The following is a 114,750-nucleotide window of genomic DNA, read 5'->3' as shown; positions in this document are numbered from 1 at the left end:
TCTGAGTCCTCTGGGAAGTCCACGCACCTCCCCCGCCTGCCTGTGTGTCTCCCTGCTGGTCAGCTGACTGAGTATGACCCCTCCAGTGGGTAACATCACACAGAGAAGGCTGAACAGTATAAAACATAAAAATATTCAATAAGAGATGGGCAGCCAGGCTTTAAGGTTAGAAATAATGCTGGGACTCCGACTACGTGTGAAAATGCCTGAACATGATGATCCAGACATCCCAGTCCTTATTCTGTGTTCATATTAACCAGGACATTAGCCCAGACGTACTCATGCCTGCATTTCCATTGGAAGAGACGTGTTTAAAATTATAAGTGTCAGCCAAGAGGTGAAAGGGTTAAAAAAAAAAAAAAAAAGCAACTCAACGCTTCTATATGAATAAATGGCAAACCACAGTGAAACTGAATGAACCAGGGCTACAGGTGTCAGCAGGAAGAACTTCAGGGACGATTATTTGATCAAAAGGTAAGGTACAGGATGAAACAGCATATTGATAAATGTTCATGAGTTTACTTGCAGGAAATACATATTGTTAGAAGTATACGCATTACCATTTGAAAATGGTAAACAACAAATTACCACATGTTTTCCAGGAGGTGATTGGATCCAATGTGATTGGATCATGTTGATTACACCAGATTACTGTTAAGGATCACCTGCCCTTAAGAAGAAGCTGGTGAGGAAATGTCCCCACAGACAGTCCTCAGGCATCCTGGCAGCTGTGTCACTTCCTGCAGAGTTTGTCAGCGCCCGCCTCTCTGAGAATCTACTGACACACAGGAGGAGGACAGAAGGACTTCAGGGTGGTGTCCAGTACAATTTTGGTCCTTGGTTTCCACATCAAAAAAATAGCCTAACTGGAGAAATAGGCATCTATGTGGCTTTTGATGTTGGAGTGGGGATTCTGTAAGTTGTAATTATATGTCTTAGGAGAGAAACTGATAAAATACATGAGTCAAATGCAAATTATTACGTGATGTTCAAATCCCCCTGAGTTGTGTAGAATGTAAGCAGTTATGGAATCTAGTGTTTTGCTGAGGGAAATCAAAGGCTAAATAATTTATTTTTCATTCTTCATTCAAACATATACATTTCACCCTTATCAGAAACGATTTTAAAAGTGGAGCACTGAGGATAAAGCAGTGAATGGAACAGTCCACACCTTCAGCAGTGAGGCCCCCAGGCTGAAAGGGAGACAGCCTTTTTCTATGTTAAGTTGTAGCTGGAAATTACTTCCTCTCAGGTCAAATGTGATCATCTGAATTTTGAAGAGGAAAGCATAGCTTACTCCAGATTTTTAAATATCATGGCCAGAAGTTAGTGGTAGCATTCTTGAATCATTCTTTATTTTGAATGTCTTAAAAACTGTTGTGTTTCTCTTATCTACTGTAGTCTATTGTGCTAACCTTCATGAAGTCTCAAAAACAAGCCATTCTTGAGTACACATTGATCTTCGACATTTGTAAGTCCTTGTCTTTTCTAGGCAGGGTCCTATTCTTGGAAAGGGTCATCATGGCAGAGGTAGGTAAGTGTCTCCTCATGTGACACCACTTTGTGAAAAACAGAAAGCAGTTGTTGGTTTGGTTGGTGGTCATTGAGGCTCTATCTTCTCCACTTGTAGAGAAGTTGTGTGAGTGACAGCTCTCTCTGTGTTGACTTGACGTATCTTCCCTTTTCATGTGAAATGGGACATCTAAGAATTAATACCTGAGCAAGGCTGACCGAAAGCTCCAAGGAGATAAGTCAGATGGCAAGTCAATACAAACAGCATCAGCATCACTGACCCTCACAGGGGAGAATGTGATGAAGGACAGAGGGGACCTGTGGGACAGAGGGCTCTGCACAGGAGGAGGAAGATACTAGAGTAAGTGGAGGCTTGAATCTCTCGGGATGAGCGGGATCCACAGACTCCAGAAAGTGGTATGTGCCTGGGATGTTCTGCACGGGTAACTCAGTTTTACCAGCGCATACAATTAGCACGGCTTTGGATCCCATCAGCAGGCAGATTGCTCATTTAGAGTCTCCGAGGAGTGGCCTCACTTCCTATTATGTCTACTCTGGTGTTTATCAGATCTTGAAATATATCTCATTACTCTCTAATCCTTCCTCCTAGTGTCCCTCTCTAACATTTTCTGTGTCAGGGCCATGCTGTCTTAAATATCCTAGCACCTAGTGGGCAACATGCCTATGTCCTCTCCTCAAAACCAATATTCAAATCGCAAAATATGTCCTTAAATTGTCTTTGAAAGCCGGCTGTGATTTCTGCTGATTTACTGATCCTGTTGTCTTCCACCCACAGGTGCAATGCAAGGACTGCAGAGCCTTTGGGCACACCACAGGAAGCCTGAGCTGCCCCATGAAGTGGTAAGATGGGGCTCTGTGTCCTTAGCCCTTGGGCCAAATAAAGAGAGGAACTTGGAACCAAAGAGCCCTGGAAGCTCTGGAACTCAGGATCCTCTAACAAGACTGAAAGAGAGAAGAAACAAAGATGAAAGAAAGTGTGGAAGGTTGTAACCAATCCTAGGTCATTGTACCCTAAAGATACTTTATTTAGGCACCTCCCCACCATGTGTACAGCCATCTCCAGTAAAGGACCTCCACCCAGGAGGGAAAGAGACAAGAACCCCATATCCTTCAGGGGTCCGAACCAGGGAGAAGCTCATTCCACTCTTTAAGAAACACTAAGAGGGAGAGAGAAGGGCACAAGTGGGACCTTTGCACATCACAGACACAAAAACAATAGCCTAAATTAATGGGGAAAACTGGCCAACTATCTGCAGTTGATCGATGGGTCTGAGATGAGGGACAGGGCAGTCCTAGCAGAGTTCACAAGACTTCAGTACTTGCCTCACCCTAAAACACTGAAGAAGACTGGACCCCAAGAATTTTTATTCCTGTTGTGGACAGGACAAAAAGAATAGGCGAGAATTGCAGCTGAGCTAGGCTTGTAACTTAGGAATATCCAAGGAGACTCCAAGGGATAAAGCAATAAAATTGGATGGAATTGATAGAACATGGTGGCCATCTGAGAGTGAGGCTCCATTTCCCTTCTAAATACCCTGGAATTCCTGGTACACCTGCTCTTTTTCTCTTCTGGGTAACCTTGAATTGCTTCACTCCCAGGCTTCTTCTGGGTGATAAACTCCTTAAAATTCCATTGTCTCCAATGAGACTCCAGTTTACTGGTGTATCCTCAGTTGTCACCTTTCCTTCAATCTTTCTTTGTCTATGGTTACTTGTATGGTTGTGAACACCATGCTAGAGGGGGCATATGCAAATGATAAATTAGATGCCTCCAAAAACTAGAATCCTATATGCAAGAATATCTTTTAAGTTGCAATAAATAGTCCCAAATAGTCCATCACACACATTAAAAACAGCATTAGCTCTGACATTCCCAGACAGAAACAGCTTGTTTTGACTTCATTAACAAGACATAATATTTAAAATGCTTACTTTTAGTATGACAAAATTATAACAGGTTCATATTATGATTTATTTTCTCCTCAACATAACCGGGTTGAATTTCTTTTCATACTAAAATGACCACTTGTAATAATTTTGCTGCTAAATTTATTTTTACCTGCTCTGCAGCTTTTAGTTTAGTTGACTTCCATGTTCCATTTATTGAGAGGCAATCCTAATATATACTTTAGGAGCGGTGTCTTCTCTTACAGCATCCTAGCAGACCAATGCCCCTCCAAATTCCAAGAGGAAATCTGTCTTAGATCCTGTTCTCACAGGTCAGCCAACTCTCAAGAAAAGTGCCATGAGATACCCTTCTGTGTCTCCTATCAAAAAACTTCAACTAAACTTCTTTTTGCCTACTGGATAAGATAGTCAAGGAGTGGATACCACGGATTCCCTCCAGCCTACATTCTGGTACTTTGGTCAGGACTTTACCCTCCTTGTTAAGCTCACAGACAAAGTGCCTAATGTTGGCTCCCGTGATGCTCCCCAGGCTGCCACCAAAGTACTTGGCCATGGCCCTGCCCTAAATCCCCAGGTTCAAGCCAAGTATCCTATTGTGAAATCAAAGCCAAACTTACAACCTGCCACACCTATATTTGGCCAGGAATCCAAACTCTGCATCTTGGTAACAGACAAGAGAACTGCCTGGATCTCCTTGCAAGATTGCCCCTGTCAGACCTCCAGGAAAGAACTCACAAACACACAGCATACCATAACAAACCTGTAACCACTCAGTAGTTGCTGAATAAAGTTTGTTTAATGTAAAAACATATCCTGTTTTCTGAAACTTGCCCTGCTCAGACTCTGTTTCTTCCTCTATTCTTCTCTCATTTACCTGAAGTTAAGCAAATAATGGAACCTTTGGGGGAGACCATGGGTGATCTTCATTGAAACTCACTGTGTTTCTGTTGAGAGATGATGGTTGGATGTCAGGGCTTATGTCCTGTGCCTTCTTTCCCGGGCTTAGTGCTACTGGAAGTATGTCTGGAGGGATGACCATCACCATGGACCTAGTTAAAAATGAAAATTTATGGGTCCATCTTAAACTTTCAAAATTTTAATTTTCTAGAATTGAGCCCTGTAGAGCCAAGATTTTTCTTCGTTCATTAGAGCGTGAGAAGGAATGTTAGCTAAAGGGTTCCCAACTCTGAGTTCCCATAGAAATCACCTAGAATGATTTAGGGAATACAGTTATCTCTGAAATGACGTCAGGCTCTTCTGGGGTGGCCACAGCAACAATGCTGTTTTAATAAAAGCTTCATATCTTCTTACATCCTGATCCCTGTACTTGCAGATCAAAGCCCACATAACCCTGCTGGAATCATTCAAAACCCAGATTACCATCTATGATCGACCCTTCTATTCCCTGACTCCTGTAATGCTCAAAGGATTCCAAAAGGTAGAAATCTTTCAGTGTCTCTCCAGAGTCTTTACATTGCCAGAAATAAGGAGCAAAATGATTTTGGTTTTGTCAGACTCTAGAAGACAGTAATGAGGCAGGATGACGGCCATGAGACAAGGGGCTACGGGTCGAAAGGAAGCACCTCTGACCTGGGTCCCAAGAAGACTGGACCATTTCAGAAGTTATGTCAGGCTAGTGCTTCACCCAAGTGTGGCCTCATGATTTTTCCCTTGTTTGCCAAGACCTTGTGCACTCAACCAACGACTTCCCTGCTCCTGAGGCACAGACCTCTGCAGAATGAAGCACCTGCCAATGGGTGTTCTATAGAGAGGTAGGAGCGGTCATTTACTCTCCCGAAGGAAATCCTCTACAGAGCTATGTGAGTTTTCTTGATGCTAGTGAGATCTTTTCCCAAATTAGAAACTGTAAATAGCATGTGACTCAGCTGATATCTGTGCTCACCACCTCCAGTGGTTCTCAAACTTTGCCACCCGCTGGAATCATCTGGAGAGATTTTAACATCCCAGTGCCTGGGTTCCAAAAAACACACCCCAGTTGGTATCTCTGGGAGTAGGACTAAAAAATGTATATTTATTAAATCTCCCCAACTGAGTCCGATGTGGGTCAAGGTGAGGTCATGCTTACCTCACTTTGATCTGCCTAAGATTCACTTCAGCACACTGTCAATACGCATGCATTGATGCAGTGGGGCTGAGTGTGCCCGAGCATCTGTATTTATAGGAAACCACGGATGCTATCAAGCTCCCCTTTACCCAGTGAAAGAGACTTAGGTGAATAAAAGTAATTTTTAAAATGATCTGCATGCTTAGAAATAAAAATCATGTACAATATGTCATATTTGGGAGAATTTTAATATTGAAAGAACATTTTACAATACAACTTTCTAACGACATTGGATAACCCAAATGAACAAAGCCATGACAATATTGCACATCAGAATTTGCACTGAAATCGTTCCACAGAGTCAAGACATCTCATTCCAAGACAGGGAACGGTTTAAAATCTGCAAAGCACATCTTTGAGCCCTTTACCCACTGTCCCCAAATTCAGAAACTGGTAGACAAATATGGATTAAATTCCTAGTCTCCTATTATCTTCCAGTTTAAAAGTCATCCCCATAGGGGCTGGCCCAGTGGCATAGTGATTAAGTTCAATTGCTCTGCTTCGGGGACCCAAGGTCCACCAGTTCCAAACCCGCGTGCAGACCTATGCACAGCTTATCACGCTATGCTGTTGTAGGCATCCCACATACAAAACAGAGGAAGATGGGCACAGAAGTTAGCTCAGGGCTGATCTTCCTCAGCAAAAAGAGAAGGATTCATGGTGGATATTACCTCAGGACCACTCTTCCTCAAAAAATCAAAAAAAAAAGTCATCTCCGCAATTTGACTCAATCTTATAAAACGGATTTCAATATAAAAGAACTTTACACACCACTTTGATAAGTACCCTTTGAAATGTAACTTCTACTCACACAATGAAAGAGGGCAGTGCTGCCTGTGTGTCTGTACCGAGGTATCATCTTGGTTTCCACAATTTGTACACCCAGCAGCTCTGGGCAGTGGCTGATTCAACAGAAGTAGCCAGCTCCTTGTGACTCTTTCTCTTCATTCAACAGTCACCTCCAAGTTTCCTGGAGCTAGAGGACATGTTTGCACTACCATGACGTGTCTCACTACAAGTCATTCTCTTCAGAGGAAGAGGAATCTTGAAAGTTCTCATAGAGGACAGTAGATTCTAGAACGTTGGGTGGAAGACCAAGTGCCCTGGACACAATGCAGGTTCCAAGGTGACTGAGGAAGCGTCAGTGGGGGAGTTTCCTTTGGGGGAAGGCTTTTATAGCGTTTCAAGGTCACATGACTGTGTGAAGGGGATATCTATCAATCAATCAAGCTAATCTTCCCAGCCTTGATCTCAGCTGATCTTGAAGCCTTGAACTATCCTGTCTCGTTTAGCATTTTCACCCATTTTGAAACTCCTATCTACATCCATGCATACTTGTAAGAATATCTATTCTCTATAAGATAAATAAATGTTTGTGTATATGCCTGTTTCTTCCTCCAGTTCGCATCGTTGTTATTGTGGTAACATATGTGTGACATAATACTTACTAATTTAACGCAGTGCAGCTTAGAGTTCTATGGCATAGAGGAAATTCAGTTGTACAACCAAAACTGTCATCCATTTTCCAAGCTTTTAATTTTCCCCAACCGAAACTCCATGTCTATTCAACACTAAGTCTTCATTTTTTCCCTCCCTGCCGACCTTTCTACCACCATTTTCTTTTATATCTGTTTGAATTGGACAGCTCTGGAAATTCAAAGACAGGGCATCAGAGAATATCTGTCCTTCTGTGAATGGCTCCCTTTGTACTTTGTCTCGTGACTCAAATCATTGTTCTCGAGAAGTTTCTGTGTGGAGAATCGTAACTCTAGTTCACTCAGTGTAACAGTCCTTTACTATGTAGTTATGTCGGTGAATGGGAGCTTTCTCTTTTAGCCTCCTCTCTGATTGGTTGATATTTGTATTATTTTCACCATTTCTCTTCCACTAGCCCTCAGTCCCACGGAAAGTGTTAGGCTCGTGTCTGGGTTTTGATTAAGAGACAGGAATGGAAATGTTGAGTAACCTCATTGGGGAAATTCCTCATTTAGTCCAAGGGAACTTCTTGTCCTACAAAGCAGGTCAACAAATACCACTGCCACTATTGCTGGTGGAGTGTCTCCATTTTTCCATACAGTTGACAGGCTGGAGAGTTTCTACAGTTTGTGACTTGCATGCTTTTGCGATTGTATCAACTATTAAATTTGTATTTCTTTAATCATCTATGAATCTGATCACATGACCTGAGTCCACAGCCCTGTAGCCAGGGCTAGGTCCCATCCTGGTCACTTCCACCCTGGGTAGCAGGGGACCACACTGGGATCTCCCATAGCAGCTTGGGGGGCTCATCCTGCATCCCCGAATTCCAAGGACTGTGTGCCCCCCTGAATCACTCACCACTGGCCTTGTGCCCCGTGGTCCCTCCCACCATTAAACCAAGGTGGCACCCACCACTCTCAGGAACTGCTTCCCAAGAATAATTTCTTTCCTTTCTAAAAGAAAAGAAAATCCCTTTAACACCTCTAATTATAGAAATTTTCATATACTATTTCTGGCTCCATTCTTTTACTTCTTAATTTTTCAATTGTCTCCTCATTTCTTAAGATAAATGCCTTGGGATTTTGAATAGAATTGATGGAATTATCCATTAATTGGAAGAGAAAGTGTCTTTGGTGATTTTTTTCCCCAACTACAATATGTATTAACTACCCCTTATTTACTTGTCACTTTATTTCAATTAGGGGTATTTGATAGAGTTTTTTCATAAAACTACAAAAGTTTTCCTGGATCTAATATATGGATCTATTATATATAATAGACATATATTGACAAGAAGGGGTATTGTCAGTAATCTTTCTTCTTAATTAAACTCTGATGGAAATTACACACAAATGCTCCATATTTTGGTCATTTGATTTGGAGTTTCATTATTTTGTTGAAAGTAGCTGTTCATTCAAAGAGGTTTTCTTTGATTTTGCTAGCATGTGCTATGTACAATTGTATCATTGGCCAATGCCAAATAAGTTGGGTCTTTATTTCCAAGAGGCGAGATGCCGTCATTCCTCTTGTTTCGGGGCCCTGGCAGTACGTGCAGCACAGGGTGGAAAAGCAGCAGACCCTGTGGGCTCTTTGTCTGTTCATCTGTCTTTCAAAGCATGAAGTTGACCTGAAAGCATTATGCTTGGCAGAAGAAAGTACTGTGTTTGAGTCATCTGTTTTTTATTCCTTTTTCAGTCGTTACGGTTAACTTCATTGATAGGTAAAAGCCTGCACCTCTTGATTTCATCCTATTTCCCCTAGAAATTGTAACATTGTCAACTACAGGACTAGACTTTCTATTCTTATACCTGAAATTCTCTGACAGTAGATCCTTAGCTCTCTCACCACACCATGTGTCAAAGCGGATGTGAGACCACGTGAGGTGAGGGACGTGTTCCTTCAGTTGACCGTGGTGAGCATTTCCCAATATCCATGTGTTCAAATCATCCCATTCCACAATTTCAAGGTATACACTTTTATTTGTCGATGATCGTCTCCATAAAGCTGGAAAAATATGGTGTCTAATTTTGGAAATTTGACAAGTAAGGGAATAAGGAAATAAATGAAGTATTCCTGATCGCTTATCAATCATGTTGATGCTGGTATTTTGCATCCACTGCTGTTTTCACTTGGAAAGAAGAGTTAATGATTTGGTCCATTCCTTCCTAAGTCAGACTGGATTACACATTTTCCTACAGCTCCACCTATCTCTTCCAGATCCATTTCAGAATTTCATCCCTCTTTTCCGAAAGGTTCAATTAAGTGACTAAAGTGTACACCCTGAGAAATGGTTCTGAATTCTGAGAAGACTGTCATCTACACTTTTTTTTTTTTTAAAGATTGGCACCTGAGCTAACAACTGTTGCCAATCTTTTTCTTTCTTTTTTCTGCTTTATCTCCCCCAATCCTCCTCGGTACATAGCTGTATATCCCAGTTGCAGGTCCTTCTAGTTGTGGCATGTGGGACACGTCCTAAACGTGGCCTGATGATCGGTGCCATGTCCGTACGCAGGATCTGAACCGGTGAAACCCTGGGCCACCGCAGCGGAGCGCGCAAACTTAACCACTTGGCCACAGGGCTGAGTCTACACTTAATTTTTAAAGTCAAACTTCCCGGTGACTTTTTGAAGGATGAGATTTTCCATAGACAGTTCTCTTAAAATGACTTTTTTTCTATCAGTTGCATTAGTCTCTCTTATCCCTTTTTCTGAAGCCTTTGTAGAGCTCTCACTCCAAAGTCACGATGGAGGAAGTGGCATGCACATGGGCAGGGTCTTCAGTCCCAGTGGTTAGGGACCACTTCTTGGAAGGCTGGGCCTGAGGGGCCTGGGAGTGTCACTGAGACTACTGAAGTGTCAGAAGGAAGGGACATGTTTGTGAGGCTGAAGCACTAAAGGCTGCTAGTGCAACTTGGGGAGAGGGAGGTCCTTGACTGAGACGAAGGGAAGATACAGGTACGTAGGGGCAGGGCCAAGGTGTAGAATAGCTGACTCATCGGAGGTGAACTGAGGCAGGAGAGGAGGGCCTTGTCACTCGAGCCAGTTGACATTCACCTGGGCAATCAACAGGAAGCGAGTCACGGCATGGCTGGAAATATGTCAGGAGTTGAGGAGGAGTAGCACAGGGCTTAAGGTGGGATTGGTGGCCAGAGCTGAGATGATGGGTAGGGAGGGTAAAGAGGAAGGCAGAAGGGATCTGAGTCTGAGTGAAGAGGAGGGTAATTGGTGTAACTTTTAGGAAAGTGAGCAGCCCTGTTCCCAAGAGGAGACCTAACTCTTGCATTTGGTTGGTGAGGAGATGTGGAGGGGAGTGGGGGAATCCAGTGTAGAGGAACTGAGGCCAGGGACATGGAGGTGAAGAGGCCAAGAAAGAAAAGGAGATGAGAACCTGGGCCAGAGCAGACAGGCCTACTGAATAACTGAGGCCAAGCAGGGACCCTGGAGGTAGGCTCCTTCTTTTAAATGGCAGCAGACAGTCCAATGTCAGTGATGCTATGTCTGCCTACAGGGACCTCCCCCCATAATTACCCTCAGAAAATCTGATCCTTCTTTCACTGACAAATCTTTTCAATGTTTAGAACAACCACCGCAAAAATGATTCCTAGGTAAAGTTACAATAAAAATAAAGATGAGTAACAATTACAACGACCAAAATGACATACATAATTTAAATAATGATATTAATACTAGAGAAGTAGATGAAATTTAGATTAGAGAGACACCTAAGTGAATGACAATGGACCAATCAGCTGCCTGTGATATAATTTGGAGTCACAGACCTAGGGTCACATAATGGAATGTGTTCCCTGAGGGCAGAGAAGCAGCAGGAGGGGATATCAAGGGCATGGAGAACGTGTGCGAACCTGGTCACTCCCATGCAGAGTCCTCGAGCAGAGTCTAGAGGGCAGAGGTGCAGGGACTCTGATCCCCTCCTACCTTCCAGAGATCACTCTACAGTTTTCAGCTGTTCAGCAGTTGGCTGGTTGGGCGAGTCCCTACAGGAGGGCAGGACCTCAGATCCACACTGGGGCCTCCCCTTAGCATTGAGAAGCCTGGACTGCAGGGAATAGGACTCCTCCAGGACTCCTTCAGCCTGCAAAGCCCAGGTGTCCTACCTTCTGCTCTCCTGGACTGCACGTGCCACCCGGGCCAGCAGGGTCCCATGGCTCTGCTCTCCTTGGAGGACATGGACCTTCCTGAGGTTACTTTGGGCAGGCTGTACTCTCATTTCTCCCAGGACAGCTCCAGCCTTTACTGGACATCAGGTGAATCTTTGAAATTTCCAGAGTTCTGGGCATACTCTTTGTGGGTCCTTCCAGGGTAACTCATTGGACCAGAAAATACCTAGGAGGCCCTGGTGGGAGGTAAATCCCTCTCCTGCCATTAAAGGAAAGATAGAGCAGATCCGTAGTCCCCAAGGTGATTTTGAAAAATTCTGGACTCTCAGGAAGACCACAGCTAGCTGAAGGGTAACTACTGAATATAGTATACCCCATAAGAGCAATTTGCAGAAAATAAATTTGTCAAAATTCAATTTCCACAATGCAGTAAACGTCTGCTGTCACCAATGTCACTGACTTACCAAACACTTATTTTTGACAATAACAAATGCATTTTAAGTCAATTCGTAATTGTATGTGATAGATATTTAACTCCATTAAGCAGAGTCTGGACTGTTGACTAGTTTCCATTTTGTTCAAAGAAATCATTAAACAGATTATATAACTTGTTGACTGTTGAAATGGTTTATTGTTGTAAGGAAAATATATTTATCAAAAATTACACACTGAGGCAGAAAACAAGACAAAAATCCTAAAAGGAACCACCTCAACAGACTCAAGCAATTGTCAGTCTGCCAGTAGAAGGAATAAGATCAGGAAAACTACTCAGATAACACCTGCCACAATGGATAGGAAAGAGTCTCCATACAGCAAAGTATCTATGAAAATATCTAGGCATTAATAAAACTCAGACTGACTGATCAAAGGTACCGATGGAGTCTTCAAATAATTAAAACTGAGGCAACATGGGATTCCAATAAATACAAATATCATGAAGATATAAAATCTTTAGTCTTAAAGGGATGCTAAAGTAAACAGTATTATATATATCTATAGGAACATATATATCACTATGTTAAAATATTCATTAACATATATTTTATTTTTAGTAGAAAAAAATCATCCCTTATTATTACAGTACACAAATGCATGTTTGTAAACTTGTATGCAGGAAGGTCACTTAAGCAAAATGTCAGGCTTGTGGCAAGGAAAGAGGTGTATTATCTAAAGGCAGGCAGATGAGGAGAGGGGAGTTAGAACTCAAGTCCACCTCATGCCCGGGAAAAGGTAGGGGTTCTTACTCGGTGTTTCAGGCAGGTGAGGAGGGCATGGGGGCATGCGGGTTGGTGCCGTCACACCAGACTGCTGTTGGTCCTGAAGACTGAATTTTTTTCTCTGGACTGTCTGGACTTTTCTGGTTAGTTTTCACTTCAGCCTGCATTCAACCCTGTGAGGCAGAATCTTGATGTCTGGACCTTGACCCTGGAAAAACAGCTCACTCATATACTAAGAAGGAAGAGAAAGAACTGGTTAGTTTTAAGCAACAGTTGATTATGCTGAGTATGCACAGCTGCAGTTAGCAAAGGTTATCTCAAACATTTTTTTCTCTTCTTGTAGCCCAGGGAAGTTTTGTTGTTTTTTTTTTAGGAAGATTAGCCCTGAGCTAACTGCTGCCAATCCTCCTCTTTTCGCTGAGGAAGATTGGCCCTGAGCCAACATCCGTGCCCATCTTCTTCTGCTTCATATCTGTGATACCTGCCACAGTATGGTTTGCCAAGCAGTGCCGTGTTTGCACCCGGGATCTGAACCAGCGAACCCCAGGCCGCCGCCAAAACGGAACGTGCGAACCCCTCCACTGCGCCACTGGGTCAGCCCCCCAGGGAAGATTTTTAATTCCTTCAGTCTCACTTTCATCATATTCTTTTCATCTGTAAGAGCAAGTCAGGAGATGTGCACGTGTTGCTCCTGAAGTTGATCTCCTTTCTAATGACCACGAACCTGACCTCCCTCTCACCTGCACCTCTGAGAAAAGCTGTCTTGTCCTTCAAGAATCACAGAGGCCATCCCTTAAGAACGTGTGAAGTAATCCACATAGATGTTTAGAAATAAGTTCATGCATCAATTTCTGTATGAAAATTCATAAAATATGTAAAATGCCCTGTGGTGATGAAAATCTCCTCAATTTGATACCATGCATGGAGAAATAACAATATCTCTTAAAATTTGTGAATGCAAATATATACTTTTGTGATTAACTTGGGGACATATATTTCCTCCATGTAAACTACACACTGAGGGAGAAGATGGAGCAAGAATGAGAAAACAAGAAAAAAACATGAACACAAATGAGCCAACTGTTAGAACAAACAGAGGAAGAAAGCTACCCAGAAATGGACTTGGGCAAACATAGGAATAAACATCCCCTAGCTTAGAACAATCTGTCTGAAGGGAGCTTGAAGTGAACAGTAGTGAGGAACATGGTATGAGCAGGAAAGATTTCTTTTTAACGATTGGCACCTGAGCTAACATCTGTTGCCAATCTTCTTTTTCTTTTTCTTCTTCTCCCCAAGGCCCCCCAGTATGTAGTTGTATATTCTAGTGGTAAGTCCTACTGGTTGTGCAGGAAAGATTTTTTTAAAGGCAAATTAGAAACGTTGCTCTTAAATTTATTCAAGAGAGAAATGTCCCAAATATTTATGCATTTATACATGACGCTTTTTATATTAAGCTATTGTTTGTCAACATCTTAACTTGATTTACTTTTATCCTTCTGGTTTATTTGTGGAAATCCTTCTCTGGGATTGGTAAAGTTGTGCTTTCATCGACGGCAGTGTTTATAAGGTAACCTCTAGAGGAGAAAAATAAAATACTGCATGACTAGATTAATAAGAGATGAATGTTTAGAAAAAGAGTTAAGTATAATTTATGCATAACTATCTTTTCTAAAATTTCCTACCATGACTGGGACAAAATGAAATAATAATTTTCAATAAAAATATCATACTTAGTAGGAGTAATTTCAAGAATGAAACCATTCTGATCAACTTGTGAATCTGAGAGTGAGCTTAGAAAAATAAAAAACAATGCAACAACATATTTCTGGATTTCAGGGGCCTCCCAGTAACGATCAGCGTTGGGGAAGTGGACACCCTGCTGTCTCTCCTGAGCGAGCCTCCTTCTCCCCTGACCTGCCTTCCTGCTGCACCTGCTCTCCCGTAAACTGCCCTCTTTCCTCCACGACCAGGATCTGTGCTTCACTGAAGATGATGTGTTGAAAGTTATCCATGTGAATAAACAAACACTCCTATAAATAAATTCCTTGTTATATACATTATAAACATATTATATACATTATACACATAAAAAATTCCAAATCTCCATCAGTCATCAGTCTTCTCTTCATTTTGCCTCCATGAATTCGAAGATCTAGAAATCATTAAAACTTCATGGTATAAATGTAAATATATAATATTGACTCTTTTAGCTATGTTAAATTTTGATTCCTCCATCTGAATTACCAAACGGGAATGAAAATGTGGCCCAATAATCAAGAATATATAAAAAAATTATCAGATAATTGACTTTTGAAAGGGAGGATCACAGAAGATACTCAGAAACCGGTCATCACAGAGAAACAGAGTTCCTTTCTCGACAACACTTTATGTAAATTGCCGCCTCGTCATAAGTACCAGAATAGGCTGAGACCAGAGCGCTGAGGAATGATTCAAACTGCAAAGCATGGGAACATAGAGCTTGCTCTCACTAGGACCCTTCTCACGTTCTGCCGCCAGTGATTACATCAGTCTTGGGGGCAGCTGTTGAGAAACAGGAAAGCTGGTCAGATCATCAAATCCTGGTTTCTCATGCCCAGAACCATTTTTCAGAACTCCACTGTCACTATTCTCATTGCATGTTATGTAAATATCACCTCCAGCTGCACCAGGAGTGGGTAACGAAGAGGCCCAAATGGTCTCCCCTCGCAGTTAGCTAAATGCACAAACTTGACCTGCCCAAGATGCTCCTTTAGGAAACTTCTGACTGTCCTCCCATGCAGACCTGGATCAATGTCAGTTGGGTACAGTTTGCTGTGATTTGTCTATAAAAAGGGTCTTCGGTACCAGCCAGATTGTCAACATCACCACTTCTGATCATACTTCTTGAAATCCCTGGTTTTTAGGTAAAATCTTAAAAGACAGAGAGGGGAAAAATGTCTGGGTCACGATTTAAGGAAAACAAAACAGAACAGAACAGGACAGGTTATGGTACAAGGGAAGATAGTAAAGTTCCACTCAGTGTCTGATGAGGGTAATTTTTGTCAGGGCTACACACCCATCCAGCTCCAAACACAAGAGCATCTTTGCTGCTTGCCTGTGAGCCTGGCTTCCTTTCAAATGTTGATACCGTCCCAGGACGCCCAGGCCTTTTCTCAACTGGGGACACTGGATGTTATTCGGATGGTACCTGTGTTGGTTTCATAAGCCTGGGATTGCTACACTTACTTGCTGGTGCAATGGAAGGGATGTCTTCCCAGTCTGGGCTCTACTGGTCCTGTCACCTGGGTAACACTGGCACATTGCCTCTCTATGATTCTCATCACAGAATGGTCAGATTTCTGTCATCATGTCTTAGGGTTCCCCAAAACTGTTCCAGTGGATGGGAAGAGGCAGACATTGGTTTATTAAGTCCTGGTGCGGAAACAATGTGTCTTCCTCCCTCTTCTATTGGTACACAAATCACCAAACACACCACTTTCACCTGGATGGGATACAACCCCACCCCTCCTCAGGAGGACTGGACAATGAAACAAGCCTCAACTCATTCTGGGTCAAATTGACTCACATAAGGTCCCTATTTGCTCAGTCAGGGCACCAGTTTGCCAAAAGCTGGGCCTCAACACAGTTTCAGCCTACCAGGACTTGGATTAATGTCTGTGGTCAGGAAATTATATCCTCAGACACAAGATCAGGCAGAGTTGCCCAAACACCTGCTGTAGTTCCTAATACCCATGATGGGTGCTTTGACCCCAACCTACAGGTCCATGTGTGTGCCTGTGAGTGTTCAGAAGGAACCTCATTGCCCCCCACCCCCTGCCCAGGCTAGTCTTGTTTAATCGGCAACCAGGAGCATGACGGTGGGTTTGTGTTCTGAACGGTAAGTGCCTAGAAAGATCATTTAGGGCTTTCCTCACAATCCTGATTGATCTGATCTCTACTTCCTCCTCCAGGTGGCTGGGGCCAGGATTTCCTTGTGTCCATCCCTCCCTGACCACAATGTATAGCCCATCAGGGGACTTCTGGGCTGTGAATATTCAGAGGCCTGTCACCTCTTCATTTTCCAGATTGATCACCTCCTTCCCCAGAAACTCTCTACATAAAACTCCTGCCAAGGCATTCAGAGATTTAACATGGTCAGACATTAGTGCCGTAATTAAGCTTCAAGTATCATCAGAGAGTGTAACAGTTAATTCTAGGTATAAGCGCGAATGGGCCACCTTGCACCCAGATATTTGGTCAAGCATTATTCTGGGTGTTTGTGATGACACTAACATTTAAATGAATGGTCTCTAACAAAGCAGTTTGCTCTCTCTAATGTGGCGGGGGATTGGGGATGGTCCAGTCATTTCAAGGCCTTGATAGAACACCAAGGCTGACCCAACTCCAAGCAACAGAGAACTCCTCCTGCTTGACTGCTTTTCAACTGAGACATCTGCTCTTCCTGGGTCTCCAGCCTGCCGGCTCCGAGACAGGAACTACACCATTGGTCCTCCTGCTTCTCAGGGCTTCAGACCTGAACTGGGTCTATACATCAGCTCTTTTGGGTTTCCAGTTTGTGGACTGCAGATCTGGGAACTTCTCAGCCTTCACAGTCATGTGAACCACTCCCCTACACACACAGACCCACACATCCCTATTGGCTCTGTTTCTCTGAAGAACCCTGACTGAACAATGAATCAGAAATCTGAAGGGCTGGCCCCGTGGCACAGTAGTTAAGTTCACGTGTTCTGCTTCAGTGGCTCAAGGCCAATCTTCCTCACCAAAAAAGAAAAAAAAAATTGATCTGTTTCTTCTCTTTGGTGGGCTCATATCCAAATACCAGGCTAAAGGTGAACTGGGAAAACCATTCCACTTTAACCACCTCATATTGTCCTGGGAGTAAATGCTAATGTTGGTTTAGTGATCCAGAGGAGATGGGGTAACAAAGTCCTACAAATCTTGCTCCTTCTAGGTCACGGCCAGAGGTAGGACCACAGCAGTTCCCAGATCCCTAATGTCAGAGATGTTCCTGGATCTTCCAGGTCTTAAGTGTGTCCATGGGCAAGTGTCTCCTCTGGTCCCTAGGCTCCCAGTAAGTGATAGGAAGTATCTCCAAATGCTATGAGAAGCCCACAAAATGTTATGCACAGGTATGTTCATAGCAGTTTTATTCATAATCACCTAAAATTAATACAGCCCAGGTATACATCCATACAATAAACAATCTGTAGTAATACACTCAATTCTGTACTATTTAGTAATAAAAAAGAATGAATGGCTGATGGACAGGAACTCTTTATGCTCATTGAATGAAAACTTACCCAACAGAGAGCATATTGTATGATTTAACTATTATGAAGTTCTAGGACAGACAAAATTTATCCACAGTGAAGAAAAAATCAGCATAATGGTTGTCTTTCTTGGTACAGGAGTGGAGACAGACTGGAAAGGGGCAGAAGGGAACTTTGTGGAGGGGAGGATAATGTTCCATATCTTGATAGGAGTTTGGGTTACATAGGTACATGTGTCTGTTAAACTCCTCACTTAAAGTATGTGTAAATTTAATGTAAAATGAATATGCCATAATAATACTGAACTCGATGTTATACTGAATTATTTAGGGAAAAGTTTATGAATCTACAGCTTTCTTCGAAATGGAGGAAAATTAATAGATTGATCAAAGTAATATGGAGATGAATAAATACATATAAAGTACATCCAAATGTTAATAGCACAATCAATGTTGTTGGGATTTAAGTGTTAAATATAAGATTCATTTCTATTTGTGTTGTGTTTGAAAGTTTTTGTAATTAAATATTGGAAAAAAATTCTTTGAAGTTCTTCCCACTTTGATGGTTTTGGAGGTCCCCGCTCAAAGGATATAAAGGTTCAGGGCAGCTGGATTTTTCAGAAGTGAAGATGCTTGTTAAGAGAATGAACCATACAATAATCATTCCCAATTCCCAACTCCTTTAGGAAATCCCAGAAAAACTCCTGTTCTCAGTGTTCCTGTCCTACCAGCTAACTGGACAAGGAAGTTATTCCTTGCACAGATCAGAGAGCAGACACGGAGTGCAGGAGCTTGTACATGACCCTATGAAGGACAGGCTACTCCAGAGTGTGCCAAGTCAGAGTAAGTATTAACACCACAGGAGGAGATGGGTTTTGTGCTGGTTGTAATCCATGAATCAAGGGTTAGTGTTGAACTCATGCTTCTTCATGCTTTAGTGAGGAAAATGTACCTCATATGGTTGTCAGTGGTGAACATGGCTTTCTCTCATCCTCTTGCAGATCCAGAACCTCTGATGATGTTGCTCATTAGGACTCTGAGTTTGTTCCAAAGATTGATCTGTGCTTTCAGACCTGTGCCACCTGCACTAAGGACTTGTTCTGTGACAGCTTTCTCACTTGTTCATCCATCCTGTGCCCAAACAAACTCTGTTCCATTTGGGATTGGAAAAGCTCTGCACCTTTTTCAACACTAAAAATTCCTAGAAAGATGTGGTACTTGCCCAATCCGTGGTTTGCTCTTTCTACTCTGCTGTTCTGCCCACAGATTCTAAGCACAGCGCTCTTTCACATCCACATTTCCATTCCCCTTGTCAGCCTGAGTTCCCAAGGCTTTCTGGGATTCCCATAACAGTTTTTAGGGTCACTGGGATCACAACATTGCTCATTTTTGTGACGTGCTTCCTGCTTCCACTTCCCCGAGACTCCATCCAGTGTCAGGCCCAGGAGCCTGGGTGTCTATTCTGCCCAGTGCTGCTAACTGGACAATCCCAGATGGGGCTCTGGATGCATCACAGTGAGGCATCTGTGACCTCATGTGTGTCCCCACCCACATGATTCTCTTGAGAATTTCTCCTCTGGTGGCCCCTGCCTGCAGGCAGCTGAGGAGAACAGGCCTACACAGAGTCCCACCTCCTCCTCCCTACTATCTGGCCTGTCCAGTCTGGAGATGTCCCCAGTTCGTTGGTGAATTTATTTAGGCTCAAATGGCCTTTCCATGGTCACAAAGCCAGCTGAACGAGGAGGAAAGAACCCAGGTTCACCGCAGGGTTCAGAAGGCAGCAAGGGCTGCAGCAGCCCAGCAGGGGACTGCTGAACATGGCAGTGCTCAGGCCCCTGTCACCCACGTGTGCCTTAGACCCGCCCCTGTGAAGCCCCGCCCCCTGCGTACAGACTGTGGTTTCCAGGGCCACATAAACAAGCCAGTTCTTTTTCCCTTAGTTCATTCATTAATTCCTTTAATGTCTGTAATTGTAGCACACGTTTTGTCCTTTGTCAGCCTTCATTACAGTGAGGTTTACATTTGGTAGTTTTTTTATTCTTTGTTTTGACCTTTATTTTGGTAGCAGACAGTTTTTTTTCAGTCAAAATTAGAGTGACCTTTATTAACAGAAAAAAATAGGTCATAATCCCATCACAGATTATTGCATTTCCCACGGAATTTTCTGTTGAGTCCATTATATCAAAAAAACCCAATGATTGTTGAGGGAAACACTTCCTTGAATACTCCCATCGAAAGCCTGTTGCCCATGATTTGATGAATTGACGTTCATCAGAGAGAAAGACGTTCTGAGAACGAAGGAGGCAAGGCAAGGTGTGACATATCAGTGTTAGACTCAAGTCTTAGCTGCTACAGGTGAACATTGTCTCCACAGATTGATTAAAACTGATGCTATAGGCTAATTAATGTCTAAAACTCAATGTTTTTGATGTTCTTATCCATAAGATAGCTGTATTTCTATGTTTCTTGTTATCAACTATAGTCATAGTTGTCTTACTATTGACCCTGGGAGTGAGGGAGAGTCCTCTGCATATTTCTCATAGAAGGCACTGCATGTTTGTTTGTTAGGCCAGGGGCCATACCCAGGTGAAGGTTTGGGGCTTCATGACAGGTTGGTCTGGATGTGACAAGTGAGTCATGACAGTCCAGTCCAGTGCACAGGACTGGAGTCTCATGGCTTCTTTCTCCTTCCTCAGCTTTGCCTGCTTAATGCTTGGACTGTCTGTGAGTAAAAACCCAGAGAAAGACAGCTGCCAACTGAGTTATTGACAATTCAGCCACTGGTGAGTAAGAAATGCTTCTTTCTACTGAAGTGACATCCTAGTGCCATTAGATAGGCAAGTGTTTCCTATTAGTGTGGATGTTATAAGTGCAATCAGGTGTATTCAGGCATCTGAGCTCTAGTGAAATTTCCCCAGGATGCTAGGATGTTTGTAATGGATCAGGAACTCCTCAATAACTAATATCCTTCCTAATGTGGCACTCATTTAGCCTCCATTAAGGTTGTATATTTGCAGAAGTGATGAGAGAAGTTTTCTTTCACTAATTCGGTCCACAGCCTCATTGGGAAATAAGTTACTCGTAAATCACATTATTGGCACTGATGGTGTAAGGATTGTGATGAATGCAGATGAGAGAGATGAGTGATGAGCAGAAATTACTGTCCAGCAGGGAGGCAGTGATTTCATCAGGTGAGTTCAATTAATCCAGTGTTACAGGTCCTGGGTGAGGGCTGTGATGAGCTGAGGGGAGCATGAGAGAAGTTTAGGCCACAGAAGTCATAAGGAGCCATTAATTTTTTTTCCTATTCTAAATTTAATATCTTGATAGAATATACTTGCACTTTTAGAAACTTCTTAGAAAGATAACTAAAAGTCTCATTATTATTCTTGTCCTCAATCATGCATTTTAATATTTGTATTTTGTATTTACTACTTTGTATTTATTGTAAATAAATTTTGCATTTTATATTTTTTTACTTTTTTCTATTATCCAGGAAAAATGAGCCCTGCTGGACACATCCCAGAGAAAGCTGTACAGAGATGTGATGCTGGGAAATATCAGTCATCTGGTCTCCATGGGTGAGTCTGTCAACATTTATATACATAGGTGGATAGGTAGGTATTTATTCACTCAGTAAACAAGTCCTAGAACAGGTTCTCCATATGCACTCCATTCTCTGCCCTAGTTCTTTCATAGACCTTATAGCTACATGGAAGAAAGCGAGTTTCTTTACATTTTACTTTCATCTAGCTTGTCACCCTACTAGACTGTTATCTTGACCACAATTTAATGTCTTTCTTGCTTCTCAATCTCTAACACTCAGAGCAAAACTAGGATCTCAGTGAATATTTTTGAATGCCTGAATAAATTGATTAAATATTTTCTAAATAGTTGTCCTGCTCTAGTCATTATGCTAAGGCTTAAGACTAGAGGAGTGAAGATAATGGAGCTTTGATTATTCTTGTGCAGCTTATGTTTATTGGCATCTGTTTGAAAATAATACTCAACCCACTGTGGAGACATTTAATTTCTCCTTTTTTTTTTTTAAGACTGAAGATTCTGCATTCTGTCCTTGAACTTGGGCATGGACATCAGCATCCAGAGGTCCTCAAAATTTTGGACAAACAATCCAGATTTCTTCCTTGTCTGGTGAAGGACCTTCAGTGTTTTCCCTGTTCAGGGTGTTGTTGCCTGAGCTGAACTTCAGTGTTCTCCTCATTCTTCCTCAGTAGCCTGTCCTGGACTTGATGATAATGCAGGTTATTATCATGGAACTCAAAATCCACCTGCCTTTGTTGCATGAACAGGGTATCAGCATTGCAAATCAGATGTGATTTTCCAGTTGGAGCAAGAAGAGCTGTGGAGTGAAGGAACAGGATTTTTCCAAGGCCAGAGTCCAGGTAGGGAGCAGGGACCTGTGCTTCAGTACGTGGAGGTGCCTGTCAGTGACTGAGGGCGTCCTTAGAAATATTGATTCAAGATTTTGTTAAGTGAGTGACATTTTCTAAAATGTAGGTGGAAGACATTGGAGCAGCATGCTTTAGGTGTTGTCATTATTCCTCGCATATGTCAATCACAATTCACATGTCCTCCTGCCATTGTCTTTGGCTTTAGAGAAAAGAATATTCATGTACTTATTGAAGCTAAGCTTTCGCATAATAGCCGTTGTACCAATCCTCCCCTGTGAATGTTTTCCCTCTCTTGACCTATCAAGAATCTTACCTCCATTTTACTTTTTTCATATTTAAGTCCTTAAAATCTTTACTAATTGTCAATGTCCTATAATATGTTTCTATTTGCTAGATTATTCCTAATCGAAGTGCCAATTTTTGAAACATATTCATGTGGGTTTTGGTACTTTTCAACATTTCCATCCCCGTAATGCCATTCTAAATATTTATTTTTTTCAATTGTTTTAGGCAGGGAGAGTGGCCGTAAAGAACAAGAAATGATAGACACACAGCTTATCAGCAAGGACACATCTGCAAACACACCAATGGTAAGTTTCACGGATGTTAGCCTGGTCATCCAATGAAAGGCCTGGCCGTGGGATGTTAGTAATTGAGCACAATAGCCTGATTTATGTTAAGTTGGGACTAAGCTCTTTCTGAGCAAAAACTTTTGGATAGTTTGAACTTAGTGACGAAATTACTCTGATCTCAAAGCAATAACCTGAGATCTGAAATGAAAGGACAGCTGCATAAACACTGCTCATATGTCTAGTCTTTGAAACATATTGAAGTCTTCAAAATTAATCTATAAGCTCTGCAGTTGTTATGCCACAAAAGAGAAAATCTTTGTGTATGCAGGAGAGTAACATGTTTATGCAAGTGGCATTGGAAAGATTTTAATTGGCTACTATCACTGAATAATTAGTTTAGAATTCATATGTAAAGGAATGAATGAATGAATGAATGTATGTGAGCAAGCCATTAACAGCCGTTTATCTCCTTCCCTAGAGCAGAAATCTCACACTCTAGGGAATCCATTTGAATGTAATCATTTGGGAGAAGATTTCACTCATAACTCAACACTGACTCAACATTTGTTAACTTACACGAATACTCACACATTAACTCACCCTGTATCAGCAAACAGTGTCAAAAATCCCTTAGTGACCACTCATACTTGAATCAACATAAGCAGAGTCTCTCTAGAGGTGAATCCTGTGAGTGCCATCTGTGTGGGAAAGCCTTTAGTAACTGCTCTAGCCTTAGATGACATGAGATGACTGATACTGGAGAGAAACTGTACGAATGCCATATATGCGGGAATGCCTTTATTCAAAGCTCTGACCTTAGAAAACATAATCTAACTCGCACTGGAGAGAAACCATATGAATGTCACCTCGGTGGGAAAGCCTTCAGTTAGTCCTCTAACTTCGGACAGCATGAGAGAATGCAGACTGGCGAGCAGCCATATGAGTGTCATCTATGTAGGAAAGTTTTCAGTAAATGTTCTGCCCTTAGATGACATAAGAGAACTCACACTGGAGAGAAAACATATGAACGTCAGCTGTGTGGGAAATCCTTCAGTCAGTGTTCTGCCCTTAGACGACATGAGGAAACCCACAATGGAGAGAGAATCATGAATGTCCTCAGTGAATATTCTGACCTGAGATGACATGGTATTATAATTGTCATGAATGTGGAAGAAACATCAGTCATAGCTTTAACATTTAAACACACCAGAGGACTCACACATTGAAGAAACACTGTCTGTAATCAGTGTGGAAGATCCTTCAGTCATCCTTTGACATACGCAAATTTACATGGAAGAGAATCCATATGTGTTGGAAAATCTTCAGTCAGTGGTCTGACCATCAATGACTTGAGAGAACTCGCACTGTAAATACAAGGAATGTAGATATTTTAAGCAACAGCTCTAAACTTTAAACACACTAGAGGACTCACACGGGGAGGACCCCTGGGTCTGTGGTCAGTGTGGGAATACTCTCGTTTATAATTCATGGTTAAACAACATGAGCAACTCCACTTGGGAGAACTCCTAGGTCTGTAATCATTGTGAACAAATATGCAGCCAAGTACCAGGCATAGTGAGCACAGGAAAACTCAGTGAAAGAATAAACACTAAAACAGAATGTGGGAGGATGAAGCCTCTTGAAGAATACCAAATAATTCATACTGGACAAGCAATTGAATGAGAAATCATGAGAAACTCTTTATTCATAGAGCAACACTTGTGGCCCATGTGAGGATTCAGACAGTACTAAACATTCTCTGTCAAGAAAAAAGGAAAGTCTTCAGAGATCACTCACTTCATACATAGGTAACAGTGATGTTCTACGCTGAGTGACAGCAATCCTAAAAGCAAAGTGGAGAAAGCTTCAGTTGGATTTCATATCAGAAAACAAAGTCTAGGAGGAAAAAAATAGTCTAGGAGAGCCTTTTAACATACAAATAATTCATAATTTTGAGAAAATAACTATTCAGAGGAAAAAATGTACCATATAAATTTGTTAGTAAAGTGATCTGGGAAGTCTGAATGCAAAATTTTGTAAGAAATTAAATTTTTCAATAGATTATTACTTGTAAATACTTAAACAATAAACAGCATTGTTGAAAAATCAACTCCACAATGGTGGGCAATAAGTTTAAAGGGAATGATTCAAGAAATTATTCTCATCAATTTCTCTCATTCTTTGATACAAAAGATCCAGCTGAAGCTTCTCCAGAAAATACAAGAATCTGTAATGGGATCATGACCCATTTTTTCTGTTAATAAACATGGCGCCAAATTTGACTAAATAAAATATCTGCTGCCAAAATAAAGGTCAAAAGTCCATACTGTAATGTACGCTGACGAAGGACAAACTGAGAAATGTTTGCTACACTTATGGAAAATAAAGGGATTGATGAACTAATGAAGGGACTAGGGAATTCAGAACCAGCTTCTTTCCCGTCGCCATGGACACCACAGGGGGCGGGTCTTCGGAGGGGCGGGGTGAGGCTCCACGGGAGAGGGGAGGGCAGGACCAGCCCAGAGTCAAGCAGTCCCTGCTGGGATTGCGACCCTGCTGTCTCAGCGCCCTTGCCTGGGATCCCTGTGTTCAGGGCCTGTCCCATTCCAGCTAGCGACGTGACAGATCCAATGAATTCACCAGTGAACTGGGGACACCTCCTGACTGCACAGGGCGGATAGTGGGATGGAGGAGGGAGGCAGGCGGGGCTGAGGAGGAATTCCCAAGGATGTCAAGACGGTGGGGAGCCGCATGACGTCACAGATGCATCGTTGAGACGCACCCTGAGCATCAGCCTGGATTGGCTGGGTGGCAGGGCGGGCAGGATAGACGCCAGGTCGTCAGGACCCGCCGCTGGATGGAGTCTGTGGGGAGGGAAGCTCTCCGCTCTCGCTCTTCTCCTACCTCTTCTTTCCCGACCCCCTCAGAGTCCACCTGCTGAAGAGGCCGCCCGCCCCGCCCCTCCTCTGGGTCTCAGCACAGACTCAAGTCCTCACCTTCCCGCCAGCATCCTCCTTCCTCACCCTGGGGGCAGGTCAAGAAGGAGAGATCAACAAGATGAGCCCTTGGGGTTTGGGAAGGAAATGCCAAAATCCACGTGGTCAGGGTGAAGTGAAAACAGGAAACACTTCACAAGGACGAGCAATATCGTGAGCTCAGGGACCCTAAAAACTGTTATGGAAATCCCAGAAAGCCTAGGGAACTCTGGCTGACAAGGGGAATGGAAGCGTAGATGCGAAGGAGAGCACTGTGCCGAGAATCCTGGCAGAACAGCAGAGCAGAAAGAGAAAACCCCGGAATGGGCAGTTATCACATCTTTCTAGGAATTTTTACAGTGTTGAGAAAGAGCAGAGCTTTCCCTTCCCAGATGGAACAGCGCTCACATGGGCAGAGGCTGGATGGACAACTGAGAGAGCTGCATCAGAGCAAGGGCGCACTGCACGCAGCACAAGTCAGAGAGGAAAATGTAGATCAATCTTTGGAGCAAAGCTCAGCGCCCTAGGGCGCCTCGTCATCAGAAGTTCTGGATCTGCGAGAGGATGAGAGAAAGGCGTCCTCACCCCTGACAGCCATGTTTGGTGCGTTTTCTTCTCCACAACAGCAGAAGAATAAGCATGTGAGTCCACAGAAACAGATTATTCATGAGGTGTCACCAGCACAACGGCTGTCCCCCTGTGGTGGAATAATCTGCCTGACCAGGCACACCCAGACAGCAGTGTGTCCTTCGTAGGGTCGTGTCCGCATTCCTGGGCCCCTGGCTGACCTCTGAGCTGAGTAAGGCCTCCCCGATCCAGGCAGCTGTGGGGAGGGAACTCTGAAGGCAAGAGGTTTCTGGCATTCCTAGAGGAATCAGGGATCCTGGACAACCGTTCCTCACTGTGTGGCTCCTGCTCCTCACAGGCTTCTCCTCCGAGCAGATCCAGTTACCCTGAACATTCATGTCCCTTTGCTTGGCGTCTTCCAAAAAAGGCAAATGTGGAAAGGCCTCGTGAAGTTTTTCTCTCCAACATTTAATTATGGAAATTTCAAAACACAATGGAAATATGAAATAATTTTTTATTTAACCCCATATTCCCACAGTGTTGATTCTACCATTAACATTTGAATGTACTTGCTTTATGTGTATCTGTCCATGTGTTCATAGTCCTTCCGTCAACCTGTCTTAATTTTAATCCATTTCAAGGAATGTTACAGACATCAGTAACATGTGCCCTAAATATTTCAAAATGTGTAGTGCTAGAGTTCAATATTATTATAGTTTATTTTACCTAAAAATTGTACCCTATCAAATGCACATCTCTTAAGTGATGAGTTTTCACAAGTGCATGTACCTGTGGAACCCAAGCCCCTTCGAGTTGTAGACCATGAGCCTTATGTCCACAAAACCCCCTCTCGCCCCTTCCCAGTCAGTCCCCACATCGAATCAGGAAAGACAACCACTGTTCTGATTTTTCTGCCTCATGGGTACATTTTGCCTGTTCTAGAACTTCACATTGAATCATACAGTGTGTACTCTGACTCAGCATAAGGATGTCGTGTGTATCCGTCATTCTCCTCTGTCATCAGTTTGAATTCTTGAAGCCCCGAGTCACCCCTCCCTGCCGGCTGCAGACAGGATTCCGCACATCCTTCCTACCAGTGCCCAGCTCCAAAGAGCCCACGGGGGGCAGGACGCCTGGGCAGGGGGCTCACTCACATGGTGGCCTCCCAGGGACACGGCTCTGAGTCCTGCTGCGTTTCACCAGCTCCCCAGCTCCCTGACAGCAGTGGGCTCATGCAACACACTCCATGCTGCGCCACTGCCCTGGGCTTGACTCGTGCTTCAGAGAGAGAAAGAGCAGTGTGTATGTGTGTGTGTACAATTCAGTGTGTGTGTGAGTGTGTGTTGTCAGATAATAGCTCTCATTTATTGAATACCTACAATGTCCTAGACTTTGTGATTGTCCTTTCCACACAGTACGTGGTTAGTAATGACAGTGTCATTTTGCCTGTCTGATTAGATCCAGCAGGCAGGGGAGTCCCTTTCATCCTGGCTGCCTCTGCCCTGTTCCTCACCTGCATGGAGAAGCCACAGAGAAGCTCCCAGGACAAGGGACACACAAAGCAGCCACAGCCGGGCCACGTTGCTGGAACATTAAGAAAACTCTTTCTTGTGTTAACTGTCCCCACAGGATGGGGTAGAGAGCTGGGAGAGAGCCAGTCCACCGACAACCTCTTGGCGGGGCTTCATCTAGAAGCCCCCTCATCTCTGCTCCCCTTCCCAGGACTTTGCTTCCACTTTTAAGACAGTTCAAGAAAATCAGTAGAACACCTGCAAAGACCAGTCCTGGGTTGTTTGCAGCTTCCTTGAAAACAGTCCCCTAACTGGAGACCAAGTCTGGGCTGCTGAAGATGGAAGGAGGAGTGCACTGCTCTCCTTGGACTGTGAGAGAGGCTCTGGGTGGGTGGAATTGTGGGGAGAAGACAGTAGCAGCGGCTGAAAGGCAGGAGACATTGAGTGTATGTGAATGACAGTGCATGGCCTGGGTCAGGAGGATCCCGGAGGTTACATGTCAGGTCGTGGTGATGCCCAGGAAGAACATGCTCCTGCAGGCAATAGGGAGCCAGTGCAGATACGGGAGGAGGGAGCTGCACGAAGAGGAGTGATGTTAGAGATTCCTGGGGATCTGTAGATTTCTTCCCCCATCACGGGTAGGTGAGCAGCTGTCCCTGCCTGAACGCCCCTCCCTGCTGATGGAGCTGCCTCCCCTGTCCTCAGATGCACCTCCCCCGCTTCAGACTGGGATCCCGCTTCACCCTTCACGCGGCAGAACGTCCACGGCTGCCGTGGCCTTCACATCATTTGCTAGGTAGTCGGAACAGGCGACACAGAACACAGATCTGGTTACTCAGCAGCACTTTCTCCAGGGTGGTCCTCTGAGTAGCTGCAGAAGCATCTGACCGCCACTGGCTGACATTACAGCTGACCCATTTTAGACCCTTTCTCACAGGAAGAGGAAGGAAAGAGCAGAAAAAAGAAAACAACGTGAGTCCAGTCCACTCTCCCAGAGCCTTGCTGCAGAGTCCGGGGAGCTGGGAGTGCCTCCCTGCGCTGACTAGCAAGGCCTGTCCTGGGGCTGCTGCTCTGGTCCATCCTGCCCTGGGGTCTGCACAGGGGGTCCTCACAGCAGGTTCCAGGAGTGGCCTGGCCCTGCAGGGGGGCTAGTCCTCCAGAGCGGGGGGGAACACCAGTCCTTGGTGGGAGCTTTGGGGAGGTGGGAGGTGGGAGCCCCAGTCACTGTGGGACCCCAGCGGGGGGTGAGGGTCCTGGCAGGGAATGCACCAATGAGTGTCTCCATGAGGCCCGTTAGGCTGGGGCCTGGAACCTGCATCTTAATCCTCAGGGAGGGGGTGGGGTTGGGGCTGTGCACTGGGGGGTCCCCGTGGGTTTCTCACTTCCTCCCCCGACTCTGGGTAAGAATAGGGGTGTTTAGAGCCCCTCACCAGTACAAGCCCCTCACTCCAGCGTCTCTGGAAGACCCTCGGGCTAAGGGGTCCTGTCAGCAAGCCCCACCCCCTCCTCAGGGCGCCCTCATGGAACTGGAGGGAGGGGGAGGTTGGGGCAGGAGTTGGTGGGAGGCACGCCAGAGGGCAGGTGGGACCCTTGGAACGCACCCCGGAGGGGACCAGGGCCTCTGACAGCCTTTCTAAACTGAAAGGGAGCCACGGGGCTGCACCTCTGGGGTCACTGTCACTGCTTTACCTGGTGAGAACCGGGCAGCCGGGGCCCTCTTGTCACCGTGTCCCCTTCCGCGGCGCTGGGAGCCCCATCTGCCTGGGGGCGGGCAGCTCGCGGTTCCTATTTGATAATGATGACAATGTCCCTTATTCCTTTAAGGGTTAACGATTGGCGAGCATCTAGTTCAGATGCAGTTTAAGCAAGGGATAATCAGTTTTTAAATTATTTAATGACAAATATTTAAATCAAGTGTTAATAATTCAACTCATTATGAATTTAATAGTTACAATAGTAATACCTAAAAAACGGGAAATTCTCTCATTTTACCACGTTTTCTCTCTCGAGCCATTTCCGTGGAAAGGACAGGAAGGCGAGCCAGCGCGCAGAGCGTTCCCGCCTCCACGTCTGAGCGGATCCAGGAGCAGCAACAATGATGAGGTCGGATGCTCCCGCGATGCCCTGGTCACCGCCCTCCTTTCCGAGGGCCTTTGTGAAGTGCGGGCCTCGACCCGGAGGAAGCCTCCTCCCAGGGCTCCGGCCGCACCTGCGGGCTCCGCGGGGACGACCCCGTTGCCCACACACAACCCCTCCACGGTCCTTTGAGTTCTCCTTAGATGTTTCTGTTTGGAGACATTTCTGTAACAAGTAACGCCATTTATGAAGGGATTCATTTGTTTACTAAAACAGCAAACTAGCTTTTTTAAGAGAAGTAACCTGCCTGGGCCTCCCAAGCGACCCTGGCTCCTTAATCAGGGCAAAGTCCTAAAGGCGCCTCTGATGACACCGACGCCTCCTCCCCAGCCCGCGCCTCCCTCCGGGCGACGAGCAAAGCCCCTTGCAGGCGGGGGCCACTGAGGGTCAGTTAACTCCAGCATGTACTTACTTATTCCAACACTCACACCAGTATAGACTCATCCATATAGCTCGTATGTGAATATTATCATATTCATATATTATTTTTATATAGTATTATATTCAAGGTACATAACGCTTTTTTAAATTTTATTTTCATCATTCTCTACCCTTTGTCAGCTGCTGAGATGCACTGGTACAGGCTGTTGTTGTTACAGTCTTTGCCATTTACCATAAATCCTCTCCCCACTCCTCCCTCTGATTCTTATTCCCCTACCCATTCCTCCAGGAGCCCCCGGGAAATCTACTGCTCCTTCTGTGCCTGTCCTCACTCACTCTCCCCTCACTCTCCTCCTTCGCGGGGCGCCTGCGAGGGGCCACAGCTCCCGCGTCCTCTGTCGCCTCCTGGTTCCTCTCAGACCCTCAGGTGCTGGTCTCTGCTACCAACGCGCAGCGCTCCCTGGAGCCCAAACCACAGGGTCTGCGCGCCCCCTGGTGGCCACGGGGGCCGCGTCAGGTATGTACACGTCGCTGACTCTATTAGGAATGATAATGATGGCAGAAATGAAGACAAACCACTTTAAAACACTTCTAGCCCTTGGGAGGTACCTTATTTATAGGGATATCTGTAAAATAGAAAGCCATTCATGGAATCTGATATATTTCTAATGAAATAAATAATATTTCATTAAGGAAATAATAAGCCAATAGAGCAATTTCTGTGACGGGGCAGGCAAGTGTCTTTGTTTTTATTTAGCAATATCCCTTGGTTATTTCTAAATTTCATAATGATAAGAATAATAAAAGAACAATAAAATTCCTTCCTTTGCTAACATCCTATATCCAGTCGGCTAATTTACTGAGAAGGATTTCAGCGAGATGTCCACAGTTAAATAGTTTCAAAAGACTTTTAAACAAGTCAGCCCCTGTGATTCAGATATTCATATACTGTTGGAAGAACCATGCCCCAAGACTTTACAGTGGATTCGTTTCTCGGCATGGATTTCACTTCTCAGGATCACTGTGCTGGATGAATAGTTCAGGAACATCTGGAATCTTTTCGTGAAATGAGTTTCTGGGGTTATCTGACTAAAGAAGATGTAAACAATAATAACTACAATATTTTCCAAGTTCTGCCTGTGAGCGGATATTTTATTTTGAGAGACTTCTGTGAAAGAGTCAGGTGACATTGAGATTTTATTTTAATAACTAACCCCTGGTCCTGTCTTAATTTAATAATAAAATAACATAAAATTATTTTTAAAACTCCCCTTAGTTTAGAGCACAATTCCTGATTTGGACACGGAAGGGAGGTAGAATAAAACTTGGAAGGGTTTCCATGAAATCTTCCCTTGATTATGCTAGTTTTCACTTTTTCCATCATGCTTGATACTTGAGTATTTAAATATGAAATTAGTTGTTTTTTTTTTTTTTTTTTCCGAGGAAGATTAGCCCTGAGCTAACTACTGCCAGTCCTCCTCTTTTTGCTGAGGAAGCCTAGCCCTGAGCTAACATACATGCCAATCTTCCTCTACTTTATATGTGGGATGCCCACCACAGCATGGCATGCCAAGCGGTGCCGTGTCTGCACCCGGGGTCCAAACCGGTGAACCCCAGGCCGCTGAGAAGTGGAACGTGCGCACTTAACAGCTGCGCCACCAGCCGGCCCCTGAAATTAGTTTTTGACCTTGTTAAACCCTTGCATGCCTTGGCAGGAGCTTTGTGTGGAGAGTTTCTGTGAAGGAGGGGGTCACTCTGCAGGATGAAGAGTAGAAGCAATCTTTGAACACTCAAGCCCCCTGAGGAGACGTGGGGTGGGGATGGACATGAAGAAACTCGTCTCATCACCTGGGAGAGGAAGTAGAGATGAAGTCAGTCAGAATTGTGAGGACGGCCCTGGAGTCCAATCTCTGGGCCCTCACTATCCAGGGGGCACTCAACCCGCCCCCGACTCTGGTTTGTGAGTGAACAGGCTGGCTAGGGCGGGGAGGGGCAGCGAGGTTCCTTCTGAACCCTCACACCCACGCAGATGAGGACCTGTGGGTCGGGGCCAGAGCTTTGCCTAGACATTGGCAAATTGAGTGGCTGCAGGAACAAAGCAGGTGTTGGGGCTTCTCTGCACCTGTCCTGTGTCTGAGGATGTGATTTGCTGACCACAGACATTAATCCAAGTCCAAGTAGGCCTAAACTCAGTTGAGGCCCAGCTTGGGGCAAATTGGTGTCCTGGCCGAGCAAATAGGGACTTTGTCTGAGTCAGTTTGACCCAGGATGAATTGGGGCTTGTCTCAGTGTCCAGTCCTCCTGGGGAGAGGTGGGGTCATGTCCCAAAGCTGGGTGAGGTCAGTGACTGCTGAGACCAATAGAAGAGGGAGGGAGACACACGGCCTCCTTTCTGCCCCAGGACTTAAGACAATTGTGTCTTCCACTTCCCTCTCTTGGGACACTGTTTTTGGTATCCCTAAGCCACCGTGTAAGAAGTCTGCCCACCCTGAGACCAGCACAGGGAGAGGCCGTATGCAGGTGTCACCCAGGGGCACAGGACCAGTAGAGCCCAGCCCCCCAGTCATGACCTCCAAAGCACCAGACCAGTGAATGAGGCCATCCTGGGCTTATGAGACCAGCACAGACACCACCTGAATCCCACCCAGGGTCCCCAGTGGAGACCACGGGGAGCAGATCACCCAGGAGAGCCTTTCTGTTCCTAAGGTATTCTTGGTGACATGGGTTATTGAACGCAGTCAATGTTACAAATAATCCAAACTGACAGATAGACATGCAAATCATGTCTGATTGTGTCAATTAAAATTTGTTCCATTGAAACTTTAATATTAGATATAATTCTCATTAAAAGATATGGAAGATGACTGAAGACCAAGCTTCTATGTAGATCAATGTATGTTTACATGAATATACATGCGTGTATGTGTGTATAATTTAATTAGGATATTTTTGTAAGTTTTCATGAGGAAGTGTTTGCCAATGATCCTATCTTAGAAATAGGAATGAGAGGTCAATGGCATGAGGGAATTTTAAGTTTGACATCACACTTTTTTTATTGCATGCCCCTGACAAGAGAGCACCCTTGTCCTAAATACCACCTAAAGCAGGATTTAGGGACAATCCATGGAGGAAAGGAGGCCCTGGTGAGTCCATCTCCCCCCGGAATGCAGTCCCCTGACTGTCCCCCGCCCTCTATCAGGGAGGCAAATGGACCGCCAAGGGCCCCTGGTTGAAGCAAGACCCCAGAGCCCCAGTTCTCTTGGTGAAATGGCTCCATTCTCAGCTTGACATGCCCATCTCACCATTAACTCAGGGACTAAATGCAAGAAATAAGCAACAGTTCTCACCAATATCTTCCCTACATCCTGTGACAAAACCTCAGGACTGGTCCCTTCACACCTGTGTCTCTGTTTATATCATTCACAGCCAGAAATCTGAGCCTTCACAGTCATTCATGGACATATACTCATCTCCATAAAGTCCCTAAACTACATCCCTAAACTGACCCACCCCCACCCCACTGCCTCCCCAACCCTCCACTGTGCCTTCTTGTCTCCTCTACAGACAATGGCTGAAAGCTCCTGTGTTAGAGACGTGACGATTACCGGCATTTTCTTTTATAGTGCTAGCAAAACTATCTAATCTCAAGGACATCCATTACAGTAACTCTGAGGCCGCTCAAGGAAACTGGTCCATCATCAAGAACATTGCTCTTAAACAGAGAGGAGCATTTCTGTCTGCACATGGAGGCCTTTCAACACGTCACCTTCAATGAAGCACAGCTGTGCCTGGTCATGGAGGAGAAAGGGCATCTTCCAGGAGAGCAGGGGGAGCAAGGAGGGCGGCTCAGGGTGGAAGGAGGGTAGCTCAGGAGAGAGAGCGTGTCCACTTCCCCAAGGCTGATTGTGACAGGGAGGCCCCTGAAATCCAAAGGCACGTTGTTGCCATTTTTTGTCCTTCTCTAAGCTCGTACTCAGATTCACAAGTTGATTAGAATGGTTTGGTCCCTTAAACTATTATTAATAATTATAATAATTTTTTGCCAATTGTTTTTATTTGTCTCCTTTCATGGTAACAAACTTAAGAAAAGATGGTTCTGTCTAGGTTACTTTTCTCTTTGTCTATATATTCCTCCTCTGTCATGATTCTATTTATATATTGTGCTATTTTTCTCCTCTTTTGGTTGCTTTACAAATATCCTCATCAGCGGAAGCATCGATTATCTGAGGCCTGAGGGAGGAAGGGATTTCCACAGGCCAAGCGGGAAGACGAGGGCAGATGAAGTGAAACTGTTGACAAAGAAGAGTTCAGTCAACAACAATCAGCGCATATAAATGCAGAAAGGTTTGAGGGCTTCATCTGGAGAGTACCTTTAGGAGCAAGCTTTCCCCAAATGCATCCTGAACCCTCCCTCGCTTTTCCTGCTCAGACCGGGTTTCCCACCATCCTGAACTTCAGGCACCTTCCTGCAGGTGTCCCCAGGAGGAGGAATCTTCGTTCCTGTTTCTGCCCACGTCAGTTTCTGGGGGCTTACTTTCTCTGTCCATTTCTTCTCTTGGTTTTGTTTTTCTTAGCGTTTTCTCACTTTTGCCTCATCTTCTCCTTCAGTGTATAATTTATGAGGAGGAACATATATTTCACTATTTAAAATAATCACAAACGTATACTTTTATTCTTCACCTACAAATTTTAAAAGATTTCATTATTTTTTCACGTATGTTGAAATTCAGAAGATTTTCGGGGCATTTTATACATTTTGTAAATTCTCAGGGAGGAATTAATTCGTGCACTTATTTCTAAACTTCTGTGTGGATTAGTGCATCACGTGTTCTTGACTTAAAGGATAGACAGAGAACATATTCCTTGATAAATATATTTTCATTAGAACAAGAAATCACTCCTATAGTCAGCGAATTATAATTTATTAATCGGATCCATTAAATAAAACAAAAACTCATCAAGTAAATTTTCCAAGCTATCCTTAATGGTGTTAGAAAAATATATCACATCCGCTTATGAATTGACTTAAAATTCATTTACAATGGACAAGAAATACGTGTTTGCTAAGTCAGTGATGTTGACGAATGTGTCAATTTTCCATATTTGGGACAAATTTTGACAAGTTGTTTTCAGCAAATTGCTTGTAGACAATGTGTTGTGTTCAGTAGTTATGATGGAAGTGGCGTTCTGGAGCCTGTGTGGATGCAATGCACCTCCGTGTAGAATCAAGGCATCATGAGGGCTACGTTGTTAAAAGATAAATAAGGCATATTAAAAATTTTGAGAGCTTGTTTGAGCAGAAATTGATTTGAATCGGACAGTGCCAACCTGGAAATTGTTAGGAGAGCTCCACCAACAAGAGCTGGGGAGAGACTTCTATAGAAAAAAGGCAGAAGCAAAGTGAGAAAAGTATTGATTGGCTATAGCTTAAAGCCTGCACGGCTGTTTGTGATTGGTTGTCCCTAGGTTTCAATTTCATAACTTTGAGGCATTAAAAGGCTTAAATTTTGGTTTGCTTACATAGGCCGCCAGGGAGTTAGAGCCACCTCAGTCTAATGGCCTCATCATTTAATTAACAACTTCGTTAAATCTTGCTATCAAAATCACAACCTGTGAAAGTCAATGTACGTGACTTCATTTTTCTATTGTCACTCGCCTAAAGGACTCAGCTAGTTTCCTAACGCCTTTTGAATCAAGGGAGCTTGCTCATGGTTGTATTAAGTTCCCTCAAGCATAGTTTAAAGTGATTTTTTTTCATGTGCCAATTTTCCCCCGGGAAACTAGTTTCCACCAAATTATATGTATTTGCAAGAAGACCCAGCTCTAGCCTCTGTCTGCATCATCTTCAGTGCTCGTGTCTGGGAATAATTCCTGAACCTCTCTGCTTTCTTTTCTTCTCCTAACAAGGAAGGGACAAGGATGAGCTCACCGGCCTTAATGTTATTTTAAAAGGGACACTATGTTCTTTAATAAAGTTCACTTTCTCCTTAGATATGTTCATTCGAGTCGCTGTTGGTTCCAGTTTGCCGTCGGTAATTGTCCAGATAACTGAGACACCTTCATGCTGAGCCGAAGCAGTGAGCTCTTGCCTTTGTGGTAGTGAAATAATAGGACTGGTTTCAAGGTGCAGAGTGACATATGGTGTCTCTAAAGGTTACACTTCATTTAGAGGATTATTTTTAATAAAAACAATCCATTTTAAATTATGCTTTTATTATTAAAATTCCCTTTTACTCAAATAGTAACAGAATTATTTGAAGATTTTCATGAGTTGGAGGAGAAAGACAGACTCTAAGGAAGGTTAAAAATTAGAAGAATAGATAAATTATAGATTTTTGTTTTTAATCATTTCTTCCCATAGAATTTAAAAAATGTACTGTAAAGATAAATGTAATCAAAATATTTGTTATTAACAGTGATCCTCAGTTTGAGTTGTTTGTTTTTTGTTTTAGTGAGAGGGATGAGCATTGGGTCCCCCTAGCCCTCTATCTGTTGATGTCACTCCTTAGTCTTTTCTAGAACTATTTTTTGTCACACCTCATACATAAGCATGGTCATATAAAAAGTTAAATCCAGTCATTTCATCTCCAGAACAAAAACACGGAAGAATTTTAAAGGAGAACATCTTCCCAGTGTTGCCATATAGCATCTTAAAACATTTTTTAAAGGCAGCTGCTCACATAAGAGCAATAAAACAAAACCGCTCTCCCAGCGCCCATCCCGTGAACTTGAGTGGGGAGCCTTGTTTCAAGGTTCCAGGGCATGTTCCCGGGGAGGCCTCGGATTGTTGTCTTCCACAAAGGAGATGAAAACCACTCTCCGTGTCGTTGCTGCTTTAATATCCCTGTAAAATGTGGTTAGTTTACCAGCAAAGGGTCCAAGCAGAGTGGGCAGCCTCAGAGCTGTGGCACCGCAGGGGTCCTCACTGAGGGTGTCTTGTCTCCTCCTCTCAGCGGCCAGGTCCATCTTCCCTCAGCCCTGCAGCAGAGGCCGTGGAGGATGGGGGCGGGGCACCCTGAAGACTAGCTGATTTGTCAACTTACCAATGACACGTTAAGACTACTGGTCTAACAGATAATCTGCATTCTTGTTGTAGCACTTTCATTAATGTGCACGTGACCATCCCTGGCCCCTAGCTCTGCGTCCTCAGATCACAGATGGCAACCGACTTTTCCTACCCATGGTGGGTTCCATTACCTCGCAGTGCAGTGACACAGACAAATCCTCCCAGGTAAGAAAGCAGGTCCTCATATCCTTTGAGAATTTCCTCTGCAAGACATGTGTCAGATCTGGAGATTCTTAAATAGAGAAGATGTTGAGTGACAAGTAGAACTGTCTCTAAACTGGGTCTAGCGTCGCCCACTCAGAAAGGACGCCCCTCACGACGGTAGTCTCCCGTTATCCACTGCTCAGTGGCTCTCCTCCTTACAGGGCCCGGAACCCAGTCACGTCCCAGGAGTCAATGAGCCTGAACTGCAGTGGGGAGAACAGTCAACCAGTTCCCAGTCTCTTCCACATGGAAAAGCAGCCTCTGGGTGATAACTGCGCTCTACGCAGAAGATGAACGTCACCGTTAACATCTAAATTCAAAGGCACCCTTACTCAGTCCAGTAGCTCCTGAGGACAAATGGCACAGCTCTTCTCTGGGGAAAACAGCAGCCCAGAGAGACGTCACCACTGGCGACTCATGGTCACAGGCAGACGCAAGGGTTCCGAAAAGCACCCCTGGGCTGACGGAGGACTCTGCTTCATCTGCACCCTTTTCCACCATGTTTAATGAAGAGAATATTCTCAGGGATTTTCACATTTTAAAAATAGTTTTAATGAAAATATTGGAAGTCAAATATGACTGAGGTGAAAACAAGGTACATTTCTTCCTGCAGCACCCAGGCGGTGAGAGCCTCAGACTCCAGAACAGCAGTTTCCGTGGCAGGTCGGCTGCAGTCCTGTCTGGAATTCGAAAGAAAACCAATGAGAAGATCCTGGTAGAAGCAAACTGTGCTAAAACGTCTAATATTAAAACAGAGGGATGACTTTAAATAATGTAATTACAATATTGATGACAGGGTAATTAATGAAAACATTAACTTTAAATTATAATAGTCAACATAAATTTCAGTATCACTAACATTATTTATAATCTGTGCTTATAGTATTAATACTGAGTTATGCAATAATTGTTAAAAGTAATCCTATTTTATTAATACAATTTATGAAGTACTATTAATATATTCTACTTTACATTACTAGGATTGTGTTGGAACTTGATAAAATACATAATGTCAACAAAATTGTAATGGAATGCTTGCTAAGTTTCTCAGTAATACTTACACAGAAGTTATGTGAGGTATTGTTTGGCCAAGAAAGAAAGTGGTGTTTCTTAAAGTGCTGGTGTTTTCTAGTTAACTTTTTTTTAAGACAATATTTTTAGAGCAGTTTTAGGTTTACAACAAAATTGACAGGAAGGTAACAGAGATTTCCCATACCTCCTGCCCCCACACATGCACAGCCTCCCCATTATCAACATTCCTCACCAGAAGGTACATCTTTACTAAGGGTGAACCCACACGGACACATCATGATCACCCAGGTTGCACGGTTTACCTGAGGGCTCACTCTTGCTGCTACATCCTGTGGATCTGGACAAATGGGTAATGACAGGTATCCATCATTCTAGTATCATACAGAGGTTTCACTGCCCCAAAATCCTCTGTGCTGACTGGCTTTTTAAAAAGTGTATATTTGCAAAAGAATGAGTTACCTGAAGTTATATTTTAACTTTCTTTCATTTTCCACATACTAAAATCATTATTATTCATTTTCTATTTATGAAGAGTTCCTAATACTGGTTAATGTTCACATTTGAAGTGTTAAGTGATTCACACTATGGCATACTTAAATACATCATTTCTTGGTAAAGAGTACTTTATTTGAATATTCCAGTTACTGTCAACTAGACTAACAATCTACAGCATTCATCCTGGGCCACAAAAATATTTGTTCTGTTAATACTATTGACTTTAAATTTCATAATAATTGGTTACATTTCAATGTATACTTTTCATTTTACATAATTTTTCAATTTCAATTGTTTGCAAAAGTTTCCCTGAACATTCATAGTTCTGTAGTGTGTGAATGAAGCCAGCGTGAAATGTTGCTAGATGACAGACCCTGAGATAGAGTTTAAGATAGACAACTTTACAACTCGAAGGACCTGCAACTAAGATATACAACTGTGTACAGGGGGGGTTTGGGGAGACAAAGCAGAAAAAAAAAAAAAGACAACTTTTATTCTTTATATGCCTGGAATATAAGAATCCATGTATCATCAGATGAATCAGCAATAGCCATCATGAATAATTTAAGAGACACATTTATATTTTTCCATGACACTGGTTCTCTAAAAGACAACCTATAATAGATTTCTAAAATCAACTTTTAATATACACTTGAAATATGATAATTGAGATTTAATAATGGCAATAACAAAAGAGTATCATGTTCCAGCATTCTGCTACAGGGGTCATTCAATAGCATTTAGTAATTACTCATATCTTTCCTTGTTATTTTTATCCTTAATCAAATTAAAAAGCTAAAGAAGTAAGTTTGGGAAATAGAATTAGGTTTGGCCTGCTGAAGGAGAAAATTACCACTGATCCCCAAGAAGCAGGAATAAAAGTAGCTTCACGAGGATAAACTGTAAACCCCTGAGACCATTTTCTCTAGGGGATTCAGCCCACTGAGCTCAGGTGAGTGACTCACGTGTCAACGTAGCACCTGGAGTGTGTGAAGTGGACGCACCCACAAGCACACCTGCACACGTGCCCTCTCCTGTTGGGTCCAGTGTGCACAGAATCATTTCATTCTGTTACATCCGATACAGTTTACATATTCATTTTCAGACTAAAAGGCAAAGTTTTTTTTTTTTAAAGATTGGCACCTGAGCAAACAACTGTGGCCAATCTTTTTTTTTTTTTTTTTTTTTCTGCTTTATCTCCCTAAATCCCTCCCTGGTACATAGTTGAATACCCTAGTTGCAGGTCCCTCCAGTTGTGGCATATGGGACACCACCTCAATGTGGCCTGACCAGCGGCGCCACGTCCGTGCCCAGGATCGGAACCCTGGGCCGCCGCAGCAGAGCGCACAAACTTAACCACTCGGCCACGGGGCCGGCCCCAAAGATTTTTTTTTTTTTTTATTTCAACTACTTTTTCACTGCCATGAATGTTCCACATAAAATGATTTTCATGGTAGAAATTTCTATTTTGTATCAATTCACTTATTTTTTATTAAGATACAGTTGACATATAACATTTTATTAGTTCCAGGTGTACCATATGATTTGATATTTGTATATACTGTGAAAATATCACCACAATAAGTCTAGTTAATATCCACCACCATACATAGTTACAAAACTTTTTTTCTTGTGATGAGAAATGTTAAGATCTCCTCTTTTAGCAACTTTCAAATATACAATACAGCATTTTTAACTATAGTCACCACGCTGCATATTACAGCCCAGGACACATTTATTTTGTAACTGGAAGTTTCTCCAATTATTTGGAATGTTCCCAAATGTGACAAAGCGTAGTCACTCTAGCACATCAATGTGGGGTCACAGCTCACCCTCTCCAAGCTGGCATCTGGCAGTGAGGGGGGTGCAGCACCCACCAGCCCTAAATCCTGCAGGGCTGTCATTTAAGCAGTTTCAGGGGCTGAGGTGGCAGAGTATGGGAGTGGGCTGGGAGCAGAGCTGGGAGGTTCAGAGGAAACCGACATCTGGTCCTGATGTAAGGACAGGTGAGGAACCAACATCAGGAGAGCCTGGGGAGGGACCAGCCCTCCGGGAAATGGACCAGGGCTCACTGGCTGCCTGGACACTGGCTTGTCCCTTAGCTGAAGGTTCTTGTTACCACCAGCCCAGCTCCCTGCTCCTGCAGTCAGGCTCACTGTGGCTCCGTTATTTTCTATCAGGTTTTTATTTCCTTCTGTTTTTCCCCCAGACCTAGAATCCAGTACAGACACCTTGAATGCTCCAGCTCATCTTCTGCCCCTACTTCTCTCTGAATTGTATGAGAGGAGAAAAGACCACAAGCTGGTGAGGGACCCGCAGCTGGGTCACGGTTCTCCCGGTGAACAGATCCCATTCCAGAGAACATCGACATCACTCAAGGCCCTTATATGACCATGAGGGATAAAGACAAAAGCACTTCCACCCCATTATCACGTCTGGACACAGGCAAAATGCAGACGTTATCCAAGACACAAAACACGAACCACCCTCTCCCAGCCTATGTGAGTGACTGCTGCCTCTTTACAAATTGCAGCTGTGGTCCCCTTCCAGTCAGACCTCCTTAGAGACAGGACGTCGTAAGACAAGTCAGAGAATTATCCTGCTTCCTGACAGCAAACAATCTAGATGAGATCCTGCTTCTTTCAATCCACCCGCAAAATCAACTAACAAAAGTGCATTGTTGTTCAATTACAGGCACGTTCCTGACAGTCTTTAGCTGGAGGTCACGGACAGGTGTATTATACAAAATATGAAGGTATGCATGTGTATAAAGACAGATAGAATTTTACTCTATAAACCTGAATATGCATTCTCAACTTTTCAACATAATTTCAAAAACAGGTCAATAAGCTGTGCTGAAAGCCCCAGTGAGGACTGACTCATAGACCGACACACACGTACCACACGCTGGTTGGAGGCGGCAGGTTCCTGTGGAGCCAGGACACACTGGTGGTTGTGCACATGTGTGTGAGTGGTGGGAAGGGAATGTGCGACAGGGAAGAGAATATGCCACGATTCCTTGGAGCCCTGGCGTGACTGGAGCAAAGAGAAGATGATTGTGGCTGTTGTCTGTCCCTCTGCTCCCCGTCCTCTGAGGCCCTGGTCAGGGAAGCAGGTGAAAAGCCATCACTGTGTTGGGAGATTGAGGAAACTGGGCTCTTCTGGGGCTGTGGCCCCTGCTCAGGGGTCTTCACTCCCCATCCACAGGCTCTGTTAGGTCCTCTGCCTGATCTCAAGTCAGCAGCAATGTAACTGCACCCACGGAGTTGGGATGGGGTTCTAATGTGGACAAGAAAGGGAACCCTGAGGCGGAAGCTCCTGGTTGAGGTGACAGAAGGTCAGTGAGTCACATTTCTATCAAACCGTCACACAGACTCTGCTGGTGCCCATAATATATTTCTGCAGAATTAGAAGCGCACCTTCCACAAGAAACCAGCAGTTAAGTGTGTTGTGACCATCCCCACACCTGGTAGCAAATCACATAAAAGACGCCAATGCTTTGAACTTTTTCCTCTCAAATCCCAGTCCTCGTGACATCATGGTCCTTCCTCTCTGGTGCTGGGTCCCACCACTGCCAAGATCCAAAGGCAACGGGCCAATGAGAGGGGCTCAGGGCTTCTCCTCTATTTCACTCATTCTTCTAATTTCTAAGGAGGAACCCCTAACCACCTGGAGCAAAGTGAGAAACAATGGCTTCAAGAACGAGAGAACTAAGTCTTCAGGGAGCTACTGGAACACGCTCCTAAAATCAGGAGGGAGGCCTGGATGCAGACGGGTCCAACACTGTTGCCTTGAGACTCCTGGGCCTCAAGTCCACGGGGAACCACAGGACTCCACTGCTTATTATTGCAGCCAAGGGGACTTCTTGAATCCTGTCTGACTCTCTCATCTTTGACATCTCTTCCATTACTGGGCATTTCTCCACTGCCAGGTTTCTAGTTCTTTAGTGGGTGTCATCTTCTTTTTCAATTAATATACAATTCACATGCCATAAAATTCACCTTCAAACTGTGAAATTCAGTATTTAAGGTTGTTTCTTTTCTTTTTTTTTTTTTTTTTTGGTATATTCACTGGCTGTGCGACCATCCACACTAATTACAGAACATTTTTATCACCCCAAATTAATCCCTGCATCCACTGTCAGTCAGTCCCCATTGCCCCCTCCTCCCAGTCGCCGGAAATCATGAATCCATTTTCTGTCTCTGTAGACTCGCCTACTCTGGACATTTCATATAACCTGAATCACACAATATGCATTTTTGTGTCTGGCTTCTTTCACTTAATACAGCGCTTTCAAGGCTCATCAATACAGGATCCTATTTAACACTTCATTCTTTTTTAATAGCTGAATAATATTTCATTGTATGAATATGGAACATTTTGTTAATTCACTCATTTTATGGACACATGGATTGTTTCCAATTTTTGGCTATTATGAAAAATGCTACTAAGAACACTCGTGCATACATTTTTGGGTGAACACATATTTTCATTTATGGATACATCAGGAGAAATGGAATTGCTGAATGTATGGTAACTCAATGTTTATCTTTTTGAGGGACTGCCAAACTGCTGTCCAAAATAGCTGCACCATTTTACATTCCTAACTGTAGTGAACAAGAGTTCCCCTTTTCCACATTCTCTCAGACGCTTACCATCTACCGTCATCCTAGTGGCGATGAAGTGGTACCACACTGTAGTTCTGATTTGAATCTCCCTAATGACTAATGATTTTGAGTATCTTTTTGGTCATTGTTATATCTTACTTGGGTAAGTATCTATTCAAAATTTTTGCCCATTTTTAATTTAGATTATTTTTTAAAATTTTTTAGTTGTAGGAATTCTTCACGTATTCTGGATACTACACTTCAGATATATGATTGCAGTTACATTCTCCCATTGTGTGGGCTGTCTTTCAACTTTCTTGAGTGTCCTTTGAAGCACAAACATTTTCATCTTGATGAAGCCCAGTTTACCAATATTTTTCTTTGGTTGCATGTGCTTTTAATGTCATATCTAAGAAACCATTGTCTAATTCAAGGATATGAATATTTAAGTCTTTGTTTTCTTCTAAGAGTTTTGTAATGTTAGCTCTTATATTTAGATATTTTATCCATTTGACATTTATTTTTTTGTATATGACGTTAGGTAGATGTACAGTTTCTTTCCTTTGCATATGGATGCCCAGTTGCTCCTGTATCATTTTGTTGAAAAGACCATTGTATCTCCCATTGGATCTTCTTAGCACCATCAACCATAAATTGACCATGAATATGAGGATTTGTTTCTGAACTCTCAATTCTATTCCATTAATCTGTAAGTCTATTCTCATGCCAGTACCACCGAGTCTTGATTATGTAGCTTTGTAGTAAGATCTGAAACTAGAAATGTGAGTACTCAATTTATTTTTCCTTTCAAGGTGGTTTTATTTATTCTGGGTCCTCGCATTTTCACATGAATTTTATGGTCAGCTTGTTAATCTCCCCAAAAATGTCGCCTGGGGTTTTGATAAGGATTACACTGAATCTGTAGATCAACTTGAGAGTATTGTCATCTTAAGTCTCCCAATCGATAATCACTTTTCTTTATTTAGGGCATTTAGGTATTTCCTTTTTTAGGGCATCTTTCACTTGTCTCAAAATATTTTGTAGTTTTTAATGTACAAATCTGCCTATTATGTTAGAAATATTAAGCATTGTATCCTTTTTGTGTTACTGTAAATGCTATTGTTTAATTTCCCATTGTCCATGATTCAATCTTGGGTCACATATTGCTTTTAGTTGTCATATCTTGCTAGTTTCCTGTGTTATAGGAGAGTTTTTAGTCTATCTTTCACGAAATCGTCAATTTTGTAGAGTATGATACAATTCCAGTTGTTTTCAGGAATTCCTCCAAATGGTGTTTCCGTTTTCTTATGATGAGATTTAGTTCATGTTGGGGTGGGTTTTTTGTATTTTTTCAGGAACACTACACAATGATGTTTGCTCTTTCTCAGAGATTTGCATTAGGAGCCACGTGATGTCACTGTTTTTCATTATAATGTCAACTTTTTCCACTGACGGTGCAAACTCGAATTACACACTTAAAGTGGTGTTTGCCTAATATCTCCACTGCTGACCTTTTTCACTATGGTAGTTTCAAATGGTGAGTTTCCCTAGCATTCCTTTTGCATATTTAGTTGCTATTCTACTGTCAGGGAATGTGTTTCATTTCCCTCCTCCCATGAAGCCATGTACGCATGTGTGTATGAATATGGTAATTTACTTACAGTAGATCCCTCAGACTATATTATTCAATGTGCTGAAATACACTATTGTCATTTTTCATTTTGATGAAATTTGTCCCAAATATGGCCATGGCAGCCCCTTCATTCTGCCTCCTTTTTCCTTTTCACCTGCCCCTCCCACCCTTTTTTTGTGAGTATATTTCCTTACTTTCCAGCAAAGGATACTTTAGACACAACTTCCACTACCCACCCCCCAAACAGCAATCTTGCCTGTGCCTGCCTCAATCTACCCTTTCTCCCTGGAAGCCTGGTTCCCGTTATTGAGGGATGAAATTTAAAAGCCAAGATTTGAGTGGTATTTGCCACTGTGACTGAGGCGTCATGGCTTCTAGGTCCATTCAGTAGACAGGGTTAGGAAGAAGACACATACACACATGTCTACACACACCACACACACATCATGAATTCATGTGCTCATAAGTCTAACTGTAATTCAACACCCAAGACTTAAATTCTGCTTAAGTATTTGTATCTCCTTTTCCATTACTGGGTAACCTGGGTGAACAACGTAAACAAATTCAATCATGAACTCAGTCACACAAGGCATAAAAGACGCTTCCAAAATTGCTTCACTCACTGAGACCCCTGACAAAAATTCAAGTAGCGCTAAGAATGATTTGCAGGTACTTTTATGTTTCACTTGAGTGTATACAGTAAAAACACTGTTAAGAAATTACTAGAATTTGTTTTTTAATTTAATTCTGTGATTGTGGTAGTCAATCTGATATAAAATTAAGCTCATTTATTTGTTTTTCTTCTCAATATTCTTTTGCCCATCCTTGTTGCTGTAACTTCACTGCTGAGTACACAAAAAGTCCCCAAAGTAAAGCCAGATAAACAGATTCTCTGGGAAGTACCCCCTCCGCCTATCACTTCCTCAATGAATCTTTTACACCCCATAGGTCACTTAGTTCACAAGTTCCTGGCTGTCCTTCCTTCAACTGCATTCTCAAGGCCAGCAGCAGACTGTCTCCAGCCTCACATCTCAGACATCCTCTGTTTCCGCCATGAAGTCCCTCGTTAACAGGGCTCACTGATTAGGTTATGCTCCATCAGGAAAAACTCCTTGTGATTATCTTACAAACAGTTGACTAGAGCCCTTAATGACATCTGCAAACCCCTTCACCATGGCCATACAATGTCACCTGACTAGGAGAATGATATTTCATCACATTCAAAGGTCCAGAACAGAAGCAAAAGGAGGGGAGTATACGGGGGTGAACCCCAGGACACAGAATCTTGGGGGCAAACTCAGAACACCGCCTAACAAAGTAATGTCAGTCCCCTTCCAGCTAGGTTCTAATTTATATGGAAGGATGCTTGAGGTTTAACAGAAGCACAGGGAGAGAAGAGAATGACCTAGTCTCAACCCAGACCCTCTATCCTTGTCCCAAGCCCTCAGCTCAGACCTGGACTCTGAGGTCCCCTCAGTGCACCTCGTACTCCCCCATCCTGTCCTTTAACCCACATTAACCCTCTCTACCTGGACCCTCTTCCTGAGGCCCACACACATCCCGGACCACCTGTTTCTGTCTCAAAGCCCTGTGCTTCCCCTGCTCAGGTCATTTCCAGTGGCTTGGCCTCTCCACGACCTGGAGCCTACCTCCAGACGCCCCCTTCTGAACTCTCATTAAGTGACTTGCCTCCCTATGCCTCTCCCTCCTCTCTCTTTTGTCAACCCCTGAGGTCACCGAATGCTCCCTTCAATCTGTCCCTGCTCCAGTGATGCCCTGTGCCTCAGATGTCAGCTGTGTCCCTGGGCACAGTTCCCCCCTGACCCACTTGTACTCACTTCTCCCTCTGCTGGTGTTCTTCCTACCCCAACTCAGCACCGGTCTCCTGGCCTCCCACCCCCTCTCCCTTCTCCCTGACCTGTTCAAGACAGGAATGATGGTGGCAGTGCAGATGGAAGAAGGTGGACGGGTTTGACATTTCAAGGAAAGGAGTAATATTTTAACATAGGATTTATTTACAAACAATGTGTTTATTCTTTCATGCCTGTATTATTTTTACCACATATAACCTTTTTAAACACAACTCTAATAGTTAAATCACATTATGTGGTATTATGATGTTTCAGTTTATTTCGGTTATTTCATGATTGACCCAAGTATCTCTAATTATGTTTAGAGCTTAATTAAAATATTAATTGAACAACCTATTACACTTTTGAGGAAGAAATTTTACTGTGTATATGATTACAAGTAGTAATCTATTGAAATAATCTAATCTATTTTTATTACTTGTTACAAATGCTTCACTAATCATTCCCAGATCACAGCAAAAACATACATTTTCATCTTACATTGTTCATAATAGGTCATTTGGCAAAATTCTGAATATTTGGATGAAGTGCAGGTTAAAGGATGCTCCACAGAATTTGTTTTGTAGTCTCCACTGTAGACTTTGCTCACGTTACTTTAAAGGACAGATTATAAATTCAGGCATTTCCACACTGACTGCAGACACAATTTCTCCCCTGTGTGACTCCTCTGGTGTATATGCACATTAGAGCTGAGGATGAAGATGGCTTTTCGTTACATTTATAATGTCGGTTCTCTCACATCAACTAAGGTCAGAGAATGGACTGAAGGATTTTCCATTCAATGTGACTGTTTTCTTTAAGTAAAGGGTAAGACATGTGTCTGGAATTCTGGCCACATTCATTTCATATATAGTGTTCCTCTTGAGTGTGAACTCTCTCATGCTGTCTGTGGTTGCTCTCCAGTGTGAATTCTCTTATGTTGACTAAAGGATGAAGGATGAGAGAATGCTTTTCCACATTTATTAAACATGCAGGATTTCTCTCCCATGTCACTCCTTTTGTGTGAATGTAAGTTAGCATCTTGGCTGAAGAGTTTCCCACATTCATCACATTTATAGGGTTTCTCTCCAGTGTGTGTTCTCTGGTGTATACAAAGCTGAAGTGCTCGTATGAAATTCTTTCCCACACTCACTACATTTATAGGGTTTGTCCCCTGTGTGAGTTCTTTGGTATGAATGCAAATTACTGCTCTGGCTGAAGTGTTTCCCACATTCATTACATTTATAAAGTTTCTCTCCCATGTAACTTTGTCGGTTTGACTATAAGTTAGCATTTTGGCTGAAGCATTTCCCATATTCATTACATTTACAGGGTTTGTCTGCAGTATGTGTCCTGTTGTGTCTAGAAAGCTGAGTGCTCTGCTGGAATTCTTTCCCATACTCATCACATTTATAGGGTTTTTTCCACATGTGATTTAACACATGCTGAGTCACTGTGAATCTATAAGTGAAAACTTCCCCACACTCATTACATTCATAGGCATCCTCTCCAGGGTGAAATCTCTGCTGATCGAAGGAGACGACAGGCTGTTAAAGAATTTCTCACATACATTCATTTACTCTTTCTCTACACATGACTTCTAATTTGATCATGCAGTGAATACTCCCTGTTAAAATCTTCCCCACATTACTTACATATGCAAAGTATCCTATTTTCAAAAATGCAAAGAGATTTCTCCTTTCATAACATCTCAACTGCAGAGCTATCAGATTTATTTTAAAGATTTCATTAGTTTCAAACATTAGATGTAAGCACCATGTTTATGTCATTGTCCTTTTGTAAGAACTGAGGTTTTGGTTTGAGCACACGTTAATATTTTCCCTAAATTTAAATGGCCCCAAACCTTCTGCTGGACAGCATTTACTCCCAAGTGAAATTACGGTCATGTGATTGTGCTGCATTCTACGATCTTTCAGGTCCCATGTCTTTAATGTGGAGAAGGAGGGTTTCTTCCCCTGAAACTTACCACTGACGTGCATTAGATGGGTCCTTCTTGCAGGTATCTTGTACAGATGTCGTTTCTTCTTTTATAAGGCCATTTTTCCTGTCTAAAATAATGTAAAACATATAAATTGCTAGTGTGGCATAAGAGGGAGAAAACTGTTGAACACGTGCCAGGCCTGTGTGGATACGTTTCCAACCCTGCCCCTTACACAGGAAAAGGACGGGAAGAGGAGGAAGACATCACTGAATAGAACACATGCCAGGAAAATGAACATGAGAATGTATTTTCAGGATTGAAATAAGATAAAAAATACAATCAAGATTGGTCATCAGTAAGGTAAATAGAAACAGTGTCAAAGAGAAGTGAACAGGACAAAGCACACAGGTGAAGCTTTATCTCCAAGGGGATGGGACTGTTCCTTTTCTGAGGGCAAGAGGAAGAACAGGCCCAGGAAGAGAGCAATGGCCCCAGTGGCCTCGACCACTTTTCTGAAAATATAAGTCACTCCAGGAAATGTGTGGCTGACATTTCCCAGGTCCTGCTCTCTCAGTGTCAGATCTTCCTGGTAATGAACACAGGAGCCTGGAGCTCACCTGGACTCAGGCCTTGAGGAAATCCTTTTTCTTCCCTCCACAGCTCCTTCCCTTGCTCCAGCTCAGAAATCACATCTGATTTGCGGAGTTCATACCCTGTTTGCGGGGCAAAACGGTACATTAGTTCTGGATTCTGTGCTGAGAACCATGCATGTTCTTTAATTTTAGGGTAGAATGTTGAGGAACAGCAAGGTGACCACTGAAGGACAGCCCAGAGAAGAGCACCCTGAACAGTGACAACATTGAAGGTCCTTCAGCAGGGCAGAAAGAACAACATGGCACGTGACAACATGGGGACACTTTCTTGATGCTGACGTGCAGGCCCAAAGTCAAAGACAGAGTGAAGAATCCTCAGGGTTATCAACAGAGGAGAAATTAAATGTTCCCACAGTAGGCTGAACTTCATTTAAAAAAAATTCAAAACACAGAAACGCCACCAAAACAATCTAATATCTATTTGGAAATAGAGAACTCGTATAATTTTCATGAATAAATTTTTAACTACCATGTACGTGTATAGAGCAGAAGAGTTATTTAGTAAATATTTAATACTTTCATTCATTCGTTTAAAGATATTCTTTGAATTCCCAGCACAGTCCTGGGTGTTAGAGATGAAGAAGCAAGACAGACATGGAAGAGTGGTCAGGAAAACTCTTTTTTTCTGGTGACAAAACAGGTATAAGTAAATAAAGGAATAAATTAAAAAATTACCGCCAAGTGGTTGTAATAACCATGACAAGATCCGAATGAGGACTGAGAGGGGAGGCGGCATGTGGAAGCTGTTCTGGATTCTTGTGGAGTAAACAAATCTTTGTCGACACACTCACCCACAGAGACCAGATGACTGATGTTCTCCAGCATCACGTCTCTGTACAGCTTTCGCTGGGATGGGTCCAGCAGCGCCCACTCTTCCTGGGTGAAGTCTATGGCTATGTCCTTGAAGGTCACTGGTTCCTAAAACACCATGGAAACTTCGATTCAGCCAGGACGTTCCTGCCAAGGGCCACAGGAGTATGCTGGACAAGATAGTGCTGGGGATGGCTGCCGCACACATGGAAAGCTCAAACCTGTTTGGGGTTCGAGTCAATGTTTCTCTGTGCTGACACGTCACGTCTCTTTCACACGTGTTCACAGAGATGTAAACAAACTCTGAAAACATAACCTCATTATGAACGGTTATCTCATGAGGTGTGGTGGGAAACAGCCTGGCCACAGCAATGCACACCCTTCTGCAGCACTGAACAGGCCTCCTGCAGAATTCGGATAAGCAGCTGGGGCCTCTCTCATCTCTGCATCACTCACATGTTCATGATGAGCCATAAGACATGCAGCTCAGAAGCAAACCTCAGGGGGACCAGAGACCACTGTGCATGAGGAATGTCCTAGCTGACACTCCTGCACTAAGGCTTTGCATTCAGTTTCCTCTGGGACCTCCAGCACTGGGTGTCGTTACCTCTCCTGTATCATCACCCTCTCTATATGCTCATGGATAACAGAAGCTTCTCAACTGAACCTGATCTTTCCAGTCCTTCAAATATTGCTACAGGACCTCAGGATTTATCCAATTATACTCCTCCTCCTCAAGGCACAGCCAAAGTTAAAAAAGCAATACTCACCAGACATTTCTTTCCATTTCCAAATTTGAACAAAGTTTAATTACAAAGAGGGAAACTGGGTTGTTGGGGACAACAGTGGTAAGGAGAAGTTTTTCTTCTTTTAACTTATTAAAACGTTCAAGTATATTCTATAAACATTTTAGTAAGTTTAAAATTGGGGAAGTAAATAAATGAATCCTCATTGCTCTCCTGCTCCCGGACCCCCACCTCAATGCTGCCCGGCCCTCCTCTGCAGCATCCGAAACACTGGATGGTCTGACCTCAACCTGAAGACACACCTCCCTCTCTTGAGGACCGTGGACTTCTGCTCTTACTCATCTCTATCACCCATGCTCACCACCTGCCTAAGTCCACTGCAGACACCAACAGGGTCAACAAGTGAGTTATTTACCAATTAAGGCCATGGGACGGATGAGAAGAAATGACTTTTCGCCTTTTCTGCAAGGACATCCTTAAGGACATGGGAACTGCAATAAAGTAGTGTAAATACTGGTAGGGGGTTATTTCTTGATCAGTCTCTGAGTCCTGATGAAATGTGACTGGCACTAATATTTCATGGAGGCACACGGGAGATCCAGGCCAGGAAGAGAAATCTGCTCATCCCCTTGAAAAACACGTATTGATTCATGAGAAAGCACGAGTCCTACTCACCTGTTGTTGCATTCTCTGCAGCTCAGTCACCCCCTGTCTTCCTGTGTATTCTCACCAAGAGACAGTCCCACAAATAAGCAGGAAAAGCTGAGGAAAGAGAGAGAATCCACGAGACTCTTATCTTTTCCAGCATTCCTAGATATGCCCATCTTGAATCTGCAAACCTTCACACTGCAGTGACCCCCTATAGTCAACCCACACGTTCCTGCAGAGTGAACAAGGACAAATGGGGGAGAGGGGCTCTCCTCTCCGAGGGTCAAGAATAAGAAGCCTTTGGCTGTTGATGCTCACGAAGAATATATTAATATCCCCATTCTAGAGATAACAAAAGTACAGGGCTTTATAGTTTAATTAGATCTGGTATTAGAAGTATTATTTAATTCCATCCTTGGCACCAAATCCTAGGAGAACCTGACTCCTGTCACATGGAGATTCTTATATTTCTTATATCCATAATCCAGGTACCATTCTTGAATTTCTGATTTTATAATTCTGGGTGAGGTCCATGAGCACTGTTTTCCAGCATCCATCTTGGCTCATTATTGCCCCATACTCACTCTCCTGTACTCTGTCCTAACCCTAAGGGTACACTTGCCCTCAGTCATCTTGGCTCCTCCAAATGTGGGATTCAGGCAAGGTTAGTGACTCAACCCCAGCTGTATACCTCACGGCCTTGCACATGTGGCCAAGCAACTTTGAAATCTCTTTAATTTGGGCTGGAACAATTCAAAGACCCATCCTTTGCTCAAGTGTTCAGCGACTCATCACTCAAGTCTAGCACATACAACCCCTTGCACAGGAAAGCAGCAGGCGTGTGAATGTCATAACCCTACTGTTGGGATGCACAACCCTCGTAGGACAGATAAGCTCATAAAATACAGAATGAAGGGGTTTAGCTTTGGAGCAAATTTATTGACTCTTGGGATATGGCAGTGAAACGGTGTCCGGAGTTCTAGTTATTTTTATCAACAAGATTATCTTTGCATTTCATAGTTTAACTGTAGGAAAGAATTTGTCAACTCTAAAGTGTACTATCGAAAACAATGTGTATAACTAAATGTGCTGCATCACCAAACACTGATCGTGTATCAAGAACAGGATATGATTAAAACGCTTTGACCCTGAGGGCCTGGAAAGAGAAAAATTCCTGCTAGCATTAACTGAGACTCTGTGAGTAGAATTTACGTATATATGTTTACAGACACACATCGCATTTAATACTCACAATAGGCCTGCCTTCGTGGATTAATTACACATTTAACATGTGAGGTGCACTAGGCTCAGAAAGCTAATTTATATGACAAAAATGTATGGAGAGAAGTTGACAGGGCTGGAATTTAAGATGACCTCTGCCTATGTCAAGTGCCTAAACGTGCTCATGTTGAGGGCAGACACCAGAACCAGGTTTAACCTGTTTATGTCGCCTGTCAGATCCATGACCAGAGCTCCCCCATCACAAACTTGTCCTTCCAGCCTGTCCACACAGTCACTCCCCACACCCAGGTTCTCCTGCTACATGGGAGCCTCCAGTTCACTGACCCCAATTTCCAAAAGCAGCCCCCACCTCTCCTCACTTTTTGAGCAGTGTAACACACACTCACTTCAACGTGTACACACCAAGACCAACAATTCTCACGCCCTTAGAGCTTCCCTGCATCGGCTGATAGACGTCCCGACCCCAGGAGACTACACACACCTCCCCTCCCATGGCTGCACCGATTAAAGCACAGGATGAGGTGTTGATCCGGTCCAATCACAGCGTCACTAATCTCCCAAAGGCTTTTTCTAAATATCTGGCATCCTGCTATGGCTTAGTAATAAAATCATTCTGTCACGCCCCATGGATATGTCAACATTCCCTGTGCTTTCAAATCTCACAAATCCTCACCTTTCTCCTCACTCTACAAAAACGGCTTCACTTCCTACTGCACAGATGAACTAGATAATTTGAAGAATTACTTCAGCTCATTAGCATGAAGTCTGCAGTTACACCTGCATTCCAGCCCGTCAGTGGATCCTCTCCTGTAAAAACTGACAAGTCATCTCTATTCCTAACTAAATCCAGCTTCTCCAACTGTATCTGGTTCTCCCCATCCCTTCAAATATTCTATCTTATTGATGACAACTGAATTTCCTTTACCAGCAACCACGTCACCACTTCCCCATCCAGCCCCTTAAACTCATTTAATCTTTCCATTCTTGAAACAAAACCCTCCTCTAACCAATTTACACCTGGTTCCTGCCACAGGACCTTTTCCCCTTCAAAGTGACCCTGAAAAAACAGCACGTATTTCATTACAATTTCCTCTCACTCCCTAGCTCTTTGACTTATAAAACTAATGATCTCCACGTTAATAAATCTTGATAAAATCACAGACATTCCCTCATAATGGAATTTGATGAGTGTTCTCAGCCTTTTACTTGCAACCGAAGCAGTTTTGGCACAACATCTCCTTTCGGGAACTTTCTTTTTCCCAGTCTTCTCTGACAGCTAAGATTCCTAACTGTCTTTAAAATATTCTAGTCACTCCTTCCAGGCGTCCTCCTCAAACAACGCTGGTGGAATATCTGGAGGTTCACCCCCACCCCTTTTCTCTCCTCTTACAATATGCTCCCTTGGAAACCCCACAACATCCCTTCACTGGCTTCAATTTCTTCCACCGTTATCTCTAAACTCTTATCTAAACACTCATGGAGATTCATTTCTGAGCTATAATCTCCACTTTTATGTATCATAGGCAGATAAAATGAAATATATTTCAAAATGAAGCCATTAACTCTTTTGCAAATAAAAAATCCTTCCCTTCTAGTCTCCAAAATCAGACAATGGTTCCACTAGACATCACGGGTTATAATCTTTGACACCACTTTTCAGAACAACGCAATTGAGCATTGCTGTTATCTCATCCTCCATTTCCACCTGACTATCTCCCCACAGAGGACCACTCCATACTCCTTAGCTCTCAGTCTGAGATTAAATGCCATTTCTTCCGAGATCCCTTCTTTAAATTACTACCTAACTGAGCCTCTCCTTCTCAACTGGTTGTCTTGAGTAGGGCCCTACTTTTCCTTCATGTTACTCATCTAATTTCTCACTTTGCAGTTATGTGTTTGTTCTTTTCTTCCTTGCCAAGACTAACCACAGAAAAATCATCTGCTTCTAGAATCATAAGGCAAGTTTCTCTTTGACTAAGATTTATGAATTATGAATAAAAAGGAATTCCACCCACACAATCACCTAACCTGGCCTCAAATGACAGACTACAAATTGCTGCAATCAGATTAAATAATCATCATCATAACTGAAGTTCACTGACAAAATAAAGAAGGATGCATGTGACTGGGGAAAGTGTCTCCAGTACTCAGTAAAACCTAAGCAGGTGGAAAGCTTGTGATACTGTGTGGTTAGCAAGTTTGCTATCACCACACTTCTGAGCTCGGAGCTTCCTTCTCTCTAGAATCAGACATACATTTCTTTTTGAACTCACTCTGATGTAGTTGATAACTTCAGCACATTTACAATGCAATGGACAGATCCTGCTTACCTTGGATGTCAATCAAGATATATCTAGGGGCTGGCCCCGTGGCCGAGTGGTTAAGTTCGAGCGCTCCACAGCAGGCGGCCCAGTGTTTCGTTGGTTCGAATCCTGGGCACGGACATGGCACTGCTCCTCAAACCACGTTGAGGCAGCGTCCCACATGCCACAACTAGAAGGACCCACAATGAAGAATATAAAACTATGTACCGGGGGGCTTTGGGGAGAAAAAGGAAAAAATAAAATCTTAAAAAAAAAAAAAAGATATATCTAATCAAGGAATAACTAGTTTAACAAAAAAATTTCTAAGTAAGTAAATTATTTAGATCCAATTAGGAAAAATGGAGTGATTCCTTAAATCCTGTTCGTTTTCTAAACCATGCAAAAGTTTGAATACTTTGTAAGTTTTGGCCTGTTCTGGCAAACTCTGCAGGAAATTTATAGCAAGATGATCAGTCTTTTTTAAATTTTTTGGTGAGGAAGACTGGCTCTGAGCTAACATCTGTGGCAATCTTCCTCTATTTTCTATGTGGGACGCTGCCACAGTATGGCTAGATAAGCAGTGTGGAGGCCTGCACCAAGGACCCATACCTGCAAACCCTGGGCCACGGAAGCAGAGTCTGTGAACTTAATCACTCCACCACTGAGCCGTCCCTAATCTTTATTTTTAAGTGAGTCTAAGCTATCAAGACAGTCTCAGGCTGTCGGCTTCAATGTGGCAATTCTACTTTGGGTATTTATGTGAAGGAAATGAAAACACTAACTCAAAAAATATATATGTGCCGCCATGTTCATTGTTACATTATTTACAATAGCCAAGACATCAAAGCAACCTCAGTGTCCATCAGTGGATGAAGAGATAAAGAAAATGAGACATATATGTACATATATATATATGTACATATATATATATAATATATCAGCATTATTCAGCCATAAAAAAGAGGGACATTCTGACATTTGTAAAAACAAGGATGGTTCGTCGGGGCATTATGCTAAATGAAATAAGTCAGACAGACAAAGACAAATACCATATGATCATCTAAAAAAACCAAAAAAAAACAAAACTGAACTCATAGATAGAAGGACAGATTGGTGTTTTCCAGAGGTGGAGGGGTGGGCAAGATGGGTGAAGGGAGTCAAAAGGTACAAACTTCTGGTCATAAAATAAGTAAGTCATGGGGTTGTAATGCACAGCATGGTGACTTTAGTTAATAATACTGTATTGCATATTTGAAAGTTAAGAGAGTAGATCCTGAAAGTTCGAATCACAAGAAAAAACCGTATAACTGTGTGGTGACGGATGTTAACTAAACTTACTGTGGTGATCATTTCACAATAGATACAAATATCTAATCACTATGTTGTATACATGAAATTAATATGTTATACGGCAATTATATCTCAATAAAAATTAATCTATTATATAAATGCTAGCAAAAACAAAATCTGAGAGGAAGGCAAAAAATGGGTTCTATCCGTGGCTCAGCTCTAACTAGTTCTTGGCCTTGGTTAACTTCCTACACCCAGAGTGACGCCTTGTTTTTCCCTTACAGATCAGAACAGGCCATTATTGCAAGGCTGTAAAGCCCCCTTTTCACCTGAAAAGCCGTACTGTGGACCTGTCTCGGCTGTCATTGGCCCCTGGGCACCGATTCTTCCCGATGCTCTGGGCTCAGGAGGGTACACAGCTGGTCCGTACACTGTTGTGAGAACTGGTTCAATTCCCTAAGCTGCTCTTGACTAACACCTTCCCATCTCCATCCCCCACTGACCGCCACTCCACATGAGGTTAACCTGGTCAAACTCACATTTAAAAGTAAAACAAATTATTGTCTTTATACTGCACCCCTGAACCAACAGGTCAGAGCTTGTTGTGAATTTGTTAAAAAAACATTTCAGATAGAAACACAGTGGTGACACATGAAATTAAAAAAAAATGTGGCCCTAGAGAAGGAGAGATGTTTCTTCTGCCACGTATGACACATTCAAGAATCAGAACATTCTGAGGGTTCTGGAGTGCACATATTTGAACACAATGGAAGAGAAAGCCAACCCTGCCTGAGCCTCTCCAAGGATTTTTAGCTATGTCCTGAGGACTGTGAATCCTAGTATGAAGTTTATAAATATCACACCTCCCAGAATAATTGAGCCACAATTTACAACTGATTTAAGTGTAACTAGAGTGTGTTTTAACTGATTTTTTTAAAAAAATAAAATTTAGAATTGTGTCTCAAGATATCTCACAATAAAGAACTGATTCTGAAGCAATGTTAAACTATATATTTTCATTCTGAGTACAAGCTTTTGTTTCAAAATCAGTATTTTTCTGACCCTCTCCTTTTCATAAAAATTTAACAAACTTGGGAGTGTCCTGGATTTACGTTTGTGTGTGCGAGGAAGCCTGGCCCTGAGCGAGCATCCCTGCCATCTCTCGGTTTTCCGCGGGATGCCGCCACCGCGTGGCTTGAGGAGCAGGTGCCGAGTCTGCAAGGGGCGGGAACCCAGCGCCCCGCGGGGCTGAGGCGGAGGCAGGAACAGAACCACGTGCCGGGAGGCCCCAGATTTAGCATTTTCACACCATCTGTCCCAGCGAGGTCCTGCAGAAAACGTTTCAGTAGCTGAAATTAACTTCAAATTGTCTAAGTCTGTCACTGGGCCACGAGCCAACGTCACCCACGCTAACACTTCAATCTGAGAACAACAGACGCGGAGCAGCTCTATGGTCGATACAGCAGAGATAAGGCCACTTCCTTTAGAGCCAGGAAGGTGAAATTATGATGAATTGTGGTTTGGATTAAATAAAATATTGACATTTACAATACTGTGAATTTCAATACACCTGCTTTTCCGTTTTTCAGTACTTTTTCAGCTCCTCTGGCTTTAGGAAACATTACCCTCTAGAAGGAACAGCAGCACGTGCGGAGTCGCGAACGTTCTCCCGCCGCCCGGGGACCGGCCCTTCCCGCGGCCCCGGTTCCCTCCACCGAATGTCGGACATTTCGTCCGTTCCCTTCTCCATGCGGTTCCCTCTCTGTGAATCTGCATCGAGATTCCTGCCCAGAAGCGATCCCGAATCCGTACAAAGTGCCCCCCGCGCCCTGATGTCGCCCCGCCGGGACCCAGGGAAGGGACTTGCGGAGAAGCCTTGTCGAGATGGCGCAGGAGCAGGAGGAGGAGGAGGGGGAAGAAGACGCGGGACAGGCAGAAGATGAAAGGGGCTGCTCGACGGCCAAGAGAAAAATCCGGGAGACCCTGCAGCCAAGCTCCCTGCTCAGCGGCCCGGCCCCCAACCAGGATTTTACTCACTGTGGACGCGACCCCACCTCGTCCGGAGCCGTGAACGAAGCCGGGTCCTCCCAGTGCACGCGGCCACGAGGTCCAGGGCGCAGTGCGCATGCGCTCCACGGGCCAGTCAGAAAAGGCGTGTCCGCGCGCCCCCTGTCGGTGATCTGGGAGCAGTGCAGGGCGCTCAGAGCTCGCTGTTCCCCGGCGCATGCGAGCCCCAGACAGGTGGTCTCATGGTTGGAGAGGGGCAAGTGAGGGGAGACGGCTCGGAAGACCCAGGTGGTAAGGGATTGGAGTTGGAGACACTGGTATGAACCATTAAGCTATGTTTACCTTCATATGAATGAGGATTATTCCTTGTAGAAATGCATCCATGTCTATATCTATGTATTCATCAATGGATCGATTGATAGATACCACTGAGGTGTAGTACACAGGTTAGGGTACACATAAATTTCCTCCTGCTATCAGCTGAGACCCCCAGAAACAAACACTCCCCTGTAGCAATGAGCACATTCAGATCGATGGTTTCGGGTTTTTTTAAAAAAATTGTATTTGCCAATAAAAATAAACAATGTTCCTTCTAGGTTCATTCTAGCTCTGGAGCAGGAAATATGTGAGACGAACCTGAGGATTCTTGTAGTTGCAGAAAATAAGGAAGTGTTACATCGACAACAACAATGACAACCACAGGCAGATGTGGTTACATCAACGGAAAATAGGAGCCAAATGAAAGAGCTCCCAAGGGCCAATGCTGGAACATTTTGGGCCAAAAATTAATTAAAATAGTGTTACATTATAACCCAGGGAATAAAGTCAACATCCAAGAGTTCATATGGATTTAACTAAATGACTATATAAATAAATTGGGGTGGGGAGTGGGTAGACATCTCCCATGAAGATGAATTCCTGATAATTCATGCAGATATTAAGAACCAAGGAGATGGAGCAAAACTCTCTACTCCTTAAACTCTAAGCACAGTGAAGTCTTTCCAGAATATAATGCACTTATGACATAAAGAAAAGAGTGACTTTACATTGGAGTAACCTGACAAATACTACCTTAGCTAGATGAGCAACATTAACATCCGTGGTCATAAGTCATCTTCAGAGCATGTGACCTTGAAATGAAATGATGAGAATGGCACTTACCCTCTTCCAGCTTTCTTAAAACAAAAAAATAAAATAAAAACCCAACAAACAAAAAAACACACAAAACAGTCTAACCCCCAGGAAAAGCATCAGACATATCCAAATTGGCTTATATTCCACAAAATTCCAGGGCTCACTGGAAAACTTGGAAAACTCTGTGGTTGCTCTGATGAGTTGGTTAGTTTCTCCACACTTTCCAGCTCAGCATGGATGCTTCCTCACTACCAGAGGGACCTAGAAAGTTTTCAGCAGCTCAAGTCAGGCTAGGAAGCTGACTCTGAGCTGCCATTTTGGCCAATGGCAAAAGAGCACACCTCCTTTGCAATTATTGTGGACGTGGATTCTTATCTGTCTGAGGGCTCCGTGGGGGACTAAGTCCTGTCTGTCTCCTGTTCTCAGATTGCAGGAGGAACAAGTGGTGGACAATGTTCATGAAAGCTACCAGGTTACTACAAACCCACAGGCACCTGGGGCAAGAGAGTACAGGTGCAAACAAACAACAAACCATCTAATGTCCTGAGAAGCTAGATTCAAAATCTTTGGGAGATGAGGACATTCAAAAATGACTCTGTCTTCAGGGGAAATTGGAAAGCATGTGCAAGTCCAGACAACAAGTGTGCTCAGAGAAGGCCTGAGAAGTCCTCAGCTTTCACTGCTGCATGGTCCCATGGCTCAGAGCATCCTGGAGAATCAGCAATGACTGTCCCAGGGCAGTGAGAGTCTGCAAAGACTGGGAAAGCTCCATCTTCTCTTTTTTAAATTTGTTTTGGTGTTTTTAAGTTTTTAAAAAATATTTATTGTGTATTTCAGTTCCTGGCATTGAAGTAAATCTCTGTTACAACATTAGCTGAATGTGATCAAAGGAACAGAGACTTCAGGGAGCCCACACGAAAAGGAAAAGTCTTTGCAGATAGCTTGGAAAATATGGAAACGAACAGATAACTATAGCCTCAGTGCTCCCCGGGGCAGCAGGGATGGTCGCCCTCATAACGGTCACCCCTAGGTTCCCTCCTCCCCTCCCAGGCCCAAGTGCCATCTGCCCTTCCTCCCTCCTCTCCCCACCCTTCACCTCAGGTCTGACCGGGTCCCATTGGAAGCCCAGCGTCCACTCCTTCCTCCACTGCCCTCCCATTTTCCCCTTCCCTGACTTGCTTTCTGTTGCCTGCCCAGGTCAAACCCTCTGGCTCCTGCCCCAGTTCCCCTCAGTGGATTGGCCCCTCTAAAGCTTTGGCCCCACCTGCACATTCCCTTCCTCTCTTTCAGGGACGTCCCCCTCCCCAACTTCCACCAGCGGACTTTGCTTCACACTCACAAACATGTCCCTTCTTATGACACTTCAGCAGCCTCAGTGCCCCTCCCAGGCCCCCTCAGGCCCTGTCCTCCCAGGAGCAGGCATGGGCGTCTGACCCCATCCCCAAACCCACCCAGCCCCACGTGCCCCAGCCCCACTGGGGCTCAGCCTCCTTCTGCCTGTGTGCCCTCCCCCACAGCCTCAGCTCTCCATGGCCTGGACCGTGCTGCTTCCGTGCTCCTGTGGGCTCCCTCCCTCAGGATGACTCCATCTGCCTCAATCATGTATCTGTGGTGCTGAGCCCTGGTTCACCTTCCCTACTCAGTGCTGCCTCCACTACTACTTGCCTTGGTTCACCCAAAATCTTTCTGCATTTCCTTCCTCCCCATTCATACTAGCATGCTCCCGCTTAAGGACCCCAACAAGCCTCATCTAAACACTCCCTCCAGTTCTCCCCATGAGCTATGAGGGTTTCTTTGCATTCCCCTGCCTGGCCCACGTCACCGCCTTTTCCTTCCCCCCAAATCTGCTGACCTTCCCAAGGGCTCCCCCTCTGCCTGCTAGTCCTCCGTTCACCCCCTGCGTTGGCCATTGCACTGCCCCTCCCAGCCCCTCCTCCTTATCCCTGGCCTTGGAGGCCTCATTTCTCCTCTCTTCCTTCCATTTCCTTTTGGTTCCCAGGTGCTCAGCTCCTTCACCAGTACCAGTCCCTCACTGCTCCCTTCTCATCTCTCTGTGATCGCTTGCCTCAGTTTCCCTCCATGGCCTGCCCTCCTTGAGCTAGACTAGGCTGAATTCTCCTGCCCTCGTCCATTACCTCTCACCTGCCTGCCCTGCTCTCTCCTGGATACCTAAGCCCTCAAGTCACTGTGTCTCAAGACTCTCCCGTGCTCAACCACCCCACTGCCTCAGTTTACCCATTCCTCCATTTCTCCCCTGCAGGCAGCTCCAGTGACCTGGACCCACCAACTGAAACTTCCCTTCTCAGGCCTCCCGTGAGGTCCACTCTCTGTTCCTGTGATGGCTAGATGTCTCTGCTTCACACTCTATCACCTCCCTCCACAGGCATCACCCTCCCCTCCTCCCAGAGGCAACCACTGGCCCCAAGTTGTGGGCGCAAACTGCACAGCCCCCTGGACTAGAGACCCAGAGCAACTCCCATCACCCTGATCTGTGCACAGTCCCCCATCAATTCTTTCCTCCTCCGTCTTGGACTCTGACACTGTGGAAACAGAGGGACATTACATGACTGGCCACCCGCCAGGCACACAGAGCCCATTCCTGACCCATGTTTGTGGGCCATCTCTCCATCTAGGCTGTTTAACCAGTGCTGAGGGTGGACAAGAGGAATCTGACTCCAGAAGATCGTTGCCAACTTTCTCTTATTCCCTGAGGACTATAAAACACTTGTGATCCCTTCTCCCATGGAAGTGCAAATCAAGGTCTTTGATCTGGCATCGCAAACCTCCCCTCTCCCTCCAGCCTCCCTGGAGACTCTCCAAGTACGCACGTCATGATTGGGGGTGGCTTTCATGTGACTGTGAGTGGAGTGTCTTCCTTTATTGATTCAAATATTTTCCCTCCACATCTGCATCCTCTTTTCAAGAAATCACCATCGAAGGGGATTTGTCAGTGGGGGTTTGGATAGAGGGGCCCAAGGGGCCTGGTGTATCCAAGTCCGAGTTAACGATCCTCTTAAGGGCCAGGGGAAGAACGGGGGTGGCATGGGGCCCAGAGTCTGGTGGCATCTCAGACACAGGGCTGGCTCCCTGCTAGTCATTTGTCTGAAGAGCCCCCTCCCTCCTGACCCTCATCAGGGGCCCACTCGGGCTGAGTTAGGGAAGGTTTGGTTGTGGTGATCCTGGGGTTCAGACACAGACAAGGTGAGGCTCGTGCAGGTTCTGTGGGGTGTCCACAGCTGCAGGGCAGGAGGGCAGATGACTGGACCCTTTCAGATCTCGAGTTCTGCCCCTAACCAGTAGGACACAGGACCCTGACCAGCTCCCTGAGTCTTCTTCCGTCACAACCTGGGAGTGAGGGCTTTCCATGAGCCCCAGAAAAAGGGAGCACAGAGGCTCATACAACTGACACAAAACAGACCCATGTTAAGATAATTTCCCTTAGAAAATTTCATCCTTAAAAATGTCACAGGAAACTTTGACTTTTAAAAATATGTGTTGACTGTTCTTCCTAGAATTAGGAACCATTACCCAGGGCGCACACTTCACTCATGTCATTGTTCAATTGGGAAAAGTGGGAGGAGATTCTGAAATGGTTCTGGAACAGCTGGATGGTGCTGATGGAAAACATACAACCCAATCTTGCCTGTGGATGTGTGGGTCAAGTGTTAATTGAATTAACCAAAATGAAACCGGCAGTGGATTTAAAGTAATTTAATGTAAACATAATTTCTAAGTAATGAACAAATGCTTTCAATATTTCTTTATTAAACTATTTGAAACATTTCCAAAATTAGAGCAAATAAAATGAACTTTAAGTGCACTTAAAACAGGTTCAGTAGTCAGCAACAATTAGTAGTGTTTTATTACTCATTCTAAACCCTGCGTGGTGGGTGGGTAAGCCGGTGGGGGAAGCTGGATTCTATCATTGCAACCCTGGAATCATGTTATTCTTCCCATGAATAATTTATATCTAATAAACAGAATACGAGAAATTCGTTACTCATAAATAATACAGCACTAATTGACATACCAGTAAAATTTTTTGAGGTCATTATAACCAAAATTCAGAAAATTCTTTAATATCTTCTAATGTCCATTTCCATTCACAAATTTCTAAATAAGTAAAAAATGTATGTTTTACTGTTGCTTTTGTGAACAATGATCTAAACAAGGTCCCCTCATTAAATTTACTTGCTATAAACTCTTAAGAATAGAAAGTCTATTATTAAAACTAACAGTATAGATTTGTAGAGGAAAATATGATGAAATTAATATATGCAAAGTTTCGGCACTTGATGAAATTAACCATAAAAGAAAAACAGGCTACTGAAAAACTGTAGGTTCTTATACCAAAAATTTTGATTTAAGGTAAACTTTATGCTTTTATTTTTTATTTTTTTTAACCGTCATTCACCAACTTTATGCCTTTAAAGACAGAGAACAGACAAGGACCCACAGGGTCTGCTGCTTTTCCACACTGAGCTGCACACACTGCCAGGGCCATGAGGCAGGAGAAATGGCAGCACTGTTCACTCTTGCAAATAAAACCCCAACCTATTTGGTAGTGACCAGTGATATGACTGTTCACATAGCACCTCTCAGCAACGTGATAGAAAAATTCTTACAACTAACAGCCACTTTCAGCAAAATTATTGGAGTCAAGACCAATCTAACAAAACATCTAAGTTTCACATATAATTTCAATAAAAGAAAACATAATTTAGAAGAGAGATTATTGGCAATGCCCATTCCAAATAAATAGTTCCACAAACGAAATCTAATGAAACCTCTGTAACGTTTTCTGAAAAAACTATAAAATATCCCTGGTTGAAATGATTGGACATGTCGGTAAGTAGAGACTAACACATAGTTGGAAAAATGACAAAAACACGTATTCTTCTGTAATTCCAATGTAATTCAATCAATTCTAATCAAAGCCCAGACAGATTTTATCTTAAGGCATGAGGAGGCAATAAAAAATTAACCATTACCAACTCACAGCTAAGAGTAATGTATGCAAAATGTGAATAATTGCAACAGTGGAAGGGATTCCCCGCACCAGGCACCCAGAGCTATCGCAATAAAACACGAATGGAGAGAAGGTGGAGACGGCATCATCATAAACCCAGAGACTTAGGGAGCAGAACACCTAACAGACCTTGACATATGATAAATACTGAAAGGTAAGCAGTGGCTTTGCCCATCAGTAAGGAAATAGTGGATTACACACTTCTCATGGATGGAAACAAACTGAATTATTTCCCTGACTTTTATGACTTCCGTGAATAAATATGGGATGCATCAAGGGCTGGGTATACAACTGGAAAGCATGTAAACATTCACAATAAAATTTAAAGTAAAAATATCATTAACTGAAAGGTTGGAGAAACTTGTTTAAAAATTATAAAATGTGAACTACAAGAGAAAACATTAAAAGTCTAACTACATGAAAAATGGAAAACATCACATGACAATAGAAGACCAGCTACAGAATGGGAGTGCGTATCTACAACGCCAACATGCAGAACTGCCCGCAAAGAAACACAAAATCATTCCCACTGCTTCAGCAAGAAGGAAAACGACCAAAACATCTGGAAGAAAGGAACATGATCAGCAAATTCACAGATTAGCATCGTCCTATGATGAATAACATGCTATAAACTGATTCATAAATAATAAATGAAGTGCAGATAAACAAGGCAATGCAATTTTAAATATAAGCAATTCATAAAAAGCAGACATTGCATGAAAGGGGCAACTAGATTATGTCTCCCAGAAGAGTCATCCTTCTCACATAACTACCTCCACCCAGCATAGGGCTCTGACCAAGACAAGACACAGGACCCGTGCAGGGTGACTTTGGAATTGCATCCTCGAAAGGCTTATTTTAGAGACTCTGCTTAGGTGCATAAGCATGCACTGCATTTGGGAAAAGAAAGCATTTTTCCAGGTTTGCACAAGAATCCATGCTGCACTTCATGCCTGGGCACATGCATTTGGAAAGCAAACGCAGCTTATGCTTTCCTCTTGAAATCTGAATTTCCTCTTTGACGTTAAGAGGAGGCGATTGTCAAATTCAAATTCACGTAGAAAATATGTTTTTTCCTCTACTAGAGAAGAAGCTTCAGGGGGTCGGTAGTTTATCCATGTCTTTGTTTTATTTTTTACCTCCATGCCGCATTTTTAGCTACTTTCCAACCAATGTGAAATGAATATGGTTGAACAAACTATGAACAAATAACATTATTTAGGCTATAAAAGCCCATAGGCCAACCCCCAGGTTTCCATAACTGCCCCCTGACTGCCCCACACACATCAGGTGCTGGTGCCTATTTCCTCTGGAATTTGAACGTCATGTAATCATTAGCATTGAAAATGATGTTGTATAATGGGTGTCTGTTCTTAGAATTACTATGAAACTGAGAGAATCCTTACCCAAATGCCTAAAGCCACATCACTCCCTATTTTTCCTACTGTCCTCTTTCTCAGAGGGGTAATGTGAGGACCGGATCTGTAAAGGAAATCCTCGTGAAATCGAGCTGTGCTCCTCAGGTCTATCAGTCGGTTGCAGAAAGGTGGGTACAGGACTAACTGCCCGGGACGTGGGACAGCTTCCGAGGTGCCTGGGGAAGGGTGAGGCGGGGCAGTCCTTTCTGGGCAGGCTTTTACAGTGTTTCCAGGTCACGTGATCTTGTGAATGGGATCTGAATCGATCCATGTAATCTACCCACCCTTGGTCTAAGCAGGTCCTGAAGCCATGAACTCTCCTCTGTCATTTAGCCTTTTCAGGCATTTTGATATTTCCAGCACACAGGTGCCTAATTTTAAAAATAGTTATTCCCTCTAAGAAAAGTACACATTTGTTCCTACGCCTGTTTCTCTCTGCACTTGGAATTTTCATTATTGAGGTAGAGTTTGTGTAAGATGTTATTTACTACTGTAAGACAGTGAAGCCTAAAGTTCCATGGCACCAAGTCCATTCATGTCGTTCAACCGTCCCTGCTCAGCTTCACATTTTCTCCACCTGAAAGGCCGATTCTACGACAAACTAACCCTTCCCCCTTCCCTCCCTGCAGACCCTCCTTCCCCCATTCTCCTTTCTATCTCTACGAATTGCACGGCTCTAGGAATTCACAGAGATTCCTTCCATATCTGTCCTTCTGGGACGTGCTTCCCTGACGCTTGTTCTTGTGTCAAATCACTGTCTTCACAGTATTGATGTCAAGGACTCGGGACTTTCTTTTTCAGTCACCTCTCCAAGTGGGTGATATTTCTGTTACCTTCAGCGTTTCTCTTCCTGTAGCAGTCATGTCTCAGAGAGAGTTTATGCATGCGTCTGTGATTTGATGAAGGGACAGTTAAGAAAGGAAATCCCCAATGATCTCATCTGGGCAATTTCTGCTGGATGCCAAGGGACCATGTTGACCTCCAAGTCAGGTGAACAAGGACCAGTACCACTCACCCAGGTGGATTGTCTCCATTGGTACATCTTGTTAACACTCCAGGGAGTTCACACACTTTGTGATTAACATACCATTCCCATTGTATGAACTTTTAATTGGCATTTCATTAATTCTTTAGGAATCTGCTCCAAGGACATGAGTCTGTGGCCCTGTAGCCATGGCATGGTGGTCCCACCCTGGAGTCCCACACCATTGGCAATAGGGGTCCCTATTTGCTTCCCACAGTAGCCTGGTGCCTCAAGACGGTCTTGCCACATTACAATTGATGTTTGTCCCCTAATGTCCTTCCACTGGCTTTAAGTGTCCGTTGGTCCCTCCTTGAATTAAACGAGGGTGGCACCTGACCTTCTCATGACAACTCTCCCAAGGCCAGCAAATTGGAATCTTCCTTAAAAAAAAATTTGTAAATATCCCAGTCACACCTGTAATTCTACAATGCTCCAACGACTGCTTCTGGTTCTGTTTCAATTATTAATTTTGCAAAAGCGTTCTCATCTTTAGGATAAAATCTCTTGGTATTTTCCATGGAATGAAAGCATTATGCATACGTTAGAAGAGAAAGTGTTTTCCTCTTTTTTGAAAGATGCATTATGATTTAAGGACAACTCATTTACATTTTGATAACCTTTCAATGAGGGGCATTTATAGTCTTTCAGATAACTCTACAAATGGGTATCCTAGATTTAATATAGGCATCTATTTATTTTGAGAAGAAAATGCATTGTCAGTAATGCTTCTTCTAAGTTGTATTACTTATGGAAATTAGACATGCATGTTAACTTTTTTGGTAGTATGATTTAGCAGTGTGATGATTTTGTTGAAAGTGGCTATCAATTAGGAGAGTTTTTCGATGATGTTGCTAGGATGAGCTACGTAGACAATACTATCAAGACAGAATAACAACCATTTCAGGTTTGATTTGCAAAAGGGCATAGTGCCTCCATTCATTCTGCCTCTGAGCCTTCGCAGAGTCCGCAGCACAGTGTGGAGCAGAGATAGACAGTGTGGGCTCCTTAGCTGCTTCTCTGCGTTCAGAGGCATGTAGTTGATCTGAAAGGTGGTGTTTGGTCTGAGAATGTCCAGTGTTTCATCCGTCTGTAATTCATGCAGAGGCTCCGTCCTTTCTTTGCCCTCCTCCTAGGTTGAGAATTATTTTCAGGACGATAATGGTTCGGATTCGCCTCCCTGTGTCTTTTCTCATCATTGTTCCCCTTGGGATTCACCAAGAGTTGTCCTGGTTCTCTCCAGCATCGTTCTGGCTTCTACTGGTGGGTCTTCATCCTGCACAGTGAACAGAGCTGCTCTCTGTGTAAGACTGTCTGCTTGCCTGAGGGTGTGGGTTGAATTTCCCCATGAGATAGACAAAGGCATTGCAGGTCCCAGACTCTGGCTCTGTGGATCAGAACCTTTGGTTCTGATGGCATATGGGAAAGATGTCTTCTCCCCTTGGCGGCAGAGGTCATCTCTGGCTGGGATCAGCGAACCGGGAAGCATATCCTTGGCTGCTTGAGTCTCTGGGCCAATCTAGACAGACCTCAGAGGCCCAGGGGTGGCTTGCAAGGGACAGAAATGCCAGAGCGAGTGTGCTTACCCAGCTGGAATCAGGAAAAACTGTGGAGTGCCAATCCAAACATTTTGGATTGCCAGAAATGAGGAGCAATGCGGTTTTGGGTTTGTCAGACTCCCTAATGGGCCAGGCTTGGGGCCGGGAGACAAGGGCCAAGGGAAGCAGCTCTGAGGGGGGCCCAGGAAGACGGGAACCGTTTCAGAAGGTACCTCATGCTGCTCCATGGCACACTGTGGCGTCTTGACCTTTCCCTTCTCTTCCATGACCTTGTGCCCTCAACCAGGAGCTGCTGTGCTCCTGAAGCACAGACTCCTGCATAATGAGGGAAGCCCCTCTTGAAGGGTGGCCAACAGGGAGACAGAGGCTGTCATTTGCTGTTCCTAAGGAAATCATGGCTTCAGAGCTATGTGACTTTTCTCTATCTCAGTCAGAGCTTTCGCTCAATTCGACACTGGGGATAGCAGGTGACTTAGATGATATCTGTGCCCACCCCTCCAGTGGTTCTCAAAAGTGGCCGCCCATTGGAATCACCTAGAGAGCTTTGAAGACGCCAGGGCCCAGGCAACAAGAAAGACACCCTCAGTGGGGATAATGTGGAGTAGGATTCAGGCATGCATGTTTAGTCAGACTCTCCGCCTGAGTCCAGTGTGGATCTAATGGACGAATCTACCAAAGACCCGCTTGGGCACTCTGTCACCATGCGTGTATTGATGCGGTGGGGCTGGGTGTGCCAGAGAGCCTGTACTGACTGGGAAGCATGGAAGACACCAAGCTTCCCTTGACTCAGTGAACTCAACTGGGATGAGGCCGTCCGCTTTTCCAAACCATTGACATGCTTAGCAAAGAAAATGGCAGGCACAGGGTCATATTTGAGAGAAGTTTATTAGGATTGAAAGAACATTTGAAAACACAACTTACACAGGACATTTGGCCACGAAAATGAACAAAGCCATGAGAATAGTCCCCATCATAATTGGCACCGAAATCAACACACAGAGTCAAGGCATCTCATCCCAGGACAGGGAACAGTTTAAAGTCTGCAAAGCACGGCTTTGAAATCTTTTCCCATTTTCCCAAAATTCCAAAATTAGTGGAGAAAGAGACTCAATTGCTAGTTTCCCATTCTCCTCTAGTTCAAAGTCAGCCCGCGATTGGACTCCATGAGATCCAATGGATTTCAATTGAAAGGAACTTCTCATTCCAGTGTGAGAAGTCCACTGGGGAAGGCGCCTTCTGCTACCATAAGGAAAGCAGGCAGTGTTGGTCTGCGTGTCCCCAAGGATCATGTGGGTTTGCAGAATCTGTGCAGCCAGCAGCTCTGGGGAGTGGCTGCTTCCCGAGCAATAGGCTGCTCCCTGGGACTCGTCCTCCTGACTCAACAGTCCCCTCCAGGTCTGCTGGGGCCAGAGGACAAGGCTTCATGGCCGTGAGGTGTCTCCCTCCCAAAGGCTCTCTTCAGAGGAAGAGGAAACCTGAAGGTCCTCGTAGAGGACACTCAGTGGGACCCGGGAACACTGTCCCTCGGACTTCTGTAAGATGGGAGGGCTTTCCACAGGACGGCTTGTCTTCTCAGCAGGATGGAAGGAGGGAGCTGTCAGGAACCTGGAGCTCCACCAGCCCTTGTCTGATCTTGTGAAGAGCATTCTGAGGGGCTGGCCTGGAACGTGGTGCAGTGGTGGACGATGGGGCACTGTGCAGGGCTGCACAGCGCTCAGGGGAGGCATGTTGTGGGCAGACTGGAGGCCACTGCCTTGCAGGTCGGGAGGAGCCTTCGTGGCGACTTGGGGTGCCTCGTCTGCCGAACATGGGGGAGGCTGGAGAGTTTGGACAAGACCCTGATGTGGTCTCTGAGGGCTCCTCTGGGGGCTCTGGCAGCGACTGAGTCTCGGTTTCTTTGGGAGGTTCTGGCCAGTGTGAACGGGGAGCCGAGGACCTCTCTTGCCTGCTGCCTGGATGCTGATTTTGCAGTGCCGGTCCCAAAGATGGGCAGCAGGCTGTTGGCAGGGATGCGACTGGACATCCAGAGACCGGGCTTGTGCCTGGGTGTCGGGGGTGTGGCCCAGGCCTTGCGTCTTGCAGGCAGCCTGGGGTTCTTCCGGGCACAACCAACTGGGCGTCTCGTCTCTTAGCTGGACCATGACGGTAGGGTCCTGGGCCCAATGTGGGGACACTCGGGGAGGGCTTGGAGGGACAGAAACTTCCCTTCCATGCTCAAGTCCTCCAGGGGAGAAGAGGCTCACTCCAGGACTTTGGATGGCAGATCCTGCACAGCCAGTGGACGTCCTGTAGGGTGTCCTCACAGGCAGCCTCCACGGGAGCTCGAGGCCCGGCTCGGTTTCCCTCTTGGTTGTGTGGACCGGCAGTGGCCTGTTTGCATGCTGGAAGACAACACAACACACAGAGACCACATATGAGAACTGGCTCCCCTTCAAAGACAAAGTCAAAGCAACCAAAGAGAAAGGCCAGAAGAAAGCCAAGCACTTATCCCGTTCAACCGAACAGGACAAGCTGTACAAGTGATCCGTTGCAACGGGATGAGGGACTCAGCCTCAGTGGTGCCCAGTAGAGAATGAAGGACAATATTCCCTTGCTACGGGTTGACGTCAGAGAGGAAACGAGAAAGCTTCCTCATCGCCAACGTCTCCACCTGAGGAAGCGGACAGGAGCTCTTTCACACACTGTTGTGGGGAACGGACAGAGAGCTAAGGCTGTGGGGGAGGCAGTTGGGTGACTGAGGTGTTTGCAGGCCCCATTTGGGGGTGTGTGCCAGCATTGGAAGATGCCTCTTCTTCCATCACGGGTTCCACCCCGGGGAAGCTTCTGATGAAAGACCCTGCACATCCCCCACGGCAGAGGGTTGAGAGACGTGCAAGGAATGGTGTCCAACCAGAGAAAGCAAAAGCAGGGACATCTGAAGAGCATGCTGACTGATCCCCTTGGCGGGCACGGGAGGAAACAAGTCCCTCTCCCAGCAGGGGCTGGAGGCAGATTGGGGCTCCCCAGAAGAGCGCAAGAGGGGGCACCTGGGGACACTCACCCTCATATAGTCACAGGACTCTGTCCCTTCCTTCCAGCTCGGCTGCTGCCTCCCTTGGGGTCTCCTGGGAAACCTCTGCACCAGAGCCTTCCTCCGCTGCTCGTCTTGCCTGCACAAGAAAGCACGTGAGCTGGGAGCAAGTTCCTTTTCCCATCCCGAGTTGGGCCAGACCTTGAGGCGGCCCAGGCCGCCTCCGTGTGGTATAGGGAGACGGGGAGGGAAGCCCTGGGCCTTTGTCCCACCCCCGATTCGTCCCCCTACCCCAGACAGCTTTTCTGGAGGAGTCCTTTCCGTTAGAGCCCAGTGCTTTTCTGTGGCTCTTGGGCGAAATTCCCAAATGTTCCCCACCCCCCTTAGGGACTGAGCCGGAGGAGAACCAGCTGCTGAGTGTGGACCCTGGAGGAGAGGGAGCGCCTTTCCCTTTCTCTCCATGTCGCTCTGCTTGTCTGGAGTTGCCGGTGTGCCCGGGGTGCAGCCGGAGGGACACGTGTGTCTGCTTAGATTTCAGCCCAAAGCTTGCTTCCAAGCTCCCAGGGTGCTCACCTTTGTCTTTGCTCCCTCTCTCTCTCCGCCTGGCTGGAGGGCCGCGGGATGGGCGGGACCTGCTGAGGCCATGGTTCCAGGTTCTCCTTCAGCTTTCTGGAGCCCAAGGGCTGGGGGGCAAGGGCCCCGTGCCAACGCTTCATGGGGCACCTCAGGCTTCTCGCATGGTGCCCAAAGGCTCCGCAGTCTTTGCACTTCACCTGCGGGGGCAGAAGGACATGGTCACCGAGGCAAGAGAAATCACAGGCTGCTTTCAAAGCGGGCTTTGTCAGCACACATTTCGACAGGAGGCTATTGCCTTGGGACAGGGGACTTGACCTATGGCAGTGGGCGTCAGGACGGGGAAGAGGGTGTGGTGCCTCCCAGAGCCTATGGTCGGGAGGGACACGGCAGGGAGGACTGGAGGTCTCAGGGTGAGGACAAGGAGCCCGATGGAAAGACTGAGACCAACACCCAGCTGGACGTGACAGCAAATAGGAAGCGATCTTGTTCCTCCGAGTCTCTGAATGGACCCGTGGGTCTGGTTTGGAGGACCGAAGACAGCGGGGCCTTGCCCGCGGAAGGACAACAGAGTTATGGAGACACAATGGTCCCCGTCAGACCCTGCCCCTGGAGTCCAGGCCATGCCCGCTTCCCCACAGACCCAAGCCTCCACTTACCCTGGGATCCTCCTCCTCTGCCGGGGGAACCCTCGGCCCCGCTGCTCCCTTGGGTTGCTTCTTCCGTTTCTGGGCCTTGGGCAGGCTGGAAGGCCAGTGCCGTGTGGAAGGATCCGCCATCTGCCCCACCTGTGCGGAGCCTCACCTCCGTCTCCCCGAGGACTTGCTTTCCGGGGTTCCTGAGTCCAAAGAAAAAGAAAGCGATCAGACACACACACAGAAAAAAGTCCCTCTCGCACCTCCGTCTCCGAGGCTGGGTGAAGGGACCTCTTTGATCACTGAGTCCAAACACATTCGTCGCAAAGGCATCTCTCCCTCCCACATATGTTCTCACTCTCACATGACTCCCTCCCGCCCGAATAGGACTCTGACCAAGACAAGACCCAGGAGGCATCCATGGTGACTTTGGAATGGCTTCCTTGAGAGACCGGTTTGAGAGACTTGCCTTGGGTGCTTCGCGATGCGGTGTGTTTGGACCAAGGAAGACAGGATTGCGCCAGGTGTGCACAAGAACAGAGGCTAGATTTCAGGCCTGAGCACACGTATTGGAAGATCAAAAGCAACGTATGCCTTCCTCTTGAAAGTTTGAATTTCCGCATTGACATCAAGAGATGCGATTTGGCAATTGAAATTCACATGGAAAAAAGATTTGCCCCGCCACTGGACGGGAAGCTTCACAAGGTCGGCAGGGCCCAACCCGTCTTCTTTTCTCTTTGGCCTTCGTGCCCCATTTCTAACTACTTTCCAAACCATGCCAAATGAGTACGTTTGCACTAAATAGGAACAAATCCATTCACGAGGCTTGAATTGCCCATCGCCCAAGCCCTGAGGTTTCCCTACCTTTTCCCTCCCGACCCCTCACTCCTCAGGGTCTGTTTGCTTTGGAACTGGAGAAATGGTGTATTTCCTCAGTGGCTGTTCACAAGATTCCTATGAAAATCCCAGAATCCTTGCCCTAGTGCCTAAATCCATAGCCTTCCCCATTTGAGGACCACATTGGTAAAGGAAACCCACCTGAAAGTGAGCTGTGCTCCTCGTTCCGTCGGTAGACTGTAGAAAGGTGGGTGCAGGACCAACTGCCCAGGCCGTGGGGCAGCTTCCCAGGGGCCTGCGGAAGGGGGAGTGTGGAAGGGTCCTTTGCGGTCAGGCTTTTATAGGGTTTCCAGGTCACGTGACCTTGTGAGGGGGATCTCAGTCGATCCCTGTAATCTACCCATCCCCGGTCGAAGCAAGTCCTGAGGCCATGACCTCTCCTCTGTCGCTCAGCCTTTGCAGGCATTGGAAAATTTCGGGCACGCAGGTGCCTAATTTGAAGACTCTCTCTTCTCTGTAAGAAGAGGAAACGTTTGTGCCCATTCCCATTTCTCTGCGCGCTTTGCCGTTTTGTTATTGTGGTAGAGTTTGCCTTAGAGGATTTGACTCTTTCAAGACCGGGAGGCCTAGAGTTTCCCGGCATTGAGTCCATGCACGTTGCTGTGCGAACGTCCCTGTCCTCCATCTGCCCAGCTTTGCATTCTCGCCACCTGGAAGGCGTTATCCAGGAAACCCTACCCCTTCCTTCCTCCCTCCCTGCACATCCTCCCTCCCCCATTCTCCTTTGGATCTCTGTGAGTTGGACGGCTCTAGGAATTCACAGCCAAGACCTCCTTCCGCATCTGTCCTTCCTGCACTGGCTTCCGTCATGCGGGTTCCTGTGAGTCAAATCACTGTATTGCTAGCATTGCTGTGGAGGACCTGGGGCGTCCTTTCTGAGTCACCTCGGTCAGTGGTGAATACTGGCCTTCCGTGCCCCATTGCTCATCCTCTAGGGGTCAGTCTCCGGAGAGGGTTAGGCAGGTGTCTGTGTTTTGATTCGGACGAGGGGACAGTTAGGAATGGAAATCCCCAATGATCTCTCCCGGGCCACTTCTCCCGGCTGCCAAGATACCATCTCCCGCTCCAAAGCAGGTCACCCAGGATGGCTACCACTCAGCGGAGGGGAGGGTCTCCATCGGATCCTCTTGTGGGCACCCTGGGGATTTCCCACAGTTTGTGATTCGCATCCCTTTGCAGCTGTGTGGACTTTTCAACTGGCATTTCAGTAATAATTTATGAAAGTGCTCCAAGGACCTGGGTCCGGGGCCCTGTAACCATGGCTTTGTGGTCCCATCCTGGTGCCCTTCCCCACGGGCAGCAGGGTCCCCACCAAAGCTCCCACAGTAGCCTGGGGAATCCAGGTGGCCTCCTTGCATTCCAAGGAATGCGTGGCGCCCCATGACCCTCCACTGGCCTTTAGTGTCCTTCGGGCCCTCTTTCCATTAAACCAGGCTGGCACCTGATCTTCTCATGACAACTCTCCCAAGCCCCAAGAACTTAGATCCTTTAAGAAAAAAAAAAATACTACCCCGTCCCTATCCCTGTCACACCTGTACCTTTACAATGTTCCATAGACTGCTTCTGCTCCTCTTGTTTCTGTGATTAAGTTTTCCATTGTGTCCTCGTCTTTAGGATGAGGCCCCCTGGGATTTATCATGGCATGGAAGCGTGCCCCATTCATTAGAAGGAAAAGCGCTTTGCTCCTTCTTGACAGATGCTTGATGCGTTAAGGAGCACTTGTTTCCATTTCTATGCCTTTCAAGGAGAGGCATTTATAGTTTTGCAGAAAACTCCACAAGGGTTTTCCTAGATTGAATCTAGGCCTCTATTGACTTTGGGACGCAGGGCTCCTGTCAGCAATGCCTCTTCTAAGTGGTGTTTTTTAAGGAAATTCGACACGAATGGTACGTCTTTTGTTAGTTGGATTTAGTAGCTCGCTGACGTTGTTGAAAGCGACTGTCCATCCGGAGAGTTGCTCTAGGATGTTGCTCGGATGTGCCATGTAGACAACGGTATCACCGGCCAATACCAACTCTTTGGGGTTTTCTAGGCAATAGTGCCTCGGGCCACCACTCCTCCTGCATCCGGGCCCTCGCAGAGGGTGCAGCACAGTGTGGAGCAAAAATAGACAGCGTGGGCTCCTTCTCTGCTTCCCTGTGTTTAGAGGCATGCCATTGATCTGAAAGTGTGGTGTTTGGTCTGAGAATGTCCAGTGTTTCATCCGTCTGTAATTCATGCAGAGGCTCTGTCCTTTCTTTGCCCTCCTCCTAGGTTGAGAGTTATTTTCAGGACGATAATGGTTTGGATTCGCCTCCCTCTGTCTTTTCTCATCATTGTTCCCCTTGGGATCCACCCGTATTTTTCCTTGTTCTCTCCAGCATGGTTATGGCTCGTATTGGTGGGTCTTCATCCTGCACAGTGGACAGAGCTGCTCTCTGTGTAAGACCGTCTGCTTGCCTGAGGGTGTGGGTTGAATTTCCCCATCAGATAGACAAAGGCATTGCAGGTCCCAGACTCTGGCTCTATGGATCAGAACCTTTGGTTGTGATGGCATATGGGAAAGATGTCTTGTCCCCCTTCATGGCAGAGGTCATCTCTGGCTGGGATCAGGGAACCGGGAAGCATGTCCTTGGCTGCTTGAGTCTCTGGGCTAATCTCGACAGACCTCAGAGACCCAGGGGTGGCTCACAGGGGACAGAAATGCCAGTGCGAGTGTCCTTAGCCAGCTGGAGTCAGGAAAAACTGTGGAGTTCCTCTCCAAACACTTTGGATTGCCAGAAATGAGGAGCAATGCGATTTTGGCTCTATAGACAGCATGTCAGTTGTCCTCACAGGCAGCTCACACGTATGACTGAAGCCCAGGCCAGTTTCCCTCTGGGTTGTGTGGACTGGCATCTGCCTGTTTGCATGCTGGAAGACAGCACAACACACAGAGACAGCATATTAGAATTTCCTCACCTTCAAAGAGAAATTCAAAGGAATCAGACAAAAAAATCGGAAGAAAGCCAAGAACTTATGATAGAAAATTGAACAGTTCAACACGTCCAAGTGATCCATTTCAATAGGGTGAGGGATTCAACCTCAGTTGTGATCAGGATGAAATCAACTACAATATCCCCTTGACACAGGTTTACACCAGATATATGAATAGAACCATTTCTTAACACAAACAGCTCTTGTTAATGAATTGGACAGGAACTCTTTCACATGCTCTTCTGGGGAATGTATACAACTAAAGCTATTTTGGAGGTAGTTTGATGGCTAAGGACTTTTGAGGAACAATTTGGGGCTGCCTCTTCTTCCATCACAGATTCCACCTTGGGGAAACATCTGATGAAATCCCTTGTACATCCCCCAGCAGCATAGTGTTGGCAGACGTGCAAGGCATGGTGTCGAATCAAAGAAAGCAAGAGAAGTGACACCTGAAAAGCACACTGACTGATCCCCTTGGGTGGCATAGGAGGGAACAATTCCCTCTCATGGCATCTGATTGACTCAGATTTGGGTTCCCCCGAGGCATACAAGAGGAGGGACCAGGGGAGACTCACCGTAGTGTAGTCACAGAACTCTGTTAATTCCCTCCAATTCGTCCGCTGCCTCCCTTGGGGTCTCCTGGGAAATCTCTGCAAGGGAGCCTTCCTCTGCTGCTCTTCTTGCTGCACAAGGAACCATGCTACATGGAAGTGATTCAATTTCCTGCCTCCAGTTGGGACAGACATTCCTGTGGTCCTTGCCCCTGCAATGTTTGTGTCAGAGACAGGTAGTGAAGTTCTGGGCCTTTGCAAAGTCTCCTCTTACCCTCATCTCAGATTATTCCCCCAACTCCAGAGAGCCCTCCAGTGTTTGTCATGAGGTATTTTCGTTTAGACTCCATTGTTTTCTGCCTATCGTGTGCTGATTCCAATGTGTCCCACATCCCCTTAGGGGCCGTCCCAGAGTAGAATGAGCTGCTGGGTGTGGACTCTGGAAGAAAGGAGCTCCTTTCACTCTCCCTCCATGTCCCTTTCCTTGCCTGGAGATGCCTGTGTACCCAGTGTCCAGGTGGAGTGACACCTTTATTTCCTTATGTTTCAGCCCAAAGATTGTTTGCAACCTCCCGTGTTCCTTACCTTTTCCTTCTCCTCCTGTCTTTTCCCTTTGCTGAATAGCCCTTGGTGGGGCAGGACCTCTTCATTCTGTCATTCCAAGTTCTCCTTCATCCTATTCATGCCCCAAACCTGGGGAACCAGGGCCCCTTGCAAACACTTCATGGGGCACCTGATACTTCTGGCGTTCTGCCCACAGGCTCCGCAGTCCTTGCACTTCACATGGAGTTGGAGGAGGAGGTGGTCACTGAGTCAGCAGTAATCTCAGACAGATTTCAAAGCGGAATGTAAGGACAGCGTTTGAAAGTTGAATATTGGTTTTGTAGAGGGGACATAACATACGGCAATAGCCGTCAGGATATTGAAGACAATATGGTACTTCACAAAACCTATGTTAGTGAAGGACACAGGAGGAAAAATCGGAGGTCTCAGGGTGACTAGAATCAGCCAGATTTAAAGGTGTAGATGAAAATCAGGTTAGACATGACACATGTAAGAAGTGAGGTTGTTCCTCCCAGTCTCTTAATGGAACCATGTGCTTGATGACATGTCATGAATCCTTGCATGGGAAAGGCAAACGGAGTTATGGACACAGACGTGTCCATGTCCAAACCTTATCTCTGGATTCTGTGCCATCCCATGGTTCCCCACAAATCCAAACCTCCACTTACCCCAGGACCCTCCTCCTCAGATGGTGGAGTGCTCTGCACCACTCGTCCTTTTTGTGCTTCTTCCTTTTCTGGTGTTTTTAAAGTTTTTTTATGAGGAAGCTTGGCTCTGAGCTAACATCAGTTGCCAATCTTCCTGTTTTTCCTTGGGGAATATTTGTCCTGAGCTAACATCTGTGCCAATCTTCCTCTATATTATTTTGTCTGTGGGTCACTGCCGGGGCAAGGCTGCTAACAGAGCAGTGTAGGTCTGTGCCCTGGAACTGAACCTAGGCTGCTGAAGTGGAGCATGCTAACCTTAAGCAGCAGGCCTCAGGGTCAGCCCAACTGGTTTGAGAATGTCTATAGTGCGCTACTGCGTGTACTGACCTTCCATCTGCCTCTCCTCCTTGGAATCTCAGTACAGTCTTCCCCAGGAATTGATTTTTGGATCTCCTGAGTCAAAGGAAAAAGGAAACTTTCAGATTCACACCCAGAAAAAGTCTTTCATGCACCCCCTTCTCCTAGTCGGGAAGAGTGACCTCCAGACCACTCAGTTGAAACACATTTCTCACAAGAGCATCTCTCCCTCCCAGATGTGTTCTACTTCTCACATGACTACCTCCGCCCAGAATAGGACTCTGACCAAGACAAGACACGGGGCACATCCATGGTGACCTCGGAATTGCGTCCTCAAAAGACTGATTGTAGAGACTCTGCTTAGGTGTATCACAATGCAGTGTATTTGGACAAAGACAGACAGGATTTCCCCAGGTGTGCCCAAGAATCCATGCTGAATTTCATGCCTGGGCACACATATTTGAAAGTCAAATATAAAATATAGTTTCCTCTTGAAAATTTGAATTTCCTCTTTGTCATCAGTGTAGACAATTTCCAAATTAAAATGAACATAGAAAACACATTTTCTCCTCTACTGGACCAGAATATTCACAGGATCAACAGAGTCAGAACTGTCTTATTTTCTTTTTTCTTTCTTTCTTTCTTTTTTTTGGTGAGGAAGATTGGCCCTGAGCTAAACTCAGTGGCCAATTTGCCTCTTATTTTTGCTTGAGGAAGATTGTGGCTCAGCTAACATCCATGACAATCTTCCTCTATTTTGTATGTGGGTCATTGCCACAGCATGGCTTGATGAGCAGTGTGCAGGTCTGCACCTGAGACCTGGACCTGCAAACCCCAGGCCACCGAAGCAGAGTGTGAGAAATTAACCACTATGCCAGCGGGCTGACTCCTGTTTTGTTTTTTATCTTCATGCCCCATTTTTAGCTAATTTCCAACAAAGGTGAAATGAATATGTTTGAACTCAGTATGAACAAGCAAATTATTTAGGCTTTAAATGCCCAAAGTCAAACCCACCACCTTTTTCCATAACTGCTCACTTACTGCCCCATACATATCAGGTGCCGGGGTCAATTTCCTCTGCAATTTGAACCTAACATAATCATTAGCATTGACATTGATGTATTTTATCAGTTTCTGTTCTCAGACTAACTATTAAAACTAAAGAGTCTTACTCCATTGCCTAAAGCCACATCACTCCCTATTTTTCTACTGTCCTCTTTCTCAGGGGGATAACGTGAGAACCAGATTTGTAAAGGAAACCCACCTGAAATCCAGCTGTGCTCTTTGGGTCTGTCAGTGGATTCTAGAAAGGTGGGTGCAATTGCACTGGAGGTGATGCAGCTTCCAGCGTGCCTGTGGAAGTGCCACTGGGGAATGTCCTTTCTTAGAAGGCTTTTGTATACTGTTTAAAGGTAACATGACGTTGTTAAGGGGCAATGTCAATCAATCTATCAATTTACTCACCCTTGATCGAAGCAGGTCTTGAAGTTATGAACTCTCCTGTGGTGTTTATCATTCTCAGGCATTTCAAAATGCCAAGTGCACGTGTGCATACTTTCTTGAGGGATCAACCAGTTATGGACAAGTCAGGGTTCAAATTAGGTGGAACTTGGCACAAAAACTAGGGCCTCCAATACACGGGAGATAAATGGATTACAATTAAAGGAAAGACGTATAATGAAAATAAGAACTGCCTTGGAGAGGAGGATTTCCAAAAAGCCATAAACATTAGCATCTCTGGTCCCGTAGTTCAAGCCAAAAGGGGGTATTTTTAAACGTTCAATCCAGACTTTCATATCTGAATAGGTAATAAGTAAATAGTTATTCTTAGATATGTTTTATAAGCAACATTGTGCTAATGAAATGTGGAAAGAGCTATGGAAACTGATAAAATTTGTGTTACATTGAACATTGAAGAAAAATACACAGAAATTTAATTTATCAATAAAAGACAAAATTCACGACAAAGATGCAAAGCAAACAAAATAAATAAATATCCATGAATATAAGAGTACATAAATGCCTGCTATCTAAATGCAAATTTGCAGTGGAATATTCACCAAGACACATCAAGAAGTTATCTTGTCACAAGTAGAATATACAAGCATGTACTGGGGTTTGAGGAGAAGGGAAAAAAAGAGGAAAACTGGCAACAGATGGTAGCTCAGAGCAAATCTTTCCCGGGGGAAAAAAAAGAGAAATTGTCTTCTCTCTTCTGGATATACAGACCTCTTTTAAATATTGTTTATATTTGATTTCTCTAAAGAGAAATAAATTCTGATTATCCTCCTGCCCAGAAGCCTGAATGACTAAATTCAAATGCATCTTCTCATCTTTTCCCATAAAGTCGTATAGTTACAAATGAAATTAAAAAAAGAGAACTTCTGAAGAGCAAAATAGAAATTACAACAATTTCTCAACAGAAATAAAAGCAGAAGCCTATGGGTGACCAGTAGGCTGCTCAAAAAAGAGATTTACATGACAGAATTCTATAGTTAGTGAAAACATCCTTTAAAAACAGAATTAATGACTTTTTCATATAAGAACAAGTTTATAGTATTTTTTACAAAATACACTTTTCACATAAATAAAGGTGATCGCAAATGACGGAAGCCTGAAGATATACGAAAGGGTAAAGAATAACAAAAAGAGTAAATTTTCATGTAATTAAAAATAATCAAGTATAGCGCTGTTTATTTTTTAAAAGTTATGTATGACACATACATCTATATCTATATCTATGTACGTACACATTTAACTCAACCAATATACTACTATTTCAAGGGAAAAATAGAGTTAAAGCCCCAAAAGCAATGAAATACTAGTTCATACTTCATATTTGTCTTTAATAAGTCAAGGACGTAACTTTTTCCTTATGAATAATTACTTCAAATATAAATTAATTAAACTCCCAACCTAAAGACACAGAACAGCAGAATGGGTTACAAATTTAAAACGAAACAAAAGAAAACCAGGAATAACAAGAGAACCACGTCCAACTATATACTGTCTACAAGAAACTCCCTATGGATATAAAAACACAAATAGGTTAAAAGGTAAAGGATGAAAAGTTAGGCCATGCAAACCGTCACCAAGTGGGAGCTGGGACAGATATTCTAATATCTATCAGATGTTGAGTCAAAAACTGTTGCAATAGAAAAAAGGACATTATATATTGATAAAATGTTCTATTCTCCAAGAAGATATAACAATTATAATCAAATATTAGAATCCCAAAATATATGAGGCAGCATTGACAGAAATGAAGGAGGGGGAAGGAGTAGTTCTGCAATAATAGATGGATACGTCAATACTCTACTTTCTATAATGGATGGAACCACCAGACAGAAGATCCATGATGAAAGAGAGGACTTAGACAGCAGCATATCATTAGTCCGAGGACACATATACAGAAAACTCCATCCAACAGCAGCCTAAAAATATTCTTCCCAAGTGCATGTGGAACATTCTCCAGAATAGACCATGTTTGCCCATAAAAAATTCTTTAAAAAAATTTAAAAGATTAAAATCATACAAAGTATCTTTTCTTATGACAATGGAAACAAGGTAGAAATCAATAACAGAAAAAAAATGGAAAAATAGAAAATATGTGCAAGTAAAACAATATATTCCTAAGGAAACAATGAATCAAAGAGGAAATCAGAAGAGATAAGAGAACACACCTTGAGACAAATGAAAACAAAAACACAATGTTCCGAAAATTGTGGGATGCCATGAAAACAGCGCTGAGAGGGGAATTCGTATATGTAAACACATTGTAAATGAAGAAAGATCTAAATCTATAATCCAATAACTTAACTCTACACCTTATGAAATAGAAAAAGAGCAACCTGAATGTAAAGTTAGAAGAAGGAAGAATAATATAGATTAGAGTGGAGAAAAATAAACTCCAGTATAGAAAAACAATATAGAAAACTTTCGAAAAATGTTTGTTCTTTAGAAAGAAAAACAAAATAGAAAACTTTTAGATAGATTGCTTGTTAAAAAACAGAAAAAATTCTCAATTATTAAAATTAGAAATGAAAGAGGGGATGCTACTGGTGAAGTCACAGAAGTAAAAAAATTGTTATAAGAATAATATGTATATTTGTATGCTAACAAATTGGATAACCCAGATAAAATAGACAAATTCCTATAAACATACAATCTACTAATAATTGAATAACCTTTCCCCACATGAGTTAGTTCTGCCCAAGAAACTCCTGTATGTAACCTTTTTCCTGTTGGAAAGTCATTTCCAAGTTCCACCATAAGACTCCAGAAACATGCGTGTCCATGAGAGAGATCTTTGTGTTTGAGATCAGCACTGCAGGCATAGAAGAGCCCTCTTTCTGGGAGGGAAGCAGAGGGCACGAGCAGCGTCTCGCAGGCACACACAGCCAGCTGTGCCTCTTACAAGCTGCACAGCCCTGGGTAGATTATCAAATTCCTCTCTGAGCCACTGTTACCTTACTTCTAGAGCAGGATGATCATAATTGACCTGCACAATTCTGAAAGTCAGAGATAAGACAGGAAAGTTCTGTAGAACGTCTCTGAAGATTCACCGTTTTTACATAGGTGGAAATGGATTTTCTGCCTGAGTTTATTACACTTCAGTGAAAATAATCTGTCAGTCCCTTAAACATACTAGACGATCTGCATTCTTTGCTTTGAATTCTGCTGCTCTCAACTCCCGTATCAACTTTCTTTGGAAATTCCTCAGAGCATAAACTTCATTATCTATGAAATGGGAATAATATTGGTTTTATGAGATCATTTTGAGAATTACCAGAGAGTTTAAATAAAGGATCTGACAAAATACATGGTACATAATCCAAGTGCATCTTCATACAAAGAGACTGCAAATGTTTTTGCAGCTAACCCACTGTGGTATGATAGTTTGAACAATGTGGAATAATGCAATGAAGCTCTCCAATGGGACATCCTGATATTACATAAAGCCACATGCTGTTAGAATGCCTACCCATTGGTTATTACAGATAAGAGCAAGTAGCTTTGATAGTATATAGATGAATGTAGAAATTTAACAAGACATTTTATATATTTTCCAAATCTGAAAGTAAACAAAAGAGAAAAATAAAGATACTTAAAATGTATGAATCCTTAGATAATAGTATCCATTACTTTAGGAAACATATATAAAAATTAAGATATTTGAGGCATACTAATATCAGCTTTGAAAAGGAGATATGCACAATCCAAATAGATGGAATAATGTCATCAAAAATGTGGGTATGAGAACTCCAAAACACCATCCTTCAACCACAGTAATGATTAATCTGTCAGAAACTATCAGAATCATCTTTTTCAGAACTCTGGAGACTAATAAAAACTTACAAAACTTGGGGACACTCTTAATGCAGAAAGAAGGTGCTGTGTTTCAGGAAAACAACCTTGTGATGCTTTAACTTGCCCACCTACGGTGCCCCACTTCCCAGCGCTGTGGCAGCCATGAGGACAGAGCCTTCCATCCCCGGTGCAGTGTGCTGGTGCTGATGCAATACAAACACTGTTCTCAGGGAATTGTGGTTATCGGTTCCGACGTCTGGTGGCTCCAATAGGGACGGAGTCAGGGGCTTTCCTTTGTTTCATGGCCTCAGAACATTCTCACGGCTGATAGGAGCTCCTGGGTGGTATCGGCAAGAACATTTCTATGAAATAGACAAGATCCAACCACCTGGCACAAGGGATCAACAAGTGTGGCCAGAGGCAGACAGACTAAAAGCCCTGGGAAGGAAGATGATGAGGAGGGAGTTAATTGGGGAAAGAATGGCACTGAAGAGCTTCCCTGTGCGCTGTGGACTCTAGAAGGCCATGCTAATGCCCAAGGCTGGACACATGCTCAGAAAACACCTCAGAAGACCATGTGAGTTCACCTTCAGATGGGTACAAGCAGCAGGTGAAGGAGAAGACAGTTGTAAATTTCCTGGCTAAGCCCTGAAGAAGAGCACTGACACAGAGACAGTCTCCATATACTGGCAGAGTAATTTGTGTTTTTTTTTTTTACTCCAGTCGTTTAAAGAGATGTCTCTCAAGTCACAGGCTAAGTACTGAGTTAATAGAACAGAGACTTTGGGGCACTCATCACAGAAATCCTGTACAAAAAAAGTTCAGAAAATTTGTAAACAAACACATGAAACCCACAAAAACCCTGGAAACGAAAAATATTCTAATCTATGGTGTTATCACATTAAAATGTGCAAAATGTCCAGTACTCAACAACCAAAACATGAGTTACATGAAGAAATAAAGTACAGTCAATTCTGACGGGGGGTAAAAAAGAGGCTGAGGATACTGTTTCTGAGGAAGCACAGACATTGCACTTAGTACATAAAAGGCCTGAAAACAAGTGTCTCAAGGATGCTCAAAAAACTAAAGGAAACTGGGAGAATGGTGTTTCACCAAATCAAGAGTTTCAATAAAGAGAGAGAAATTATAAAAAATGGAGTGAAATAGAAATTCTGGAGCTGAGAAGTAGAATAGCTGAAATGAAAAAATCTAAGAGAGGATTCCGACCTCCGATTTGATCAGGAGAAAAAATAATCAGTGAACATGTGCATAAATCATTTGTGATGATCAGTCCATGGTTTATAGATGAGCCAAAGAGAGTCCCTGTATATTGAGCCAATGCTGCTTATTTCTCCACAGCAGACAGGGCCCTTAGCTCACAGGTCCACTGGTGCCGAATTCAAATTCGTACTCACTGAGTTGTTTTAAACACAGCCCAAGTGAGTGTGTGTGAAGCAATTTATAGGCTTCCTACTGTGCACACCTGGTGATACGTCACCCAACACCCACTAGCCGTAGAGAAGATAAACCGTGAACTACAAACATCTCTGAACCCCTGCTGTCCACCAGTAGTCCTCTGACTCAGAGACTCCTCTTATTGCTGTGGAGACGTTATCTTGACAAGTGGTCTCCTCTCCAACCCCTCTCCTCTTGGAAGTTTCTTTGCCATCCTAGCTTTCTGGGCGGCAGCTCCACACTGTTACCACTGGAAGATGTCATCCAGTGAGGGACTTCCCGACTCTGTCAAGTTGCCAATGTGCCACCGAAATAAATCCTGTGTGATTCTGTGACCCTATGGTCATAATTGTAGGTGAGCAGTGCTGAAATCCCTTGGTCTCACTACAACTGCCCAATATGCAAACATGTGTCAATGAAGATAAATCCCACTGGGAGGTGAGCTCCTCTGAGAAAGGAGTGTATGGATTCCTGGGGGGGGGGGGGGGTCACAGCACTAGCACAGGCTTCACCTCCAGCAGGCACCAGGACCTGACTCTTTCCTCCTGGAGACACATGAGGGCAGACATGGTGATTCCTGGATAAGCCACCAGATAGGTCTCAAATAAGGTGGCTACCCAGAATCGTGCCTAAAGTCAGCAAGGAGTAGAACATGTATTGTCTTAGGCAGACAATACAAGTGGTTACTTACCCTCTTAACCCATGACTTGACAGTTTTCACCCTGAAAATACAGTAGAGTCACTTGTGGGCATTTTTTTTCTCCCCAAATCCCCCCCGCTCATAGTTGTATATATTTTAGTTGTGGGTCCTTCTAGTTGTGGCATGTGGGGCACTTCCTCAACATGGCCTGACAAGCATGCCATGTCTGCATCCAGGACCAAAACCGGTGAAACCCTGGGCTGCCAAAGTGGAGCACATGAACTTAACCACTCGGCCACAAGGCCAGCCCCACTTGTGGGGATTTTTAAAACTAGCAATGTACCAGTTTGAATCAGAGACATTTTCATTTAGTTGCACTCAGTTAAGCCTGTGGTTTTGAATTGTGCTAGTTTGGCAAGAGCACAAGTCATCTCAGTGCATATCTTGGGAGCATTTCCCCTTGATGTTTTCATTCAGTATTGGTGTTTGGTGAAAGACTAACATTTCCAAGGCCTTTGGACAGAGTGGGAGATCCTTTTGGTGAAAACATTCGTTCTGCTTGGGGAAGAGTATTTTGCATTAATTTTTAAACAAGAGGTCTTATGTGGTGGCTGGCATTTTGAGGGCTCTGATCTTACTGGAGGTTTATTTTCTGGGCTGCTATGTGGGGTGAACACAGCAATGGTTCTATCTGGGGTGACTGGTAGTAGAATAAATCAGGAATCACCTAAATAAGACATAGAGTGTGGTCATGGAGTTAATTCTTGCCCCCACTTAGCTCAATTCAGGAGTTCTGAGATAAAATCCAGGAGCTTTCTGCAGACTGGGAGGGCAGAGCTGCCTGTCTCTCTGGCCCCAGGCTGCCCCCAGCATCAGAGACAGAGGTTGTAGGTCCATCAAAGATTTTAAACTACCTGTCTTTGCTACTTCCCCCCGACCTGCCTGAGCAGGGTCATGGTATGCTGAGAAATCAGGCAAGTGGGACAGAAGTTCACAGATGGGTCACCACCAGGGCTTGAAGAGACACAGATGGTGTTGAAGGGAAGATGGAACAAAGGAGCTAAGGTGTGAGGAAAGAGCTGTTGGAAAAAAGACAGACCCAGAGAGGGGTCCACTTGCCAAGGCAGGCAGACCTGAATCTGTGTATTTAGAACTCCACAAAGGAAATTAGAAAATAGACAATTAGCTTCTTTAGCAACAAGTTTTATTGTTTATTTGCAAGTAATGAACTCTTTAGAAATTTTGATAACTTACAAGCTTCTTCATTCAGTATTTCCAGATCATGTCACTTTCCATTTTATGCCACATTTTCAAAAATAGGTATTGTCTCAATGTCTAAATTATTGGCTGAATTGTGATAAAGGATTCTATTAGAGGTTTCCCCACGACTCACCCACCCGTCCCACCCCTACACACACACAAACCTATGTGTGATATCAAATCTAGCTGAAGTTTTCTCCACTTTGATTTTAGGATTGCTGTCTCCTCAGTGTGAGGATCCTAAAGTTGACTAAGAAATAAGTGATCACTAAAGACTCCCCTTCATTCGTGACACAGAGTAGGTTTGGCACAGTCTGAATGCACACTACACCACAAGTACTGATCTGTGAATAAAGGATTTCCTATGATTTGACAATGAATGATTTCTCCACTCAGAATTACTTGTAAGAATTATTTGGGATTCCTCAAGAACCTTCATCTTCTTATTTCCTGTTTTAGTGTTTATTCCATCACTGAGTTTTCTTGTGCACACCAAGCCTGCTTGTTTGTTGAATGTTTGCTCACACTGGTTACAGACCTAGGAGTTCTCCCATGTGGAGTTTGCTCACATTTAACAATAATCATTAACAACAAACTTAACTTAGTTACATTCTTAAAAAAGATTAGGAGTTTTTCTCTGTGCAAGTTTACTAGTGACTTTAAAGTTTAGAGCTGTTGCTGAGAACATGTACCTCATTCTACTGAGTGTGAGTTCTGCCATGTTATCTAAGGTCATGCCAATGACTAAAGGCTTTATCATGTTAATGTCATACATATGGATCTATTTCCATCTGAAAATGAGTATCTTGTGTAAGGAGTAGAAAGAATGAAGGATTTCAATATTGTTTGCAGAGAGTATTTCTTTACTGTGTTAGTCCTTTGGTGTATTTAAATGTTAAAGCTGTGATCAATGTTTCTTCCACCTCCATTACATTTATAATACCATGTCATATTTACTGAAAGCATTCACTATTTTCTCTTCAGTGCTGGGTCTCCTCATGTCGTCTAAGGGAAGAACGATGACTGAAGAATTTCCCGCATAGCTGGCATTCATATGGCTGCTCTCCAGTGTGGGTTCTCTCATGTCGTCTAAGATTAGAATATTGACTGAAGGCATTGCCACACTGATGACATTCATATGGTTTCTCTCCTGTGTGTGTTCTGTTATGCCGTGTAAGTTCAGAACTTTGACAGAAGTCCTTCCCACATAGAATACATATATATGGTTTCTCTCCTGTGTGGATTCTCTTGTGTTGGCTCAGGCCAGATCTTTGACTAAAGGCTTTCCCACACTGAACACATTCATAACGTTTATCTCCAGGATGAATTCTCTCATGTTTTCTAAGGTAAGAACGCTGGGAGAAAGCTTTCTCACATACATGGCATTCATATGGCTTCTCCCCTGTGTGAGTTTTCTCATGTTGTGTTAGGTAAGAATTTTGACTGAAGACTTTCCCACACAGATGACATTTATATGGTTTTTCTCCAGTGTGGGTTCGACTGTGGTTTCTAAGGTCAGAGCTTTGCACAAAGCCATACCCACATAGTTGACATTTATGTGGTTTCTCTCCAGTGTGAATCATCTTGTGTCGTCTAAGGCTAAAACAATTACTAAAGGCTTTCCCACATAGATGACATTCACAAGATCTACCCCTAGCATTAATTTGATCATGTTGATTATGGGGTGAGTCTTTACGAAGTGATTTTCCACACTGTTTGCTGACATCACGTTTCCTTCCCATGGGAATTGACAATTGTTGAGTGGACACAGATCTATGAGCAAATTCATCAACCATATCAAGACATTCAATAGGATCCACATAAGTGTGAGACATCTGCATTGGGGAAGGAGATGAAAGACTGTCAATAGTTTGCCCACATAAATCCATACATTCATTCCTCTACATGTAAAGCTGAGAATATGTCAGTAATATTCTCCTATTACAAATATTTCCAATATTAGTTGCACACACATGTTGTATTATTCTACTGGAGGCATAAATATTGTCTCTTTTGTAGTATCCCAACTGCAGAGTTATCAGACTAATTTTGAAGACTTCAGTATGTTTTAAAAGCTAGGTAATGAGCTTTATTTTTCTTTTTAAGATCTCAGTTAATTGTTTTGAGCTCATGTTCATTTCTTAACTGATTTGATTTTAAACTATCCAAAACTTTTTGCCTAGAAAGTACTTAATCCCAACTTAATTACATTCAGGGGAATGTGCTCAATAACTAACTCATCTCATTGCAAGGTCTTTAATTTGAATGACTTGGGTTCACACTCATGAAACTTACCATTGGCATCGTGGGAGTTATTTTCTTCTTGCTTTTATATTTCACTGATATAATTTCTTGTTTTCTAAGAGGACTTTTGCTGCCTAAAGTAACTGAAGAAAACATAATTTGTTAGAATGGCATTAGGGGAATCAAAACTCAGAAAAACACCAAGGTCCATTTGAATGTTTCAAAAATGGCACTTAGATTGGGAAAGGTGCCAATGAATTACTCTAGGTAGTAGAAACATGTTAATGTCATAGTCAATTAGAAAAAATCAAGATTGAAATATGAAAAATGAAAATTGACTAAGAGATGTTGGGTCAGGAAATAGTGGGAAAATCTCCAAATGGATAAATCAGGACTAGAATTTCTATGAAAATGTTTAACTGCAATAAGTACATAAATATCTTTTTCCCTAAAGGAAAAGAAAATGGTAGGAAGACACCAATTATGATTTAAATAAGCAAGGAATTATGACAAAATGAGGACCAATGTCCTCATTTACTTTTTAGTATATACCACGCACTTCACAAAATATTCAGAAGGCATTTCCAAGAACATACTCACTCACTGACCAGGACCCCTTGGCACTGAAGCACAGGTCCCTGATGCTAACCTGGACTCTGGCCTTGGAGAAATCCATCTCCTTCACTCCATAGCTCTTTTCCTTGCTCCAACTGGAAAATCACATCGGATTTGAAGATCTGATACCCTGTTTGAGGAAAAAAACTGTGGACTTTGAATTCTGTGATAATTAATTATTACTTCTATCAAGACCAGCACAAGCTGCTGTGGAAGAATAAAGAGGTGATCAAAGGTCAGCCTGTGTAACAATATCTTCAACAGAGAAAACATTGAAGGGCCTTCACCAGACCAGGAAGAAAACCAGACTGGTGACAAAAACAGTGGGGACCTCTAGATGCTGATAGCAGGATCAAAGAAAGAATGCAGAATCCTGTCTTTCCAAAATGGAAGAGATTAAATGTCTTGACAGTGGGTAGAATATTATTTTTAAACATCATCCTATAAACATAAGCTCCACAGGCATAACCAGAATTATGCTATATTCACTACTCTGGTCTCAAGCATCCATGTATTGACCAGAACAGAATAATTATTTTTAAAAAATTTAATAAATTACTTATGCATTAAAAATATCCATTGACTTCCTAGTTCTGTTCTGAGTGCTGGAGACTAAGTAGAAAGAAAAACATAATATTGAGGTCAAGATTATACTCTAGTGTGATGATGAAAAGTAAAGTGTAAAGAAACATCTTTCTTTTAAGTAGTTATGAAGGTTGTCAAAGAATCAGGGCAGTGATTGGAGTGGGGTGTGGAGGAGCTCTTCTAGATACTTGTTCAGTGAGTGAATGAATGGACACACAGACACACGCATGTTGACAGACTCACCAATGGAGACCAGATGATCGATACTCTCCAGCATCACATCTCTGTACAGCTTTCTCTGGGATGTGTCCAGCAAGAGCCACTCTTCCTGGGTGAAGTCTATAGCTACATCTTCAAATGTCACTGATTCCTAAAACATGGATATACTGGTTTAGACAGAGCAATCCCTACCAATGCCCAGGGTAGGTGGGTTGAGATGACAGCACAGAGGAAGTGTTGGGGAGCTGGGTATATAGAAAGATCAATCTGTCTTTTGAGGCCCACTCAGTTTACTGTCATTGCTGAGTTCGTATCTGCCTTTCAGATATATTCACAGAGACCTTCACACTGTGACTTCATAATACATGATTTTAAAGAAATATCACATGAAGTGTAGTTTAATACAACCTCGAAGTGTTTCAATAATCTGGTAATTACAGCTTCCAGACAAGTGATTATAAAATATTCACTTGAATCCCACAACTAGAAGGACCTGCAACTAAGATATACAACTATGTACCGGGGGGGTTGGGAAATAAAGCAGAAATAAAATAAAATAAAATAAAATATTCACTTGAAAATTCATAACTAAAACTCTCTTCCCCATTAATTTCAAGCAACTCTACAGCTTCACCACAAGACAAATGATAACCATAATGTGCTGTTTTTAAACCACAGCCATTGGTTTAAATTATGTCCCTAGATGAACTTCTGGTTCCTCATCCATGAACTGGTTTAATAACTTGTTATACATGTTGAAAGTTGCAATGTGTTAACGTATGGTGTTTTCTGTAGGACAAACCTGCATTAAATAAAACATAGGACTCTGTTTATCGTAAAAATATTGGAGAACCTTCATGGAATCTCCAGCCTTCCTCAGAACTGACGTGCATGTTGTCTCTCTTGCTACAGGACGCAGGTGTTCATAACAAACTATGAGGTCAGATGGTTCTCCAGCAAAAGCCAGAGACCTCTGAGATGGCTGTACTGAAGGAGAGTCCTAGCCTGACCACTCCTGTCCAATGGGGGCACCCATTCTCAGATTTCTCAAGGACCTCAAACACCAGTTACCACTGTTTCTCTTGTACCTTTATCTCGCCTCCATGCTCGAGGATAAAAGAAGCCTCATTCTCTCTGGATCTATCCAGTTTTTCTCCTTTATGTGTAGCACAATTAATAAAATACTACTCCCTACACATTCCTTCCAGTTATCAAATATGAATAAGAGGTTAACTACTGGGCTGGCCCTGTGGCACAGCAGTTAAGTTCACACATTCCGCTTCTCGGTGGCCTGGGGTTCCCTGGTTCAGGATCCCGGGTGCGGACATGGCACTGCTTGGCACGCCATGCTGTGGTAGGCTCCCCACATATAAAAAAAGTAGAGGAAGACGGGCACGGATGTTAGCTCAGGGCCAGTCTTCCTCAGCGAAAAGAGAAAGATTGGCACTAGTTAGCTCAGGGTTGATCTTCCTCAAAAAACAAAAGGTTAACTACTTAGAGGTAAAATGTGTGACTGGGGACAAGAATGATAATGATAATTTTAATTCCAGTTTTTAGACATTTTCATAAGCGTAACTATATTCTAGTAGTTGCAAGAGGTTTAAAATTAAGAATAAAATAACATAATTCCTCATTCCTTCCAAACCTCTCTCCTGCTCTTCTCAACACTGTACTACCCTCATACCAGGTCTTCTAACACTGGTTTGATTATACTCAAAGTGCAGAAACTTCTTCCTCCTGAATGACTATAATGTTCTGCTTCCCATTCAACTCCATCACTTGCAATCATCACCATCCCAAGCCCATTACATCCAAAACCATGGTTAATGAGTTAATTACTTGTCCACGAGGCCAATGGCTGGGTGAGAGAAAGAGAATTCCTCTTATCTCGTGTATAAATACACAAGCTTAATGGAGGCAATTGTAAATATGTGTAATGTTAGGAAACAGCTTAGTTATTGATGAGTTCCTGACCCAGGATAACTATCCAGGTCCTAGACAAACTTAACTGGAGCTCAGATGCCTGAATGCCACCTTGTTTCACTTAGAACATTCATGCCAATAGGAAACATTTGCTCATCTAATGGCACCAGGGGTGTAATTTCTGTAGAAAGAGGCATTCTTTACTCACCAGTGGCTGCATTGTCAATAACTCAGTTACCAGGTGTCTTTCTCTTGATTTTCACTCACACAGTCCAAGCGCTAAGGAGGCAAATCTGAGGATGGAGAAAGAAGACATAAGACTCCAGTCCTGTGCCCAATATACAGTCCCACCTGTTGTGAAACCCCAAACCTTCAAGTGAGTGTGACCCCCAGCCCCACAAAGGGAAACAAATGGTTCACTCTAACACTAACACACAGAGGTCTCTCCTCTCTCAGGGTCAAATGTAGTAAGATCAAAATACAGATATCTTAAAAATAAGAACATGGTAAGCACTGAATTTTCCATGTTAATTAGCCAATGGCATCCAGAATTATTCAATTCCATCCCTGATTCTAAAGCACAGCTATCCCTAACTCATCCCACATAGATTTTGGTTTCCGACTGAAGCTAAACACAGTGGAATTTCTCAGGTTTCATTATTTTTACCTTACGCACCAACAATGGTCCTCCAGAATCCATGGCAGCCCTCTGGACCCTCACTCTCTTCCTGCTCTGCCTCAACCCTGACTTTTAGATCTGTCCCCCATGGGCTTGGCTATCAAGCAACTAAGAATCTGTTTTAAGATGGAGTTAATCAATACAAGGACGTATTCCACTTGGAGGGGTCAATGGCACCCGCCCTGCCTGTCCAGTCATAAAATCCCCTGCATGAGAGATTAGCAGGAGTACATGAGTCATAACATTGCTCTCACCTAGGTCTCAATCCTCTGGGTCAAGGATGCCCAGCTAATATGGAATGGCTGGAGTTTACAAGAAAATCTAGATCCTTAATCTGATAGTTTACTCAAGTAGTAGCTGAAATCCTCCAAATCTTGTTCTATATTAGTCTTCATTAGCTGAAGCATCCCTTCTTCTAATTATATACACAGATAGGTATGCATATACGTACGTGCAAATATATATATATATATATATACATACCCATACAAATGCCTGTGTGAGAGAGAAAAAGTATTCATAAACTATAATTTCTCCACTAACATAACAATAATATTTAAATGTATTCCATGGACAAGTCATGAATATGCACCATAAACAGAGGGATAATTAACTCACTCATTTGTACCTGAGAACCAGAAAAAAAAAATCGTTTGTATTAAGTTAACTATGTACTAGCTGATTTACACATATTTGCTCATTTAATCCCCACAATAATGATAGTAATTATACTTTATTTCCCAATTTAACAAATAATACAGCAGAGCTTCCAAAAATTTTAGTAATATGAGAAAGTCACAGAGCTAGAAAATGGAACAGCTGTCGTTTAATTTGGCTCAGTCTATCGCCTGAGGTCAAATTCCTTTAGGATAAAACAGCACACCTAGGTGTTACCTGGAATAGTACCTCTAACAAAAATAATCAGAAGCAGGCTGTGTCATATTCTTTGCATTGCTGCATGTTCACAAAAGTACTCCTTCTAGCCAGGTTCTCTGCCATGTGGGAACCTCCAGCATATTGGCACCACATCCCAAACATCATAATCTCTCTTCATATTTATTTCCCAGTTTAATGCACAATTACTCATTCCAACACACATTTACCAAAACCAACCGTTTCTTTATCCCTTAGACTGTTTATCACATCATCTCAAGACCCCATAGCAGATGCCTCTTGCATGACTAACCAGACAGCACGCAACTAAGACATTGGTCCCAATCTAAACAAATAATCACCACCCCAAGTGGCTTTCAAAGATATCTGGCAATTATACCATGCGTTGCTAAAAATAATAATAATTCTTCCACTACCAGTGACTGGGCAGCTTAAACAACAGAAAGTTCTTTTTTCATCATTCTGGAGGCGACAAGCCTGAGATTCAGATATATGCAGGTTTGGTTCCTTCTGAGGCCTCTCTCCTGGGCTTGTAGATGGCTTTCTTCTCCCTACCTTCTCCATGTGTCTGTGCCCTAATTTCCTCTTTGAGTGACAGCACCAGTCATATTAGCTTAGGGCCCTCCCTTAATTACCTCTTTTTAAATTACTTACCCCTTTAAAGAACCTAAGTCCAAATAAAGTTACGTTCTGGTGTACTGGGGGTGAAGACTGCAACATAGGAATTTGGGGGACACACAGCTCAGCCCATGACACAGAGGAATTACAGAATATGACAAAGTAACTCAGTTTATCCCTATAATATCTGCCAATATTCCTGCATTCATACCCATTGGTTACCCCTTTTCTCCCGTCAAATTCAAAGTCATGCCACCCCTGGCAATGTCTACTGTTGAATCCCTCTCTCCCTTTTTGTTGGGACCTACATTATTGGTTTAAATTAAATCTCTTTTAAGAGAAACCTCTCCATCTAGTCACAGCCAAACCCCTCATTGTGTCTCTTCTTTCTTGAAACAGAGATCTCCTCTGAGGACACTTTCTCTTAAGTTCCTGCTGTCCTTCACAATCAAACTGAAAGTGCGGTTCTCAGTTTCACTCAGACATAAAAGAGAAGCCCTGGATTAATGCAAGGGTCTGATAACCACAGAATGTATTCATTATGCAGGAGAACTCAAGGTGCCCAAGAGAGACTCAAGGAATGCTGGCTAGTGATTGAATTATCCAGAGCACACGTGAGTATCCAAGAAAGAAGGAAGATTTAGGAAAAGTAATCAAGAATTGACCATGGGATTGTGTTTTCTTTGATTTTAAGACAAATTCAGAATGAAATGGAACATTAATTTTGACTCTTAGAATTTTTCTTCTACAGAAAGATTGGAATATGTAAATTCTTATTTGGCATCCAGGGAACCCCTATGCATGTACAACACGGCAGCCCTATGAGTAGAAAGAAAGAAGGTAGCCAGGCATCCCTGTGCTATGTCCGTGCTTCCCAGGAGCGGGTGTCAGAGGAGGTCACTGAGGGGGTGAGAACTGGTGCATAATGGCAGCCTCTCAGGAGCTGATCTTTCTTGGATTATGGAAAATCCCAACCATGTTCCTCAAACTCTCGGTATATCCTGTGTTTAATAGCTATTATTCTGAGACAGATATTTCCTGCTATAGCACAATACTGACATGTATTTATCTCCAAAATATTACCATGAATTTATGCTGTTTAAGGAGAACCAACTTGAATGATACTGACTTGAAAGACAATAACAAATGCAATTACCATTAAAAAGGCTAAGTATAAAATACCAGCAGTGAAAAAGTAATTGAAGAGTGATATTCAAGGACCACTTTGCCTTTGAGCAGAGGAATATCACTTTACTTATCCAATATTGTTAGGAATGAACTGATTACAAATTATTTAAAAAAACTTAATTAGACTTCATATCAGAGTTAGGAGAATGAAAGTGAGAGATTTTAAGCCAAAAGAATGACAGTAAGAGAAATGAAGACAAGAGGAGGAAGAAAAATGACATGGCATAGCTTAAAACTTCCAAGAGTAAAATGAAACCACTTAAGACAAGAGGCCATATTGGGAGATGAAAGGAGGAAAAGTACACCCTGCTCAGTAGTCACTCACATCTGTTGACGACAGGCTTTAAAAGGAGCAAGAAAAAACATTGTGTATAAACTGTTGAAAGGATTAAAGAGACCTGAACGCTGTGAAAGACAAGCCTAGTGTTTGAAAAGATTTATATGAAACAATAAACATTTCAAAAACCCTCCCGTAGAGCCTATATTTAAAGTTGAAGACTTATTTGAAGATCATTAAACAAACTCACGGAAAATATGCGACTGTCTTAACAAACAGAGATATTGGGGAATGCCTACAAAGCCCTCAGGGAGACAGCTGTGATCCTTAATCTTATGACCAAGGAAACTCTTCCTCAAATACCACAACTAGAGATGGATTTAGAGAAGTCTTGTTTGTAAGGACAACTCATAGATGAAACAATAATTTAACTGGTCACATAGAGACTGTGCCAGGAACAGAAAAGGACACAGGAGAAGTCAAAGCAAACCTATTTCATAATGGACTCCAGTGTGGAGAGATTAGAAGCTATCTCAGGAAGTGGGGATTAAATGCATTTCAAAAATCTTAGAAGTGCAAGCAATCTTTAGAAGAACTAACAAAATCTACTGAATGATTCTGAATTATTCACTAATTTATGCAAAATATTGACCAGCTTCTCACTAAAGCGAGAATAGTGACTTAGGTCACTGGTGACTTCAGGATCAGTGATGGCTCAGCTTAGGCTCTTCCTCCAGCTCTCTTAAAGAGCTGCCTGGAAGGAGGCATTCTGCTTTACTATTGACTTAATATTGAGGGCATTGCTAGCCATTAAGTGGTAGAATTGCTATTTTTTAGTCATTCCAGGGCTATTTGGACACTCCTGCTTACTTCTGGGGTGCAGCTTGTGGGACCTTGGCTTCCCTAACCAAAACCAGGTCTCCCACAGATCTGTCCATAAAAATCATTGATATCTATATCTACTCACTCACCTTTTCCCTTTCGTTCAATTCAGAACAACAGTCCGCAAAAGGGATGTTATTAAGTGAACTCTCTCAAATTTCAACACTAATGATTGGCTTGGTGCTATTCCAGGTGCTGAGGATATAGCAGGTGACATAACTGAAAGAGTTTTGCCTTCTTGCCTCTTACATTCTAGAAATTTACAGACTAGATAGCACAGATCAAACAAGAAAATGCCTTTAAATATGAAGAAAGTAAGAAACCAAAACAAATGCACATCAAATTAATACTGAAAATGGAAGAAATAAATATAGCATCTCAGAGTGGATAACAAATCAAAGCTCACTTTTCGTGATATTCAACTTCCTATATATCAAAGCAATTCAGGATTGGTGAAATTAGAATTAAGTTTACCATTATCCGGGAATTTTATGTACGAAAGCAGCATACCCTGAAACAGAAGGTCTATTTCGAGGTACATAATGGATCCTGCATACAAATAGTTTGGACAAGGATGGAGGAAAATCCCATATATTTAAAAAGAGGAAAATGAAAAAGCCCCACAAAAAATGAAATAAAACCAGAAAATAATGATGACCATAGAAGACACAATCTGTCAAGTGAAAATTAAGGGCAAAAAGCATCTTTTAAATGCAGTTGGCACAAAAGTCTTTAAAGTGTAATAACACTTGAATACAGTAACATGATGTATAAGTAAAAATGGAACAAAGCTAAAATGATAGTCAAGGAAATTATCTGCCTTAAATATATACTAAGTATTAAATGAATAAAATAAATACGAGCACCTATCTCAAGATGTTTAAGAAATAAGGTAAAGAAAATAACTTGATGAAACCCATAAAAGGAAACTAATTCAGAGAAACAGAAAATGATTTACAAGAGCAAAAAATAATAAAAACAGAAGATGGAGATAAACATGCCAATGGGACTTTCCAAAATGAAGGAAGTGCTCCATATCTGCATTGTACCACACAGTCACTGCCAGACACACGTGCTTACAGAATACTTGAACTTTGGCTAGTACTACTGAGCATCTGAAGTTTAGCTATTTTATTCATTTAAATTTTTTAGCCACATGTGGCTGGTAGTTATTTTATTGGACAGCACAGATCTAGGATCCTAGAGTAGACAGTTTAAATAATTACACTTAAGACAAAAGTGGAAAAAGGGCACAGATAGTCAAAACAGGAAATGAGAGTGGTGAAATAAATGTTGACACAATAAGACAAAGATGTAAGAATCTGCTTTGATATGACAAATCTCTAAAGAGAGAACCTCTCTAATTTTAAGAGAATGAGGCCAGCTTCCATCTCACTGTCTGGAGAACTCACCAGAACCCAAAACTGGAGGAGATGGTGAAGCCAAATCGATTCTGAGGCAAGTTCCACAGACGAGAAGCCAATTCTTCTTCTTCCAATGTTGTGAACTGTACAGTGTCTTCTTCTCTGGGTAAGTCAGTCCTCTGTTTGACTTCCCTATATATAGGGAGAACAGTTAATAAACCTAATCAAGGCTACATTCCAGGGACACACCCTAATTGACACCAATCAGGGCTTCACCCTTGGTGGGACACACCCTATTCAGTTTGATTAGATTTTCCAGACTATTACAAAATTGTAACCATCACAAGGAGTTGGAGAACAAAGATGTAAGGGCATTGTGAAGGGATAGTAGCAAGATTCATTGATTCCTTTGTTCATCATAGATACATTCTAGTGCATTCTATGTTCCAGGAGACATTCCGTGTCTTGGAAACAAGCAGAGCATCAGACACAATGGGATTCTATGCACATGAAGCTGGAATTCCTTGGAGGAAATACGGACTTAAAAATAAAATGAAAAATTTTGCAGTGAACATAGGGGTTTATATGTCTTTTAAAATAAGTGATCTCCTGTCTTCGGATAAATTCTCAGTAGTAGAATAGCTGGATCATATGGTATTTCTATTTTTAACTTTTTGAGAAATCTCCATACTGTTTTCCGTGGCAGCGGCTGCAGCTTGCATTCTCACCAGCAGCATATGACGGTTTCCTTTTCTCCACATCCTCTCCAACACTTGTTATTTCTTATCTTATTAATTATAGCCATTCTGAGGGGTGTGAGGTGAAATCTCATCGCAGTTTTGATTTGCGTTTCCCTAATAATTAGTGATGTTGAACATATTTTCACATGCCTTTGGCCATCTGTATATCTTGTTTGGAAAAATTTCTCTTCATAACCTCTGCACCCCTGTGTTCATCACGGGAGTATTCACGATAGCCAAGACTTGGAAGCAACCCAAGTGTCCATCAACAGATGAATGGATAAAGAAGATGTGGTATATATACACAATAGCATACTACTCAGTCCCTGAAAAAGACAAAATTGTGTCATTTTCAACAACATGTATAGACCTTGAGGATATGGTGCTAAGTGAAATTTACACAATGTTATAGGTCAATGTGACCTCATTAAAATAATAACTAAAACAAAATGAAAGATGAAGAAATGTGAAAATTTGAAATATAAATTTCACAAATTTATAACATCATAATTGAAATGTCATAAATTTTGATTGACAACAAGAAGATATGGTCCTAGGATGGAGAGCTTGATCTTTAGGGTACTGACCACACTGAACTTTCAATAACATGTTAAGAATTTATTAACTATCCAAAGAAAATGGTAAGATAATTTTACACTTTATTTCTTAGTTACCAGTGAAATAAATAAAAATATTACTCCATACTAAAATATGGTAAATGACTGTGCTTCCACGTCATTCACAGTTGATTTATACATTTGAGTGGAATTTTTACAGCTGTGAAAATATGTTCTTCTGACTTAAAATTCCTGACTCTCAGCAGGAAATAATTAATCAGGGGACATAGTAAGTTTTCCTGTAGTAAGCGTTCCAAAAAGTGTATCTGCAGACATTTTGGTTATTTGTGTAAAAATGCCTGGCAATTCTATGAGGTCATGCATGCAGACTCCTTTCCCAATGCTCATTAAAGAGTATTTCAGACCTCGGCTATTACAATTCAATCTCCACAGACGCATCTTTTCTCTCACATTTATCTGAGGGTTTGTAAACTCGCTGACAAATGAAATGGACAATTTTGAATGTAGATACTTTCAACCACTAGATTTAAAGCATTTCTGCAGGCTTGCTCACTGTGTATGCCACCTCCCTCCTAACAGGAGAAGAATTACCTTTAATCTCAGCTACGTCATCTATTTCTACATGTGTGTTTGATTCTTATTCCTCCCTGCCATACCTTGAATTTTACATTATAATTAAAAATGTACACACCGTATCTTAAACTTCTCCCTCTCATTCTGATCCATCCACTCAGCCTTTAAAGATGTTTGTGTATCACTCAACCTGAAATTTGAATTGAAAAAAAAAAACCCTGAATTCCTTTTATTTCCAGTTTCTGCCTTCTCCTCTCCTTTTTAATCCAGGCGGAGGGTAGACTCCACGCGTAAGTGAACATAAATGAGGCCATTCTGTTACAATAAATGACCCCAGGCCCCACTCTGTGTGACTACTGGCTGCTGTGCAATGCGCTCTAAAATAATTCACGTACGCTCCTGATTTATGCCCTCCACTTAGGTATGTACTCCCCTATAGCTTGATAGATTAAAACTTTGTTCTATGAGTTTCTCTCCAGAAACAGGCTGATCACAGGCGGGAAACACACCTGCAAGATATTCATCATCACTGGCAGAAGAAAAGAACCAGGAAAGACCCTGGAGTCCCCCATGCCTGAGGACTGACATTTCTAAACCCCCTCCTTACTGCCCAATTTCCCTATATAAGTACCTCAAGATTCTGTAATCCTGAAGATGGGTTTTTTGAGACATTAGTCACCCCCTTCCGATTATGCCAGCTAATCAAATTAAAGCTTCCTTTCTCAGTCCCTAACTGGTTGTGATTAATTGGCTCAGATCTCAGTGAAAAGAGTGAGTCTATCGCTCAGTAACACGTTTATCAGCATTTCTTCTCATTCCAGGTCAGTCTGATTTTTTGGCCCGTTAATTCATGGACCTCATTCTTGATGACAATAGTAATGTTCTGATAAAAAAAAAAGTCTCATGAGGTGTGTTAGGTGTCTGTGTTATTTTCAATCTCACCAGAATTTTGTTCCTTCTGCTTGGGAGCCCTATTTTTCCCAGTATCTTTTCACTATTATCAAAGTCTCAGTTCCCAGTGTGCAAACGAGATGAAGTTTAGTGTGCTCGACGTTTATTAGGGAGCCATCTCGAGATGAACATCTTTGGAAAGGATGGAGAAGAAGAAACATATGCAGAGGGGAAATCTAGCTTCAATGCCATGTTACAGCGCTAGACAACCCCACAGGTTGACATAGAACCAGGATGTCCCATCATATTTGTCTGAAATTGAAGGAGAGTGGCCAGGTATATATACTCCTACCTCTATTAATCATTTTTTTGTCAGCCACTCTGGGGAGGGTGTTATTTTCAGACAGGTGGCTCTTTGAAGCTGAGTCAACCCCTGCATGTGCTGACAATCAAAGTACCCAGGGTGCCCTAGCATGGGTCAGCCATCCTGTGTCACCCTCTCTAGATCAGACAGTAACGAGGATGATGTCTGACAATAACTCTGGCCCAGAGAGGGAAACCTAGACGTCTGAACCTTGTGGGCCTGGTAAGTGCAGATGGCAGAAATGCAGCCAATGTATGACAGGTGACATAATACTGGGAACTAAATGTTCGCACTAAGTCGTGCTTCTGGGCCCCAAGTGTGGATCAGAGCATGTAGCTGCCTGCCTTGCATGTAGGTGCACCCTCTCAACCAGCTGTCCTCACTCCTGGAAGCTGTTGGGTGTCTTGTGGGGGTCCTTCTACATTTGACCATAGTCTCTACTTCCGTGGTTGGCATACGAGTTCTCGAGTTCCCTGTGCCATCCACTGGTTGGATTTCTTTTCCTTCCTGCTGATAGGCTTTGCCCTCGTGGAACATATTTCCCTGTTAAATCTAGAATGCTAACTCCAACCAACACATGAGAACTGATGTCAGCACCTTGTCACCCACTCAGGGAAACCCATCCTGTGGTCTCCCATCTCTAGGTTTATCATTATAATTAATATAATAATTATAATTTCCTCACTATGTTCATCGTGATTGCTATTGTTGTTCATTGTTATTTTCATTATTATCTTTCTTATTATGAATTACTTTTGTGGTTGTTGGTACACAATATTGATTAGAGTTTGTCTATAAGGAAGTGTTTTCTGTTGTACCACGTGATATTCCTTCTCCTGAGGAGCATCCTGAAATATTCCAAATTGGCCTGCAGGAGCTGAACCAGCCCATGATAGTATGGGAGCCTCTTGAATTGTGTCCTTTTCATGTATATGTCATTGTTAAAATTTTAAATCCCCTGCAGGGCCCACCAGCCACTTACGCCAGCTTAGAACCCCAGAGAGGTTGTCCTTGGACCAACTGAACCACCACCAAATTATTTTAGTCAAATCAGTGGCCCCAGAGCCACTCTTGATTTATTGGAAAGGTGGGAGATGATGTCTCTGCCCATTTGAACATCCGAGCAATTTTTCTACACCCAATAAGGAGCCCTGGAACCACCTTAGCTAAAAATGAAGGTGCCAGGATGGCTTCCTAGACTGGCCCGAGTCTCTGAAAATAATCTGAGTCCCTCAGGTCCCCAGGATAAGCTTGTACAGTGCAGGAAGGCACAGAGAGTGATCTTTCTGCAAGAGCAACTGTAAAATTTTCTAAGTTTTCTGGGGACCTGGGAATGCTTATGGCAGAAGGAGTGTTCCTCCCACAGCAGAGCCTTGTGATGTTGTCTATATGAGCTCAGGAGCACTCTGGAGACTTTCCAGTATTTATAAGCATCTCCAAGAACCAGGGAACTGCTCCTGGCTTCCCGTCTAGCCCTTGAGTGTACTGGAAGCGCCATGCATGGCAAGGAGGGACGAATTCAGTCACCTGCCAACAGCCTCACACTCAAAAGCACAATCTTACAAGTCCTGACCTGAAGGTGGTAGGGAAGAACAGATGGCAGGAATGTTCAGCAAGGCTGTGAGGGCTAAGAAAGTGCTGTAGGCTCAACCTCAAAGCATAGTGGTCTTCAGAGGAGCAGGGTGGTGTCGCTGTGTCTGCCCTTCTTTCAAGGAGACCCATCTCCCTGGAAGACGCACACACACACACACCCCTGAATGAACTAATATTAAGAGTTCTCCCCGGATGGATGACAGTTAATTTTCTGGATGTATTTTCACATCCCATTGCTTTTCCACGTTAGTATTTCAGTATTTTGGAACAAACAACACATGAAATATAAATCTATTTAACTTACTTTTGCATAAAAGAAAACAAGGTCATGATTTCTATGACATAATTGAAGATTATTAAAGAAATCTAAATGGCCACCTATCCTAGAACATATCTTTTTCAATAAGCAAAGTAAACAGTCAAAAAAGAATGCACCATTTTGTAAACCAAAATGCAATTAAAATTCAGGCAAGAAGAGTTGTATATGTTAAAATTTGGTGGTTTCCATACATCATGCAGGCTGTAGGACAGAAAATAGGGGTTCAGTGAGAATTCTTGCTATCCCTCAATGCATCTGTTTCTAATGAATGCTGCTAAATAAGATAGCAATATTGTCTTAACAAACATTCTAATACTCATCATAAACTTAAAAAACAATCTTTGTCATGCCTGTGATCTTTCATAGTATCTCAGATAAGTTATTAAGCATTTCATAGATATTATCTCTTGAAGAGGAGCCCCATAAAATTGGTAGTTTATTTCCATTTTAAAGATATTGAGGGGCTGGCTCCGTGCTGAGTGGTTAAGTTCGCGCGCTCCGCTGCGGCGGCCCAGGGTTAGGGATCCTGGGAACAGACATGGCACCGCTCATCAGGCCACGTTGAGGCAGTGTCCCACATCCCACAACTAGAAGGACATGCAACTAAGATATACAACTGTGTATGGGGGGGGGGGGGGGTTGGGGAGATAAAGCAGAAAAAAAAAAAAAAGATTGGCAACAGTTGTTAGCTCAGGTGCTAACCTCTAAAAAAAAAAAAAATGATATTGAAAAGGGTAAGTGAGGTTAACCATATACCAAACATACAACAAAACATTAAAAGAAGAAAAACGGATACTATGAATCCCTAGCAAAAATTAAAATGAAAAATAGGACATTCAAGGGGCTGGCCTGGTGGCATAGTGGTTAAGTTTTCACGTTCTGCTTCAGCGGCTCAGGTTTTACTGGTTCAGATCCCAGGTATGGACCTATGCACCACTTATCAAGCCGTGCTGTGGCTGGCATCCCACATATAAAATAGAGAAAGATGGGCATGGATGTTAGCTCAGGGCCAGTCTTCCTCAGCAAAAACAGAAGGAGAGGTGGAAGACGTTAGCTCAGGGATAATCTTCCTCAAAAAAAAAAAAAGAATAGCACATTCAAAAATTCATATGTATCTCAAAAGTTAGTAGCGTAAATACACATGAATAGAAACATAGAAATTCATAAAGAATTGCTGAATCCATAAAATTGAAAGGGAGCTTTAATAACAAAGTGCTCTGAAATAATGATGTCTATAACTCAATACTAGGTGTTAAATATACAAATATATACAAACTAGTAAATACAAATTGAACCTTTTAGTAAACGTAAAGACTTTTTATTCCTCTTCAGCACACCCACTGCATCCATCAAATACGACTGTGTCTCGTCAGGTACAGAGAAAATTTCAGCTAATTGCAAAAGAAGGTTACATTGCATAGGTCACAGGTGCTTCCCACAGTAAAATAAAAATGAAGCTAAGCAATAAGCAGGTAGTCCAAACAAAACTAAATAATCGAAAGACCAAGTGTAAACAATAGGGTTACAGTTCAATCAAAGGAGTGTTGCCGGTGAGAGTCACGAAGACAATGAAGAATGAAAGTCATCGAACCAAGGGATAGGGTCAGTTCTTATCTTGAGGATATGTGCAACTTTAAAAATGCTTATTTGACATGAGAGTGCTTGAAAAAAATGAATCAACTGTTATGGTCTGAATTGTGCCCACCTCCAATTCATATGGTGACTCAAACATTAAGTACATTACAAGATGACTGACTTTGGAGATAGGGCAATTAAAGCTGTGATTAAGTTAAAGTGATGCACTTAAGGTGGGGCCTAATCCAACCTGATTAGCATCCTTATAAGAAGAGGAAGAGACAGGATCCTGAGCACAGAGGAAAGGCCATATGAAGACACACAGACAGAGGGCAACCATTGGCAAGCCAAGAAGAGAGGCCTCAATAAAAATCAAACATACAACACCTTATCTTGGAACTTCTAGGCTCTAAATCATGGAAAATAAATTCCCTCTTATTTAAGCTACCCAGTCAGTAGGGTTATGTTATGGCAGCACTAGAAACCTATATAGCAACTTAACAAATTTGTAAAATGTTAAAAAAAGAAACAACAGGCCCAAAACAGAGTCCCTTGTGCTAAGCCCCAGGCAGCAAATCAAGACTTAATACCTAATCTAATTGCAGTTTCAGCCTCCCCCAGCCATGGAATCTCAAACCAGCTAATCTGGAATGCTCTGGTCAGTACTAGTGATGTAATCTTCTTATTAGACTCTGCCATACCTGGCCTCTAAGAGGGGGTGATCTTGCCTGAAACAATTTCTATTCACTTCCTTGTCCCACCCCTTCTACCTATAAAAGATTTCCATTTTGTACAGGTCCTTAGAACTCCTTTCTATTTGATTGATGGATGCAGCCCAATTCATGAATTATTTGAACAAAGCAAATTAGATCTTCAGCTTTACTCAGTTGAATTTTTTTTAACAAAACAAAGAGAAATAAATAGAAAACAGGAATAAATCGACATTCCAAGTTGTTACATATTAATTAAATTTAGTAATAAATGTTAAAAAAATAATTAGAACCATTAATAAAGTTAATAAAAACAAACAAAAATAAAAGACTAACAATGGAAGGGGTAGGTTTCAGCCAGTTTTCATAGGGGTTGGGCTCATGTGCTCTGCTCCAGTAGCATGGGGTACAGGGGTTTGGATCCTGGGTGCAGACCTAGTGCTGCTTGGCAAGCCACACTGTAGCAGCATCCTACGTACAAAATGGAGGAAGATGGGCACAGACGTTAGCTCAGCCACAGTCTTCCTCAAGCAAAAAGAGGAAGATTGTCAACCGATGTTTACTCAAGGCCAATTGTCCCCACAAAAAAAGAAATAAATAAAATATTAACAACTGAAAAGAAGAAACATTTTATTTGATGGGCAAGGCAGGACCTGGTAAACAGATTAGAACTGGCTAATTTAAATAAATTTATAGGGCTTTGGGCTGTGAGGGTGGTCCCTAGTTGTCTAGCACCTGACCATGGAATGATTAAGGTAGAGAAATACTGAATCCGAGGGTGTACTGGCCAGACAGAGGAGGTCTGGCTCTGGATTGGTTAGTTTGCATATCACAGACATGCTCCCAGCTGAGAGCATCCCAATGTCTAAGGTCAGCTAGCCCAGGGAGGGGCAGTTTCTGCACAGTCAGAAAGGTTTGAAAGATGTCAAAACATCATAATATGAATAAAAATAAAATATTTACAATACCTACTTGCAAATAAGGAGAAAAATCTGATTAACCAATTTTAATATATAAGTTCATTATGGAAGTCTCATTTTAAAACTAACTTTGGCCAGATCAGAGGTGTCAAGATGGCTGTGAGGGTAGACTCTGAACTCACCTCCTCCAATGGGCACAACCAATTTACAACAACTACTCTGCAAACAATTACCCCTGAGAGAGAACTGGAAACTGGAGAAAAAGCATCCCTTCAATATGCGACAGTCCTAGCAATATAGGCCTATGTCAATAAACAAAAAGAAATCTTAAATAAAAAATCTAAGAGTACACATAAAGGAATTGGAAAAATAAGAACAAACAAAGCCCAAAATCGATAGTAGGAAGGAAATTATAAAAATCAGAGCAGAAATAAATTTAAATAGAGAATACAAAAGCTATAGAAAAAAAATCAATGAAACCAAGAGCTGATTTTTGAAAAGATAAACAAAATTGAAAAGCTTTAGCCGCACTCACCAGGAAAAGAAAAGAGAAGGCTCAAATAAATAAAATCAGAAATGAAACAGGAGAAGCTACAACAGACACCTCAGAAATACAAAAGGTTATAAAAGAATACTATGAAAAGCTATTGGCCAAAAAAATTGGAAGATGTAGAAGAAATGGGTAAACTCTTAGAATCATGCAACCTTACAAAACTGACTCAAGAAGAAATAGAGAATCTGAATAGACCAATCACTAGTAAGGAGATTGAAACAGTAATCCAAAACCACCCAAAAAATAAAAGCCCAGAACGAGACAGCTTCCCTGGTAAATTCTACCAAACATTCAAAAAGACAGTAGCTATTCTTTTCAAACTCTTCCAAAAAATTGAAGAGGAGGGGAAGCTTCCTAACTCATTCTAGGCAGTTAACATTACCCTGATACCAAAACCAGACAGGAATAACACACAAAAAAGGAAATTACAGAAGAACATTGATGCAAAAATCCTCACCAAAATAATAGCAAATCAAATACGACAGTACATTGAAAGATCATACATCATGTTCAAGTGGGATGTATTCCAGTGATGCAGGGATGGCTTAACATCTGCACATCAATCAGTGTGATACACCACATTAACAAAATGAAGAATACAGATCACAAGATCACCTCAATAAATGCAGAGACAGCATTTGACAAGATACAGCATCCACTTATGATAAAAACTCTGAATAAAGTGGTTATAGAAGGAAAGCACCTCAATGTAATAAAGGGCATATATGACAATCCCACAGTTAATATCATTCTCAATGGAGAAAAACTGAAAGCTAGCCCTCTAAGAACAGGAAGCAGACAAGGATGCCCAATTTCACGACTCTTATTTAACACAGCATTGGGAGTCCTGGCCAGAGAAATCAGGCAAGAAAAAGAAATAATAAGGATCCAAATTGGAAAGGAAAAGTGAAACTGCCAGTATCTGCAGAAGATATAGTTTTATATGTAGAAAACCCTAAATAATCCAGCAAAAAACTTTTAGAAAAAATAAATAAATACGGTAAAGTTGGAGGATACAAAATTAACATACAAAAATCACTTGTGTTTCTATATATTAACAATGAAGTAGAAGAAAGAGAAATTAAGAATACGACCCCATTAACATTTGCAACAAAAAGAATAAAATACCTAGAAATAAACCTAACCAAAGAGTGAAAGATCTGTACACTAACGGTCCTCTTAGATTGGAAGAATTAACATAGTTAAAATGCCTATACTTCCTAAAGCAATCTGCAGTTTCACTGCAATCCCTATCAAAGTTCCAACAATATGTTTCACAAAAATAGAACAAAGAATCCTAAAATTTATGTGGAACAACAAAAGACCCTGAATAATGAAAGGAACCCTGAGAAAAAAGAATGAAGTTGGAGCTATCACACTCCCTGATTTAAAATATTCTACCAAGCTATAATAACCAAAATAGCATGGTATTGGCACAAAAAGAGACACATAGATCAATGGAACAGAATCAAGAGCCCAGAAATAAACCCACACATCTACGGACAGCTAACTTTCAACACGGGAGCCAAGAACACACAGTAGAGAAAGGAAAGTCTTTTCAATAAATGATGTTGGGAAAACTGGACAGCTACATGCAAAAGAATGAAAGTAGACTATTATCTTACACCATGCACAAAAGTTAACTCAAACTGTATTAAAGACTTGAGTGTAAGAAAGACCTGAAACCATGAAACTTCCAGAAGAAAACATAGGCAGTATGCTCTTCAACATTGGTCTTAGCAGCATATTTTCAAGTACCGTGCCTGACTGGGCCAGGGAAACAACAGAAAAAGTAAGGAAATGGGACTACATCAAACTAAAATCTTCTGCACAGCAAAGGAAACCATCAACAAAATGAAAAGAAAATCTAACAATTGGGAGAAGATATCTGCAAACCATATATCTGATAAGGGGTTAAAATCCAAAATATATAAAGAACTCATATATCTTAACAAGAAAAAAACTAACACCCCAATTAAAAAATGGGCAAAAGATCTGAACAGACATTTACCCAAAGAAGATATTCAGATGACCAACAAGAACATGAAAGGATGCTCAACATCAGTAACTATCAGGGAAATGCAAATCAAAACTACAATGAGATATCACCTCACGCCTGTCAGAATGGCTATAATTAACACGTCAGGGAACAACAAGTGTTGGAGAGGAGAGAGAAGGGAGGTATCTGTCTATCTATCTGTCTATCTATCTATAGATATATATACAGTATTTACTGTGTGTGTATATATATACATATATATACTTCCACATATATATTAGATATACTATATAGTAAATATAAATATAAATATATATATATATATATATATATAGTATTTACTTCTTTAGTCTCTTATATTAAATACTTCCAAAACTAGAGAAAATATTTCCCCAGCTTCATTAAGGTGGCCATTGACAAATAAACTTGTATACATTGAAGGTGAAGAATGTGATGATTTGATACACATGTATGAAAATGCTCATCATGATCAAGTGAATTAACACATCCCACACTTCACCTCACCTTTCTGTGTGTGCTGTGATGAGAGCACCTGGGACCTACCGTTTTACCAAATTTCAGGTATAAGAATAGAAAGTCCATTCATGTAATTGACAGTATGACAAACTTATAGGGGAAATATGATGAAATTAAGAGATGTAGAGCTTTATATATTGATGAAGTTAATCATGAATAGTAAAAAAGAAATAGAAAAATAGATGATGGGATACCTGTAGATTCTTATACCAAACAGGGTGTTTTCAGGTCAACTTTATGCCTTTAAAGACAGAGAAACAGATAAGCAGCCCACAGTGTTTACTTCTTTCCCACGCTGTGCCGTACATTCTGCCAGGGCCCTGACACAAGAGAAATGACGACATCGTTCACTCTTGCAAATAAAACCCCAACCTATTGGGTATTGGCTGGTGGTGATATGACAGTCTCCACAGCACAAAGAAAAACCCTTTCAATTAACAGCTGCCTTCAACAAAATAGTCAAACTACCAAATCAGCCTGCCCGAATATGGAGCGTTCATGTCTGATTTCCATCCATTAGAATTTAATTGAGAAGAAGAATTACTGGCAATACCCCTCCTTCCTGAAATAATCAATCCGCACAATAGGTCTAGGTAAACTTGTGTATATTTTTATGAAAAAAATACAAATCTCTCTTTGAAATGATGTGGCCTATAAGTAAGTGAACAGTTTGGAAAAGACGTTAAAACAACACATTCTCTTCTAATTAATTCCTAATTCAAACAATTCCATTCAAAATCCCAACAGATCTTACCTAAAAAGAAGAAAGAGCAATTGAAAAAATAATAATTAAAAGAATGGGACCAAAATTAGTGTACATTTACAACAGTAAACAGATTTTTATCTTCCCCACAGGATCCAGTCTATTTTGCCTGAGAAGGTTGTCCTAAGAGTGGCAGGTGCTACCCTGTCCCAGTGGAGAGAGGGCCCCAGGGCAATTTAAGTCCAGTGGTGGGAAATTCAGGGGTGCACACAGTCCTTGGAATGCAGGGAGGCCAGGAGGGGGCCCCAGGCAGCTGTGGGAGATCCCGGCAGGGCCTCTGTTGCCCAGGGTGGAGGGCACCAGGCTAGGATGAGGTCTTGGCTACAGGATGTGGGCCCAGGTCTTGCAGGCTCATCTAAAAATAATAAATGAAATGCATAATTAAAAGTCTATACCACAGCAAATGTATGCAAATAACAAGTTGTGGAACCTCCCCCAAGTGCCAACAATATGGAGAAATGGACACATTCCAATGATGTTGGTAGGGATGGTACACGGTGACCTGTGTGAAGGACAAGATAGTCCATTGGACTAAATGAGAAATTGCCCAGAAGAGATGATTCAGAATTTCTATTCCTATCTCTTAATAAAAACACAGATATGTGGGGCCAGCCTGGGGCATAGCACTTAAGTTTGCACCCTCTGCTTTGGTGGGCTGGGGTTCACCATTTCCCATCCTGGGCCTGGACCTACACACCGCTCATCAAGCCATGCTTTGGCAGCATCTCACTTACAAAATAGAGGAAGATTGGCGCAGCTGTTAGCTCAGTGGCAATATTCCTCAAGGGAAAAAGAGGAAGATCAGGAACAGACGTTATCTCAGAAACAATCTTCTTTGCCACAAGAAAAAAGAAAAAAAACACAGTCATGTACCTAACACTCTCTGTGGCCTGAGTGCTAGAGGAACAGAAACAGTGAAACTAACACAAATAACCAATAAGATATGGGGCTAAAAAGAACGTCCCAGGTCATCTACCTAAATATACAGTAAAGGACTCTGAGGCTGAGTGAACTAGAGCCACACATGTCCACATGGAGACTTCTCAAGAATGATGATTTGAATCACAAGACAAAGTGCAAAGGAAGCCAGTTCAAGAAGGACAGATATAACATGATGGCCTTTCATATAGATAGAAAGGAGAATGGTGGAGGAAGGGTCTGCTGGGAGGGAAAAATCAAGAATTAGTGTTCAATAGATACAGACTTTCAGTTGGAGAAAATTAAAAGCTGGGAGGATGGGTGACAGTGATGGCTGCACAGCACCGTGAAAGTACTCTATGCCACAGACTCTACACTTCAGTGTCTGGAAATAGTAAATATTCTGTTGTACATACATTGCCACAATAAAAAAATGCAACGTGAGAAAGAAACAGGCATACGCACAAATGTTTATATTTCTTACAGAATATACATATTCTTAAAAGTATGCACACGTGCACACGGAATTTTGAAATGCCTGAGAATGATAAACAACACAGGAGAGTTCAGAGCTTCAAGAACTGCTTCGATCAAGGGTGGATAAATTACATAGATTGAGTGACATTGCCCCTTAACAACGTCATGTTACCGTGAAACTGTACACAAAAGCCTTCTAAGAAAGGACATTCCCCAGTGACACTTCTGTAGGCACACTGGAAGCTGCATCCCCTCCAGTGCAATTGCTCCTGCACCCACCTTTCTAGAATCCACTGACAGACCCGAAGAGCACAGCTGGATTTCAGGTGGGTTTCCTTTACAAATCTGGTTCTCACATTATCCCTCTGAGAAAGACGGAAGTAGAAAAATAGGGAGTGATGTGGCTTTAGGCAATGGAGTAAGACTCTTTAGTTTCAATAGTTATTCTGAGAACAGAAAGTGACAAAATGCATCAGTGTCAATGCTAATGATTATGTTAGGTTCAAATTGCAGAGGAAATTGACCCCGGCACCTGATATGTATGGGGCAGTAAGTGAGCAGTTATGGAAAAAGGTGGTGGGTTTGACTTTGGGCATTTAAAGCCTAAATAATTTGTTTGTTCATACTGAGTTCAAACATATTCATTTCACCTTTGTCAGAAATTAGTTAAAAACGGGGCTTGAAGATAAAAAACAAAACAGGAGTCAGCCCGATGGCATAGTGGTTAATTTCTCACACTCTGCTTCCGTGGCCTGGGGCTTGTGGGTCCAGGTCTCAGGTGCAGACCTGCACACTGCTCATCAAGCCATGCTGTGGCAATGACCCACATACAAAATAGGGGAAGATTGGCACAGATGTTAGATGAGCCACCATCTTCCTCAAGCAAAAATAAGAGAAAGATTGGCAACAAAGTTTAGCTCAGGGCCAGTATTTCTGAAAGAATGAAAGAAAGAAAGAAGGAAAGAAAGAAAAGAAAGAAAGGAAGGCAGGAAGGGAGGAAGGAAGGAAGGAAGAAAAAAGAAAATAAGACAGTCTGACCCTGTGAAGCTTCCGGTCCAGTAGAGGAGAAAACATTTTTCCTATGTGCATTTTAATTTGAAAATTGCCTACACTTATGTCAAACAGGAGATACATATTTTCAAGAGGAAAGTACACTTTATGTTTGATTTTCAAATATGTGTGCCCAGGCATGAAATTCGGCATGGATTCTTGGGCACACCTGGGGAAACCCTGCCTGTCTTTGTCCAAATACACTGCATTGTGATACACCTAAGCAGAGTCTCTGCAATCAGTCTTTTGAGGATGCAATTCCGGGGTCACCATGGATGCCTCCTGTGTCTTGTCTCGGTCAGAATCCTATTACGGCAGGAGGTAGACATGTGAGAAGGAGAACACATCTGGGAGGTAGGGATGCCCTTGTAAGAAATGTGTTTGAACTCAGTGGTCAGGAGGTCCCTTCATTCACACTAGGAGACAGAGGGGCCTGAGGGACTTTTTTTTCTCTGTGTGAATCTGAAAGTTTTCTTTTTCCTTTGACTCAGGAGATCCAAAAATCAATAGACACCTGCCCAACACTCCCCGGGGCCTGACCGTTAGAGAAAGAGCAATGGTGAAAGGAACACAAATATCAACCACTTGGAGAGGTGACTCAAAAAGAAAGTCCTAGGTCCTCAACATCAAAACTATCAAGACAGTGATGTGACTCACGAGAACAAGCTTCCAGGCTCACAGCTTTGTTCATTTTGGTTCCTAAATGTCCTCCAGAAGTTGTGCTTTTAAATGTTCTTTCAATCCTAATAAACTGCTCTCAAATATGACCCTGTGTCCGCGATTTTCTTTGCTAAGCGTGTCGATGGTTGGGAAAAGCGGATGGACTCATCCCAGTCGAGTTCACTGAGTCAAGGGAAGTTTGGTGTCTTCCATGCTTCCCAGTCAGTACAGGCTCTCTGGCACACCCAGCCCCAGTGCATCAATACACGCATGGCGACGGCGTGCCCAAGCGGGTCT

The 114,750-nt window shown here is 43.0% G+C and overlaps 3 protein-coding genes and 3 long non-coding RNA genes across 9 annotated transcripts; 2 read left to right on the top strand and 4 right to left on the bottom strand.

The window, feature by feature from the left end:
* Positions 1-503: 503 nt before the first annotated feature.
* Positions 504-6,635, bottom strand: LOC111770906 (uncharacterized). The gene is made up of 3 exons (XR_011433415.1): positions 6,378-6,635; positions 4,379-4,490; positions 504-2,475 (listed from the first exon to the last, which is right to left on the bottom strand). It is a non-coding gene; the product is annotated as an uncharacterized lncRNA (long non-coding RNA).
* Positions 6,636-19,226: 12,591 nt separating this feature from the next.
* Positions 19,227-25,035, top strand: LOC138920994 (uncharacterized). The gene is made up of 7 exons (XR_011433114.1): positions 19,227-19,961; positions 20,345-20,431; positions 21,145-21,229; positions 21,701-21,800; positions 21,959-22,051; positions 22,571-22,650; positions 23,111-25,035. It is a non-coding gene; the product is annotated as an uncharacterized lncRNA (long non-coding RNA).
* Positions 25,036-34,224: 9,189 nt separating this feature from the next.
* Positions 34,225-43,015, top strand: LOC138920993 (uncharacterized). Its single transcript, XR_011433113.1, has 7 exons — positions 34,225-37,433; positions 37,634-38,269; positions 41,209-41,500; positions 41,694-41,754; positions 41,841-42,114; positions 42,207-42,336; positions 42,652-43,015. It is a non-coding gene; the product is annotated as an uncharacterized lncRNA (long non-coding RNA).
* Positions 38,001-58,863, bottom strand: LOC111770967 (zinc finger protein 705A-like). 3 transcript variants are annotated; one of them, XM_023630877.2, is made up of 6 exons: positions 58,761-58,863; positions 51,916-52,002; positions 50,476-50,602; positions 49,649-49,744; positions 49,077-49,158; positions 38,001-38,152 (listed from the first exon to the last, which is right to left on the bottom strand). In XM_023630877.2, coding segments are annotated over exons 2-6 (318 nt in total). In that variant the 5' UTR covers positions 51,928-52,002; positions 58,761-58,863; the 3' UTR covers positions 38,001-38,151. The 3 variants fall into 3 exon arrangements, with proteins under 3 accessions (XP_023486645.1, XP_070108871.1, XP_070108870.1); XM_070252770.1 differs by having other exon boundaries at positions 58,778-58,851; XM_070252769.1 differs by lacking the exon at positions 58,761-58,863 and adding an exon at positions 57,263-57,453.
* Positions 58,864-70,312: 11,449 nt separating this feature from the next.
* Positions 70,313-73,253, bottom strand: LOC106782659 (protein FAM90A20-like). Its single transcript, XM_014736702.3, has 4 exons — positions 73,134-73,253; positions 72,475-72,674; positions 71,932-72,040; positions 70,313-71,272 (listed from the first exon to the last, which is right to left on the bottom strand). The coding sequence occupies exons 1-4, from the start codon at positions 73,251-73,253 to the stop codon at positions 70,313-70,315; spliced, it is 1,389 nt and encodes a 462-aa protein (XP_014592188.3).
* A 15,337-nt stretch (positions 73,254-88,590) lies between these two features.
* On the bottom strand, positions 88,591-99,632 carry LOC111770966 (zinc finger protein 705A-like). Of its 2 annotated transcripts, XM_023630867.2 has the most exons (6): positions 99,282-99,632; positions 93,540-93,624; positions 91,433-91,559; positions 90,639-90,734; positions 90,041-90,132; positions 88,591-89,580 (listed from the first exon to the last, which is right to left on the bottom strand). In XM_023630867.2, exons 2-6 carry the CDS (start codon positions 93,549-93,551, stop codon positions 88,726-88,728), a joined length of 1,182 nt encoding a protein of 393 aa, XP_023486635.1. In that variant the 5' UTR covers positions 93,552-93,624; positions 99,282-99,632; the 3' UTR covers positions 88,591-88,725. The 2 variants fall into 2 exon arrangements, with proteins under 2 accessions (XP_023486635.1, XP_023486636.1); XM_023630868.2 differs by lacking the exons at positions 93,540-93,624; positions 99,282-99,632 and having other exon boundaries at positions 90,590-90,734; positions 91,433-91,735.
* Between the last annotated feature and the right edge of the window lie 15,118 nt (positions 99,633-114,750).

The sequence above is a fragment of the Equus caballus genome, chromosome 27 (genome assembly GCF_041296265.1).
Source record: "Equus caballus isolate H_3958 breed thoroughbred chromosome 27, TB-T2T, whole genome shotgun sequence".
Lineage (NCBI taxonomy): Eukaryota > Metazoa > Chordata > Mammalia > Perissodactyla > Equidae > Equus > Equus caballus.
This window is presented reverse-complemented; position numbering and strand designations above follow the sequence as displayed.

Coding starts and splice junctions, on each gene's coding strand:
- LOC111770967 (XM_023630877.2), bottom strand. Junction 49,745..50,475: donor CAGTCATCTGGTCTCTGTGG/GTGAGTGTGTCG, acceptor CCCCGCAAACAG/GGTATGAACTCCGCAAATCA. Junction 49,159..49,648: donor TCCTCAAGGCCTGAGTCCAG/GTGAGCTCCAGG, acceptor ACATTATTTTAG/ACAGGAAAAATGGCCTTATA.
- LOC106782659 (XM_014736702.3), bottom strand. CDS start 73,253: ATGGCGGATCCTTCCACACGGCACTGGCCTTCCAGCCTGCCCAAGGCC. Junction 72,041..72,474: donor GAGAGGGAGCAAAGACAAAG/GTGAGCACCCTG, acceptor TTTCTTGTGCAG/GCAAGACGAGCAGCGGAGGA. Junction 71,273..71,931: donor AGTCCTGTGACTATATGAGG/GTGAGTGTCCCC, acceptor GTTGTCTTCCAG/CATGCAAACAGGCCACTGCC.
- LOC111770966 (XM_023630867.2), bottom strand. Junction 90,735..91,432: donor CGATCATCTGGTCTCCATTG/GTGAGTCTGTCA, acceptor TTCCTCAAACAG/GGTATCAGATCTTCAAATCC. Junction 90,133..90,638: donor TCTCCAAGGCCAGAGTCCAG/GTTAGCATCAGG, acceptor TGTTTTCTTCAG/TTACTTTAGGCAGCAAAAGT.